Below are 144179 nucleotides of genomic sequence, written 5' to 3'. Positions count from 1 at the left end.
TGCTCTTGCCGACCCAAGGCACCCCATTGGATTATACCTCTATCATCTGCTCTGTCGACTCTATGGTATGCTCGACCTCGTTTCTTGCTCACCGTTCCCACCATCTACTCCTCCCCCCCTCCCCCCACCCCACTGCATGTCCCTGCACTAATCCACCACCCCATTGAAATTTGCTTCAACTTCTCTCTCTCTCTCTCTCTCTCTCTCTCTCTCTCTCTCTCTCTCTCTCTCTCACACACACACACACACACACACACACACACACACACACACACACACACACCATGTGGGTTGCTACAACATGTGACATTCCCTTGCTCATGCTCATGATACCTATTGTGTTGTGTTCTGCACGTCCCTTCACTCCACCACCCCATTGGATCCTCTCTCTCTCTCTCTCTCTCTCTCTCTCTCTCTCTCTCTCTCTCTCTCTCTCTCTCTCTCGTTTTTTGACTTAGTAGACAATAGTTCACTCTTTTGACCATAACTTGCTCATCCGAACTCCGATTTAGGTGATCTATAGCCTCAATCGAAGAGCACAAAGCCCTCTACGCATTGATGTAAAGACAGAATTTTTTTGTGTAATGAAAGACTTTGTTGTAACAACATCTCAGAACTGAAAAAACTATCAAAACTTTTTGTTTTTGTTGCCGACTTGAAGGCAATGTCAGACAAAACTCGCAAGGGTGGAAAGCCACACTCGCCATGGAGAATGATGCAAAATCTCCAAGGAATTTGGATGCTAATCCAACCACATCGTCTACAACAACGGAAGCAATGATCATTGCTTACTTGATCTCGTTACAAGAAACCGTCAACAAGAAAGGTGAAGAGTTGTGCGCACTTGCAATGGAGAATGGCACTTTCAGAGTTCTTATTGTGGAGAATGAGCACCTCAAGAAGGTTCTTGAAATGAAAACAACACGCTTGATGTATCTTGAGAATGAAGTTCAAGAATGTAAACACTCTCTTATTGACATGAATGTATTGAAAGAGCGCTTGAGCAAAGTTGAGAGTGATCATGTATTGAAAGAGGAAACGATAGATACAATACGACATGATGTATGTGAGATGAGAAATGCATCTAAATCATGGGCTGATAGATGTAAGGATAATGTGGTTTCTACATCTCCTATCATGCAAGCCGTTGTCCAAGCAAAGAATGTAGAGAATGTGGACACTCAAGAATTGCAAGAACGACAAAAACGCTCAAAGAACATCATCATTCGTGGAATCAAGGAGGAAAGCATGGAAACACCCCAATCTCTTGCGGTTGCTATTGAAGAGTTTTTTTCTACACACTTTGGCATGTCACGAATCATGGCTTATGGTGCACATCGAGTTGGAAAACAAGGAGTCCCTCACTCGGGAGAAAGACCTATTGTATGTACCTTGGCTGATGAGGTAAAGAGAAAGATCATCCTTGAAAATGGTTGGATCTACCTCAAAGGAACGGGTTGTAATGTATATGAGGAACGCACTCTTATGCAACAAAATGTACGTCGCAAAGCATATGAGGAAAGAAGCAAGAAGGTTAAGGTATCATCTCAAGAAGAAAAGCCACTTGAGGAGGATGCAAGTCCACCCAACAAATAGGGACACATGATCTATGAGACCAACTCACACTTGCGAATAAGCTTTTGGAATTGTAATGGGTATCCATGGAATGCAAGAATTGGCATTGATGAGCTTACCAATGACTCTGATGTGATACTTCTTGTCGAAACATGGGAGCATGATGCGCAACGAATTCTTGGATTTGACAAATACGATGTGCATTCTTTGATGTGGGCCAAAAATGCAAAGCAACGAAGAGGCCAAGGAGGCGTAGCATGTATGGCCAAAAAGGGGTTTGAAAGATGTTTCCATCGTCAAAGAAGATAAGTATAAACGCTACTTATGGCTGAAAATCAGCCCATCAAATGGTCAAGTCGTGTTTGTGGCTGGTTGCTACATTCCTCGCTATGACTCCAACTTTTATGCTCGCTTGAATATGGATAGAGATCATCCCTTTGTTGAACTAGAGGAAGACATTACTCATTACAAGAATCAAGGTGAAGTCATTGTTTTTGGAGACATGAATGCTCGCACAAATATGTTACAACATGACACACAACAAGTCGACATGCCGTATGTCTCAAGAAGAATGGATGACTCATACATGTATAATCGAAGTTCTAATGATACAAAAGAACTGGATCACTATGGAAAGTCACTTCTACATATGTGCAATAGTATCGGAATGCTCATTGCAAATGGTGTATGTCTATGGCAAGGCACCAATGACTTTACATGTAGAAAGCACAATGGTGATAGCGTGATTGACTATATGTTGTTCTCGGAAGCCACTCTAGAATGCATACAAAGCTTTACACTTGGTGAATGGAATCCGGAATCGGATCATAGGATGTTATGTATTGACCTCAAGTGTGGTAAACGACCCGAGCATGTAGCCTCCAATCATGATGTGAATCATTTGTACCTACGTCTAGACTTCAAACGAGCACTTATATATGCTGATATGGTGGACCAAATGTTAAGCATGATAGAGCATCAAGAGAGCCCAACATTAGAATGCAAGTGGAAAGTTTTCAAAGAAGTAATTTTCTCTTGTGCGAAGGAATGCTTTTCAGTGAAACACATGTCTTGCAAAAGGTCTAAGAAGGTTAGCACCAAGAAGAAATGGTTTGACATGGAATGTAATCAAGACCGAAAAGACTTGCTAAGATTGGATGCAATCAAATACAAGGAAGTTTACTTGGAATGTTCACACACATACAAAGCACTCGTTCAAAAGAAGAGGAGAAGGTGGGAAGTTAAAAAACAACTTCTTTTAGCGCAAGAGAAAGAACACGCATGTGGCAAGTTTTCGCAAAATCTAAAAGGCAAGCGCGTTGAGAGCTTTGGTGACTTGACTCTTGAGGATATGTATATGCATTGCAAGAACCTCTATAAGCAACCCAATGTTGATAAGATGGAGTGTTGTAGCTCCCTTCCGTTTATGTCTCCCTTGTTTACAATTGAAGATGTATGCCACGCGCTTGAGAAACTTGCTACTCGCAAGGCAGGTGACCTTCAAGGTGTCAAGGCTGAAATGATTAAATGGACAAGTAAGAAAACACGATATTGGATATGCGATATGTTTAACCTCACACTTCAGTATGGCATGCCTCATGATTGGAGTGCAAATTGGATCAAACCTTTGCACAAAGGAGGAGATGTAAACAATGTGAACAGATATCGCACTATAATGGTTGGTTCTTTGATGGCAAAGTTATTTGGATGTATCATGGAGATGAAGATAAGTGAATGGGCTGAAAAGAATGGCAAACATGCGCTTGACCAAGCAGGTTTTCGAAAGCATCATAGCACTATTGATCACCTTGTCACTTCGAGTTCTTATGGAAGCGTCTCGATTGAAAAGAAAAAAGTTGTATTGTTGCTTTGTGGATTTCAAGAAAGCTTTTGACATGGTACCGCGAGGAAATATTTGGAGACGTATGCAAAGCCTTCAAGTGCCGAGAGAATTTATGCATGCCGTCTTTCGCATCTACCAAAAAGTGATATGTCGATTACGTATGGGAGATGGAATTTCAGAATTTTTTGCAAGCACCATTGGTGTCAAACAAGGATGCCCACTTTCCCCAACCCTCTTTGGGCTACTCATTGATGAATTTGAATGCATGGTTCTTGATTTTATGCAGCAAGAAGGCATAGAAGAGGTTAAGATCAGAAATGCGGTGATCATGCTTTTGCTTTATGCCGATGATGTAGTGCTCTTGGCACATACCTTAGAAGATGCACAAAAGCTTATGAGTGTCTTGGAACGCTTTTGCCTACATAGTGGGCTGATCGTGAATGGATCCAAAATCAAGGTTATGCTTGTAAAGACCCTCAATGATGAAAATCCATGCATTGTATACAACAATGAGCAACTTGAAGTGGTAGATCACTTCAAGTACCTTGGCCTTGAGATTCCATCCAATCATAAATGGAAGGATTGTGCAATGCGTCGCTTGGAAGCCGGAAAGAGGGCTTATTATGCATTTGAGAACATGTGCAATGCTGGAGAGATCAAGTGTTGTGGGCTCTCAAAAAGTACCTCTTTGACAAATTGGTGACACCGGTGCTTCTTTATGGAGTGGAGGTGTGGGGTGGAAGCATCGGGAAGTCTACTTGGAAAGAGTTTGAGAATGTCCAAAAGCGTTTTCTCACCAACTTTCTCCAAGTCAAGACACAAACACCCTACATGCTCTTACTTCTTGAGTCCGGATTGCTTCCCATTGAGGTCTTGGGCATGCAAAAGGTTGTGGAGTACATGTGTAAGACACAATGTAGCCCTTTGCATCGACTTCCTAGAATCGCATATGAAGCAAGTCAAAAGGTTCATAAGACATGCAAGAGCAAAATACTAAGTTCGGGGTGGATGCTTGACATCAAGAAATGGTTTGGAAGATGGGATGCATGTCACTTGGTCAAGGATGCGTCGATCGACTCCCAAGTTAATGAGGCCTTCTTACAACGCCAATGTATCACGGCTTGGGAGAAATCCAGAGGTTCTCGTTTCAGCCATTACACCACACACGTTGCCCCAAACTACAAATCTCTATTCTTCTCCGAACGAGGTAACCGAACCCATCCCTACATCCTTGAGCCCATCCCGATGAGTGCGATCCGCACCATTGCCTCCATTCGTCTTAGCTCCCATTCTTTACGCTGCGAGACAAGACGTTGGGGCACTGGCGAGGAGTGTCATCGACTTTGCACCTTATGCCCTCATCAAGTGCGAGAGAGTGAGTACCACACACTACTTGAGTGCTCAGCTTTTGAACACATTAGGTCCTCTTTTCCCCATATATTCAGCCATGAGCTCTCCCTACATACCTTCCTCTCCCAACCACAATGTGGACTCTCTATTGCAATGCTCATTTCAACCATTTTTGAGCATCGAGAGTCACTTATGACCTCCACTCACACCAGGTGACATGTTCATTTGGTCCCATAGGTCATATTTGACCTCCGAGGACGATAATAGAACTCTCTCTCTCTCTCTCTCTCTCTCTCTCTCTCACACACACACACACACACACACACACACATACACACACACACAAGCATATTATTGGCTATTGTATCACATTGGCATTCACCCATCCCCACTATTCCCTTACTCGTTGTTTATACGGCTAGTTATGTTGCCCCCCCCCACCCCCCCCCCCCCCCCCCCCCCCCCCCCCCCCCCCCCCCCCCTCTCTCTCTCTCTCTCTCTCTCTCTCTCTATGGCGAAGCAACTAAGCATGATAATCTTAGCCAAAGGAAAGAGAAACTATCATTATGTATGGATTTCAAATGGGCACCAATGTACATTGAAATGTTTGAGAAAAAGTTTTGGATGACAAAGCTTCAATATGACGCACCATTGGAAACTAAATGGGAAGCTTTCAAGAAAGCTATTTGTTCTTGTGCCGAAGAATGCTTTTCCATAAAGCATCTCCATGGTATCAACAAAGATAGATAACGCAAAAGGTGGTTTGATAAAGAATGTCAAGATACTCGAAAGTCCTTGATAAAGCTTGATGCAACTATGGACAAAGACAACTATCAAAGTCATTTGCATACATACAAGACATTGATTCAAAAGCAGAGAAGAAGATGGGAACTAACGCAACAACTTTTTCAAGTCCAAGAAAAGGCACATGCATGTGGAAGATTTTGGAGAAACTTGAGGGGCAAGCGGGTTGAGAATTTTGGTAACTTGAGTCTTGTGGAAATGTAAACACATTGTAGGCAATTATATGAGCAAGCAAATGCTGAAAAAATTCCATGTTATGGTTCACTCTCATGTATGCCCTCTTTTTCTGCTATTTAGGATGTATGTGGTGTGCTTGAAAAGTTGGCCACTCGCAAAGCAGGAGATCTTCAAGGTATCAAACCGGAGATGATCAAATGGACGGGAGATTTTACCCATGAGTGGATGTGTGATATGTTTCAACCTTGCACTTCAGCATGGTATGCCTTATGATTGAAGCACTAATTGGGTTAAGCCTTTACATAAAGGAGGGGATGTAAAGAATGTAAACAACTACCGGACTATAATGATTGGGTCTCTTATGGCAAAGTTATTTGGGTGCAAAAGGACAAGCGGGTTTTCGGCGATGCCATAGCACCATTGATCATCTTGTCACTCTTCATGTTCTCATGGAGGAAAGTCGATTGAAAGGAAAGCAATTGTATTGTTGTTTTGTGGATTTTAAGAAAGCCTTTGCTATGATTCCACGTAACAATTTGTGGAGAAGGATGGAAGAGCTCCAAGTGCCAAGTGAGTTTATGCTTGTGGTTTCTCGAATCTATGAGAAGGTGATTTGTCAATTGCACATGGAAAGAGAAATTTCAGAATTTTTTGTAAGCACTATTGGGGTTAAACAAGGATGTCCGTTGTCACCAACTCTCTTTGGTCTATGCATCGATCAATTGGAACAAATGGTACTTGACTTTATGCAAGAAGAAGGCATTAAAGAGGTCACTATTTGCAATGCGGTAATCATGCTTTTGTTGTATGCGGATGATGTAGTGCTTCTAGCACACACTTTAGAAGATGCACAAAAGATTATGGTTGTCCTTCAGAACTCTTGCTTGCATAGTGGTCTGGTTGTGAATGAATCCAAAACAAAGATTATGCTTGTGAAAACCAACCATAAGGAGAAGCCATGCATTGTGTACAACAATGAGACACTTGAAGTTGTTGAGAGCTTTAAGTACCTTGGCCTTGAGGTTCCATCCAATCACAAGTGGCATGAATGTGCTATGCGTCGTTTGGAAGCGAGAAAGAGAGCATATTATGCATTTGAGAACATGTGTAATGCGGGAAACATCAAGTGTTGGGTTCTCAAAAAGTATCTTTTTGATACATTGGTGACATCGGTTCTTCTTTATGGAGTTGAAGTGGGGGGTGGGAGCATCTCAAAGTCTACTTGGAAAGAGTTTGAAGAGGTCCAAAAGTGCTTTCTTACAAAGTTTCTCCAAGTTAAGACACAAACGCCATATACGCTCCTACTTCTTGAGTCAGGATCTCTTCCAATTGAGGTTATGGGCATGGAAAGGATTCTGAAGTACATGATAAAGATGCATCAAAACCCCTCACATCGACTTCCTACAATTGCATAGGAAGCAAGCAAAAAATTTCAAAAGATGCATAAGATCAAGATCTTGAGCACAGGATGGATGCAAGAGATAAAGAAGTGGTTTGGGACATGGGATGCATTACACTTGCTACATGATGCTTCAATTGACTCCCAAGTGAATGAAGCTTTTCTACAACGCTAATGTATTACGACTTGGGAGAAATCCAGTGGGTCATGATTCATACATTACACCACCCATATTTGCCCCCAACTACAAAACCATGTTCTTCGTTGAAAGAGGAAACCGTACTCACACTTAGATGCTTGAGCCTATCCCCGAGTCACTCGTCAGCCACACACATACTACATCATGTTAGAAAATAAGACGTAGCTAAATAGATATTTGAGTAGATTACTTAATGGAGAGAGATAGATTTCCCACACAAGAGATTATAGAGTAGAGAGAGAGAGAGAGTACACACGATATACATGATTCACCCAATGTGGGTGTGCACTCCTTGCCGCACTGTCGAAGCAAGGAACTTGCCGATACACCGTGTACGAGCCGCCGACGGCTCCAAGCACACAACTAGTTTAACTAGTAAGCTCAAAGAGGGCAATGGTGTGTCACTCACCGCCTTATGCTCCTGCCGTAGAGGATTCCTCGCCGCGAAGAAGAGGGAGACGCCGCTACGCCACGCTCAACCGCCTCGCCGCCGTCGTGCCGCCGCAACGCTCGATCGCACACACACTCTCACTCTCACTCTCTCTCTCTCTCTCTCTCTCTCTCTCTCTCTCTCTCTCTCTCTCTCTCTCTCTCTCTCACGCACACACACAAGGAGATGGTGAAGGAGAAGGTGGAGATGGAGCAAGAGCAGCTTCTATTGCTCACCCCATTCACACTTGGGCGCCCATGCTTAGCCAACTAACCCTAGCATGTTCGTGTTAGAGTGCGCCTCTCATCGGCGATCACTCTACCTTTCCCTATTGGACCGACAAGCCCGGTGCCTGACTCTACTTAAATAAATAATACGGTTACAGTGTCCGTCGTAGGCGATAGGGTGCCCGTGAGCCACGAGGGTTAACATTGCCCCCCTTCCTGATGTAGATTCCGTCCTCGAAAGCTATTGAGTTGAAGCTTGGTATGTCCATGTTGTAGAGAATCTAGATTTGAATCTGCAAGGCAAAGTCACTGTTTTAGCAAGCGGAATTATATTGCCATAAATCATGAGGGGAATGTAAAGTACATGTGGAAATGAGTAAATGCAAGATTTATGAAATGATAGACTGCCATTAAGGACAAATAAATTGCACTTTTAGTAAATTAATTAATCAAGAGTTTTGAGCTTATGGGTGAGTCTATCAATTAGTTAGCTATGACTAAGGTTAAAACAACTACTTTAGTACTAGCTAAGCTAAGAAGATTATCTAAATGCAAGATTCCCTAATTATGCTTTTCAGCTTTGATTAGCCAACTCGCTCTCACAACTGCAAACAAAAGCTTGAAATGTTAACTGTAAGCTCAATGGAAGTCTTTTAATTTATTTATTTTTTTTATTATTTTTAATACTTTTTGACTTTGGGTCACAATCATGTGACGTGTGTGCTTATTTTGGTTGTCCGGGGTTTTTTGCCTCTCAAGGAAAAGCGTCCACACTGGGAACCTCTAGGGCTCTAGTACCATAGACAATACATGTGAGTGAAGTACCAATTCAAGCCAGGATTTCTCTTCCAGCGTAAGATTTTTCATTTGTGGCACTTATGTTTTTTTTTTTTTTTTTGCTTCCATTTCCTTGGTATTCGCACTAGTGTTTTTTATTGTTTGAGTGAGCAAGCCTTTCTCTGCCTAAAACATTCCTAAGGTCTCAAATACTCGGATAATTTTATTAGCTAGGCCTAGTGGTCAAGTAAATGAGTTAACCTAAAGTCACGGTCTCCTAATCTCCAGGCTCATCCATAAGATTAAACTGGATTTCAATCAACTTAAGCAAAGACAAATTTATACATCTATAATGGCAGATAACAATCATAACTATTGCACTCAAACAAAGAATGAAAAATCATTATTAGCAATTACACATATCCACCAACATGAATCATGGAAAGTAGTACACCTGGAGGTATGGAGTGGCTCATTTCGTTGAAGCAGATGTCCTCAACCATGTGGATGGAGATCCATATAAGTCCTACCTAACACATCCAAAAACAGGCACTATACCTCTAGGAGGCATGTCAGTGTGAAAAATTAAAACTCCTAAAAAACAAACTCAAAACACAATCTAGACCCCTAACCTACCTATCTGTCACCCCTTTTAGAATCAAGGAAAGAGGATATTATATAAACCGGGTGGCCACCCTAAGGCTAGGCCTCTCTCCTCATCATCTAGATAAATAAAATCGTTGTCCGTGAGGCCATAGTCTTCCTCGGTCTCTATTAGTTCCTCTTCATCATCCTCTTGTGCAAGCATGCTAATCAAGAACCTCGCAATGCGTGGATACTCATCTTGTGCAAAAGAATAAGCATGTGCCATTGGAGACACATTCGCTACTGGGTATAGATCACTAGTTAGCCATAGACGTATCAGCCATTCTAACTCCTCAAAATTTTTCTCACATGCAAGGCTCTCTATCAAATCCCATTCGCAAGAAAGTATAGGGTAGCATACGTAGAACACTTGAGGAAAAGACAAAGGGTACCTTTCATCAAAAATAGAACTGCATGCCTCTGGTGAAGTAGCCATTTTTGACAAGACACATAGATTTGGTTAGGCCTTTAAAACATAAGAGTTGTTTTTGTGCGTTGCTTGAATTGACACGGTGAACTTGGACTTATATGTAAGATCTGATAGGGTGCTCTCTCGTTGCTAGTCGCTCTTGCTCTTTACTATTTTTGTTTTTTGTGAGTATAAGGCTATATATATACATTCCCTAAGCTTGGAATTGAGAGGTCAGGGAGGAAGGTTGAGAGGGGAGCGAGTGAATGATTGATGTTAGCAAACACTCCCCCCTTCCTCGGGTAGATCATACCTTTTGGAAGGAGGTCGTCACCTTTTGAAACCAATTGTTCCAAGTTGTTATGGGTGAAGGTTTTAACCAATAGTTTTCGACCGCCCTATGCGTTTCATCTAGTTGCAAGGGTGGTAAGGTACTCTCCCATGATTTTATTTGCAACGTTGTTGTAGGTGGTGAACTTACCCCAGGAGGTGCAAACTCTTTCGTGCTTGTATGGATATGTACAGTGGTAGGTGGAGGTTGTGTCGAAGCTTCTATTTGCGTATAGGAACTACATGAAGAGCAAGAAGCTTCATTTGATTTCCCTGTTCCTGAGCTAGGTGGAACAAATCGTTCTTTCTTTGGTACCCAAACTAGCTCTAGATCGAGCGTGTAACATTCCATGATTTTTTCCTTTCCGCGATTTTCAATTTGTTTTGGAGCCACAGGATTGGGTTTACATGGGCCAGGTGACAGGTAAGAGTACACTTTACGTTTGGGCACCCAGATTTGATCATTTCCTTCATGGTATCCTTGGGCTTCCAATAGTCGTTTAGGAATCCAACGCAACGTTTCTTTACATTTCTTGGAGTGAGTGGGACGGTTCTTACTAGTTTTCCGTTTTTTTGCATCAACCATGCTCACTACAGAGGCTTTAGGGACCCACTTGTATGTTTTGTCTGTTATATTAGGATGGCTCTTGTGTGTCTCAAGCTTTCTTTCAACTACATCAGTTGAAGCTCTAGAGAGTTGGGCTATGGGGACGTATGGTTCAACCTCCTGGACATGCAATGTCTTGGGTTTTATTTCCTTAGGCAATATCTCAGGGACTATGGCTTGAGTGGTAGGGCTAAGAGTTGGTTTTTGCGTTGTAACACCCCCAGTCCCCCAATCAATAGTGCATTTGGTGGCTATCATCCACGTGCGGCCTAGGTTTATATTACCCTCCATAGTTCCAGTAGGCATGACCAAAAAGTCTTGAGCTACAATCCCATTGTCATAACTGACAAAAGTGTGCCAGATTCCAAAAACCGTAGTTTTTTTCTTGTTGACACCCTTGACTTGGATAATACTCTCAGATAGAGGTGGCTTCCCTAACTGACACCACACCCCATAGGATAGCAGATTATATTTAGCACCCGTGTCCAATAAGGCGTTATATAGCACTTTTCCATAGGCACTATTTAACTCAATGGGGTATCGTAGAGGTGTGTCAGAGTCCAACCCATCCTCTTCGATTTCCACGTGGAATGCATTTGTGACGCCAAGGTTAGCCTCTCGTTTTTGTCTTATACGTTGTTGTCGCTCCTTAGCCTCAGCTTGAGCTTGTATCTTGTTTAACTCGGTTTGTGCTTTGGCGGCCTTCTTTTGATGAATGGCCCGTAGTTCTTCTTGGCTTAAAGGATCATAATATCTTTTGAATTTACTCCCATTGAGGAATCCAATGGTTTCAACTCCATCAAGAGTTTCCACACGAAGGGTACCTTGTGGGGTAATTTCACATACTCTATATGGTCCTTTACCAGCATATTTCAACTTTTTCTTCTCTTTACGTACTCCATACATAAGGACTTTATCACCAACTTTGATGTCCTTGTCCTTCACATGGCGATCAAACCACTTCTTTCTCCTATCCTTTTCCACAAGAGCATTTTGCACAGCCAACTGTCTCTCTTCGTCTAGTTTTTCTAAGATGTACAAACGCTCGGTTAAGGGGTTACCATTCCATCCTTCTTGCGAAGCTACCCTAAGACTAGGAATGACAAACTCCCAAAGCATAACCGCTTTTTGGCCGTATACCATTTTGAATGGCGTACAATTAATAGCCACTTTATAAGCAGTACGATAAGCCCATAGAGCAGATGTCAACTTCAAATCCCAATCAGTGCGATGAGCTTCTACCGTCTTGGTTAAAATAGAGATTAGAGTCTTGTTGGTGCTCTCGGCTTGTCCATTAGCTTGCGGGTAATAAGGTGTAGACTTATGGTGGGATATCATAAAGGTCGTGGTAAGCTCTCTTATTACCTCATTTATAAAATGGGTACCATTATCACTAACAATTTCAAAAGGGCAACCAAATCTTGTGATAATGTTCTCAAAAAGAAACTTAGCTGTTGTCCTCGCGTCAGCTTTTTGTGAAGCCTTAGCTTCAGCCCACTTTGTTACATAGTCCGTAGCAACTAGAATATATCGAGATTGAGTGTTGCGAGCTGCGGGACTAATTGGACCTACAAAGTCTAAGCCCCATTTTTCAAATGGTTGGGTTACTTTAATAGGATGTAAGGGCATTCTGTCTTTGCGCTGTGTGGTCTTGTAACGTTGGCACTCATCACACACTTTTGCAAAAAGTGATGCATCCTTAAATAAAGTTGGCCACCAATAGCCTGATTGCAGCACCTTTCTAGCAGTCAGGTCTCCTGAAAAATGTCCTCCTGCTATGCCCATATGTGCTTCTTGCAAGATATACAAAGATTCATCCTCGCGGGCACAACGCCTAAGAATATCATCCTTGCCTAATCTATACAGAGTTCCGGCAATCAAACAATAGGGTTCACATTCTTTTACTAGCCTTCGAGCGATATCCTTACGAAGTTCCTTGGGTGGAAAACCATTAACTAAAAAGTTAACAATGTTCTCACTCCATTCAGGCATAGTCTCAACTATGAATAGGGAAGTATCGGGTAATTCATCATCAACTCCTGTAGGGGCTTCACCATTGGGTATGCGAAACAAATGATCAGCCATGACGTGCCTTTTACCGGGTCTCACTACAATCGTGAAATCAAACTCCAGAAGAATTAACAACCATCGTGTGATTCTTCCTGTGGAGCATGGCTTGTTTACCAGATACAGCAACGCTTGATGGTCCACATAAAATACAAACTTGTTTGCCAGAAGGTAGTAGCGAAATTTCTTTACTGCATAAACCATTGCCAAACCTTCTCGCTCTGTAGTGGTGTAGTTCCTTTCAGCATCGTTCAATTGACGGCTTGCAAAGCTAATGGGATAGTCCAATTTATGTTCTCCTGGTTGAGTAAGAACACACCCAATAGCAAAGTTTGATGCATCAATATGCACATGGAAAATGACATCCCAGTTAGGTGTCCTTAAAATCAGAGCACTTGCTAGTGTTTTCTTCAATTGTTCATAGGCCTGGTCACACTCTTCAGTCCATTTAAATTCAATGAGAAGCTTGTACAAAGGACGTACTATCTCAGCGAAAAATAAAATAAACCGTCGATAATAACCCACGTGTCCCATGAACCTTTGAACTCCCTTGTAATTGGTTGGTGGTGGTAACTCTAGAATCACTTTAATTTTGCTCTCATCGGTTGAGATACCATTCTTGGATACTATATGCCCTAAAATAACTCCATGCTTGACCCAAAATTGGCATTTGAACGGGTTCAATGAGATACGATATAACCTACACTTTTCAAACACCTTCCGCAAACATGATAGATGTTCTTTCCAAGAAGAGTAAACACAAAGGTCGTCTAAGAAAGCTTCACAAAACTCTCTCAAATATTCTTTAAAAGCAGTGTTTATTAATCGTTGGAATGTAGCAGGGGCATTTGTTAAGCCAAAAGCCATCACACAAAATGCAAACACGCCAAATTCTGTGATGAAGGCAGTTTTAGCTTGGTCCTCTAGCGCTATCGTGATTTGGTTGTAGCCTGAGTACCCATCTAGAAAGCTATAAGCTTCCTTGCCTGCAACTCTTTCGAGTACATGTTCGGAATATGGTAGGGGGTAATGGTCTCTTCTAGTAGCTGCATTAACTTTTTTGAGGTCCACGCACACCCTGAGTTTCCCATTCTTTTTTGGCACGATAACTATTGGAGACACCCATTCAGAGTGTTCAATAGGATATATGAACCCACATTTGATAAGCTTTTCTAGTTCTTCTTGAATGATCTTTGCGTACTTAGGATTCATCGGGTAGGGTCTTTGTTGTACGGGCTTCGCAGTGCTAATCATAGGGATTGTATGTTGGACCACAGAACGTGGAACACCTTTCATATCATGGTATGTCAAGCGAATACGTCCTTGAATTCCTTGAGAAGCTCTTTGAGGACCGCCTCTTCAACTTCTGTGAGGTCTTGGGCAATAAAAACAGGTTTTGATTCTTCACCGGGGTCAGCTAATTCTATTTCCTTAACTATTGCCGGACCATCATAGATTCCATTATTCCCATCGATAGGTATTCTTTGGGCTTTTGTGTACACAACCTTTGCTTCCCCTGTGGTGTAAGATTTGAAATGTTCTGGTGCAGGATGCAAGTCTGTGGATTCTGGTTGTGCTTTGGTTTGTGCTTCCATTTCTGCTTTCTTGTGTTGTCGAGCTAACTTTTGGTTTTGACGCCTCCTTGCAGTGCGGCTCAACTTTGGCTTGTCTATGATCTCTAATTGGGCTATGTCATGGGGTCGTGGTCTACACCACATAACATTTTGGAGATATTCACCCCAATTGTCTACCAATTTTCGATGAGCATCACATGCCCCTATATAACTGAGCCATTCTGCTGAGGATCTCTTTTTTTTTATCCTAGCACGTACATTGGCTCAATATCGATGCCTCTTAAGGTTTTTCTTTTTCTTATTTGAGACCTACTTTTGATTTGCATTTAGATCTGGCTCACTAAAGGAGTCCTCGTTGGTGTCCTCTTCACTCTCGGGGGAGCTATCATCGGTTGATGTGCTCGGTCCTTCCGAATGTTTTGACTCTGAACTTGCTCCACTCTCTAATTCATGAAATTCACAATCCGTTTCACTCTGGGAGTCAGTGTCCAAGTCGTGTTGATCAAAGTCTTCTATTGAGCTATCGGTGTCACTGTCAGATTGGTCCACAATTGCCTTGCCCTTAGAAGATGCATGTATGGCACTTATCGTGTTCAGAGGTGCAATTTGTGGTACCTCTTCCCCCTTTGGTGTGACCCAAGTGGTTCCTCTATTTCCCCAGGTATCTATGGTTGCAGCTAGGTGTACCTAGTCTACGTTGTCTGATTCGGTCATACCCGGTAACACATCCATGTAAGGAGAATCTTGGCCAATGTCTGTATCCTTCTTACAAGTGTAACAATATTGTAGTGGGGCCGAGTGAACTGTGGTGTCAGAGCGATGATCAATAATGGTTTTACTCCCTAAGGGGTGTACCTTACCAGTCACCAAATCCACTCTAAGGACAGAGTCTTGGAATTGCAAATAGACATGATTTTTAGACCAATCATGAACCATTTGTGCTTCCCTCATGAATGGTCGTCCTAAAATCATTTCATATGACATAAGGTGTTTAGAGAAATCCATTACAATGAACGTATGTCGTACCTTGTGTCCTAGAACTTTGATCTTAAGATCCTTGAGCATCCCCATAGGTTTGGCTATGGTACCATTTGCCATCTTTACCACAATGTTAGTAACACTGAGGCGGGGTTTTCCCATGGATTCCCAACAATCTTTTGTAACGATGCTAACTCCCGCACCACCATCAAGAATTCCCTTTATAGTTAATCCCTTGGTAGTGATGGGTAGGGTTGCATTAGACTCGTCGCCTTCAAAATACTGCCCTAATTCGTTAATGGGTACCTCGATCACAGACTCGTGTCCATCTAAGTCAAGTGATTGCACATGATTTTCCTCATCAATCATAATCGAGTCAGGCCTATTTGGTTGCGCAAACTGCGGTAATCCCGTTCGTAGCTCTCTGTTAAGGAATGCTCGAAGTGCAAGGAATAACTCAGGATCTCCATACAGCTTTGCTATGATCGTGGTTCGGACCTCAGAAGACATGAAGTCCACTAGTTTGGCAACATTCATTGGCATTTTGCAGGGTGTAGGTCCTTGACTAGGAACTGGTGAGGATGGAATCTCATATTCCTCAATGGGATCAGGTATTCCTTCGTTAAACATCCTTTCCAACAAGAAAGGTGTATGCTCACTTTCTGATGCCCCGTCCTCACTCCCTTCTTGGATGATACTAGATATGGCTAACGGTCTATGGTTCATGTGGGGTGGATGAACTTGCGTGGGAAACACTGTGTCATGAATTTTGACATGCATGGGTTCTGGTTCTAGTTTCCTTTGAGTCTCCTCCACTAAACCTCTTAGATGTTTCACCTGCTCAATCTCGTCTACTGGGTTTGGGTATGTCCCATTCTTCTTTTTACGATTCTTCCCTTTTTGCCCCTGCGGTTTATCTTGAGGGTCTTGGATTGGATTTGGAAACACTTGTGGTGTTTTAAGGGGCTCTTTATGGTTTTCTCTTATTCGGTTTTCATTTGGTTCCATGTTACGGTTTTCTTTGTCGGTCTTTCCCTTTGTGGTATTGGTTCTAGTCTCCATTGTCTCAATTGAATCTGAATCATCCTCGAGGTCATTCATATACACGGGGTCATCTCCTGTTCCTATGTTTGTTTTGGAACTTGGCTTTGAATTTCCCGTATTCTGCGACCTCTTCCTTCGTGTCTTCTTTTTCTTTGCTTGGATAACTGACGCGGTATCTCTCTCTTCGAGGATATGGCCTAGACCTTGAAGCATGGACCGTGTAATCGCATAAGCGGGTGCGACGGGTGGTATTGGCGATGTCACACTAGCAATTTCGACCAAATTTAGGGGTGTGATTTTAGGCGCATTTGGGTTATAGGGGCATTGGGCAATCAAGTGATCTATGCCACAACGATTACATGTGAGTATTGGCATTGCAGACGTGCTCCCTTGATTCATTTGCATCTGTGCAGCATTCTTTTGCAGCCTAATAGGGCACTCCGCTGCCCGATGTGGTCCACCACACTCGTAGCATTGAAGAGGTGGCCTCCTACCTGGGTGTTGATATTTTGACCTCTGGATGCGAGAGCAGCAGCTTGATAAACCGGCTTGACTTGCCCCCAACAATCTTCCATGTAGTATACAGGACACTCTTCCAATGTATCAAGTCCGTAGGCAATACTAGTGTCTATTTCCTCCTCACAGCCATCTGCATAAGCATTTGATGGCTCGCAACCCACTTGGTTCATAGGGGCGACTCTTGGATGCGGGGGCTGCGGTCCTAGCACAGGAGGTGGTAGCGGTGTAGCTTGTACAACATTTTGAGATCTAGGGACCATGTGTTGCGGTAGTTGCTCAACACGTGGAGCAGGCATCAATACAGGAGCTCGAGGTGCATCCGTCCAGGCTACAGGTGGTCTATTTGCCATAATTCGTTTGATCATTAAACAATCCTTAGCTTGGTGACCATACCTACCACATGCGTTGCAAGTTCCATTAAATTTTACTCTAAACGTAGGGCACTCACTAGTGCTATGTGGACCTAAGCAAATGGAACACCATTGTTGCTCCCTTCTTGGATACATGTGACTATTTTGAGGGGGTCGATTATCCTTAAGAGACTCTTGGATTGCCTTGGTGAGGTCTGTCAAGAATGTCTCAAATACCTTTGGCTCATTGGCAATGGGCTTTGCAGTCATGGGTTCATACTCAATGGCTTGTGAGCTAGTGGATCTCGTGTCAGTAGACACCCTCATGCCTGCTATCATCAAGTTGTCCTCTAATTGGATTGCATTGGCAGTGACATCTTCCCAGGTTGTGATACCTCTAATCACTAGTCCATTATAGATTCCTTCATTCCTCAACCCTCGAATGAATCGATCAAGCAGTTGGTTATTGTTGAAGCGCTCATTTACAGGGCAGCGAGAGTTTAAGTGCTTTAGACGACTAATGAAGTCCCTTACTGACTCTCCTTCCTTACGTTCGGCCTTCTGTAGCTGAGATGCTACACCCCAAAGCACACCTTCTCGTATGTACTCCTTTAGAAACAACCTTCGAAGGGTAGGGTAGATTGTTTTCTCGTTCACCCTTAGGGTTCTATACCAATCTCCAGCCTTCCCACTTAATGTCAAGCTTAAGGCATTGCACTTATGTAGTTCGTTGCGTTCCCCTAAGGAATCACATACTTGTTCAAACACTTCAATGTGTTTCCTAGCATCTTCGTCCCCATTGAATTTTTGCGTGAGTTTGGCAATTTGTACTGCCTTACTTCTAGGCTCTCTATCAGATGCATGACGCATATTTTCCGCGATAGATCGACCTATGGTTTGAGCAAACGCTACCAAGTCACCTATGTGAGGAGGCAGGGCCGGTGGAGGTACTCTTGGAATCATATGTGGGAGAGGGACGGGTACCGGTCTTGGCATATGTGTGGATGATGCAGGATATGGAACATAACCGGGCATAGGTCCACTCGGATAAGGGCTAGGGAGCGGCACTCGAGGAGCATAAACAAGTGGTACAATTGGAGGTGTGGGGGCCATGTGTGCATAAGGGGCTAGAGGCACATACGGTCGAGGCCCCATATTAGGTACTACGACACTAGGTAGTGGCACTGCGCTAACCGTAGATGTCATCGGTACATTCTCTGTCAGGCTTATCCCTGGAGTGAGCACTAGGTTTTCCTTAATAGAGGGTTGAGCCAAGTTAGGGAAGCTAAAGTTGTCGCTCGGAGGCTTAGATTGCATAGAGACCCCAGGTGAAATGACGTAAGATGGGTCCATGGGGCTCATTAGAGGAGTCTCCATTTGTGATAGAGTAGGCTGTTGAGCCTTGCTCGTATCCAGAAATCTCATGGGGCCAGTTGAGAGTATATTTACCCCTCGGTTTTGCCTTTCTGATTGAATAATGCCATGGATAACATTACAGGTCATTTTCTGTTGATCTTCGATGCTCGTGGCACTAGAGGTGGATTGTACAATCTCTATCCATCCTACATGGTAGACGTGGCCAGAGTGTAGATCCGTCAACACCTCAGTGTGGAGGTCGTATGTCCAATGATCATTAATGAACAATCCTTCTAGAGTCGACGTGTTAACAGTTTCTTGTGAGGTAGAAGCAATGTTGCTCCCCGTGGTTTTACTCGTCACCAACGGTACTCTAGAGGGAACTTCTGAAGGAGGCAGCTCAACAGGGCCTTCTTGGTAAGAAGTTGGCAGGATATCCACATGGACACTCTTTGGGGGTGTGGGGTCCACGTGCGATGTGAAAGGAGAGTCCACTTCCCCACCCCCTTCGTGTGCTTCATTTGCATCAGGTTCCGAGCGAGTAGCTCTACCTAATGTTTCCATGAAACGGCTAAACATACTAGTACTAGGCTGTGGAGCTTCGGGAGGTGCATGGCCTTCTCTCTCAGTGTTTTGGGTAGGGTATGCTTCCATGATTTCTGAGTCGGAGGAGGAATCACTAGCAGCTATTTTAGGGTCTTGGGTGGTGCTACCTTGTGTCCCCGCTGAGGGTCTAGAGCCTATCGTGGATGGGTAATGGGTGTCCGTATGAACAGAGGCACCCTCAATATGCTCGTGTTCTAGCACCCGCCCAGAGCGTAAGTGCATGTGCTTTTGATACCCTAAGGTGTCAAAAAGCTGCTCTAGGAGGCCTTGTGACAAGTTTTTAGCGTGTTTTTTGTTTGTTTTTTTGCTAGATTTTTTAGAGCGTGTCGTGGAATGGGCCGTGTGATAGCTCGAAACGAGCATATTGGTCAGAGGGTTGTGCTGTGCTTTACAGCCCTCCGTTTGGTCACTCTATGTCCTCGGAATCCCTAAAACTGTCAATTTCCAGTAGGGAACTAGGCCCAAACTAGAAGGTCTAAGGGTGCAAGTGGGAAGAGAAGGGAGGAGAGTGGAGGACTTGTCCCACATGCTCTCATTCTCTCTTGAGGGAGTAGGGTATATATATAAGAGTGAATCTAGTATATATCATAGGACTGAGGCCTGGGCCTGGGCCTGGGCTTGGGCTTGGGGAAATGATCCCGATCAGACCAACCCGTAGGTTTTTATAACTCACATTTTTTATTTTCGAAAATTTAACCTCCCACTCACTCGCGTTTTTATTTTTCGGATTATTTTTTTTCACGAATTTTTTTTTTCGATTTTTTTTTTGAAAACAATTTATTTTTATTTTTTTTTGAGATATTATTTGGTACGCGTTTTGGTCCCACCTACCTACTGACCTGCTAATCAGTGGTTCACCTAATTACTAACCTACTTAATTAACTAACTGTGCGCCTAACTGTGCACAAACCAGAAAACACAGAAAATGCAGAAATTGAAACTTGACAGAACTGTGCAGTGAAAACACAGAAAATGCAAAAAAAAAAGAAAAGAAATGCTAACTGTGTGTAAACAGAAAAACAGAATTTTGCTAACTGTCTAACTAATACTAAATGTACGCAGCAGAAAACACAGAAAATGCAAACTGTGCGCAACAGAAAAACAAAATTAACAACTTGCAGAAAAAATACGCCTTCCTCTCCCTCTTCTTTCCTACTGCAAACCACTCATACAAGAAGCACAAAGTGCCTCTTGGGCTTAGTGCAGGGCTATTCCCCGGCAGCGGCGCCAAAAATGTGCGCTCCTTGCCGCACTGTCGAAGCAAGGAACTTGCCGATACACTGTGTACGAGCCGCCGACGGCTCCAAGCACACAACTAGTTTAACTAGTAAGCTCAAAGAGGGCAATGGTGTGTCACTCACCGCCTTATGCTCCTGCAGTAGAGGATTCCTCGCCGCGAAGAAGAGGGAGACGCCGCTACGCCGTGCTCAACCGCCTCACCGCCGTCGTGCCGCCGCAACGCTCGATCGCACACTCTCTCTCTCTCTCTCTCTCTCTCTCTCTCTCTCTCTCTCTCTCTCTCTCTCTCTCTCTCTCTCTCTCTCTCTCTCTCACGCACACACACAAGGAGATGGTGAAGGAGAAGGTGGAGATGGAGCAAGAGCAGCTTCTATTGCACAATGAGAGAATGACTCAATTTTAGGTTTAATTGGCTTTTATGTGAGCTCACCCCATTCACACTTGGGCGCCCATGCTTAGCCAACTAACCCTAGCATGTTCGTGTTAGAGTGCGCCTCTCATCGGCGATCACTCTACCTTTCCCTATTGGACCGACAAGCCCGGTGCGTGACTCTACTTAAATAAATAATACGGTTACAGTGTCCGTCGTAAGCGATAGGGTGCCCGTGAGCCACGAGGGTTAACAGTGGGCTACATCCATGGGAAAGCAACCACTCAATGGCTTTAGTACTTCAAAACAAGAAGTAGTTTACAGGGATTATACCCTTAATAGAGCTCCCGCCTTGCTTCACTCTCACCACCTCACACTCACCTTGTTGCATCAACTTCACACTATGAAATGTGTATAGAAATGGCCTCCTTTTATAGGCCAAAAGGGCTGCCCTTTCTCATGAGAGGCAGCCATGTGTAGCCGCCCTTGTGTAGATAAGTCCAAATTGGACCCTCCAATCCGCCCATGTGTGGCCGCTCTTGAGAAGACAAGTCCGCTTTTGAATTCGGCCACCGGCCACTGGTCATTGACTTTCGACCACCACCGGCCACCGGCCATTGACTACTGGCCACCGGCCAACCGGCCGGTCGTTTTCCAACCGCCGTCCGGCCATAATATTTCGACGAAAAGGAATATTCCGACGATTTGGTTTCCGACGAGTTATTTTTCTTCACGCACGATAGCTTCTCCTCAAAATGGGGGCCTTACAAATGTGCGTTTTTACCACAGAAATTACAAGGGGTAAATCAGGCTCCATACTTAACACATCACATGTAACTTTGGTCCCATAGGTCATATTTGACCTCCAAGGACTATAATAAAATCTCTCTCTCTCTCTCTCTCTCTCTCTCTCTCTCTCTCTCTCTCTCTCTCTCTCTCTCTCTCTCTCTCTCAACGTTCCTGCACTGATGCAAGCACCTTGGGGATCTCCTCTCTCCCTCTCTCTCAAACTCTCTCTCAAAGTACATACCAAGCGCAAGATAAAAGAGACGATGAGCACAACTTGGCGTTCAAAAATCCTCCCCTAGCTTAAGCCGTGACTTCTTATAGCCCCAATTCTAGCCTCTGTGCATGCAAGGACGGCTATAGAAAGAAATAAAGATAGATAGATAGATAGAGAGGGAGAGAGAGGGAGAGAGCAGCTCAAAGTCTTTGATCTACCAGGGGACACAAAGAGCTATGCATGCAGTTGACGTTGATCATTGTCAGCACACACAAAGCCACTGGCTCTAGCGTGCTATGCTATGTTGTGCCAACTTCCACACACGTAGATGTGGCGATAGCCACATCATGACTCATCTCTCTCTCTCTCTCTCTCTCTCTCTCTCTCTCTCTCTCTCTCTCTCTCTCTCTCTCTCTCTCTCTCTCTCTCTCTCTCTCTCTCTCTCTCTCTCTCTCTCTCTCTCTCTCTCTCTCGTCGTCACGATGGGGATGGGGAGGAGCTCCAAGATGTAGCTCCAAGTTGTATTGAATGGTAGGCAGAGGGCGGCTGGCACTGGCATCTTTGAAAGATCCCGTGCCCTTGCAGGTAGACTCTAGAGATGGAGATACTATTTATAGGCCTGGGTAGAGGCGGTAGCTCAAGAGAGGTGGTTGCCCTTGCATCACATGTGCGCCATGGATACGCCTTTGGATTCACTACAATTGAATGTCCACAAATCTAAAAACTGATTGAATGTTCAATGTCCCACATATCGATGGTAGGTAGTTGAGTGCGCTCACAATTCAATAGGAGACGCCACGATGGCAACATAAGTGGACAAGATGAAGAAGAAAAGAAGGTCTGAGGCTTTGTCTGCAAGGATTTGCAGCCATCTGGAGTCTCACACCTTCTCTTTTTAATATAGATATAGATTCTGATGAATGCCTTAGATTTTTTAATAAATCTCGGTTATAAAGTTAATTTTCCATGAAAAAATAGGTTTTTAAATTTTCACTCTCTCTCTCTCTCTCTCTCTCTCTCTCTCTCTCATGCGTGTCACACACACACACACACACACACACAACTTGATACAAGGCATATGTTCAAGAAAATACCATTGTGAGTCATGACCTAATTTTTGGACTACATAAGGCGTCCTTAGTAAATCATTGGATTTTTGGTGCAATGTGGACCCATGGATGACGCTTGCAGATTAGTGCCACATGGCAAAAAACTTTCTCATTTTATATTTCTTCTAGGTTTTTGTGAGACATGTTGACATTTGTGTACCTCTCTCTTTAAAGAGGGCCATTGAATATTGCATCACACACAATCTCTCTTGTTCTCTTTCATCTTTTTGGCGTGCTAAAGGCTCTGCCTTGGTCAACATGTATGCCAAACGTGGTGCACTTCATAAAGCACAAAAAGTGCTTGAGGATCTTCCTATCCAAGATTTTATCTCTTGGAATGCACTACTTGTGGGATATGCCCAACTTGGACAAGGGCAAGGAGCTCTGGGCTATTTTTGGCAGATGCAAAGTGAGGGCCCGGGGGATTCACTATGGATTTCCGTATGGTATCACGTGAGTGTACAAGAGGGGGGTTTTTAGAGGTCAGATATGAGTGTATACAATAGGGGTAGCCCCCCATTATTTCATGCTTGTAGCGTATGCATAAGGGAGGGGGGGAGCTACCCCGCGGGGGGGGGGAAGGAGATTAATTGCTTATGGCATAAGACACATGCCCTAACAAGCAATTAAATAATCTTTCACATGAGTGTGTTGTTCTTGGCATTTCAAAGAGTTAATTTATTCCACTAGCAAACTAAGATAGCTATATTAGTGAGAAAATATGGTACCTCCCTTAGCTAACATCTTTAAGACTTGTTCAACAAGCTTCTAGATTTGATGGGGTCGATGCTACCATAAACTTGACTAGTCTTCTTCTATGTAGACACTATGCATCAATATCTTGGACATTCAAACTCTCATTAGCCTCTTCAACATCATCATCATCAATACCACCATCTGCATAGCCTTTGTCTCCACATTTGCACCCTCATTTTATTTATTGTTGTCTTCTTGCACATCATCCAAGTCACTCTTCTCTTCTTCTTCTTCATATGCAAACTCAATAGCAACACCAATGGCATGATCAAGAGCTTCTCCTGTACCCACGAACCAGATTTACAACCATCATTGTAATCAGCTCTTGTTTGATACACACACTCGCTCGTTCTTTCTGTGACAAAGGCTCAAAAATCTCAGCACACCTTTTCCAGGTGCCGCGCAAGCTCTGATAGGTCCGCTACGTCCATTGCCTTGGTGTGATATGGGCTTACATTACAAAATGATAGAGCTTTATCTTAGGCCCGTGCCACAAACGAGCGATCAGACATGTCAGAAAGTGCAATATTGGGCAACGTGTGTATCAGTCACAAATTAAAAAAATTAAGAATGTGGAACAGACTGATTTTGACAGTAAACAACTATAGGTCTAGACATTCCTCACAACCCATCAGTGTTCGGGAGAAATGATTTCAAAAATGCCGGTTGAGGGTAAGTGCAAAAGGAGAATTTCCATCCCACATTAGTGTAAAAATTTGAAAAACTAAACTTATTTTTTAAATTTCCTCTTGACAAATTCAAGAAAAGAAATTTTGTATGTTTGGGAAAATGGTTTTTCCTGCACACTGTAGCCCATGATCAATCTATCATTTGAACACACTCCGGGCGGACGTGCGGACGTGTGTGATACGAGCCTTGGACACAACATGTATGTATTCTTTTCTTTGTTTGGGCAACAAACAAAATCGCTCTTAGGTCTTTTGGCAGATGCCGACGCGCAGAACAACTAGGCGGTATGTGCAGGCAGTAGGGCGTTAGAGATAGTCAAGGGGGGGGGATCTGTGCCGAGGTTTGGGGGGGCTCAAATCCCTCTCCCTTTGTCTATAGTGTAGAGAGAGATAACATTTACTTAGATTTTCTACATTGGGAAGCTTTCTCTACCGTTGTTGACCATGGGTGAGATGTGCAGGCAGTAGCTGGGCGTTTGAGACAGTCGAGGGGGGGGACCTGTGTCGGGGGTTGGGGGGGCTTGAATCCCTCTCCCTTTGTCTATATTGTAGAGAGAGATAACATTTACTTAGCTTTTCTACATTGGGAAGCTTTCTCTACCGTTGTTGACCATGGGTGAGATGTGCAGGCAGTAGCTGGGCGTTTGAGACAGTCGAGGGGGGGGACCTGTGTCGGGGGTTGGGGAGGCTTGAATCCCTCTCCCTTTGTCTATATTGTAGAGAGAGATAACATTTACTTAGCTTTTCTACATTGGCAAGCTTTCTCTACCGTTGTTGACCATGGTGCAACGTAACATTTAAGATTTGAAACATGCTATGAGATATAGTTAGTAATTTAACAAGAATCAACGAAGCATTATTTTGGTTTATTTTTTCTCGCAAAGGAGTACCTTGGTGTAATATGAGTGTCTTGTGCTATGTACATTGTACTCAATTCATTTTTTAGCTGAAGTTGCTACGCGTTAGTTGTTTGTGTATGAAGATGAGTTCTTCCAAGGATGCTCTTTTTTTGGCCTGCCCAAAGGGCAAAGGCTATAGAGATGCCTTCTCTTTCTGCTGACTAAAATAGAAAAAAAAGAGCTATATTTTCAAGAATTTTTTGATAGGCCAAAAATGCCTTTTTGCTAGTGAAAAATCTCATATCTATTTCAAAAATAATTTATTTTATTATTATTTAATTGGTGAATGATCTAGTGGACAGTTATTAAGGTCAAAGAATATCCAAAAGATCATCCACTTAAATTTGGTTTTACTATTTGTTTAGATTTTGAAAAAGCAAGAAATATCTTATTGATTGATGGGCACATTCTAGTGGAGAGTGTTATTGGCAAACATGGAATATCTTACTGGTTGATGGACACGTTTATAGAGAGAGTATTGGGAAACATGGAAAGATTTAAAGGAGGTTGTTGTAATAATAAGCCTATAAGCTATAACATAAGCCTTAAGGCAGCATCATTCATATTGTGGGCACTGCCACACTGGATGTGGACATATCCACACTCCGGGCTTTCCTCGTGAGTCTTAACTGGCCATTTATATTTTTCACTTGTCCCAAGGGGGTGAAGCCATCTGACACATGATCTATAACCCCCACCTCTTCGGGCTGTCCAGTCACCATGTCGACTCACTATAGAGAGAGAGAGAGAGAGAGAGAGAGAGAGAGAGAGAGAGAGAGGTAGTAGGAGTCCGGGGGGAGTCGTAGGGACCTTGAGTTGCACATGAGTCACGACACACACCTGAGCACGACAGGGTTGAGCAATCTCTACTTACGTTCGATAAACAATGGCGCATGGGTTGTAATTTACTTGCCCTAATGTATGCAAGCCTTGAGAGCCAGATTTGAGAAAACCATATCCTCCTCCTCTCAATGTTACATGTCGATCCTCACAGCATGAGGGCGTAGAAATGAGCTTGGCAACCGTGAAGACGAGCATCAGCACCATGGATGCTCTCTCCAGTGCGAGCCTCTCTGTGTGCTAGTCATCCCTCCGACGTTGCTCCTCCTCTCCTCTGTTCGAAAATCACCTGGCTATGCCCAGCTCCAAGATTTCTTTGTGTTGCTCTACCTTAGGTCCTTCCTCGCCCCTCACCATAGCAAACTCTTACAGCTATCTTCCACCAGTAGGATGATAGTGATACAAGGGGGTCGACCTACACTCCAGCCTGCTAGAGACCTTACTCCACAGGAGTGGAGCAGTGAGAGAGCGGAGTGTTGGGAGCTCATCAGCGGCCTAGCTCTCTGGTTCATCTGGCGGGCCCGTTGTTTCCGCATCTTTGAGGCTCGCCTTGTACCACCAGCAGAGACTGTTCGTGACTTTTGGCTAGAGCTGATCCATACTCTCAGAGGACAGCTTGAGGGACTACAGGGCTGCTCCGACCGCATGCGGGAGCGTCGCGAGGCTTTCCTTCGTCTCTGGCGCCCTGGGCCGTTTTACTCCATGGTCCAGGGGGTGCTCAGATGGCACTACTGTCCACCTGTGTGGCTTTTCCCTCCTCCCATCTCTTGATTTAGCCCTATTGTATATATGCTGTTTTTTCATTGGGAGAGTCTCCCCATCATGTTTGTTGTAGCCCTCTCCTGCAGAGGTGGATGTAGCCCTATGGGCAGCTTTCATTAACTAATAGAAGGATCTTTTTCTCGGAAAAAAAAAACTCTTAGAGCCCCAGGCGGCCTTTTGATAGAAGCTTCATAGGGGACTAGCCCAACGTGTATGTTACTTCGTCTCTCTGCCCATGGCAAAGATGGGTTTCTTCCAGCAGATGACTTGGGCTTTATAGGTGGGCTTGGTTTTACAATTGAAAAGCAAGGTAAATAAGCTTTATTAAGAACCGTTTTTGATTGAGGATATGTATGCTTCTTGTTTGAAGCTTATTTAATTGTGGATTGGTTTCCTTTTTTAAATTTGGATTGATTTTCACCTACTTAGAGAGGCTGTGTTCAGTCATTACTTTGAACCTTTTCTATGTTGCATGCATCGGAAGTATAATTCTTTCAGAATTTCAAACCATCGTAAGGGAATAGACTTTTATAAGCATTATGGTAAGGTGACTTGGACCTTAATCCTTCTATGAGGGTCTCTTGGTGAGATGGCATATGTTGTTGGAGATTTTTTGAAACTTTATTCAAAATACAAGGCAGATGTTGTCGAAATTTCATAAAATACGAACTTGCAAGATTGTCAGCTACTAGAACATATGTCGGGCTAACATGTGAGTAGAGATTGATGGAAAATTATCTTACGACATTGCTCAAATTGGGTATACTTGACATATTGATACTTCATTCATCGCATTATTATTTTTTGACAAGCTTCTACTTCATAAATAATGTAGCTGATGATCTACTCATCAAGGATAGCCTTGAGAATATTGTATTTTTTTAAAGCTACTATCCAAGGTAAGGGATAGTAATTATCTTTGTGTATGGAAATTTTATTCATAGTCTTACAGGCTGTTAATGATACTACATGTGTGTGTTTTTCTTGGGATCGGTTATCATTGCGTATAGATATATAAGGAATTGAGATATGTTTTTTGGAATCCTTTTTGAGATACAAACAAGATGCTACCATATTTTTATAAAGATGGTTATATGTGCCAGTAACAAGTGATGTATTTATAGGTTTTGACACATGATGTATTGCTAGGTTTTGACACATGACATACATGTTTCATTAATGAAGCCATAAACCTCTTGTGAGGGTCTCGTTGAGAGATGGCGTAAACTGAGTATTTGAAATACAAATCGAATTACAAGGGAGATGTTGCCCAATTTTCGTAAGGAAGTCTACAATAACCTTTAAACCAAAAATACCAAAAATACATAGGTATTTGCATCATATATGGTAGTGGTCATCAGCATCATTTTTTGGGGAAAGTCAATGAATATTGGGACACACATGATTCGACAAACTTAATGATCAATCCTATGGGTAGGCTGTAAACTAGGTCTATAGGTGTGACATGGATGACAACTTGATCCAGTGTCGACACCTGCAATACGCACAAACATAGCCAGTTTTAACTGAATGTTTTTGTATGGATGCAGGTAACAGTTGGATCCTTCTCCATGTAGATGTAGTGGAAGCTCATCCTGAAGGGTGGACACACAGAGATACAACACTAAGATATCAATTTGTAATGATCAAAGATAAAATTTTGATCTAAATGACTGTATTATCCATTAGATACAGAATGTTGTATTGGTGTATATGAAATTTTAATTGAGTTTTATGACATCTTGTTTTAAAATATTGTTATTTAATATATTATTTAATACAATTGTCTAAGTATGGTTAAATTATGAGGAGATTTACACACTTAAAAACACACACCATAAACACTTACTCAACAAGTGGTATTGGATCCTAATGCTTGGCTATCTCTATTAGCCTAGGTTTGAGTCTTGTGGATTTGAGTAAGCTCAACATTCTCTCCTAAGACAGAACATTCCAATCCCTCTCTCTAGCTTGGATTATCGGCATCCATAGCTCTTGCATTTGCATATAGAAATTTTGCATAATAAGCCTAGGAATGATTAGTTGTGTATGTGCTTCAAATCCTATTTTCTATCCCAATTTAGCCTTGATCCTCTGGAAAAATTGCATGTTTAGAAATCCCCTCCCTGAAGGAGTACGAGCGGAAGTGCGACGCGAGAGAGAGTGCGAGAAGAAGAGCACTAAGATATGGTGAACTCGCTCTACTGTAATGTGTAGAGCATAGTGAGTTCTTATTAGGTTTTTACAAAAGAATATGTGTACATACCTGGCGGCCCGCCCACTTACCTGGGCGACCACATTGGGCTTTATACCCCAACAACCTCCCACTTAAAGTCCAATGTGGTACTTTAAGTGTGAGAGAAGCTACTATACAAGCTAATATACAAGAGATGTAGAGAAGTGATGTACTACCCTACACCTAACTGCTTGCGAAAATGTGCAAAGCTCTCTGAGGGAAGTCCTTTTGTAAGTAGATCAGCAGGATTTTCTGTGGTGTGAACTTTGACAAGCTGAAGTTGCTTATCCTCGAGCATTTCCCTGATGAAATGATACTTCACATCCACATGCTTTGTCTTTGAGTGGTAAACTCGATTGCGAGCCAATTGTATAGCACTTTGACTATCACATTATAACACGGGCATCTCTTCTTTGATTCCCAAATCTGTTACTAGTCGATTAAGCCAAATTGATTCTTTGTATGCCTCTGATGCTGCAACATATTCAGCCTCTGTAGTAGACTGAGTAACACAATCTTGTAATCTAGAATGCCATGATACTGCTCCACCAGCCAATGTAAAGACATACCCTGATGTAGACCTTCGGTTGTCTAAGTCACCTCCATAATCTGAGTCTGTAAAACCCTTTACACTTAGCTCCGGACTCCCATAGCATATACGCATACTCTTTGTATCTTTCAGGTATCTCAATATTCCTTTCACTGCCTCCCAATGTTTCTTGCCTGGGTTTGACATGTATCGACTTACTACTCCCACTGCAAATGCAATGTCTGGGCGAGTAGCAATCATTGCATACATCAAACTATCCACTGCAGACGCATATGGAATCTTATCCATTTCAGCCTGTTCTTCCTCAGACACAGGACAATCTTGTTTGCTAAGTTTCACATATGGTGGCAATGGAACACTCAGTGCCTTTCCCTTCTCCATATTGAACCGTTGCAAAACCTTGTCAATATACTCTGTTTGAGATAACCAAATCAACTTCTTTGATCTGTCTCTCTCAATGCGCATACCAAGTATATGACTTGCCTCACCCATGTCTTTCATGTCAAACGATTTTCCCATCTTTGACTTCAAAGCTGAAATTTCTTCCAAGTGCTTGCCAGCAATCAACATGTCATCCACATACAAAATAAGGATCAGCCAACTACCATCCTTAGCCTTCTTTGTATATAGACAGTGATCGAACTCACTACGTTTGTAGCCTTGAGAAAGCATAAACTTGTGGAATTTATGGTACCATGCCCTCGGTGATTGTTTTAAGTCATAAAGACTCTTTAACAACTGGCATACCCAATCTTCCTTGCCTTTCTCAACAAACCCTTCTGGCTGTTGCATGTAAATTTTCACATCTAAATCACCATGCAAGAACATTGTCTTGACATCCATTTGGTGCAACACCAAATCTAATATGGCAACCAATGCAAGAAAGCATCTCAATGTAGTCATCTTGACCACCGGAGAGAAGACTTCATCAAAGTCAATGCCTTGTTCTTGCTTAAAGCCCTTGGCAACAAGCCTTGCTTTGTACTTTGGCTAACTATCATGAGCGGTGATCTTATACCTGTAAACCCATTTACAAGGTAGAGTCTTTTTGCCATGTGGTAATTTAACTAGCTTCCATGTCTTGTTTTTATGCAGAGCTGTCATCTCTGACTGCATGGCCAATTGCCAATTCTCGGAGTCCTTCATTTGCACTGCTTCCTTGTAACATGAAGGCTCATTGCAATCAGTCAACATGACATAGTTCATAGATGGAACAAACCTATCAGGAGGTCGCGTGACACGTCCAGATCTACGCACAATAGGTGGCTCAGGCTCAGCCACAACCTGTGGTTCCACTCTATCCTGTCCTTGCTCCTCTTGAGCCCAGACATTTTGTCTTGCACATGCAGGTCCATCTTCTTGGAAGACAACTCTTCTAATCTCCTCAACCCTCTCTGGTTTACAATGATATTTGGATTCATTAAAGTGAACATCATTGTTGCGGACAACCTTTCTGGATTCGGGATCCCAAAGTCTGTACCCCATCTCACCAGAATTACCATAGCCTAGAAAGATGCACTTTCTACTCTTTGGCTCAAGTTTATTCCTAAATTATTTTGGAACGTGAGTATATGCCTCACAGCCAAAGACTCTGAGATGCTTGTATGAGGGCATTTTGCCTGACCATACCATCTCTTGCACTGAATCCTTCTGCAAAACTTTGCTAGGAGATCTATTTACAAGATGAACAGCTGTTGATACAACTTCAGCCCAAAACCCATTTGGCAGCTGTGCATTAGACAACATACTTCTGACCTTCTCTTGTATGGTCCTATTCATCCTCTCAGCAACACCATTTTGAGGAGGATTGTAAGGAGCAGTAAGTTCACGTTTTATACCTTTTGACTCTCTCTATCTATCTATCTATCTATAGTGGTCCTTGCATGCACAGAGGCTAGAATTGGGGCTATAAGAAGTCACGGCTTGAGTTGGCAGAGGATTTTTGAACTCCAAGTTATGCTTATCGTCTCTTTTATCTTGCACTCGATATGTACTTGAAAGAGAGTTTGAGAGAGGGAGAGAGGAGATCCCCAAGGTGCTTGCATCAATGCAGGAATGCTGAGAGAGAGAGAGAGAGAGAGAGAGAGAGAGAGAGAGAGAGAGAGAGAGAGAGAGAGAGAGAGAGAGAGAGAGAGAGTGAGGCCACAATCTGTATGCTCCATCAGTAGCAGTGTATATGTGTATGTGTACTCTATAATAGCTCAAAGCTTAAAATCCTGGCAACGTGTAGGACTTGCAATCATACACAAGCTCAAGTGCGCTTTTTAGCAGATCAAAGCTTAATTAGACCAACAACGTGCTCACCTTGCTCATGCACCCGTCGATCAGTCACAACCTAAATTCGGGAATCGAAAGGAGAAGGCTCAAATCATCTGGCCATGAGGGTCCAAAATGAAGAGATGCTTCTTGCTTTAGCTGAGAGTTGGGCGCTCTCTCTCTCTCTCTCTCTCTCTCTCTCTCTCTCTCTCTCTCTCTCTCTCTCTCTCTCTCTCTCTCTCTCTCTCTCTCTCTCTCTACTTCAGGGTGAGTGTTGTTGTCGATGCTACTACTGTCGATTTGCACTGCTTTGAGTTTGAATGGTAATGACTTGGGTGAGGGTGATCTAGAGGATGAATTGATGAGTGTGGGTGGGTGAATGCCAAAGGTGATGCAATAGCCTTGAATGTGTGTGTGTTTAAGTATGAAAATCCCCTCATAATTGAACCATACTTAGAATTAAATAATATACTAAATAACAATAGTTTAAAACAAGATGTCATAAAACTCAATTAACATTTCATATACACCAATACAACATTCTGTATCTAATGGATAATATAGTCATTTAGATCAAAAATTGATCTTTAATCATTACAAATTGATATCTTTGTGTTGTATCTCTGTGTGTCTACCCTTTGGGATGAGCTTCCACTGCATCTACATGGAGAAGGATCCAGCTGTTACCTGCATCCATACAAAAACATTCAGTTAGAACTGGCTATGTTTGTGCGTATTGCAAGTGTCAACACTGGATCCAGTTGTCATCCATGTCACACCTACCCATAGGATTGATCATTAAGTTGGGTTTTAAGTAAGATAACCTTTGATTGTCGATCATGTTTGTTCCAATATTCATTGAGTTTCCCCAAAAAATGATGCTAATGACTACTAAGATACCTATGTATTTTTGGTATTTTTGGTTCAAAGATTATTGTAGACCTCCTGACTAAAATCGGGCAGCATCTCCCTTGTAATTCAATTCATATTTCAAATACTCAGTTTACGCTATCTCTCAATGAGACCCTCACAGGAGGTTTATGGCTTCATTAATGAAAAAAACCATGTATGTCATGTGTCAAAACCTAGCAATACATCACTTGCTATTGGCACATATAACCATCTTTTTAAAAATCTAGTAGTATTTTGTTTGTATCTCAAAAAGGATTCCAAAAAACATATCCTCAATTCCTTATATGTCTATATGCAATGATAACCGATCCCAAGAAAAACACACACCTGTTGTATCATAAACACCCTGTAAAATTATGAATAAAATGTCCATATGCAAAGATAATTACTATCCCTTACCTTGGATAGTAGCTTAGAAAAAAATTCAGTATTCTCAAGGCTATCCTTGATGAGTAGATCATCAACTACATTATTCATGAAGTAGAAGCTTGTCAAAAAATAATAATGCGATGAATGAAGTATTGATATGTCGAGTATACCCAATTTGAGCAATCTCCTAAAATAATTTGTTGTCAATCTCTACTCACATGTTAGCCGGACATATGTCCTAGTAGCTGACAATCTTGCAAGTTCATAATTTATGAAATTTCGGCAACATCTCCCCTGTATTTTGAACAAAGTTTCAAAAAATCTCCAACAACCTATGCCATCTTACCAAGAGACCCTCACATGAGGATTAAGGTCCAAGTCACCTTACCGTAATGTTTATAAAAATCTATTCCCTTACGATGGTTTGAAATCCTGAAAAAATTATACTTCCGACGCATGCAGCATAAAAAAGGTTTAAAGTGATGACTGAGCACAACCTCTCTAAGTAGGTGAAAGTAATCCAGATTTAAATAAGGAAACCAATCCAGATTTAAATAAGCTTCAAACAAGAAGCATAAATCCTCATAAAGAATGGTCCTTAACACAGCTTATTTACCTTGCTTTTCAATTGTAAAACAGAAACCAAATGGTGGTAATATTCTATCTGTATCGGGAGTTATCTTGTTCAAGTTTTCACATGAAAATGTGCACAGTGAATTATATTCAAGTAGATTATAACATATATTCCTACTTCATTCTGTTGATAGTAACCATTCACCAGAACCATTCTAAGTAGGTGAAAATCACCTACCTAATGTTGTGCATATACCAGATGTGTGAGAATGTCTCTATTGCGAGTCGATTTCCAAAGTAGTGAGCTTCAATAGCTTTGTGATTTCCTCCCATCTGTGTAGGCGATTGTTGCATATTGCCCTTATGGTAGATAGAGAGCCAATTGTTGCAGTTCAGGCTTGACAATTGAGAAAGCCGATCTTTTCAAGCCAAGGCCAGCCAAGGCCAAAGGAGACACATTGAGAGAGTGTGAGAGTTCATCGGTCCTCCTTCATGCAAGAACCTCATTGCATGTTTGTGCGGTGTGTTGATAGGGTACTCAGAACTGGAGGGCTACGTCCGCATGTGCTAGCAGAGGGGTATCTCTTGCGAGCAAGCTCATAATGATTCAAGACCTATGCGGCATGCCAAGAAGCACCCGAAAAAGAGTGTGAAGCTTCAAAAAGGGTTATGTGTGTGTGTGGTTGCATGCGTGCGTGTGTGTGTGTGTGTGTGTGTGTGTGTGAAATGATTTGAAAGGGCGAGAGGCATACTCAACTAGTACTACGAGGTTGAAGCCAGTCGATTGAGGAACAGTGTGCATCCCAGAGGGGCTATCGAACAAGCAGAAACATGAAGGGTTTCCTAGAAACCATACCCTTGCAATGTACGAGTGGACGAGGCTGGCGAAGAAAAGACGAGCAGAAGATGGGCCGAGCTGGCAGAAGAACGACCACAACAAAGTATGCGACAAAAGGCCAGAGGGATCCAAGTAACGCCACATCTTTAGTTGCCTAATTTTATCGAATCTTGGGTTTATTCGTATCTACCCCCTGCTCTATACTTTACTCATGTGCTCCAAGTTCAATGATACACCCACTGCAAGTTAGGTGCATGTATGGTGAACCTATGTTCTCCTCTACTATACATGTTATCACATGGGGCACAGCTACACCCACTTAGAATTGGCAATCCATAAAAAATGTGACCCTTTGATTATGTTTTGGACCTTGACTTTCAAAGCCATTTTTTTGAAAAAAAGACCCTTTCTTCTTGCAATAGTCAGAGATTGTGAGAACACCTGGGGTGTATCCTAGTATGCACCCGATCATCCGAGGAGAGAAGAAGAAGAGAAGAGAAGAGAGTTTTAACGTTGTAGGAAACTATCCCAAGAGATGTTAGAGAGAGAGAGAGAGAGCAGCTAGAAGTCTTCGAACTCGTAGGGGACACACAGAGCCATGTATGCAGTCAACGTTGCTCATTGTCAACACACACAAAGCCAGTGGCCACAACGTGCTGTGCTACATTGCACCAACTTCCACACACATAGCTATCGGGATAGCGACATCGTGGCTGGTCTCTCTCTCTCTCTCTAGACGCCATGATGCAGAAAAATGAGTGGCACAAAGCTCTCTCTCTCTCTCTCCTCTGTGTGTGTGTCTAGACACACATGATGATGCAAAAAAATGAGAGTGGCAATGAGCTCTCTCTCTCTCTCTCTCTCTCTCTCTCTCTCTCTCTCTCTCTCTCTCTCTCTCTCTCTCTCTCTCTCTCTCGTCGTCACGATGGGGATGGGGAGGAGCTAGGTTTGGCTCCAAGTTGTACTGAATGGTAGGCAGAGGACGGCTACACTAGCAGCTTTGAAAGATCCCAAGCCCTTGCGGGTAGACTCTGGGGATGACGATATTGTTTATAGGCATGGGTAGAGGAGGTAGCTCAGGAGAGGTGGTTGCCCTCCCATCACATGTGTGCCATGGATACGCCTTTGAATGCACTATGATTGAATGTCCACATATCCAAAAACCGATTGAATGTTCAATGTCCCACATATCGATGGTAGGCAGCCGAGACGCTACGATGTCGGCATAAGTGGAGAAGATGAAGAAGAAAAGAAGGTGTGAAGCTTTGGCTGCAAGGATTTGTAGCCACGTGGAGCCTCACACCTTTTCTTTTTTAAATAGATATAGAATCCGGTGAATGCCTTAGATTTTTGAATAAATCTCGGTTATAAAGTTAATTTGCCATGCAAAAATAGGTTTTTAAATTTTTAGAGTCTCTCTCTCTCTCTCTCTCTCTCTCTCTCAATTGTGTCTCTCACACACACACACACACACACACACACACACAACTTGATACAAGTCATAAGTCTTCAAGAGAATACCATTGTGAGTCATGACCTAGTTTTTGGACTACATAAGGAGTCCTTAGTAAAGCGTTGGATTTCTTTACTAAGGACCAATAAGGACACATGGAAAAAAACTTTCTTTTTTAATATTTCTTGTAGGTCTTTGTGAGAGGTGTTGACATTTGTGTACCTTTCTCTTTCAAGAGGGCCATTGAATATTGCGTCACACACAATCTTTCTTGTTCTCTTCGACCTTTTTGTCCTACCGAAGGCTTCAGTTCCAAAGGTGAAGGTCGTCCATTTTTCTTTGCAAGACAAGTGTCCCTAAGGGGCCTCAAAATTCATGTGAATAGAAAGCTATTCTCCAAATCTTCATTTACTTTTTTTGGCATGCTTGAAAAAGACTTTAGAGAACAAAAGATTAAACAATATATTCATAGGAGTTTGATCCCATGATGTGAGGATTGCAGTGTTCGAGAAAGGTGTGCTTGAGGTTAGCCTTGAGCCGGTTGAAAATTAAGATTAGTCGGTTATAAAGAATGGTAAAGGAAAAAAACCCCGATAAAATATACTAGAAAATAGTTCAAACATCTTGCAAATTGAACATTTCTACTAGTATTTCTAGTTTGCATATGTATAAACAGGAAAATCGCCGCTTAGGCAAAAAGAAATTTTCGAACATTGTGTGAGGTATTGATAACGGGTCCTTTCATTCAAGGATTTAAAAAAAATTCATATCACTAAATTGTTTTATTATTTTCTATGCTTATTAAATCTATCTTTCTTTATAACACGAGAGCATTAAAATATTCTTTTGTTTTAATTTTAATGTATCTTTTTATATTAGTTCCTTTTTTTTATTTAGTTTCAAAATGTGATGTGCAATGTGCACCTTTTACCTTATTATTTAACTGAGGCCCTTCGTAATATATGAACCATTTGTGGGTCGGTATCGTAGCGGGTACCGAGACTGAAAGAAAATATAAAAATGGCCCATTAATGGAGATGACAAGAAGATGCTTGAGGAGATTTAGAGGTAGAGGAGTGAGAAGGGAGAGGGCATATGTGATTTTAACGATTGCTCCTATAGGTGCAAGTCTATGAATGGTGGGGGAAGCTTAGGTGCAAGCCCGTAGGGAAGGCGTATTTGCAGGCTCACAGGGAAAAGCAGCATGCATGTGGAAGAAGGTTTTGGTGAACGAGCAGGAAATGAGGACAGAGGAAATCTTGAAAGTATCTTTCAATTAATGTATTTTATTTTAGGCGAACTAGTAGGACTCACTTTTTAAAAATAGATAATACAACTTTATATTAAAACACAACAAAATTCCATATGATTGTAGGTACTTCTTTATACTTACTCTCCCTCCTCTCTCCTTAACTTAGAGGCCTTCATACCTCCTCACCTTGTTTTTCCTCAATTTGCTACAATGCTTCCAAGTGGTTTTTCAACCATTATTTTTTATGTTTTTGGAATACATTGTAGTCTAAATAGTTTATTGTTACTATTTTTTCAAAAAACTTTTTTTTTATAACAAATATTATAAAAAATTAGTGTCATTTTCTTGTTTTCTCTCACAAAGAAACCTTTTATTATTAAATTGTTCTCGTACCCTTATGTAACCTACATGATCCTTAGCTTTGTCGATCCTTTAAGACAAACAATGTTTTTTTGTGAGAGAAAACATTAAAGTGACACTAATTTTTAAAAGGTCTGTTATCACAACAAAATATTATGTTTCTTCACAAAAGTGTAATAATGAACTATTTAGACTACAATATATTTCAAAAACATAAAAAATAACGTTTGAAAAACCATTGGAAAGCATTTTAGCAAATTAAGTTAAAAAAGGTGGAAGAAGACGAGAAAGATTGTGTGTGATCCAATTTTGTCCCCATGCTGCACTGTGTGAGTTTTGCATGCTCGTTCGCCTGAAAGGGTGGCGGGGGTAGCCAAAATTGGTAGTTACACCCCATCCGCAGAGTTTGCTTAGCTCGTGCAACAGCTGTTAACCCCTTCTTGTGCGAACGAGCTCTTATGCTATTTTTCTCGTGAAGCATACACCTCGCCAATGAGAAGCCACTATGGTTCTGCCACCCTCTGAAACGCTCCAAAATTGTTGGCACGGCGCGCTGGCCCTTTATAAATAATAATAATAATTCTTTTAAAAACTAGGGAGTGGTGAAGTGGCCCTTTATAATATAACTTTCGCATATTAAAACTAGTCTTGCTTTGTGGGCATAGCTACAGAACATCTATAAAACATAGCAGGACATACAAAAATTAAGCATCAAAGTAAAGAAGGCCGTCACTAACTTGCCAATGACGGCACTGCCTGAGAGAGAGATAGAGAGCGCACATGCGCTCAATCCGATGAAGAAGTGGTCACTGCTTTCTGCCGGCGGCCATGGTTGCTTGTGAGCACATGCAGACGTTCTAGTGAGACAAAGGAAGAGAGAGAGCGTGCTCTGACACACTGCAGGAAAGGGCTCACCAATGAGGGACCCTCCCTCCAAGCAAACGGTGCTTCACCGCCAGTGACCGTTAGGACCAAGGGTAATCAGTCCCGATGGCAACGATCAGCTGCCGATGGCTTTGCGATTGAACTGGACAGGTGCGTGCGCTGTTGGCAGTGGGCCAAGGGTGATTTTATACCTTTTTTGACGCTGACGGCACTGCATGTGCGTGCCCTGAGAGAGAGAGAGAGAGAGAGAGAGAGAGAGAGAGAATTGCTTACACACAATGCTCAGAGGAAAAGAGAGAGAGAGAGAGAGAGAGAGAGAGAGAGAGAGAGAGAGAGAGTCATTTTTTTGCATTGATTCGATTGAGAGACAAAGAGAGAGAGACGTGTAACAACATACCTTGTAGTCCTTGCTCTTGTCTATCCTTGAGTCTATTTGTGTTGGCACTATCGACAAATTAGCTCAAGCGCTATTTTTACCTTGAGCGTGGCTCCAAAGAAACAAGAAAATGGTTAGAGCTAAAATAAAGATGCACAAGGTGCATTCACTATTGTAATACACCACATGCATTGGCTTGCACCCGTATGCAAAGAGTTGTGTGTGTAATTAAAAGGTGCAGATGTTAATCGACATGAGTGTATAGTTCTGGAAACAACATCCAAATAAACCGAACCAAAGGAAGTAATGTCTGAAATTCTACAACAAGCAAATGGATAAAGGATCAACGAACTGGAATAACAAATGAAGTGCTTTACTGACCTACAATGTTGTACTGGTGCTTTTGGATTGTCCAATTTATAAGCCGATATTTGAGTCAAGCTAGAAAAAAGAAATGTGAATAGTTAAACATATCATCTTGCAATGAAACGTCACATATCGAAACTGCAAAGTATATTGTGCACGTCATGCATAGGTGCCATACAAAAGTATGGTGGAGAGCTGGCACTGTGGTCTCTCCAAAAATTATAAGAAACGGAAGCCGTGCCCTGCCCCGTAGCGTTTATGTGTTGCACCAAGCAAACACATAGGAATGGAAAATTGGATGTTGATAACGGACCTTGCAGTATTGTTGAGCTAGAATCGAACTTGTCCAATCAAAACGTTCAGTGTTGTGATTATATGTCCTCTCTGCCATACACAAAACACGCATTAAGGCAAATACAAAAGATGTAGGATATTGATTAAGCCTAAAGAGAAGCACATCTAACTTTATGTTCTATATCCTCTGATCAGTATTAGCCTCTCTCTCTCTATGTGTGTGTGTGTGTGTGTGTGTTTTGTAAGCTACTTCGGTCAACAATATTTTTTTCTTGCCTCCTTACTGACTAACGCGCGTTTTGAGTTCGGTGTCCCCATAGCAGAAGGCACCATACTCTCTTTGCTCCTCAATTACCCAAACACGGATCAGACGAACTACTACTACGTGACGCTCATGGTGATTAGTAAGGATGGCATTTCGCTCGATGTCATTCATCTTTGAAACAAAGTCAAAAACTGGTGAAGATGGTGTCATATTTAACGATTATTATAAAGCACATACTACCTTGCATTCAGTTGCCTAATGGGCATTGCCACAAACTAGAACTTGCAAAATGCCCCACGTTATAATTTTCACCAAGTCAACCTATGTTTCAAGGCAATACAACACCAAATTTATCAATCCATTTAACGTATGTTATTTCCAAGGGATTTCAATCAAGGTCTCAATCAAGTAAGAACTCTCTTCAGCACTGCCCAAAGGTGAAGATGTAATGAGTGTGTGTTCGTGGCCATAGAGACCGCATACTCAAGCTTGTCACGAAAACAAGTGTAAAAGATCTATTGATGCTCTTTACCTAGCTTCAAGGCATTTGTGACGATCTCGCTTTCAATAGCATTAGATTTGTTTTCTGCATTGAACTATGTTTTTGAACTCCCAAAAGTCCCGTGCTTTGAGCGATAATAAGCAATAAGCATCGCTAAAGATCCATCATTTTTGGGCCTCCAATAACCACTTTCAAGCTCTCACGGGAGTCCCTGCTCTTTCATAATATAAGGAGAGACTTCTCAAAGTTCTATTGTAATTTGTAAACTAGTGTTCTAAAATGTACGATCTATCTAGCAATTAGCACTCTCCAAATTTCAAAATGGCAGACGTCCCGCCAAGCTAGACAATGTATTATGTACTGCTCATACAACTCTTTCACTATGCATCTCATGTGCCACAGCTCGTAAATGACCCGCTACCAGCTGCAACCTTTGGACATCCATCATGGACCTTCCGGGCCTCCATCGCAAGCCGTTCCCACGCCCTAAGTCCTTCTTGGCAGGCCATCAACAACATATAGGAAGGTGATATATATATTTCCACTACCTTTATTTATTGCGTTAATATCATTCTGAACTCCCTTTAATTGCTCTCCTCTCATACATCGTGTCTGCGTACACACTTGCGTCTATGCACGATCTTTGCAAGGGACGGAAGGATCGATCTAGCGGTCATTGAGAACAGGTGTCTCCCTCGCAGCTCTTCCACGAAGCCTCCCTTCACTCACTCACTCTCTCTCTCTCTCTCTTCTCTCTTTCTCTCTTCCCTATACTTTAATTGGTGCTTGTAGGCTTCATCCTCTTTGCATATTCTAAAGCCTTTGGAGTAGTATCCTGATGGACGTCAAGGTCACAGTGCTTCAAATGTTCAAGGATCTTTGAGCACCACTTCCCGTAGCAAGAGTCAAACTCAGCACCACCGGCTTCCTCTTTGACAATGGCCACATGGTAAGGTTCCAAATAGCTGCATGCATGCAGATTCAAAGGGCTTAGAAAAGCATTGGCACCCATGGAGCTACAAGTTTGGCTCAATTGAAATTGGACAAGAGCGCCAGATAATTGTTGCTTGGATGTGCTCTGTAGATTGCAGACAGTAACATCTGACTCAAAACCTCTGAAAGATCACCAGTTTTAATTCTATCTTGTCCATTCAGAATTAATGTTATTGCAGTGAAGAGCTCCTTGCTAACTGCAACAAATTCTTGCAAAAGCTTCTCAACATCTCTATGTTCTACGAGCAGCTTTGTCAAGGCAATCCATGATGGTAAAGACCCTGAAGAGCAACCGAATACAGCGTCCGTGATTCCTCTTTGCTATCAAAATTTGCACATGCAAGAAAAGTCATACAGTAATCTGTGAAATCGTGAAATAGGAGGTGGTTAGCGGCTTGTAGCAACCGAAGGATAACATTGAATTTTTCTTTTGATGAATGAGGAAGAGCAGGACTTAACATAATTGGAGGGAAGAGTGGAATCCGAGCAGGGCAAGGAGATCTCGCATCGAGGTGGCGGTGATGGTGAGCGTGGGCTATCCTTTGCCATGGCTCGCTGATCAGAAGATCCTAGAAGTAGGGGATAGAGGAGAGGAGGGGAGAGGGCGCACACATGCACGAGAAAAGGAGTTGTTGGATGAACAGGACCGGCCTTTCCTTGCTCATCATCGGGAGATAAAATACACACCTTTACGTCGCAAGCTGCGTGTTCCACATCCAGACTTCCTCGGAAGATCAACTAGCACCTTCAGCTTTCGCTGCTGCTGAAGCACCTGCGCCAGCACTCATGGCAACCCATGGAAAGCCCTGCCCTGATAGTGTTAGTTGAAATGTAGGCATGTTGCTTTTCGATCACGAAGCCCTGCCCTGATAGTGTTAGTTGAAACGTAGGCATGTTGCTTTTCGATCGAGGTCGAAGTGCTTTTCTTCTGCTTCCTTGGACATCGGACATCCATTGGATTAAGATCCGCAGTGTGTGCTCAAGATTAGTCCAAGTGGCTCAATATGGTGGCCTTATTTGAAAAAGGGACCTTGGGCTCACCAAGGAAAAAATGATAAATATGGCTCTTTACGTGTGAGACGACTCAGCAGCCGCACACTTGACCGATGGACGGTGTCTCTCCTCCTCGTCCCGAACAGAAGAGAGTATACTGCGTGACAGGAGCCACTGGCTATTTGGCATCCTGGCTGGTGAGGAGCTTGCTGGAGCGTGGCCACCGAGTACGCGGCACCATCCGCAATCGAGGTAGAGAGAGAGAGAGAGAGAGAGAGAGAGAGAGAGAGTAATCTCTTCTAGTGTTACTTGCATTGTGGCACAGCAAAAGCGGCGCATCTGACCTGCTTGCCTGGTGCGGAGGAGCGGCTAGAGCTTGTGGAGGCAGACCTTCTGGATGAAGCATCACTTTTTCCTGCAGTGCAAGGCTGTGATGGGGTTTTTGCTGTGGCCATACCCATTCCAGATCCATCCAAGGATCAGGTAGCCCGCAATGCGCACATCAACACCGTATATTTGTAAATTTTTACCTGTATGCATATGTAAACTCTCCATTTTAGACTGGTGGAAGAAGAACATGTTCCCCACCTTTTTGCAGCAAATCACAGAAAGCATTTACGCCATTATGTCTGGAAGAACAATGGCTTTTTGGCACTGTTGATGATTACACAAAAGAGAATGGACATGGAATTCTTTAGTAGTTCACTACAGGCAGATCTGCAATACCCTTCACAATATGTTTTCTCACTATATTGCCTTGCATTCACCATCTCATTCATTGTGCCACATGTATTGAATTTTCCTCAATAGGAATGAAGTGACTGTATGTGTGTGTGCATGTGCACACATGAGACGTGACAAAATTTACATTATGACAAGAGGGTGGACAAGGAAGTAGACCTAAGGGTATATGAATTTCTTTCCAACGTTCTTGAGCCCTTTAGCTATTCCAGAGGAAGTTTTTTTTTCCTGTCAGTAATGAATTTGTTATAATTGAAGTGATAGTGTTGATGATAACTCACGAGGATTGTGTTTTTCATCACACATCCTCCTTTTTTACTTGTAGAGAAAAGCGGTATCCAATGATGGAAATGGATTAAACTTGGGCTCATTTGTGTGACCACTTTTCTTGGACTATAGACCCTTGGCAGTGCTTGCCTAGACACCCAAGCTAGGGTGGGCTGGTTATATGGGACTTTAGTCCTTGAGGCACTAGGCCAGAGTAGCTGTAGGATCCTAGGCTCGAAGGTGAGCCATCAGGCCTAGCGTTAGCAGTTTCCCAGCACCACATCAGCAAGTTAGGTAGCGTTTACAGTTTTCAGCATTTAGCCTTGCAGATTCAGCCCTTAGCTTCGCAGATCCACCTCGGTAGAAGATCCTCGCCACGTCGCAGAATTCAGCCAGTGTTTTTCCAAATCAGCCCGCGTTTTAGAATTCAGAAGATTAGTCCTTTCATTTTCAGATTTCAGCCTGTCCTCGTTGTCGTCCTCATCCTCATCGTCGTCCTCATAGTCGTCGACATCGTCAGCAAGTCCATTGCATCCAGACCAGTGTACGAGATTTGTGCAATCTATAGCATAGACCTCTCTCACCATAGAGAGGGGGGCCCTTGGAGGAGGATTTGAGAACCGTCTGGTGTCGTATTCTTCTCTCTCTCTTTCTCTAAGTAAAAGGAATCCTTGAGCATAGATCGGAGCACTCATCTTGAGCAATATCAACATTCACTTTTGTTGCATCTTACACTGGAGGAGTCAAGGGCCAATTTGGCATATCTGTTTCTGATAGTATCCCATAAGCTGTGCATAATGGAGACTAATCTAGTAAGCGCCTCTATCTCCATAGGGGGGATTGCTAACTCTGCTTTAATGATCTCGTGTGGCACGAAGGCCTCGGCTCTAATCAACCGAGAGATCATAAATACGAAGGGTCTCTCCATACCTCTCCACCCATCCTGACCCTCTGAGGGTCCCCAAATGTGAACCCCATAAAGCATAGTTGAAGCTACCAAGGTATCAAAATGTCAGAGCTTTGTTCGAGGTTCCTGGAACTGAACTTGCGAACACATTCTTCAATCCTCCAAAGGGCACAGACGCTCTGGTCAGTCTAGTCTCTACTGCTCTTTGCAAATAAAATCTTGGCCCAACAAACACTACTGCAAGATAAGTGTATGCATCTGTGTACTCCACAGACTCCTAGCCATAAGTGAATGTAGGTTCTGATCTCCTGATCCAGTGCGGTGGTGTAAATGTCACAAAGTGATGACATGGTGTGCCTAGCTGGAAGGAGAATGGGCGAGAGGACAAGAAGAAACTCAAAATCGGAAGAACTGAAAAAGTTGTGGCCGAGGGGCCTAGAAAAGGGGAGTAGGATTTTAAAATCCTAACCCACCAACTTGAAAGAACTTATGGAGCACTGGCCGAGGGCCTAAAACCTAAAATTCAAAAGCGTGACGTCTGGGGCTGATTTTCGTAAATTGTGCTTACTGATGATATGGTAGGCTGCACGGATTTTCGTGATTATTATTGGCTATTTTAGGTAGTTGTAGGGTGGAATCTGTATGTACGTACGGTACCATTCCGTACGGTACGGTACGGTACAATACAACATTAATTTTTTTTTTTGGGCGTTTTCTCCTTGGACGAGTTGCACTAGGGGCGCTTTCAGATGGGCTTAATAGTGTAAAGGGGAGAAAGCCTTAGGCTTTTTTAATCGACCACGAAACCAAAAGAGTCTCTGTTTTGTTACAGAGAAGTCTGTAGAGCTGCAGAGCAGTGCACAGAGACCTGCAGAGTCGAGCTATGCGCGTGAAAAGGTACTGCTTCTGCCACCATGCACTCCGTGCTCTTCTCGCACTCCGTACTCCTCATGTGTGTGCACTCTTTTGCATTTGCAATGTGTAGGATTCATTATGCCGTGTAAAATCAAACCCAACTGGTCGCTCCACACCAATGTGTTATGCATCATCACGACCACTTCTTAGCAAGGTTCAGGCACACGCTTATGGCAATGCAAGTATTGTGGGGACCAGTACACAGCACTATTACGCGAGTCAAAAAGCACTTGACGGGCATCGGGTGCACTGATCAGATTGGTGCATGTGAGAAAATACCACCACCTTTGAGGGAGCAGCTTATTGAAGAGTATTTTCCTGTTGGTGCTCCTGGTGTGAGAGGTGTTCCCAGCACACAGGATGCTTTACATGATGCTTTTGTTGGAGAGTTGGAGTCTTTAGGTGCGGAGACAGAGGTTGGAGGAGGTGCAGCCTCCATGCAAACCCCTACTTCCAGAAAGAGAGCACGTGTTGGCGGTGAAGATGAGGATTCCTTGCCACGCGAAAAAGTACATCTGAAACACCAACGCAGACCACTTTGCCTAGTCGCATCTCTTCTCAGGCTTGGGTCAAAGAGCGTCAGAGGGTGGCAGAGATGGAGATATGCCGCACTCTTATTGAGTGCAACATATCTTTCAATGTTTTGCACACAGATCAGTGGAAAAGAATGGTAAAAGCCATTGCACAGGTGGGGCCTACTGAGACATGGACAGGTCTTGATTACACCAAGATGCGCACCACTATGTTAGATGAACAGAAGGCCTTAATTGACAAGGCACTTATGTCTGTGAAAGCTGGATGGAAGGAGTTTGGATGCACCATTATCTCAGATGGTTGGGCAGACATACGCAAACGACACATAATCAATATCCTTGTGTCTTCTGCTTTGGGCACCTATTTCTTGCACCTATTTCTTGCGTGCTGTGGATGCAGGAAAAGTAGGGGAAAAGATCATGGCTGAGTTTATATTTGGTCACATCAAAACAACCATAGAGGGGGTTGGCAAGGAGAATGTTGTGTAGGTGGTGATAGATAATGCAGCTGATTGCAAGGCAATGGGATTTATGGTCGAGCAACAGTTTCTTGGCATATTGTGGACTCCATGTGCTGCACATTGTTTGGATTTGCTCATGGAGGATATTGGCAAACTTTCATGGGTGCAGCCCATAGTTGCAGATGTAGTCAAGCTCACCACATTCTTTCGCAAGAAACATCAGGCTCTTGCTATCTTCCGCAGCCATAGCACTTTGGATATGGTTCGACCTTCAAAAACCAGGTTTGCCTACATTTACTTGGCTTTACAGAGGCTCTACAAACTTAGAGATCCACTACTCCAGATAGTGGTGGATCCAAAATGGCGAGGCATGTCAAGATCGCAGGATGAATCTACAAAATACTTGCAGAGGCGGATCCTTGATGAGAGCTTTTGGCAGGAAGTGCACGTTCTTTCAATAGCACTCAAGCCGGTCTATGTCCTCCTTCGATTGACGGATATGGAGGGATCGACCTTGGGACTAGTCTATCATCTTTTTATGCAGGTGAAAGACCACGCTTCCAAATGCTCTCTGTTGACTATTGATCGGTAAGGGGTTCCTCATGTTCTAATGGTTGTCTGTTTTAATCATCAAGTCTAAGTTCTAACTTGTATTGACAAGTTGTTTTGATATTTCAGCCGACCAGATTTATTGGGATGTGTTGAGAGCCGCTGGACTTTCATGAGCCGTCCCATACATGCGATGGCTGCCATGCTTCATCCTCTCTACAGGTCGCCAGAGCTATGGAGTGATACCTTGCTCAACACAAAACAATCAGAGTATGTTGGGCTCATATTTTTAGAGGATGATCAGCTTGGGATAGACAAGGAATTCACCAACTACACGAATGGCATTGGCGCTTCTTTCACGAGAGCAGTTTCTTTGAGGAAGGAAGCCACAAAGTATCCTTTGACGTGGTGGCACTCGTATGGGAGAGTTGGTCTTCCCAACCTCTCACGCATTGCTCTTCATATCCTTTCTCAGGTTAGGAAACTGCCATCCATGATTCCATTGTATATACTACTTTTAACTTCATCTTTATATTACTTGACACTTGTCACTCTCCTAATTTTGTGTGCATTGATGATTGCGCTCTTGCTTGAGCACTGAGCAGGATTGCTCGGCTGGAGCATGTGAGCGCAATTGGAGTGCTTACTCTCTCATACACACAAAGATTCGAAATCGCCTTAGCACTTCTAAGTTGGAGAAGTTGGTGTATTGCAGAGCCAACATGAGGCTCGTGCGGAGTTACCATTCTTTGGGGCAACCCAAACAGGTAAATTATCTTGATGTTGACCACTTTAAACTCAACCTGCAAGCATATGCCATAAATAAGTCATTTTAACTTTATTTTACTCTTCAACAGGTTGATGCGACAGAGTTGAAAATGGTAGATGATCCTAGACCAGAGGAGGTGGACCAACACATCAGAGACGAGTAGGAGCAGATTCTCAGAGAGCTGCATAGAGAGCTCGAGAGCGTGGATCGTCGTGTGACTAGATCACGTGCACGAGCTCTTAGCCTTCCTCTACGCACGGTGGGAGGAGATCCAGACACTGTGAGACGAGAGAGTATTCGCAGGGGGAAGCTTCCTATTCGCTCCAATCGCAGGCGAGCGAATGAAGCTGTTCGGCTCGTCCATGCAGAGATTGCTGATATGCCTGAGGAGGCTTGTGGTGCAGAGGTGCTTGTACCAGAGTTGACATATGCTGAGCCTGACCCTGAGTTTGATGAGGAGGGCAATGTCCTTGATGATGGGGGCTTGCTCTCTACCGACGATTCATCTTCCGCATCTGACACAAAATTTTGATGCTGCACGTCTTAGTGTACATTGGTGACTGCATGCTTTGGAGGATAGGTTGCAGCAACAGACTTTTATTGTTATTATGGCATTGTAGTATTTCACAGTACTTTGTTTTGGATCTTGATTCAGTTTGTATGGTATATGCCGACTTCAGGCTGATGCCATGGACATGATGTTTGTAGTTGTTATTTGGTTTTAGAGTATTGAGTCTTGAGTCATTAAGTTTTATGATCAATATGTTCATTTTAAGCATTGCATTGTTAATGAGGCTGAATTTTGAAAGGTCTGTGAACTTAAATATAGTGTAATTATCTTTTTTTACAAATGGTACGTATCTATCACGTACCTAAAGGTTGGTTCAGTACGGAAGTACGTTCCGTACGTACCTAAACCGTACCGTACACTACGTACCTTTCCACCATGGGCAACTGAAAGCAGATGCTTTGGGGAGTTTGGCTTTTAGAGCTGATGCTTTTGGGCATCCCTTGTAAGTTTATAAGTGCCTAGAGCGCCACTTCTCAGAGGGCATCTGGACGCAGAGTCTCGAAGAGAGCTAGATCCTCCGGGGTTGTACTTTGTGAAGAGAAATAATAAAGAAATACTATAAGAAACGCGAGTCTTTGGGCCATTGCGTCTTGGCCTGTAACTCCGTTGTGCCACGTCGACTCTCCTCGTCTCTCTCTCATTTAATTTCAGTGATTTTGCAGTTTCTGTCTGCGTGTTGCTCTTGATTTCGCTTGGAGTATCCAAGCTTGCAACATTAAACACCATAACCTTGGTTTTACCAAGGTTTATAGACAATCCACTATCCTCTCATAGCTATGTAATGCATCCAAATATCACTGCATACCCTTCGGTGAGTTAGAGATTAACACAATATTATCGGCATATAACAACAATGGAATCCATGTCCTTGCCAATTGGGCACCTCTGTCACCTCTTTGTCAATGTAATCAGGAACCTCATCTATATACATACCAAATACATTAGGGGACAATGGAGAACCTTGTTTCACTCCAATAGTGGAGTGAACTAAATCAGTTATTCCCTCTAGTGTCACGTGCATATAGCTCTGTGTGCCACGTGGACATGCTTCATCGAATTCTAGAGCTAGTTTTGCACCTCTCCCTTGATAGGAGTGTCTAGAATCCTAGGAGAATTAGTTCAGGAAATTTTGTGAGCCTGTTCGCAGGACTTCCATGTTTGGACGAGTCCATTATCTATGGTTTTCCAGTTTTGGAACCCTCTTGCATAAATGGATTGTACAAGCGTTTTGACATTGTTACACTACAGTGGGCATCCGGCATGTTGTGCATGTAGTTTTAGGTTAGAGGAATCCAAAGAGCCATTCCCCACATCAATCGGATTCTCGTGTGGGCAAATGTGCGACAGTTTCACCAAGAAACTTAGCCGAAGTCAAGTTTATAATTGATCATTTTAAGGATTTATTTTTATAACCTCGTCTTTGGAACTTGCCATACCTAATCCTTGAAAAGTTCTTAACCAATATCCTAGCCTATGAAGAGAGCAAGAGAACTAATGATTGGCATCAGTTTAGATCGCAATCATTGGAGGAGCATAGCGTTTCTGCAGAGCACATAATGTTTTGTAGAAGATGAGCGTGTTAGAGTTTAGACATCTCTCTTGGTTCATCCAACCGGTCCCAATTTCTCCTAGGGACATGTGTTAGGTAGTGAGGGCTGTTTTGTGGTTGTGCCTGGCCAAGGTGAGGTAGGTTTCTCATGTCGTGTTGTGTCTATCCATGTTTAGCCTTGGGTATTGACTCAATTCCATGGCCATTAGGCTCCCCCAGCCTTGCCGGTATTTTTCTCACTTTCCTGCTCCTAGTACTCTATTTCCCCTATTTTCCCTCTTCCTCTGTTGTGGGGGCTGGTGGACAGCTAGCCGACCTGGACACTAGAGGGTATATAGGTGTGGGTGGTGTGAGCACAGAGTCCTCTACAGCAAGGCGCCCCTCATTGGGCAATTTTTGCTAGCTGCTCCTCCCTAGTTTTGTTCTCCACGGTGAGTAGGTCACCACCTTCAGGCAGGTGATGGGCAGTAGGGGCATTCCCCTAGTGTTTTTCCTCTCAAAGCATCTATATGGAGATGATGTGATCACCACAATGCAGAGCATCACAGCAGAGGTGTAGGCACCGGAGAGGAGGTTCCATGCTCTCTACACGAGACTTGTTTCCCTCCTTTCTCTAGATCAGTTTTCTTGCTAGGAGGAGATTCCCATAGTAACAAGGAACGGACGTGCAGACAGGGTAGGGGGCCGGAATGGAAATGATGGTGGAACGGCGTTCCTGTTTTTTGCATATCCGGAACGGTGGGCGGAACGCGAGCGGAAGGCTTGGCCGGAACGGAGAATTTGAAAAATATGGCCATTTTTCAATTTTTAGAAATCGGGTTGTTCGGCGCTTTTGAATGGTTTAGGGAGGGGGGTATTCTCCTCTCCTATATAAGCCCCAAGTCTCAAGGCAGTTCTTCATACTCCCTCAAGGCTCAAGCTTGAAGTTGCCTCAAGAGTCAAGCCAAGCTCTCTTCTCTCCCTCAAGCCAAGGCTCTAGCCTCTCTCTCCCTCTCCCTTGGGCCTCAAGGCTTTAAGCCTCAAGGCTCAAGCTTGAATTCATCACCTCTCTCCCTCTCCCTTGGGCCTCAAGGCTTAGCTTCAAGCTTGAGAGTCGAGACTCCACCTCTCCCTCACTCCATCTCTCCCTTTCCCTCAACTTCCAAGTTTGGAGGCGCTTTTTCTGTCTCCCTCTCCCTCGGACCTCAAGCCTCAAGGCTGAAGCTCGGAGCTCTCTCTCTCTCTCTCTCTCTCTCTCTCTCTCTCTCTCTCAAGCTTCCTTGCTCTCTCGAGTCTCATCACTTATGGCGCAAGCTTCCGCATCAAGTGAACATGACCCCTTGCATCCACGTCCAAGGTGGTTGCTTTCATCAACAACCACAACATACTTCGAGCCAAGTTCTTGAAGCGGTCAGGGGGCAAAGTGCTTCTAAAGTATTGTGAGACCTTCTTCGCTTGCAACTATCTTATGGTAAGCCACTTTGTAGAGTGTCAAAGTGCAGTGCAGCAGCTCTTCATCAGTATAGAGTTTGCCGAGACTTCCCATGCAAGTACAGTTGCAGGGATCATTTGTGCAGGGAATGTGGAGGATCTTGAGTTATGGGAGTCTCTAAAGACTATTGAAAAAATGGTGAAACTAGTGATCCACTTGCTTAGAGTGATGGATGGTATGCAACCTTGCACTGGCAAGGTCTATGAAGCAATGGATCGCATGGTCAAGGTGCTTGAAGATCTTGAGAAGGACCCAGATAGGCTCGAAGAAATCAAAGATGTTTGCAGCCTATAGTTCACCTCTTCATGGTGCAGCTTTTGTGTTGGACCTAGAGTAACAGGGTGCAAGGTAGGAGTACGATTCGGAGGTGAACACACATTGGAACACCATTGTCACGTGACACATCCGACCCTATGTGTCCGTGGACAAGCTACAACATGACAAGGGTTCAGTCAGTCCAGTCAGTCTAGCTTAGGAAGTGTTCTGGCACTTTTGTGAGTCTGTTCGCAGACCGTGAATGCCCAGACACTTAGAATAGATACATATCCTTTGGTTGCACACCGCATAATCATCAGCATTACCATCAGAATCCAACAGAATCCATCAAGAGCATTTTCCAGCGCATTAAACCTATTTTCCCTGTTTTTGACATTTTTCACTTATTTTTTTAACTGACTTTTGTTGGGAACTAGGTAGGGCAAATTGGGTAAGATAATATATAAGCAAACCTAGGCTAGCACTATTTGGCAGAAGAGCAAGGAGAACGCAGGCCACAGGCAGCAGGTTCCCTCTCTCTCTCTCTCAAGCAGGACCTTTCCCCCTTGGTGGCGATTTTTCCTCCAAGCAAGACCACCATCTCCCTGGCGTTTTTCAGCAAAGCCTCATCGCCATAAGCACCATATCCCTATGTTTTCAGCAAAGCCTCATCGCCACAGATTCCAGTAACCTAGCGTTTTCAACATCAGCATCATCGCCCCCTTTCCCTAGCGTTTTCAGCAGTGCCATAGCATCAGAATTCAGCGTGTAAAGACCAGCCAAAACAGCGTTTTTGAAGGACTTCAAAGGGCCGCAAATCAGCGTTTCTTAGGGCAGCCGAAGACACTGAAATTCTGCAGCAAACCAGCGTTTTACTTGCTCCAGCACTTGCGTTTTTGCAGCAGCAGATTTCAGCCCATTAGCGTTTTTGGACAGCAGAGCAAGCCATCAGTTTCCAGCCACCAAGTCGGTCTCGCCATCCCCATCGTCGACATCGACATAGCCTAGACTTGCATCAGTTCTCATTCATCCACTTTGTACCAGTTTGTGCAATCAATAGTAGACCACTCTCGCCAACGAGAGTGGGGCCTTCGGAGGAGGTTTTTACAACGTATCTGGTGTCGTATTGGAAGGCTCTCCCTACCATAAGTAAAAAGGAACCTTGAGCACAATTTGGAGCACTCATCTTGAGCAAAGTTCGTCCTTCATTCCGTTGCATCTTACATGGTATCAGAGCTTTGGTAGTGTTCTGTATCACTCAAGGAAAGAACCACAAGATTTTTTTTTTTGCTTGTTGCGGTCGCACGAACCCAAGTTCACTTGGGCGTTTCGATTCCTAATCGTGTTTTTGAAGAGTGACAGGAATCCAAGGAAAGAAGGGCTTGTCCAGCCTCCCCTTGTGCCTCTTTTCACTCATTGAGAGCGGACCGTGCACTTAGCGGCCGGCCAATCGACGTGAGGTGGGAAAAAGAAACCTTGGTGTGAGCGCAAGACCGCCAAGGGGTGCGTTCGCGGAAAAGAGCAGAACTCGGGTGAAGAGAAGATCCTTCTCTAACAGAGATTGCAAGCAAAATAAGACCCTCAAGAACCTCAAGAACTCAAGACCCTCAAGAACCCAAGAACCCAAGACCCACAAGAACTTAAGTTCCTTGTGAACTTAAGAACCAAAGTTCACAGTGCATGGTCATCACCCGAAGCTAAATGGATACTTCGCATGGAGGTGGTGAGCATGGGGGTGGCGAAGAAGAGTTTTCCCCATGAGGAGGTTTTCCCGACCCTCCCCCTTCCCCATCTACGCCACGAGTTGTACCAAATCCTATGCAGGCGATGGTCGAGTCGATGATGGCACAACAACAAGAAACGACTCGCGTTGCGATGGCACAACTAGAAAGGAAAGCAGAACGACAGGACGCCTTGGAGCGTGATCGTGATCAAGCGCGCTTGGCGGCTGAAGAACGACAGGCCGAGTGTGCGGTACAAAGTGAACAACGCATGCAAGAGTTGGTCCGACATGTTCTCGCTTCGAAGTCCGAGCCATCCAAAGATGTTGGTAGTTCATCAAGTGGCGCAAGCCGCGATTCGGACTCCAACAACCCAGTCATAGAGAAGTTGATTTTCAGTAAGTATGATGGTAAGATGGATGCTACGGTTATTCATTCTTGGTTTCATCAATTTAATGCTTATTTTGCGACAACTAAGAAGAAAGGAAATAGCAAAGTTTTGACTGCAGCCATGTACCTTCCCGGTGATGCCATAAATTGGTACCACGCATGGCAAGAGGCATAGTTAGCCGCGCACCTAGAGGAAGCCGACGAATTCGCGCCCCTTTCCTTCAATTGGGCCGACTTCCAAGACAAGCTCAAGGCGCGGCTTATGCCTCCTCAGTACCTTACATGATAGAAAGAAGATTGGCGTAATCTCAAGCAACATGGTATGCCAGTCATGTCTTTTTCTAAGCGTATTTTGTAGCTCGGCACTCAATTACGCAAATCGGATGATGAGCGCAAAGAGGCGTTCCTTTTTGGGTTAGACGAATATATCAAGTTTGATGTAGAAGTATTTGACCCCGCGGATCTCAACAAGGCGGTAGCGATTGATGAAGCACAACAAGGGAAAGCCTAAGGAGAACAAGACTTCTCAAGGAACCTCTCAGAATTCTCAGAATACGCAGAATGTTAAGAATGGTAAGAATGGTAACGCTTCTAGCCCGTCTTCCTCTAATTCTTCGGAAAAGAACTCTAACAATGAATCTAAGGGTAAAGCTAAAGCACCTGCAAAACCTAAGCTAAACCCGGATGAAAAAGCTGCACAAGGAATTATAGGAGGATACATCACGGCTGAAGAACAAGTGATTTATGCTAAGAAGGTCGATGTTATCAATGTCACGCCAAGGGTCACATTTAGAAGGCTTGTCCTAAGACGGCCCCACCTAAAGAACCAAAGGCATCCACAACAACCACAAGCACTTTAATGAACCAAGCTGAATCTTCTCATGTCTCTGACACACACATTGATGAGTCTCTCATGAAGTGTTATGGTCATGTAAAGGGTCAGCGTTTTATCATATTGTTTGATCCATGCAGTATGCATGATGTGATTAGTGCCTCTCTTGTTGAGAGAGCCCGCCTAGAGGTTAGTCTGAAATCTCCTCTCGAGGTTTCTGGCTTTGATCCTGGTATGGAATCTCTCATAACGAAAGAGTGCCTTGATGTGATGTTTATAGTTCAACAAGCTGCTTTCCGTAAGAAATTTCTTGTGTCTTCTCTTTTAGGATGTGATATGCTTTTGGGCATAAGATGGTTTCGTGAGCACAACCCTCTCATTGATTAGGAGGCTAACACTCTCACATTAAACGCCAAAACTGACTCTCCTATCATCATTCGTGCTGAGGAGGGTTTGCATTCTTTGCCTCTCATTTCTCATGTACAGGTAAAGTGTGAATTACGACGAGGAGCACAAGCGGCATTCATCTATGCTGCTCTAGTTTCCCAGAGTATTCAGGCCCCAGCTATTCAGATTTGTTACCAAGTTTAAACATCTCTTTTTGTAGGACGATCTTCCACCCCGTCTCCCACTCGAGCGGCCGGAGGACCATCGTATTGAGCTTATGGGGGGAACAGCCTGTCAGTAAGGCTCCCTACCGTTTGAACAAGACATAGGAGGAAGAGCTACAGCGACAACTCACGGAGTTGGTGGCTAGAGGATTCATACGTCCTAGTGTAAGTCCTTTTGCTGCTCCTATTTTGTTTGTTCGCAAGAAAGATGATTCGTCTCGTTTGTGTTTTGATTACAGTGCATTGAACAAGATGACTGTGAAGAACAAGTTTCTGATGCCTCGCATTGAGTATATCCTTGATAGGCTCAATGGGGCAAAGGTTTTCAGCAAGGTCCATCTTAAGAGTGGATACCATCACGTACGGGTATTCAAAGGTGACATGTTCAAGACCGCTTTTCGCTTTGAGCGAGGGTAATGGGAGTATATTGTTATGCCTTTTGGATTGACAGGTGCCGTGGGTACATTTAATCGTCTCATGGTAGGTCGTTTCGGCGATATGCTTGGTGTATGTGTGTTCATCTTTTTGGATGATGTTCTCATTTTTTTTGCATCGTGGGAACAACATGAAAGGGATGTCGAAAGGGTACTAACCCGTTTGGATGACTGCAGTTGTACATTGCCGCTAAGAAGTCTGAATTTTTTCTTATTGAAGTCACTTATTTGGGTTATATCATTTCTACAGAAGGAGTCAAGCTAGATCCCGCGAAGGTGGAATAGGTTCGTAATTGGGAGTTGCCCAAAACTGCATATGATGTGCGTTCTTTTCTTGGTTTATGTCAAGCATATAGTTCGTACACAGAGAATTTTGCACGCATTGCCGCACCTATGACTGATGTTTTGAAAGGGGTAAAGACACGCCGCTAGCGCGTAGACTTACCAAAAGTAGCCATGGAGGCTTTCGCAACTCTGAAGGTTACAGTGATAGAACCACTGTGTCGTATCCTTGTCTCTTGGGATGATCCCTTTGAGGTATGGATGTATGCGAGCAATATCGCCATAGGCGCTGTGCTTCAGCAGCATGGTCGTCCTGTAGCTTTCCTTAGTCGGAAGCTCAATAGTGCGTAAAAGAATTATTTAGTTTATTATAAAGAACTTTTGTTTGTCATTCACTCTCTTAAGCATTGGAAGCATTTTCTTTATGATAGAGAGTTTCTAGTTTGCACAGCTCATCAAGCCCTCAAGTGGCTCCAGTCTATGTCTAGTACACATTGGAGTGATCGCCAAGCACGGTGGTCACACTTTTTTGAGCAATTTGGCGGTTTGATTGAGTATGTCCCTGGAAAAGCTAACCCTGCTGCAGATGTGTTGAGTCGCAAAGGACAGATTTTGGCTCTTGAGTCAAGATCCACATTTTCTATTCAGGGTGTGTCTTTCGACAGCATGAAGATTCAGTATGCGGATTCCGAGTTTGGTAAGCATTGGTTGCAAGCTCCTGCTTCCCAAGGGCCAAGCAACTATCTCATTCGTGATGGTTTGTTGTATTTTTGTCAACGTTTATGTGTGTTGCCCTCTCTCAGGCCAACCATATATCATCATGTACATGATTCTCTCACAGGTGGGCACAGGGGAATGAACCCAACTTTGGAAAAAATAAAAATAAAAAATTTTTGGCCTAAAATCCGAAAGGATGTGTTTCGTTATGTCACACAGTGCACTATATGTCAAAAGGTAAAAGCTCCTTGGGGTAAGCAACAAGGTCTCTTGCTTCTGCTGCCTATTTTCGATGGACCTTTTCAAGATATTTCCACGGATTTTGTGACTAAACTTCCACCAAGTTTGCATTAAAGAAACACTCAATGTTTGACAATTGTCGATCGTTTCAGTAAGTTTTGCATGTTGATTCCTTGTAAAGCCACAGTCACTGTACAAGATATAGTACGGTTGTTTATTAAGCATTGGTACCCCCACTGTGGTTTGCCAAATCAATTGTTTCAAATAGGGATGTTAAGTTCACTTCCAATTTTTGACGGGCTCACTCTGAAAATTTTGGGAATTTTTCATCGGCTTTTCATCCACAGTTAGATGGTCAGACAGAGATTTACAATCAATTGGCTTTTGATGTTTTAAAGTCATATGTGCATGATCATCAGTCTCAATGGGAGCTCTATCTCCCATTGGTCTAGGCTATTTTGAATGACTCTTTTTCTTCTGCCATTGGCCGTCCGTTCCAGTCACTTTTGACTCACTCGGTCAATCAAATGCCTGATACGCATTTGCTCACGCTCACGCTCACGCTCATGCTCAATAGCCGCTTTTCTGTCTGCTTTTCTTTCTTTGCGTTTATCGCGCTCGCATTCCCTGTCAATGTGAGTCGCTTCCGTGCCATCATGTCCATCATTGATTTTACCAAGGCCTCCATAGGATTTGGTGCATTCCTTGGCGTAGATAGTGAAGGGGGAGGGTCAGGAAAACCTCCATGGTGAGGAAATTCTTCCTCACTACTTTCATGCCTATCACCTCCATGCGAAGTATCCATTCCGGTTCGGGTGATAACCATGCACTGTGAGCTTTGGTACTTAAGTTCACGAGGGTTCTTGAGGGTCTTGAGGTTCTTCTTTCGCTTGCAATCTGTGTTAGAGAAGAATCTTCTCTTCACCCGAGTTCTTCTCTTTCTTGCGGATGCACCCTTGGCGGCCTTGCGCTCACACCAAGGTTGCTTTCTCCCACCTCACGTCGATTGGCCGGCCGCTAAGTGCACGGTCCGCTCTCAATGAGTGAAAAGAGGCACAAGGGGAGGCTGGACAAGCCCTTCTTTCTTGGGATTCTTGTCACTCTTCAAAAACACGATTAAGAATCGACACATCCAAGTGGACTTGGGTTACGTGCGACCGCAACAAGCAAGAAAAATTATGTGGTTCTTTCCTTGAGTGATATAGAACACTGCCAAAGCTTTGATACCAATGTAAGGTGCATTGGAATGAATGATAAACTTTGCTCAAGATGAGTGATCTGCTCATGCTCAAGGTTTTTTTTTCCTGAGGGAAGGGAGAGCCTTCCGTTCTTTATTGAGAGAGTGCAACGGACACAAACAAAGTGAATGGACACTATGCGTGAAGGTGCATGAGACTGAGAGATAGAGAGAGAAGAGAATACGACACCAGAGACGTTGTAAAACCCTCCTCCGAAGGCCCCACTCTTGATGGCGAGAGTGGTCTACTATTGATTTCACAATCTGGTACGAAACTCTGATACACTTGAATACTATGATGCAATGGCAACTAGGATGATGTCGACGGCGACGACTTGCATATGTATTCTGCTGCAAATGATGCTGAAGAAACGCTGATCTGGCTGACTTCTGTGGACTCAAAAACGCTATCATCTGATCCTCTAAATGCTGCTGAAAAGCCCTGTGGTACTGCTGTCCAAAGACGCTATCAGGGGCTGCAATCTGCTGTTTCAAAAACACTGACTAAGCTGCTGTAAATTCGCTGTTTTATGGTGCTGAAAATCGCCCTAAAACATTGTCTAAAGGCTGAGGTATTGCTGCTGAAAATTGCTGCCTTCTGGTGCAGAAAACGCTAGATAAGCTGGCTGAAAAAGACGCTATACAGCAAGGTAGGAAGATGCTGTATTGCTGGGTCTTTCAAGCGTTGGTGAATGAGGCTATGGGCGATGAGGTTGACTGCGGAAAACGCCAGGGTACTCAATGGAAAAACGCTGGAGTCACTTGGAAAATCGCCCACCAAGGGGAGGGAGTCTTGCTTGAGAGAGAGAGGGGGAACCTACTACACTTGTGCCTATGTTCTCCTTGCTCTTCTACCAAATAGTGCTAACCTTGGTTTCCTTATATATTATCTTACCCAATTTGCCCTGCTTAGTTCCCAACAAAAGTCACTTAAAAGAATAAGTGAAAAATGTCAAAAATAGGGAAAATAGGTTTAATGCACTAGAAAATGCCCAAGATGGATTCTGCTGTATTCTGATGGTAATGCTGATGATCATGCTGTGTGCAACCAGAGGATATGCATCTTTTCTAAGTGCCTGTGCATGCACGGTCTGCGAACAGACTCACAAAAGTGCCAGAACACTTCCTAAGCCACACTGACTAGATTGACTGGATCCTTGTCATGCTGTAGCTTGTCCACGGACACATAGGGTTGGATGTGTCACGTGACATCCCCTCCTTTTTAAAGTGAGGTACTGGTACCGAGATGCATGGCTTCCTTGTAGTATGCTAACAACTCTGGATAATCCTTGAAAAACTTTTCGTCGACCCACACCGCTTCGTGGGTTCCTCGATCCTTGAACTTCAAAAAGTATTGTCTCACTTGCTTCTTCGAACCATGTTGAAACCGATTCAACAACACTTGCTCCGGCTCCATGACTTCAGCTTCATCTATGATCTCCGGTTCTTCTTCTTTCGAAATGTCCTTTGGAGGTGTTCCCTGAAACACTTTCAACCAAGAAACATGGAAAACATTGTGCATTGACTATGAGTATGCAACTACAATTTCATTGAAACCTCATTTATCTTTTTAATGACTGGAAATGGACCATACATTCGAAAAGACAACTTGGGACACTTCTTTCCAACTTGTTTAAGACGTTGCTTCATGATTCTGAAATACACCCAATCCCCTTTCTTGATCGAAACATCCTGACGATGCTTATTAGCCTGTCGTGAATAAAATTCTTGAGCCTTGCTTAGCCGAAGCTTTACACTCTCAGAAATCTCATCCAACGACTGACTTTCAGCATTGTCATCAAGCATTTGACTGACCGAGCGAGTCAAAAGTGACTGGAACGGATGGCCAAAAGCTGCCTCATACGGAGCTCGACCAATGGCAGAGGAAAAAGAGTCATTCAAAATAGCCTGAACCAATGGGAGATAGAGCTCCCACGACTATTGATAATGCACATATGGCTTTAAAACATCAAAAGCCAATTGATTGTAAATCTCTGTCTGACCATCTGACTGTGGATGAAAAGCCGATGAAAAATTCAACTTAGTGCCAAAATTTTCATAGACTGCGCACCAAAAATTGGACGTGAATTTAACATCCCTATCTGAAACAATCGATTTTGGCAAACCAGAGAGGGGGTACCAATGCTTAATGAACAGTCGTGCTACATCTTGTGCAGTGACTGTGGCTTTACAAGGAATCAACATGCAAAACTTGCTGAAACGATCGACAATTGTCAAACATTGAGTGTTCCTTGAATGCAAACTTGGCGGAAGTTTAGTCACAAAATTCATGGAAATATCTTGAAAAGATCCATCGGGAATAGGGAACGGAAGCAAAAGGCCTTGCTGCTTACCCCGAAGAGCTTTTACCTTTTGACATATAGTGCATTGTGTGATAACGAAACACATCCTTTCATATTTTAGGCCAATAAAAGAATCTTTCTATTTCCAAAGTGGAGTTCATTCCCCTGTGTCCACTCGTGAGAGAATCATGTGCATCATGCAATATGGTTTGCTAGAGAGAGGGCAACACACATAAACGTTGACGAAAATACAACAAACCATCACGAATGAGATAGTTACTTGCCCCTTGGGACGCAAGAGCGTGTGACCAATGCTTACCAAATTCAGAATCCGCATACTGATTCTTCATGCTGTCGAATGACACACCCTGAATAGAAAATGTGGATCTTGGCTCAAGAGTCAAAATATGTCCTTTGCGACTCAATGCATCTGCAAAACAGGGTTAGCTTTTCCAGGCACATACTCAATCAAACCTCCAAATTGCTGAAAAAATTGTGACCACCCGTGCCTGGCGATCACTCCAATGTGCACTAGGCATAGACTGGAGCTACTTGAGGGCTTGATGATCTCTGCGAACTGTAAACTCTCTACCATAAAGAAAATGCTTCCAATGCTTAAGAGAGTGAATGACAAACAAAAGTTCTTTATCATAACTGAATAATTCTTTTCCGCACTATTGAGCTCCCGGCTAAGGAAAGCTACAGGACGACCATGCTGCTGAAGCACAGCGCCTATGGCTACATTGCTCGCATCCGTTCATATGACTCCATATCTCAAAGGGATCATCCCACGAGGCAAGGATAAGACACGGTGCTTCTGTCACCGCAACCTTGAGAGCTACAAAAGCCTCAATGGCTGCTTCGGGCAAGTCTACGCGTTGACGGCGAGTCTTGACCCCTTTTAAAACATCAGTCATAGGTGCGGCAATGCGTGCAAAATTCTCTATGTGCGAACTATATGCTTGACATAAACCAAGAAAAGAACGCATATCATATTCAGTTTTGGGTTAATCCCAATTACGAACCTGTTCCACCTTCGCGGGATCTAGCTTGATGCCTTCTGCAGAAATGATAGAACCCAGATAAGTGACTGCAGTAAGAAAAAATTGATACTTCTTAGCTGCAATGTACAACTGACACTCATCCAAACGGCTTAGTATCCTTTCGACACCCCGTTCATGTTGTTCCCACGATGCAAAAAAAATGAGAATATCATCAAGAAAGATGAACACACATACACCAACCATATCGCCGGAACCGCCTACCATGAGACGATTAAATGTATCCACGGCACCTGTCAATCCAAAAGGCATAACAATGTACTCCAACTACCCTCGCTCGGTGTGAAAAGCGGTCTTGAAGATGTCGCCTTTGAATACCCGTACCTGATGGTATCCACTCTTGCGATCGACCTTGCTGAAAACCTTTACCCCATTGAGTCTATCTAGGATATACTCAATGCGAGGTATCCGAAACTTGTTCTTGACGGTCATCTCGTTCAAAGCCCTGTAATCAACACACAAACGAGACGAACCATCCTTCTTGCGAACAAACAAAATAGGAGCAGCAAAAGGACTTACACTAGGACGTATGAATCCTCTAGCCACCAACTCCGTGAATTGTCGCTCTAACTCTTCCTTCTGAGTCTTGTTCAAACAGTAGGGAGCCTTACTGACAGGCTGTGCCCCCTCCATAAGCTCGATGCGATGGTCCTTCGGCCGCTCGGGTGGGAGACGGAGTGGAAGATCATCCGGCAAAAAGAGATGCTTAAACTTGGTAAACAAATCTGAATACTTAGCTGGAGCTTGAATGGTCTCGGAAACTGGAGCAGCATAGATGAATGCCGCTTGTGCTCCTCGTCGTAATTCACGCTTTACCTGCAGATGAGAAATGAGAGGCAAAGAATGCAGACCCTCCTCAGCACGAACGATGATGGGGGAGTCAGTCTTGGCATTTAATGTGAGTGTTGGCCTCCCAATCAATAAGAGGGTTATGCTCAGGAAACCATCTAATGCCCAAAAGCATATCACATCCTGAAAGAGGAGACACGAGAAATTTCCTACGGAAAGCAGCTTGTTGAACTGTAAACAACAGATCAAGGCACTCTTTCGTTATGAGAGAGTCCATCCCAAGAGCGAAGCCAGAAACCTCGAGAGGAGATTTCCGAATAATCTCTAGGCAGGCTCTCTCAATGAGAGAGGCACTAATCACATCATGCATACTGCGTGGATCAAACAATATGATAAAACGTTGACCCTTTACATGACCATAACACTTCATGAGAGACTCATCAATGTGTGTGTCAGAGACATGAGAAGATTCATCTTGGTTCATTAAAGTGCTTGTGGTTGCTGTGGGTGCCTTTGGTTCTTTAGGTGGGGCTGTCTTAGGACAAGCCTTCTTAACGTGACCCTTGACGTGACATTGATAACATCTACCTTCCTTAGCATAAATCAGTTGTTCTTCAACCGTGATGTATGCTCCTATAATTCCTTGTGCAACTTTTTTATCTGGGGTTAGCTTAGGTTTTGCAGGTGCTTTAGCTTTACCCTTAGATTCATTTTGAGAGTTCTTTTCCAAAGAATTAGAGGAAGATGGGCTAGAAGAGTTACTATTCTTACCGTTCTTACCGTTCTTACCATTTTGCGAAATCTAAGAAGTCTAAGAGGTTCCTTGAGAAGTTTTATTCTCCTTAGGCTTTTCCTTGTTGTGCCTCATCTCTTGTGCAAGAGCAATCGCTACCGCCTTGTTGAGATTGATTGGATCGAGCACCTCGACATCATACTTGATATACTCATCCAATCCATAAAGGAATGTCTCCTTGCGCTCCGCATTCGATTTCCGTAATTGAGTGCTGAGCTGCAAAACACGATTAGAGAAAGACATAATTGGCATACCATTTTGCTTGAGAGCGTGCCAATCGTCCTTCAATCGTGCGAGGTACTGAGGCCTTGAGCTTGTGTTGGAAATTAGCCCAATTGAAGGAAAAGGGCGTGAATTCGTTGGCTTCCTCTAGGTGTGCGGCTAACTGTGCCGCTTGCTATGCGTGGTACCAATTGATGGCATCACCGGCAAGGTACATAGCTGCCATCAAAACCTTGCTATGTCCTCTCTTCTTAGTTGTCGCAAAATAAGCATTAAATTGATGCAACCAAGAATGAATAACCGTAGCATCCATTTTACTATCATACTTACTAAAAGTCAACTTCTCTGTGACTGGGTTGTTGGAGTCCGAATTTGGGCTTGCATCACTGAGGAACTACCGACATCTTTGGTTGGTTCGGACTTCGAGGCAAGAACCTGTTGAACCAATTCTTGAGTGCGGAGGTCCCTATGAACCTCTCGATCGCCCTCGAAGGCCGCTGGTCTTGCTTCGGCTTCCAAGCGCATTTGCTCACGCTCATGGTCAATAGCCGCTTTTCTGTCTGCTTTTCTTTCTTTGCGTTCATCGCGCTCGCATTCCCTGTCAATGCGAGTCGCTTCTTGTCGTGCCATCATGTCCATCATTGATTTTACCAAGGCCTCCTTAGGATTTGGTGCAATCCTTGGCGTAGATGGCGAAGGGGGAGGGTCAGGAAAACCTCCATGGTGAGGAAATTCTTCTCACTGCTTTCATGCCCATCACCTCCATGCGAAGTATCCATTCCGCTTGGGTGATGACCATGCACTATGAGCTTTGGTTCTTAAGTTCACGAGGAACTTGGGTTCTTAGGTTCTTGAGGGTCTTGAGGTTCTTCTTTCGCTTGCAATCTATGTTAGAGAAGGGATCTTCTCTTCACCCGAGTTCTTCTCTTTCCTGCGGGCGCACCCCTTGGCGGCCTTGCGCACACACCAAGGTTGCTTTCTCCCACCTTACGTTGATTGGCCGGCTGCTAAGTGCACGATCCGCTCTCAATGAGTGAAAAGAGGCACAAGGGGAGGCTAGACAAGCCCTTCTTTCTTGGGATTCTTGTCACTCTTCAAAAACACAATTCGGAATCGACACACTCAAGTGGACTTGGGTTACATGTGACCGCAACAAGCAAAAAAAATTATGTGGTTCTTGTGGTTCTTTCCTTGAGTGATACAGAACATTGCCAAATCTTTGATACCAATGTAAGGTGTAGCGGAATGAATGATGAACTTTGCTCAAGATGAGTGATCCGCTCGTGCTCAAGGTTCCTTTTTTCTCAGGAAAGGGAGAGCCTTCCGTTCTTTAATGAGAGAGTGCAATGGACACTAACAAAGTGAAAGGACATTGTGTGTTAAGGTGCATGAGACTGAGAGAGAGAGAGAGAAGAGAATACGACACCAGAGACGTTGTAAAACCCTCCTCCGAAGGCCCCACTCTCAATGGCGAGAGTGGTCTACTATTGATTTCACAATCTGGTACAAAACTCTGATACACTTGAATACTATGATGCAATGGCAACTAGGATGATGTCGACGGCGACGACTTGCCTATGTATTCTGCTGCAAATGATGCTGAAGAAACGCTGGTCTGGCTGACTTCTGTGGACTCAAAAACGCTATCATCTGATCCTCTAAATGCTGCTGAAAAGCCCTGTGGTACTGCTGTCCAAAGACGCTATCAGGGGCTGCAATCTGCTGTTTCAAAAACACTAAGCTGCTGTAAATTCGCTGTTTTATGGTGCTGAAAATCGCCCTAAAACACTGTCTAAAGGCTGAGGTATTGCTGCTGAAAAATGCTGGCTTCTGGTGCAAAAAACGCTAGATAAGCTGGCTGAAAAAACGCTATACAGCAAGGTAGGAAGATGCCTTATTGCTGGGTCCTTCAAGCGCTGGTGAATGAGGCTATGGGCGATGAGGTTGACTGCGGAAAACGCCAGGGTATTCAATGGAAAAACGCTGGAGTCACTCGGAAAATCGCAACCAAGGGAAGGAGTCTTGCTTGAGAGAGAGAGGGGGAACCTGCTGCACTTGTGCCTGTGTTCTCCTTGCTCTTCTGCCAAATAGTGCTAACCTTGGTTTCCTTATATATTATCTTACCCAATTTGCCGTACTCAGTTCCCAACAAAAGTCACTTAAAATAATAAGTGAAAAATGTCAAAAATAGGGAAAATAGGTTTAATGCAGTGGAAAATGCCTCTGATGGATTCTGATGGTAATGCTGATGATCATGCTGTGTGCAACCAGAGGATATGCATCTATTCTAAGTGCCTGGGCATGTACGGTCTACGAACAGACTCACAAAAGAAGAGTGACCTTGCTTTCACCAATGTGACACTTATCTACGTTAAGTTGGCCACCCAAGGTTTGCAGCCTAGCTAGGCCATCATAGACCTTGCTCAAATGGAGGGAGCGAGAACTGTAGATGCAAAAATCATCTATGAAAACTCGTATTGACTTACCAAAGTATGGCCGGAAGACAAAAGTTACATAGCGATGGAATGTGGCTGGAGCATTGGTGAGGCCAAAAGGCATCACCCTGCAAGCAAAACATCCCCATGGTGTTATGAAAGTTGTCTTTTTTTGGTCTTCTTCTGCAATGCTAATTTGAAAGTAGCCTAAGTAGCCATCACATATTGTGTAACGCTCATGACCTGCTACCTCGTTGAGAATGTGGTCTTGGAATGGAAGGGGAAAATGATTGAATATGTTTGTTCATTTTCTTTGTGCATCCAAGGATGGATACAAGTGACCAAGGGTGGTCCGGCATAGAACTAACATGCCAACTGGATAGACCCCGGCGCACACTACGACTGCTTCTGATATTGCCAACTGCTCCTGCACATGATACCACTGACACGGTCTCCACATGGGCTGCCCTAGCCTCTTGAGAAAGCGAGGCTCGGACGGGATCTCCTCCTAGCCAGAGAAATGATCTGGAGGAGGAGGGAAACATGTCTCGTGTAGAGAGCATGGAACCTCCTCTCCGGTGCTTGCACCTCTGTTGTGGTGCTGTGCATCGTGGTGATCACATCGTCTCTGTATAGATGCTCTGAGAGGAAAAATGGTAGGGGAAATCCCCTGTTGCCCATCATTCTGCTTGACGGTGGTGACCTACTCACCATGGAGAAAATGGTAGGGATGGGAGCAGCCAGCAAAAACGCTAGGCAGCCCCCCCCCCCCCGGGCCTCCATACTCCTAGGGTTGCCCAATGAGGGACGCCCTGCTGTAGAGGACTCTGTGCTCACACCACCTCCTGTGTCCCTACCCACACCTATATACCCTCTAGTGTCTAGGTCGGCCAGCTGTTCACCAGCGCCCACGACAAAGGAAGAGGGAAAATAGGGAAAAGAGAGCACCAGTGGCCAGCAAGAAAGTGGGAAAAATACCGGCAAGGTTGGGAAAAGTATCCCCAGCCTGTAGAAGCCTAATGGCCATGGAACTGAGCCAAAACCCAAGGCTAAACATGGCTAGACACGAGACATGAGAAACCTACCTCACACTGGCCGGGGTACAGCCACAAAACAACCCTCACTCCCTAACACCTGTCCCTCGGAGACACTGGGCCCGACTGGATGAACCAAGAGAGATGCCTGAACTCTAACACCCCCTCTCAACTCCTGGGAAGGAAGTCTGACAAGCTACTCCAACTGTAAAGAGAGGGTTTCGTAGACGAGGATATCTACTCCAAACTTTGTAGTAGAAAAGTATCCTGCAGTAAATACAATCCAACTACTACCCCCGAAAGACATTCGGGAAGTAAAGTGATGTCCACTGAAAGTAAATCCTGTTCTAAAAAAAATCTCCTCAAGCCAACCGACTCACAAGTCGCACAACTAGCATCTATAGAAAGTACTGTTGCCGACCGATCCAAGAGAACGCATCAACACTAAGGGTAAAGTCATAAACTATTGGTATCTGGAACATTTCTTCCAACTCTAAATGCTCCACCCTCGAGGAAAGAGTCGGAAATCTGCACCTCCGATCATATACCACATGCTAGAACTTCCAAGCTACTACGAGAAGTCCATGGAATGGGACAACCAAGGCTACTAAGGAATTATATGTCCGATGACGAAGAACCAAAGAACTGCACCAAGCACCATATACAATGATGAACTGCAAAGTGTATCTGAAGAAACTTCATCAAAACTGAGAGTGAAACTACTGCTGATCTTCAGCTGTCTGGAACACCACCCAAGAGAATATCACCCCACTCTCAAAGTGAATAGGGAATAAACATCCTACAAAAGGAACACACATCAATACTGAGACTGCAGTTGAAACGGCAAGATCAAGAGACCCTGCACCCAACCTCTGCAAGAGAAGAATAAGGTGCTATAGAAAGCTACCAGATAGACCGTCAATCCTCTCCACTGCACATGGAACCACAAGAACTGTAAGGAAGTAGTCCCAGAAACTGACTCCCATGCTGGCTCCATATCCCTCTCTGAAGGGAGAACACCCGAACCAGGGATAACTGTCATAACTCTCCAACAGTCTCTGCCTGTGTAACTCGATCACTAATAGAGAGGTGAATCTGAAAGGAATTATACATGTGGAACCTAGAACCAAATCTGGGAGAACCAAGAAGATTGTCTCCCCTCTTTGAAGCATGCTAACTATAATTGGTTCCTAGTCCGAAAGGACCACTGTCCACCTGTACGAAACAACATGCCAGTCTAGGATAAGGGAAGTAGGTTTGTCCTAGATGGTACAGTCTCCAAGAAGAGGCATAGGAATAACTACTACTCAGATGCACTCCGAAGAGCAACCATCATACCACAAATCCGAAGACGAGAAGAACATCCGCCAAGGGACTAACTGCACTGTGGATTGAAGCACACCATCGAAAGCCGCAAGAAATGGGCAAGGAGACCAAGGACTAGAAGACACCGTGCATGGTAGGCCGTTGAATGGAGCACCGAAAGTCGACTGAAGATAATAACTTGCAAGCCCCCTCTGAAAAAGAAGTATCCTCAAAAGTACACTCTGAGGAAACAACTCACTCAAACGACACTGTCATTGAAAGCTCCAGAGTTGAGGTTGAGAACTCCCCCCAGGATAGGAAGTCCCCCTTCCGCTCAATAGAGAATGAGTACCACAAAAAAGAAGAATTTTGAGACAACCTCGAGTAAAATTGCTTCTTCTGTAACTGAATAGCAAAGCCTGAATCCCATGGAACTCGAGACTCAAAGAGAATTACACCATCGGTAAACTCGGATAGCTAAGAATAGGAAGACTTTAAAGGTCGTCACCTGAGGATCATGTTTGCCAAAGAAGCCGTCGGGGTCCAGAAAGGACCTAGCTACTCAAGCAGTTGAGATCAAACCAACTGTCCGCCACTTCTCTGCATTTGCCAAGATCAAACCTATAGGTACAATCCAATACAATATGCCAAACTGCATACAGATGCGAAAGAGAACATATACTCCCACTGTTGTAACTTGCTTCCTTAAAATCTTCATAAAAAATTGTCCTTTGTACTTGTGCTGAGAAGAACATACCCACAAGTGAATTGTGCAATCAATATCCAATACACAACATGACACCAATACTCAAAGGAAGAGTAAAGGAACCGGCTGGGGAAATAAAGCCGTGTAGAATGTTGGGACTGAACTGTAACATGCCAGAAAGTTGGGCAAAAAAATGCAAGGGAAAAGAACCTGTTATACTAGCCAATCGTGGCGAGATTTGCACCCGAAGAGTTGTCCCCAAGGTTTGGAGCTCTCCAAAGGGATGTATGGAAGAAGCATCCAAATGTTGTTGACTGCGAAAATAGGAACTGGATGTCCACCAATTGTCGACACTATGTGCAAAAAAATCATCCAAGGGATCTTGACAAATCTGTTGTCGATCATCAAGAGAAGCGCCCATGGAAGGTTGCAGTCCTATCCCAAAACTGGTGTTGACTAGCTCACAAGGATTGTCCCGCAACTGATACTAACAAGCTCGCAAAAGGACAAAGGAATGACCAAATTTGTAGGGCCACACTACCACCGGGGAAGGAGAGAACATGTGGATAGGAGAAGTCCACGCTCCAACAAACCTCCTCGAATCATTGTTGGCAAAGGGTATAGCACCACATGCTCCACCTCTAAAGCTCATCCAAGAAAGATGATCACACAAGAAGTGGTTCTAGAGAGAAAAGTATCCCCCTTTGCCTGTCGTAGACAACTCCAACACATGCACTGGAACATGCACATGAACTCTTGAATACTAGATAAACAGGAGTCACCTGAGTCGGAAGTGAAATGTGAGTAGCTTGTTATTAGGATGGAGAGCTCTCTCTCTCTCTCTCTCTCTCTCTCTCTCTCTCTCTCTCTCTCTCTCTCTCTCTTCTCTCTCTCTCTCTCTCTCTCTCTCTCTCTCTCTCCCCATATGAATGAGTGAACCAGTCAACCTGCGGGTTTTCAAGAAGTGGTTTCTCCGTGCGATCGTCACCGACAAGAAACATGCCAAATGCAAAGGATAAACAAACACCCCCATGCAAGATGGATACAGGTACAGGTACAAATATAGGGACAGGTAAAGACACAGGTGCAGGAACCGAGAAATCGGTGCTATGCTTGATGCAAGACATTTGGGGTTTTATCTCATCCTCACAGGAAATGGTGATGAAGCAGGGTGAAGACATAAAAAATCTTGCACTAAAGAACCAGGAATTGGAGCACACAATCCAAATACAGAATCTGAAAATGCAACATCAAGATCAGAAAATTCAGGCCCTGCAAGATGCATTAAACAAACAGGTCTCCAATGTGCAAGACGCTCTAGCTACACATGACGAGAAGCTTGCACACATCAGTGATAATGCAACAGGAAATACGACCTCCTGGGCACATGTAATAAGAAGTACTCCAAATGCCATCCCGCAGACACATGAGACGTATGCAAATGTAGATGACACAGAGTATAATGAGCGAGGGAAACGTAGTATGAATATTGTGATCCAAGGCATACCCGAATCTGACAATGAGAAAGTACTCATGTTGAATGCGGAGGTCACGAACCTCCTTGCAAACACATTTGGCATGCATGATGTAGTGGTGTATGGGGCACACCGTGTGGGTAAGCAGAGACCTGAGAACAATCGCGCAATTGTATGCACAATGTTGGAGGCACGTAAAAGAGCCATCATACTCGAAAATGCTCTCACTTATCTAAGGGATAGCCCAATTTACATCAGTGAAGACAGGACACCCGCGAAACAAAAGGAAAGAAGACAGGCATATGAAGAACGAAAGAAAAAGAACACCACCCCCACCGGGGCAACACCACCAGAAGCATGACAGGGGGAAACCCATGGGACCACGAACATACACGTCACAAGTTGGAATTGCCGAGGTTTCCCTTGGCACAAAGGGGAAGGATTGACAGAGGTTTTACCACGAGCAGACATACTTTTTCTACTTGAAACGTGGGAACAGGACACATGTAGACTGCCAAGTATTCCGGGATACATTACACACTCGGTTTGGTGGCCTGATACTAAGATGCGCGGGCAAGGGGGTGTTGCTATAATGTACAAGGAGGAAATGCAAAATCAGGTTAAGATATGCAAGATAGATGAACACAAACGATACATATGGGCTGAGATTTGTACATCTGGGAGATCGATGTTCATTGCGGGATGCTACATCCCACATCGGGAATCCCCGTTCTATGATTTGCATAATCTCTCCAAGAATGACCCTTTTGCCGACCTATATACAGATATTGCAACCTACACACCACAGGGTGCAGTGATGATACTCGGGGATCTTAATGCTCGCATAGCCAACATACAGGTTCAATTGGTTGACTACTCAACCTATCCCGCCGACAAAGATGGCGATCTTGTATTAGATGCAATATGGGATAGATGCTCATGCGATCACCTCATGAATGAACAAGGTTCGGCTTTGATATCCATGATGAATTCTATGCAACTTGTAGTCATGAATGGCACCAAGAAATTTGCAAGCTCCGGAACATACACATGCTATACATCAAACCATGGAAGAAGCACTAATGACTATGCGTTAGTTAGCCACAATGCATTGGACTTAATTGGACACTTTAAAATTGGGGCTCGGTCACCGAACTCGGACCATACTCCAATTCATGTATGTCTAGACCTCCCACACATGCCTACACAACGCATCCAAAAGGCGACAAGTTGGGCATATCGAATGCAAGCCACAAAGAAATTCGATTATGCCACTTTTCTGGACAGCCTATTGAGTAGCCAATGCATGTCCCAAAACATTTCAGAAAATTGGGCTACCTTTCGTCAAGCAATAGAAGAGGCTGCAGAGGTCACTATGGGGCGATCTAAAAGAAATCACCAACAAGTGAAAGGTCTCCCTCATAACCCATGGTTTGATGCAGAATGTAAAGCAGCCAAACGCAAGTTAAAGTGCTTCAATAAGTCCACGAAGGAGTGGGAAAGTGCAGCCAAGGAATACAAGATGCTGAAAAGGAAAAAGAGAAGGATGCATGAACTTTTGAAGGAGGAGCAAGAGGTGATCAGATTTAAGAAAGAGCCCAAGAAAGCATGGCGCAACATGAAAGGAAAAAAGGAGGATATAATGGGAAATTTCAGCATGGACGAAATGTATGTATATGCACAAACACTCTATGCTCCCACCGATGCTCAAATAATGATGAATGCTGAAATTCAGGTTGACACTAAGGAACTTATAACTTTTGCAGCGGCTTTGAGAGGTTTGAAAAAACTAGCCACTGGGAAAGCCTTTGACATTTTGCACTTCAACTCCGAAATGCTGAAATGGTCGGGCAATGAAGCCAAGAAATGGATACACTGCATGATGAATCAAGCTATCCACCAAGGCATGCTTGAAGATTGGCAAGAGAATTGGGTCAAAGCTTTGTTTAAAGGCGGAGACCGTAACCTACTCACGAATTACCGCATCATCATGGTGGGCTCTTGCATGGCAAAACTTTTTGGCAGCCTGATAGAAAAGGATATTAGCACATGGGCTGAAAATAGTGGAAAGAGGGCTCTCGGTCAAGCAGGTTTTAGAGAAAAACATAGTACCATAGATCACTTGATTACAATCCGGATTATGATGGAAGAGGCGCGACTCAAAGGGGAAACTATGTACTGCTGTTTTGTGGACTTTAAGAAAGCGTTTGATACGGTACCTCGTCATGGGTTATGGTCCCGCATGGAGACCATTGGGGTTCCCATACACTTGAGGGTTGCGGTGGCACGCCTATACCATGCGGTTCGATGTAAACTGAAAATACAAACAGGCTTCTCCAAAGAGTTCTTTAGCACAATAGGGGTCAAACAAGGATGCCCTCTGTCCCCAACATTATTTGGGCTATGCATAGATGAGCTTGAGGACTTTATCTGCCAAACGACGCAAGATAATGGAGATGCACCAAACATAGGTCTCATTACTTTGCTACTCATTTATGCCGATGATGTGGTTCTTTTAGCGCATAGCATGTCTCTCTTGCAAAAACTTTTGGATGCGGTACATACTTTCTGCGAAGCCACAGGACTTTCAGTGAATGTCACGAAAACAAAATGTATGGCGATTTGTACACACAAATCAAAGGATCAGCCCGCCCTTATGTATGATGGGCAAGAGATTCAAGCAGTAGACAGCTTTAAATACTTGGGCATCATTATACCCTCAAATCATAGATGGGGGCAATGTGCAAAAACAAGAATTGAAGCAGGACAAGCAAGGTATTACGAGTTTGAAAACATGTGCAAACAAAGCGTCACTAGAAGGTGGGAAATAAAGTCCATGGCTTTCAATGCGTGTGTGGTCCAAACGCTATTGTATGGGGACCAAGTATTCCGGCCAGCACATGGAATGACATTGAGAAAATTCAAAAAAAGTTCTTATGTAGACATATGGGGATAAAAACCACAACACCATACTCAGTGATGCTATTGGAGACTAGACAAAGACCATTGGAAATGCTTGCCTTGCAAAGAATGCATAAATATCTCTTGAAGGTGAAGCTGATGCCTCATAACCGTTTGCCTCACATAGCATGGGAGGTAGGATGTAAGCCTCAAAAGAACCACAAAAGCAAGTTTCTCACCTCTAGCCTTGTTGAGGACATCAGGAAATGGTTCTCTAAATGGAATGTGGGAGCACATGTGGACATGCATGTAGAGGCAGGTACCGAGCATGAGCACGAGCTGAATTTTGAACTACAATTACTTGAGGCCCTCCACAGCAAATGGAAGAATGCAATGCACAGGTCCAAGTTTGAATACTATTGCAAGCACATAAATACGAGATAGTGGGAAGAGTACAAGACCGGGGAAACCCAAATACATATCAAGACACCCATGTCTACCGTGCGAGAGGGGCCATCACCTTGATGCGGACAAGATTTCACATGCTCAAAAGTGAAATGGGAGGATGGCTGAATATTGATGCAAACACGAGGAGATGCACTCAATGCAACTTGAACTCATTGGAAAATGAGGCACATGTAACCCTTGAATGTCCAGCATATGCACACATTCGGGTCGACTTTTCCCAACTTATTCAAGGATGTACTACATTTGAGGAACTTCTCTCAAGAACACATCCCTCTACAGTAGCACTAGGCATCTATCTTGCCAAAGTGCTAGAACATCACACCACACTCACAAACAAAATCACCACAGAATCATGACACGTCCCCTCCTTCACATGGGAAGGGGGGAGTCTCATATATGAGATTTTGGGTCCCATGGGTCATTTTGGCCCCGCGAGGACGTAAATACATCATCATCATCATCATCTCTCTCTCTCTCATTTTCAGATGTCCTGTCTCTTTCTACCTCAGTAATCTCTCTTCTCCATGAGTGTGCCTTGTTCATGTGTTTGGCATTGCAGGTGTTCTAGATCGGAGTGGAGGTGCCCACCCGATCACTAGTGTAAGGATTCTAGGTGCTTATCCTTAATTAAGTACTTAAATTCATGATTAAGACTTAAGAAACTTGAACTGAACTAAGAAACAAGACCCAGAAGACTCTGTGTTGCTTGATTGAATGACTTCTTGAAATTGAGTACAATAGGCTCTTTATATAGGAAACGAAGAGACACAAATGAAAAGACATGTCAGATGGTGAAGAGACATGACTTTAGACGTAAAGACACATCCTTTCGGCGAAGAGCTGCATCTCAGCTCCTTGGCATGGCACTTCGCGTATCTGCAACTAGGAGTAGATGTAATACTGCAACATAGTCACAATCGTGACATTCCCTTCCTCTTTAAATAAAACCCAAGGTAGTTGTAGAAACTCCGGGAGAAGGAAATGTATTGTTGTTGTGCTTTTGCATCCAAAGCTCTTTCTGTTAAGTCCCATGTTATGGCACTGTTATTGACCATGACTATTTTGCCAAACTGAAAACTGATCATATTTGCAACTTGGTAAGTGTCTTTGTCAAAGTCATTTGTAACTTCGAACTTTGTCCAATAAAAGATTGAATCTGTGTTTGCTTCGAGTGAAATTATTGGTAAACTGACTTGAGTTTTCCGTTGAGTGATGACCACTGGTTGGAAATCTATAAGGTATTCCATTGGTTTGTCTGGAACAGTATAATCCTCCTGAAGAGATGTCGTAGACTGAGACAGAGTAGCGTTTGGAGGTACATCCATCTGTATAGGTTTATCTGTGGAACAAGTTGTGTCCAAAGATTCATTTGCAGCGACTAAAGATGTGTTGCAAGAGTCAGTATTTTCTTTATCCTTTGCACCCCTAAAGGCAAGGACTGGAGTCTTCAAGTTTGAAGAATTATCATTCACCATAGCATCTGGTATCTGTTTAGAGACAAAGATTGTATTCTGCAAGGGCGGTGACAAGGCGAATTTTCCTACCTAGATCACGGCCAAAGAAGGGGTTATGTGCTTGTTGGTTGTCACACAAGAACCTGAATCTTTTGAATCTTCAGCTGTTTCAACGGGTATTAAGGCTTCTAGTTGAGAAGGGGGAGGTTGAGGGAGCTGTTTCCTCTTAGACCTCTGCAGAATCCTCTTGCACAAGGAAAGGATAAATAAATCTTCAACTTTACCACCATCAGACAAGAAACACTTAAATGAAGGGCATGGCTCGCGAGGGGGAACTTGTCCAGCATCGCGGCGTTCACGACGGAGTACTCGACTAGGGTCGGATATATGTGCCACTAAGTAAGCCCATCTTGATATTGTTGATGATCCTTTGGAAGCTTCATATTGCTGCTTCTGTTGTTGATGATTCTGATAAGAAGTTGGTTGCTGAGAACTGTAGCATTTCCAAGAATATTCATGCTGAGACTTTTGCTGCTCGCACGAAGGTACTTTGTGTCTAGTTGTCTCTGAGAAACCATGCTTTGGGTGAGGAATTTTAACTGCGAAACCTCCGATTTGGTCGGTTCAAAGGTTTGCATCTGCAACTGATCCAAGCGAGTGTGAATCGATGCGAGGCTTGTTGAAATTGCTGCCATCTCCTTTTTGAAAACTATTGGATCTTCGGTAATATATTGTCATCACCATCTTGTCTCCATCGCCGATTATGTAACAGTAGCTACTGGGAGAAGAGAGTGTGTTGAACCATTGTTGGGCTGTGCTCGTCTGCAAACCAGGTACCAAGGGGGTAACGAAACCATGCTGTGGGCTAAGGGTGGGTGATTGCCAATATCCGGGGTAATGGGACTTTCAAATCTGCTGAACCCACGCTGTGTTTTGTTTTCCAGATTCGCTGCTGCCCCAAAAGCTAAATGCTGGCTGAATTCGTGGGGGTGCTGAATTTTCCTTACGCTGCTTTCCTTTTATGCAAGCGCTGGCTGGATTGTACGCTTTTGTTAAACGCTGGCTGGCTGATGTTTTTGTTAAACGCTGGTTGGGTGTGTTCATATGAGGTTTTTTTTTAAAAAAAAATTGACGCTGGCCGGTCACGTTAAAAAAACCTTTTGCTGGGTTTAATAAACTTTATGCGCTGCTGGTTATTAGCGTAAGAACAAACCAGCGAAGAGGTTTATGTGGCAGCGATTCAGCCCAGCAGCGTTTCAGTGAAGCAGCCTGCCAAGTGATTGGAGAGGCCAGCGCTAGGAAAAAAGGTGCACATTGGGGAAGGGGTGGTTGCCTACTGGCTGAGTGCCCTTTCGCGTGAAGGGTTGCATGCACACGGGTTCGAAGAGGCACCATCCAAGGAAAGGGTACGCAAAGAGTCACATCCCCACGAAATGTCACATGACGAGTCACCAGCAGAAAATTTTCCCGGAAAATCACCGGGTACGTGGCACGGCGCACACACACATCTGTGTCTTTGTCTTCCCCCCCCCCCCCCGAAAAAGATCCTTCTATTAATTAATGAAACTGCCCATAGGGCTACAATCACCTCTTCGAGAGAGGATTACAACAACCATGATGGGGAGACTCTCCCAATGAAAAAACAACATATGTACAATGAGGCTAAATCAAGAAATGGGAGGAGGGAAAAGCCACATAGGTGGACGATAGTGCCATCTGAGTACACCCTGCACCATGGTGAAAAAAGGCCCAGGTCACCAAAGTCGAAGGAAGGCCTCTTTGTGCTCTCGCATGCGGTTGGAGCTGCCCTGAAGTCTCTCGAGCTGTCCTTTGAGAGTGTGGATCAGCTCTAACCAAAGATCGCGAACAGTCTCTGCTGGTGGTACAGGGTGAGCCTCAAAGATGCGGAAGCAACGAGTCCGCCAGTCTCAGTGTGACATGAAACGTTTCGGGGTTTCGTGTGTTTCGAGGTTTTGAGGTTTTTGAAACGTTTCGTTTCGAAGCTCAAAGAAAGCGAAACACAGGTTTCGTTTTACATGTATGTACCTATAAATATACATTGAATATATATGCAAATTCACCTGTCGAGACATGTGAAATACCAAAATCTAGATGTGAGACTTGAGTCACGAGTGAACAAGGTACGTCGGCAACCAACTGCAGCAACGTACAGGTATAGATGAGGAGGTCAAGCTAACGTGCAAGGTTGAGAGAGAGAGAGAGAGAGAGAGAGAGAGAGAGAGAGAGAGAGAGAGAGATTATTCGATGTTCGTGTGGCAGTCTTTGTACATGGCTTAAAAAATCCCTAAATGGGTGGTTTGACGTCAACCGGTCAAAAGGGGGCCAAAAAAAAAAATCAACCCGTTTCGCCATTTTGAGGTTTCGGAGGGCTGAAACGTGTTTTTATTTCACTATGCCGCCAGATGAACCAGAGTGTCAGGCCACTAATGATCTCCCAACACTCCTCTCTCTCACTGTAGCACTCCTGTGGAGTAAGCTCTGTGGCAAGCTGGAGTGTAGGTCGCCCCCCCTGCATCACTATCATCCTGCTGGTGGAAGATAGCTCAAACTGAAGTGCCAGGCCCGTGAGAGTGGACCAAGCAGCTGCCCCCCAAGTGTACTGTCGAGTCGTGGAGAGAGCAGGCATCAGCCGAAGAACACGAAGCCACACCTGCTGTGCCAAGGGACAGTCCCAAAGACAGTGATGCTAACTCTCCACAAGATGGTCACAAGCTGCGCATGCGGCCGAGAGACCACTATGTACAAGCCATCTCCCAACTTGTAGCTTTGTGTGCGACCAGCCACTGAAACAGAGTGACTTGCCTCGGCTATCTGGAGTGCCACAACCTCTCCCAAAAAGCTGCCAAGAACTCAGCTGTGAGACCCTCCTCCTGCCAATGAGGTGTTGCAGCAGGGCGAGCCTCTCTCTCTGTGCTGCCAGTATGTGACGTCCCAGTCGAATAGTGTACTGAAAGAAAGGGACACCTGGGTGGTGTGCAGAAGAGAAAGGGTCCCTCCAAAGCCACTCTCCAGGATCCCACTGTACTCGTGCAAGTGGACAACACTCCCAAGCCCACAGTCTCCAATGTCCAGTCTCGAGAGCAGCTGGGTCAGGATCGATGACACAAGTCCTCCCACAGATGCCCACCACTCTGATCCTTTGAAAACAGCACTTTGCCACCTGCGGGGCCTCTACTGCAACTCGCTGTAAGCGTCCCTCACCCTGTAACTCGAAAAACAGGGAGGGAACAGTCTCTGAGCAAGCCCGAACTGAGATGAGAACCTCCAGTCGTGTGAAGGCTCCCATCCATTTGGGCGCTGCTTACTCGAGAGGTATGAGCACTCAGCTGGTAGTGCCTGTGAGATGTCCTGCCACATCCTCTGCACCCCTCTCATGCCCTGTAGCTGAAAGCCTTGCAGCTCCTCTGACAAGCCTGAAAACTGTAACCAGTCACTTAAAGATCGTGCTGGACCTGCGGCCATGGGATCCTTGGAAACATGAGGCCGACTACAAACCAAGTGGCCTCTCTGAGTGCTAACTATGGGGTTCCAAACAAGTGGTTGTCGCAGGCGCTCCTTCGTGCAAGTAGGCTGCCGCTGCTTCAGGCCTTGCCACAAATGCTCCCAAGATCGAAGCAAACCCACAGCGAAGCAGTCCTCCAGTCTCCTGCTCAAACCAACTCTATGCATCTCTGTGAAGATCCATCTGGTCGAAGGTTGCCAGGGGCCTCCTTCCTTGGGCACCCTAGCACGAAGCCGTTGTAGCAAGAACTCCTTCTAGGGCTCCTCACCTGGAAGAAGTCCTCGGACGATGAACTTCCCAAGAAGGGCTCTGCTCTGCTGTGTTGGGTCTATGATCCCAAGCCTTCCGTGTGAACAAGGAAGAGTGATGACCTGCCAACAGTGTAACATGGAACGGGTGGAACGGGCCCCTCCCGTTCCCGGAACGCGTTCCCAAACCTGGCGCCTCCTCGAAACGGGAACGGGACCGAAACGCCGTTCCCTTCCCAAGCATAACCGGAACGACAACCAAAACGGGGCCCGGAACGGCCGGAACGCGTAACGGCAAATCCGGAACACCAAAGTTTAAAAAAATGACAGTTTGGGGCAGGTTTTTTGAACGTTTAGGGCGGTGTTATTTCCATCCTCTCCTATATAAAGAAGGGCTTTAAACCTTCTCTCTCTCAAGCTCTCTACCTCACCCTCTCCCTCAAGGCTCTCTCTCCCGCTCCCTCTCCCTTTCTCTCAAGGCACCGTTCCGGCCTACGTTCTCGTTCCGCCACCCCGTTCTGGAAACGTCCCGGAGCCCCCCGTTCCCATTCCCCGTTCTCGTTCCGTGTAACTATGCCTGCCAAGCCACTTTGGCCCGGGCTATCTGAGTGTCATGCCCTGACCAAAGGAAGTTCCTGATCAGCCTCTCTACCTGGCTGATACAAGAACTCGAGAAGATCCAGCAAGACGGGATGTACCACATAGTAGCCAGCATCACCTGGTTGGCCACTACAACTCTGCCAGCCAAAGAAAGTCGTGCGGAGCTCCAATGTAACAACTTCCTCCTGATAGACAGCAGGAGGGGAGCAATTTGCTGCTTTGGAGACAAGTCCAAAGTAACCTGACATCCCAAGTACCGAACTGCAGTCCTTGGGGGAATCCACCTGAAACCCTCACCTGGCATCCAATCGGGCACAGGAGCACTACCAACCGAGAAAGCCACTGTCTTTCTCCAGTTGATCAGTGCGCCAGATATCAACAGAAGGTCTCAAGAGCCTGCTCACACCTCTGAAGGTTGGCCTCCTGGCCATCCGAATACAAGGCTGAGTCGTTAGCAAACTTAGCATCCAGTAGCTCATCTCCCTGAATAGGGAGTGCTAAGCCCCATAAACCAACTTGCTGCGACACCAAAAACCTGCTCATCGCCTCAGCATAAAACAGAAAGAGGAAGGGGGCAAGAGGGCAGCCCTGTCTGACCGAACGTGTGAGCATGAAACGATCACCTCTACCTCCTGACAAAAGTACCTGACTGTGTGCCTGTCCGTACAAAGCTGACACCCCTCTGATCCAAGTATCTGAGAAGCCCGTCCTGCGTAGAGTGCCCTCCAGAAAGTCCCAGTCAACTCTGTCATAGGCCTTCTCAAAATCGAGAAGAAGAATCACCAGATCCTCACCACAGATCCGCGCTAGGGCAGAAGCCTCCGAAAAAGTAAAGATGTTGTCGAGGATACTGCGCTCCTTGACAAAACCTGTCTGAGTCCCATGTATAAGGCTCTCTAGAAGTGGTTGGATCCTCAAACTCAAAGCCTTGGCAAGAATTTTGTAAGCTGAGTTGAGGATGGTGATGGGGCGCCATTGTCGAATCTCATCCAAGGAGCCACCCTCCTTGGGAATGAGGTAGACCAGACCCTCACTCATGCTGTCAGGCATCTCTCCTGTGTGCAAGATGTACCGAAAAGCACTATAGAGGTCTGGGCCAAGCAAGTCCGAGTACTCCAAGAAAAAACTGGGAGTCAAGCCATCCTCACCCGGACAGCTACGATGGCGGAGTGCAGTAAGATCCGTGTGAAACTCCTCAAGTTGAAGTGGCAGCTCAAACCTCTGACGCATCTCCTGAGTCACAAGACAAGGCATCTGTGCCCACACCTACTCCCTGCATGCATCCTGACACTCTGGCTGAGGCTCTGCATGCATCTTGCTGAGATTGAGGCTCTTGCATCCTCTGCAAGGAAGCAACGCCCCATCTGAGACGCTGCTCCTCCTCTCTCGCTGCAGCCAGGCGAGCCAAAGACTCCTGGAGAAAGAAACGACTAAGCTGAGCTAGTCCTGAGGCCACTCTGTCAGCAGGAGAATCTTGCATGTCCAAGCTCTCTGTCCAAAAAGCTTCTACTTGCTCTTTGAGTGCAGAGTCCAGCAAGACCCTCTCAAGGATGCGAAGCATCGTGCTCCCTCTCCTCTGCCTATCTGCCACTGTGAGGATCACTGGTGCATGGTCCGAGAAGGAAGTCCCTGCCAAAATGCCAACTGTCCCACCCAAGTCACAGAAATGGTTACTAGTGTAGAAGCGTTCTATCCACGATAGATTCACTCCTCCCACTCTGCGGTCCGAACGAGAGAAGGCCAGGCTGTCTGGGGGCCTCACAAAGCTAGAGTGCTGCCACGCATCCGAAACCTCAGAGTCATACAAAACCTCTCCTAAGCTGCCGGCTCAACTCCATGCACAATAGCCTGGCTACCACCAATCCTGTCAGAAGGGTCCTCCAACATGTTGAAGTCGCCCCCTATGCACCATTGCTCTGCCTGCGGCAGAGACTCAACAATCTGTGACCAAAACTCTGCTCGTGCACTCGCCACATTGGGCGCATATATGTTCAGAAAGCCCACAAGGCAACCCTTAATCTGCATAGTGATTCACTGAATGGCCTGCTGGAAAGAATCCGCAATAGTCATACATACCCCACCCTGGATGCCAACTGGGTCTGGAATCTTGGAAAGGACTCTTCGCCGGCCCACTCTGATGTGTGTGTCGTGCGATACTTGAACTTCATAAAGGTCTGCAACGCTTGCTTCTCTGGGCCGCATCGAAAGCGACACAAAGTCTTCTGTGGCTCCTTCGATGCTTCAACTTCGTCTAGAGTAATGCTTCTTCCTTCTTCAAGAATCTCCATGGCTCAAAATTCCTGAAACCACTTCCAACACCAAAACATGAACATGCTTATTCCATGTAAAGTGACTGGAAAAAATCTTGTCTTCCTCAAAGACTGTGCATGCAATGTCGATGACCAAAGAGACGGAGTGCCAAACCGTTTACAACACACACGCAAACAATGAGATCGAATCTTGTCGTTCCGATCTAAATCAATCAACTGTGGCAAAACACAATGGAAATGCCCATGCTTGGTACTCATACTTTCTTTTGCTCTTTCTACAACTGTGTCATGCCAAGGAAGAGACATGGAATGTAAATTCCTTGAATGCAAACATTTCATTTTTTCATGAATCATCCGCATAGATCCGTGCTCATCCATGAGTGAATTGTGTTCATCGTGCAATATGTCATGCCTAGGAAAAGGAATCACATAAGGACGGTGACTAAAATACAGGAAAGCATCACGAATGAAACACTCGAACAATGTGTGCTGACTAATCATTCGAACACATAATACTTCCTGTGGGGGTTCTTGAGACAAAGGCTCGAGGGCCAAGATTGGTTCTTCGTGATTGATCGATTCTGCAATTAGGCTAGCTTCACAAGTGAGTATCAACTAAACCGTCATTCTAGTGAACAATCACATCATCTTCATGAAAATCATCATGCTTGTGAGAAATCACATCTTGATCATCATGCAAATCATCATGCTTGTCATTCAAATCATCATGCTCATCATTATCATGCAAATCATGTGTGTCATGCTTTGGAGAAGAAGAGACTGAGAGAGTCTCCTTTTCCTGATTCTGTGCAAACTGCGTCTGCACAATAGAAAAGAGTCGCAAGAACTCTTTCATGTGTTGGTCGCTCTTTTCTTTTCTTGCTTTGTTCTCGCGATCAAATTCTGCTTGTCTTGCTTTGTTCTCGCGAACTATGGCTACCATTCTTTCTGTGTATTTACGCTCTATGGTTTCCATTCTTTCTTCATGTTCACCCTCTATTTTTGCTTTTCGTTCTAACTTCTTGTCCATCATCATCTTGGCGAAAGCTGCCATAGGATCTGGTCCAATCTTTGGCGTAGATGGGGAAGGGTCGGAAAAACCTCTTGGTGAGGAAAACTCTTCTTCGCCACTCCCATGCTCACCACCTCCAAGCAAAATATCCATTCCGCTTCGAGTGATGACCATCCATTGAAGTCGTGGGTTCTTGTGGTCTTGGGTTCTTAAGTTCACGAGGAACTTGGGTTCTTGGGGGTCTTGGTTCTTGGAGGTCTTGAGGCTCTTGGGTTCTTGAGTTCTTGAGGGTCTTCTTTCGCTTGCAATCTGTGTTAGAGAAGGATCTTCTCTTCACCCGAGTTCTTCTCTTTCATGTGGGCGCACCCCTTGGTGGCCTTGCGCTCACACCAAGGTTGCTTTTTCCCACCTCGCGTCGATTGGCCGGCCGCTAAGTGCACGGTCCACTCTCAATGAGTGAAAAGAGGCACAAGGGGAGGCTGGACAAGCCCTTCTTTCTTGGGTTTCCTGTCACTCTTCAAAAACAAGATTAGGAATTGACACGCCCAAGAGGACTTGGGTTACGTGCGACCGCAACAAGCAAAAAAAATTATGTGGTTCTTGTGGTTCTTTCCTTGAGTGATATGGAACACTGCCAAAGCTCTGATACCAATGTAAGGTGCAACGGAATGAATGTTGAACTTTGCTCATGATGAGTGCTCCGAACTGTGCTCAAGGTTCCTTTTACTTACGGAAGGGAGAGCCTTCGGTTCCTTTAGTGAGAGAGTGCAATGGACACAAACAAAGTGAATGGACACTGTGAATGAAGGTACTAAGATCGAGAGATAGAGAGAGAAGAGAATACGACACCAAAGATGTTGTCAAACCCTCCTCCAAGGGCCCCACTCTCGATGGCGAGAGCATTCTACTTATGATTGCACAAATCTCTACAATGCTTGGACTTGCTGACGATGAGGACGACGACGAGACAGGCTGAAAACTGAAATTGCTAAGGGCTGGAATCTGCAAATCTTCATCTGCTGAATTGTGACTCTATGTCGATGACGATGTCGATGGCGACGATGCGACGACGACGCGTTGAAAACGCAGCTGAAATCTGCGTTTTCCGGGCTGAAACTGTAAACTTCGCCGGATCTAACCGTGCGGCGAGGATCTGCTGCGGGAAGGTGAGATCTGCGAGGTTTGGCGGTTCTACTGCGGGTACTGAACGCTGAAAACTGAAAACGCTGATCCTAGGGCTGATTCCGTCGCAAAGATCTACAAAAACGCTAGGGCTAAAATCTTCAGCTGCGTGGAAATCTGCTAACTGTTGTGGAAATTGCTAACGCTAGGGGATCTGCTGTCTTGTGGTTGCCGGGGCTGTTCTGCAATGCAAAAACGCCAGGGCTGATCTGGAACTGAAAACGCTAGCCTCTGCTGCTGAGCAAAAACGCTAGGCCTTCGTTGTGGTCCTGCTGAGAAGTTGCCTGTTGAGCAAGGTGCTCCTGCTGCCTCTTCTGCCAGAAAGTGCTAGCTCCTTTTTGCTTATATATTATTTTAGCAAAATTGCCCTACCTAGTTCCCAACAAAAGTCACTTAAAAATAATAAGTGAAAAATGTCAAAAATAGGGGAAAAAGGTCTATGCACTGTAAAAATGCTACTGATGGAATCTGACTGGAATCTGATGGTCATGCTCTGTGCAACCAGAGGATATGCATCTACTCTACGTGTTTGGACATGCACGGTCTGCGAACAGACTCACTAAAGTGCCAGATCACTTCCTCTTCTAGACTGACTAGACTGAACTGAACCCTTGTCATGCTGTAGCTTGTCCACGGACACATAGGGTTGGATGTGTCATGTGACAGTAAAGCAACCTCCTCTGTCCCGGAGTCCTCATGAATGTGTGCAATCTTTATTATTTCAATTCCACTGCACTTGACATGTGGAGTGCGCACATGTCCCACCACTTATTAGCCATGATCCCCCAAATCAACTCAATGGGCACTCCCATCTCCAGTAGTCTGTGCATCAATCTGGCTCTGGGCACCATGTCAAATGCAAACTCCACAAAGCTACAATAAATCCGTTCCCCGTGTGCCCTACCCTCCTCAATGATGGCTTTGAGTGTTAGAATATGGTCAAGAGTCGAGAAGCCTCTCTTGAAACCGGCCTATCACGTTGCTCGTATGCCCTCACTCTCTGCCCATATGCTCAACTACTCCTCAAGGACAGATGCATCTGTTTGCTCAAGGATAGATGCGTACAACTGTGCCAATGTGTGTCCAATCATAATAGTACGGTAGTTTCCAGGCCAGCGTCACCATGAAACGCGATTCGGCAGGTAAGGATAGGTGAAACGTTTCGGGCCTTGAAACGTTTCGCTCACCAAGTGAAACACAAGCCGTCTCATTAACAACAAGTTACCATAGTTTTAGTTTCAAAGTCGCTAAATGCACGTTTCGGTCTCACGTTTCATTGTGCTTTCATTTTGGACTGAAACGTTTCGTGGTGAAACACCGCGTTTTAGGGTGAAACGTTTCGCGGTTACGCTGTGAATCCAGGCTCCGTAGGATCTCCTGCCTTGAAGATAGGCACAATAGTGGACAATCTCCAAGTCTCAGGACATTTGGGTGGATCTTATCCACACTCTACGTAGCTAGTGGGATTCAGCAGTGGGTTTCTCGACTGCAGCTAGGGAATGCAGGCTGGGCTCACTCTTAGATGTTTTTCAGGTTTTTTAGAGGTCACATTGAGTGGCATGACTCCTCACCACAATGGTTCATCTTGCACTCCTCTCATACTCCACCTTGAGGAGTTGCATTTGGTAGATTCCCCCGTATCCACCTTTGGTTTCTTTCAGCCCTTTACATCCTCCGAGATAGGCTATTTCTAGCATCTCTAGGGTTCTATTATACTCAGATTTATTGAGAGAGAGAGAGAGAGAGAGAGAGAGAGAGAGAGAGAGAGAGAGAGAGAGAGATTCTTATGGCTTTCTACCCTGGGACATTTTTTTCAGGGTGCAATGATTGAGTTGGCTATGACATGCACAATGAACCTCCTAAGAGCATGCCATGATTCAGGTTGTGTAAAGCGAGTGGTGCTTACTTCAACATTCTATGCTAGTATCCAGGTTCTTTTTTTGAAAATCTTTTCGATCCTTTTATTGGAATGTAGCTAGTTACACTTGACAAGAGGTGGAGTTCCAATGAAATTTTTTGTTTTGCATTTCAATATGAAACTTTTATACCTACGAGTCTTCACCAACAAGTTGATGGAAGATGGATTTGAAATTTACCTCTTATGCTTTGATTATAGCACACAATTTTTACTTAGAATCAAAATTTTACTTCCTTTTTTACAAACTTGTCGATAAATGGAGAACAAATGAAGATTTTTGTTTTGCATATTAATCTGAAACTTTTGTGCCTACAGTTTTCACCAAGAAGTTGATGGAAGGACATATATGAAATGCACCTTTTATGCTTTATTGCTTTGATTTAAAGACACAATTTTTATTGAAATAAATTTTTAATACACTGCTACTTTGTGTAATGCTATATTGTAAAAGTACCCTTCGATAAGGAATCCAATTGTTCTTGCTGTGTAACATAGCTTTCTACATTTGCACTAATATTTGCACAATAAGACTATGCCTGAAGTTTGAGAAACTAGAAGCTTCTTTGAGATGCAAGTCAGCTTCATTTTATGCATTTTTCAAAAAGTTGTTTGTCTCCTTGCATTAGCCTTGAGTCTCTCTCTTGCTCTCTCCTAATGTGAACGGCTCCATGTGCTTTACACTTTGCAATCCTAACAATTGGGCTGAGAGCCATTTGACATTGGGCGCATCCCCTAGATTAGAATTTGGGTGGTTCCTAGTTTTAGGTCTAGGAATCTCTTGCATTAAGTCCCTTTTTCATTTTTAGATAGTTTGAATCGTTCTTTGTGTTGATGTATGCTCATGTGTGTGTGCGTGTGTTGTCTGTTGTGTTTGGGAGCATATGTTAGTACCTAGTTCTACACCCACTATTGGGCACTGACGACGTTAGTGGGGATGTCGTGGTATTTACTCAATACTATGCATGATGGAGTTGATGGTTATATTGTCTTGTGGGTGACTACCATGGGTCTATACCTTGCACTTTCCTTTAAGGGTGAATCTGGGCTTATCCTGGATTCATCTAGGTATATATATTGTATTGTATTTAAAAAACAGAAAAAATCAAATCTGCCAACTTCTGAGAAAAAAGGGTTGCTGACTTTGGTGCATCTGTAGAAGACTCGTGTGAGATACACGTCGCAGTGGTCTAGGGAAAGATTTCTACTGCTTGGGTGACCTTGTTAGGTGCAACCATAGTGGCAATTGAGCGTAAGTCATTGGTTCTCCCAATTAGGCTCCTTGACAAGTTGACAGCGATTTGTCCAGCTCTCGGCTATGATGACCCTCTCAATCTTGCTTAACCCTGCCCTCTAGGGGCTGCCTCTCCATAACCTCTCTAGTCATTTGCTGACGGCAATCCTGCACTAAGTCCATTCCTTCTCAAGCCTCTATCTTCTCTACCATCAACGTTTCTGATGAAGACTCTCAACAATCGACCCAGCAACCAGTTCAGCTAGCGTGTACTGAGGCTCTAATTTGAGATCACCAGCTCGAGTATCAACATTGTAGAGTCCTTTTGAGTCGAATGGTGATCCTACTCAGTTCGGGCAGCATCAACTTCATTATTTCATCAAGGATCCGACTGATGCAACATCGACAATCAATCTGTAGTTAACAAAGGGTTCGATTTTGTTTCTTCAGAACACCTTATAACAAATTGTAGTTAAAGCAAGGTCACATACTCTCTTTCTTCGAGAAGAGTGGTTTAGAGACTTGATCAAATATTTTAAAGATCTTTGGCTTATCTTTGTCCTTCCATTGGCGTTTCTTTGCTTTAAATCCTCAAGAACCAAGAGCTTGCTCAGCAGGATACATTGGCCATTGTGGAGTCATCCCTCAATTTGTTCAAGCTCATTCATACTCTTGAAATTGGTAACATCTTATAATTTTTTGTCATTTTCTCATGAGAGATCGCATTGTTGGAGACATGCATTGGAAACATGAAGATGGTGATCGTGAGTATTAGGATTTATTACGGTGTATGACGAAAAGGGAAGGTGATATCAAAATCAGCGCATCCGCTTTGAAGTCTTTGGGACTGTTTCCATTGTGGGTGTTTGTAGGCATTGTGCACCTAGGCACATTTGCAGCCACATCTGTTGCAGAGACGAGGGTTCAGCTAGAGCTTCCATCATCCCACAATCTAGTCGAAGCCCCCAAGAGGAGCCTCTCTACCTTTGAGGAGTTACTTGGGGATTTCTAGAGACATCATACAGAGAAGTTGCCATGATTTTGCGCAATCCAAAGAACATCTCCATCTTCATTATTCCTTTGGCGTTGCTCTTGCCAATCTTGCCGCGTAGGAGCAGTATAGGCCTGTGGTTAACCTTTGTGGACATCGGCGTTGGCATATCCATCCATCCGCTCTACAAGCATCCATCTGGTTTATGTTTTAAAATGTTCTCAATTTTCCAGTCTTTGTTAATCCACCCAGTCACACCCTCCCCAATGAACAATATATGCTTGCTCCTTCAAAGGCCAGAATTACGCCCACGGAGTTGGGGCAAAGAAGGTACTTGTTTGCTGGCACCATTGCTTGTGAGTAGACACATCATGCCCAGCCATGTTACTTGGACATTTTCACATTACCCGACGGAGCCTTTATATCTCAAAAGTAGTTCTGAAGGACATCATCTAGGAGGTCATTCATTGGAGATCATCTTGTGGTATGCATGGAGTTAGGTACCTGTATCTCACCTTAAGTAGAAGGGGATGTCACGAGCACATGTCTCCATGCTACTACTACGTCTTCTGGGCCAAGGTTTGTTTATAGACTCCAAGGGAATCACTTCCGAAAATTTTGTGAGCCTCTTTACAAGACTTGCATGTCCGGACAAGTCCGTTATTTTGTCTTTTCTAGCTTTGGAACCCACCTGTGTAAATGGTTTGTACATGTGTTTGACGGTGGTGGTTATGCTTCCGTGGCATGCGACAACACAAGCATGTGAATTTAGGCTAGAGGAACCCATCGATCCAATTCCCACGATAATTGGATTCTTGAGTTGGGAGATTTGCAAAATTTTGACCTTCAATATGCCCATCCCTAAATTATTAATAAGTGGCTTATGAATTTATTTCTTAATTCATATCAAAGTGATTTGCTCAGCCCAGACTTAAGGAGATACATTAGGAATCCCTTGCAGTATAAAGGGACCATGGATCCTTACCATCTGGCATAAGATTCCTTCTCTCTATGGAGTTTCCTAGCTATGGATACACATGTGATGACTTGGAACACCAATGGGTTGCAGACATCTAGATTGAGGGGGTCTAGAAGGATGCTTTTGAGACATGACTTACAGAGAGAAGTTGTTGGCGAGGTGGATGTTTTGCTCATTCAAGAACATCAAATTGCTGCATCTTTTGGGAATATCATGAAAGCTGGTTCTGGGACTTTTTGGAAACCAACAAGTGGACACTTTTTCTCTCGTAGTTGTGGTGTATGCATTAGGAAGGTAGGGTGATGACTGTCTAGGAGCCGTTGGCCCAAGTCGATTGTGTCTCTCCCTGTCCACAGAAAGTTCCTAATCAGCCTCTCTAGCTGGCTGATGCAAGAACACAAGAAAATTCAGCAAGAAGTGATGTACCACGTGGTGGCCAAAATACTTGGTTGGCCACAACAACTCTGCCAGCTAGAGATAATTGTGCCGAGCTCCAATGAAGCAGTTTCCTTTCGATGGCTAGGAGGGGAGTAATTTGTTACTCTGTTGACAAGTCTAGGCCAAAGTGGCAGCCCAAATAGTGAACTGGCGTTTCTGGAGGGATCCAACGAAAGCCCTCTAGGCGACCAGTCGAGTGTGGGAGCATCACCAACCCAAAAAGCCACTGTCTTTTGGCACCCGACGCACAACAAAAAATCTCTTGGTACTGTGCAGATTTTCCTCACAACCCTCTAGAAACATGCCTAAGTCATCAACAAACTCAGCTTCCAAGAGCTCCTCTCCCCGAATGAGTAGCTATAGGCCACGCAGATCAACCTCCTATGAAGTCTGAAATCTGCTCATCGCCTGCGTAGAAAAGAAACAGGATGGGGGCAAGAGGGAAACACTTCGACCTCTGGGTAGCAACACTTGACTGTGAGCACATCTGTCAAGAGAAGACACCCCTTTGATCCATGCATCTGAAAATCCCATCTTGCGCATAGTGCCCTCGAGGAAGCTCGGGCCCTAGTCAACTCTATCCTAGGCCTTCTCAAAGTCGAGGAGCACCACAAGATCCTCTCCTCCTTGAAGGCGAGCAGGGGTAGTGCCCTCCTAGAAAGTGAAAATGTTATCAAGGGTACTACGCTCTATGACAAAGCCCGTCTGAGTTCATGTAGCCTTTGCAAGAATTTTGTAGGCTGAGTTGAGGATGATGATGGTCTGCCAATGCAGGTTCTCTTCTAGGGAGCCCCCCTCCTTGGGGATGAGGTAGATCAAACCTTTGGTTATGCTATAAGGCATCTCCGTAGTGTGAAAAATGTGGTGGTATGCACTACATAGGTCCTGTCCAAGCACCTCCGAGTACCCTTAGAAAAATCAAGGAGTCAAACCATCCTCTCCTAGGCAACTACCACGAGGGAGTGCCCTGAGAGCCTCTTGAAGATCCTTTGGTAGGAGAGGGATCTCAAGAATTTGTCGCATCTCCTCAGTGACTAGGCAAGGCATTTGTGTCCACACCTGCTCTTTGACTGTGGCTCGTCTGAAAGCAACTAACGATAAAAGTGAGTAGCTATTGCTTGTATTGCAACAAATCCATATGGTCTCCTCAATTGGCGAATACTAGTATGCGCATGTCAGGGACCCACCAACTCAAAAAACTCTCAAGTCACTTTATCGCCCACGTGGGTCCACGAAGATGCCTGACGATGGTAGGAAAACACATGGCGCCACTTGTCAATGGTAATCAACTCCTATTGAGCTTATTGCATCTGGTCCTCCATCCAAGGACTACCTGGGTGTTGCTCCCGCATCCCTTGTAAGGAGGCAATGCTCGGACGGAGCCAACTCCTATTGAGCTTATTGCATCTGGTCCTCCATCCAAGGACTACCTGGGTGTTGCTCCCGCATCCCCTGTAAGGAGGCAATGCTCGGACGGAGCCGCTTCTCCTCCTCTCGAGTCGTAGCCAATCGTGCTGTCGACTCTTGGAGAAAGAAGCGACTAAGCTCTCTGAGGCCATTGGTCACTCTAGCAGCAACGTCCCCTTGTGGGTCGCGCAATGTGACATAAAAACACGCTTCATGCAGATGAAACCCCGAAACCCCGAAACCTATGAAACGTTTTGCTGAAACGCATGAAACGGACAGGCATTTTTTATGAAACGTTTAAAATTGGGGCTTTTTTTCCAGAAACTTTGTTAAATAGAAGTACTTTGCTAAATGAATGAATGATGCATCAGTTATGATTCATGAAACTAGTGGCTATGTTTTAACTTTCATCAATACTGAACATCTCTTTGATCGTGCTCGCTTGAAGTCGCTTCTAAGCAGTGAGCACTGAGGAGTGAGCACGTCTCTCTCTCTCTCTCTCTCTCTCTCTCTCTCTCTCTCGTGGACATTAAAGTCTAGAGTCATGTGTGCTACATTGTATACATATTCATCATATTTTATTAATACATAATTTTATGTCGTTTATGAAACCTGTTTCATGTTTTTGACGCTATGAAACGAAACATTTCAAAACCTCGAAACCCCGAAACGACCGAAACCACGAAACATTTCATGTCACACTGGTGTCGAGACACTCTGTCCACCCAAAGCGCAACAACTTACTCTTCGAGCTCTGTATCTAGCAAAATCCTCTTTGGAATGCGTAGCATAACACTACCACTCCTCTGCTTGTCGGGGACAGGGTAAGTATCTTTGGCGTGTGAGTAGAAAAAGTATTCCCTACCAAAATGCTTACTGTACCACCCATGTCACATATGTGGTGAGGATGTATTTCCTCGATCCGTTCTTGTTAGTCAAGTCCACCTCTTGGTTCACGTGGTTGAGGAGATCTCTATATGTGGAGTAGTGCATGCACGATGGATGTTCTTTTTAGAGAGGTTTTTAAAGACTCAGCCAGAGGCATGTATGGCTGAAGGATGTATCGTGCAAGATTTATTTGTCGAAGTATTTGGCACAAATTGATCCCTCTATGCCTCACATGTGGTCACATGAGGAGGATGCAAGGATGACTTCACACTTGCCAAGTGGAAAGGGAAAATTATTTAACTTGGAAATGGATCTACACCGAGTGGTCAACAACTTTTGCATCCTCAATGCAAAGGTTATAACTTATGACCAAGTGGGTGGACTTGTGGACAATGGAAAAGGCAAGGCGTTTGCAAGAGAGGGAAGCATATAAGCAAGCTCATGGATGCAGGAGGGCACCCCCGGTTCCTCGACACCTTGCATGTTTCCTAGATCATTAGTGCAAAGTGGATCCATGAGAGAATGACCAAAGCAAAGGCACGCGGAGAGGACATCACCAACAAAGAATGGGAGTATGCATGAGGTGCTAGCATAGAATTGATCTATCCCTAGATTCACGCCTCCTAATCTAAGGGTAGACCGAGAGAAGGAGAGGTTGTCTGAGGGCGGTGCAAAGCCAGCATGCTGCCATACATCCAAGATCCTCAAAACTGTACATAGGCGTTCCCAAGCAGCCAACTCAACCCCATGTACAAAAGCATGGTTGCCCCTAATCGGGTCCGAAGGGTCCTCCAACCTATTGAAACCCCCCCCAATGCACCGCTGCTATGGATGAGGTAAAGACTCCACCAGATGTGACCAAAACTCAGCCCGTGCACTTGCATGGTTGGAAGCGTAGATGCTCAAAAAACCCACAAGGCAACCATGGACTTGAAGAGTAACCCTTTGGGCTTTGCCTAGCACATTGATGCCTGTGCCCACAATGGCCTAGTGCCATGAATCTGCAGTAGTTATACATACACCTCCCTGAATGCCACCACGCCCAAAAGCTGCCGATAGTCTCATAGCAACCACACAAAATCTGTCCACATCACATGACACAACTCTCACACCGATGGTGCTTCTGGAGTATAAGCATATCTATCGCTCCACCCACAAGGCATCTTTGAAGCTCCTGCCTAAGTCGACCCGTCTGACGTAGAAACTCGGGTCCACCCAGCCCTTGCACATTCCATGAGAGAATCCTCATGAGGTTTGTGAGAGAAAACCGATGTTGCCAGAGCAACCAATCTCGCAATCTTCGAGGCAGGCTTGGATGGGGAGTAATCCGCATCCAAGGGACCTCGAGATAGTCGTGTCAAGGGGCGTGCAGTCCGTAGAGCTACATCCCGTGTCCAAGAGTCCTCATGAACATATATATAGCAGGGTGCACTCTGAGTGTCTGCAAAGAAGTATACCACAATGTGTCCACATCCTGCTGCATCGGGTGGTGTCACAAAAAACTTGGCTAACGGCCACAAAGTCTGTCTCCCCCAAGCCTCCCGTGTGGTGAGAGAACTCGAGTGTGAACATGGAGCCAGTCCATGTGGAGGAGGTGAAGGTGGAGGCGAAGAAGTGGGGTGGTGGTGGCGAAGCAGAGGAAGAAGGGGCATCCATCGGCCAATCCTGCTGTAGAGGGTCGAAATGGTTCCATGTGGGAACCCATTGTTGATGGCCTGGTGGAGGCCTACCCACAGGGGGGCCAGGGTCACACACCTATCCATGACGACGACGACCACGAACTTGTTGCCAGCTCTCATCTGCCTGAGCACCCTGTCTCAGAAGAGGTGCCCGGCTGTGCACCTTGCATCTTCTCCTGCTGAGCGTGCTAGCCTTGGTAGGTTGGGTTTGTGTCGAGGGTGGGGTCCTCCTCCGTGAATAGGCCTTCGCGAGATGGCTCCTCTGTCTGCAAATGAAACACTGATTTGAATACTCCACCTTTTGGCAGTGTCACGTGACACATCCCAACCCTATGTGTCCGTGGACAAGCTACACCAGAGCAAGGTTCAGTCAGTTCAGTTAAGTCTAGATTAGCAGTGATCTGGCACTTTTGTGAGTCTATTCGTAGATCGTGCATGCCCAGTCACTTAGCATAGATGCATATCCTCCGGTTGCACACAGCATGATCATCGGAATTCCCATCAGAATCCATTAGCATCAGTTAGGGGAGTTTTCCAGTGGATTTAGCTTATTTTCCTATTTATTGGTATTTTCACTTATTATTATTTTTTTTCGAGAAAAAGATCCTTCTATTAGTTAATCATAGGGCTACATCCACCTCTGCAAGAGAGGGCTACAACAAGCATGATGGGGAGACTCTCCCAATGAAAAAACTGCATATATACAATGAGGCTAAATCAAGAGATGGGACAGTAGTGCCATCTGAGCACCCCCTGGACTATGGTGTAGAAAGGCCCAGGGCGCCAGAGTCCAAGGAAAGCCTCGCGGCGCTCCCGCATGCAGTCGGAGCTACCCTGTAGTCCCTTAAGCTGTCCTCTGAGAGTATGGATCAGCTCTAGCCAAAAGTCACGAACAGTCTCTGTTGGTGGCACAGGGCGAGCCTCAAAGATGCGGAAACAGTGGGCCCGCCAGATGAACCAAAGTGTCAGGCCACTGATGAGCTCCCAACACTCCTCTCTCTCACTGCACCACTCCTATGGAGTAAGCTTTGTAGCAGGCTGAAGTGTAGGTCGCCCCCCCTGCATCACTATCATCCTGCTGGTAGAAGATAGCTCAAACTGAAGTGCCGGGCCCGTGAGGGTGGACCAAGCCGCTGCCCCCCAAGTGTACTGTCGAGCCGTGGAGAGGGCAGGCATCAGTCGAAGAACTCGTAGCCACAGTTGCTGGGCCGAGGGACAGTCCCAAAGACAATGACGCTGACTCTCCACCAATTGGTCATAGGCTGCACATGCGGCCGAGAGACCACTATGCACAAGCCAGCTCCCTACTGCTGTGGCTCTGTGTGCAACCAACCACACTGAAACAAAGTGACGCGCCTCGGCTGTCTGGAGTCCCACAGCCTCTGCCAAAAGGCTGCCAAGAACTCGACTGTGAGGCCCTCCTCCTGCCAATGACGTGCTGCAGCAGGGCGGGCCTCTCTCTGTGCTGCAAGTATATGACGTCCAAGCCGAATAGTGCACTGAAAGAAGGGGACACTGGGGCGGTCTGCAGAAGGGAAGGGATCCCTCCATAGCCACTCACCAGGATCCCACTGTACTCATGCCAGTGGACAACACTCCCAAGCCCATAGCCTCCAGTGTCTTGTCTCAAGAGCTGCTGGGTCAGGGTCTATGACGCAAGTCCTCCCACAGATGCCCACAACTCGGATCCTCTGGAAACAGCACTCTGCTACTTGCGGGGCCTCTATTGCAACTCGTTGTAATCGTCCCCCACCCTGAAGCTCGAAGAACAGGGCTGGGACAGTCTTTGAGCAGGCCCTGATTGAAATGAGAACCTCCAGTCGTGTGAAGCTCCCATCCACCGGGGTGCTACTGGCTCGAGAGGCGTGAGCCACTCAGCTGGAACTGACTCTGAGATGTCCTGACACATGCTCTGCACCCCTCTCATGCCCTGTAGCTGGAAACCCTGCACCTCCTCTGACAAACCTGTGAACTCTAGCCAGTCACCTAGAGAGCGCGCTGGACCTACTGCCATGGGACCCCAAGAAACATGAGGCCGACTCCCAACCAAGTGGCCTCTCTGAGTGCTAACCATGGGGTTCCAGACGAGGGGCTGCCGTAGGCGCTCCTCCGTGCACGTCGGCTGTCTCTGCTCTAGGCCACGCCATAAGAGCTCCCAAGATCGAAGCAAACTCACAGCGAAGCGGTCCTCCAGTCTCCTGCTCAAACCAACTCGGCGCAACTCTGTAAAGATCCATCTGGTCGAAGGTTGCCAAGGTCCTCCTGACTGAGGCACCCTCGCACGAAGCCTCTGTAGCAAGAACTCCTTCCAGGGCTCCTCGCCTGGAAGAAGTCCTCTGACGACGAACTTCCCAAGAAGGGCTCTGCTCTGCTGTGCTGGATCAATGATCCCAAGCCCTCCCTGAGAACAAGGAAGTGTGATGACCGACCAAGCCACGTTGGCTCGGGCAATCTGAGTGTCACGACCTGACCAAAGGAAGTTCCTGATCAGCCTCTCTACCTGGCTGATACAAGAACTCGAGAAGATCCAGCAAGAAGTGATGTACCACATAGTCGCCAACAACACCTGGTTGGCAACTACTACTCTACCAGCCAGCGAAAGTCGTGCTGAGCTCCAATGTAACAGCTTTCTCGTGATGGACAAGAGAAGAGGAGCAATCTACTGCTCGGGGGACAAGTCTTAACCAACCTGACAACCCAAGTATCGAACTGCAGTCCCTGGGGGAATCCACCTTAAACCCTCTCCTTGCATCCAATCTGGCACAGGAGCATTGCCAACCGAGAAAGCCACTGTCTTTCTCCAGTTGATCAGTGCGCCCGATGCACAGCAGAAGGTCTCCAAAGCCTGCTCACATCTGTGTAGATTGGCCTCTTGGCCCTCTAAGTACAAGGCTGAGTCGTCGGGAAACTCGGCGTCCAGAAGCTCATCTCCCCGTATAGGGAGTGCTAAGCCCCTCATACCAACCATTTGTGACACCAAAAATCTGTTCATCGCCTCCGCATAGAACAGAAAGAGAAAGGGGGCAAGAGGACAACCCTGTTTGACCGATTGTGTGAGCATGAAGCGCTCACCTCTACCTCCTGCCAAAAGCACCTGACTGTGTGTCACAAAACGGGAGCGTACACGAGTTCTTGAAAAATCTGAAAATTATAATTCTTTGAAAACATGAGAGAAGGGAGAAGATCGACACAGTATTGGGGACCAGAAGATGGGCTAGTCCCCCCCCGTTAAGAGTATTCTTTTATTCAGGGAGAATTCTTATACAAGCACGAGAACCGAAGGAAACCCCTCCGTTCTGTAATCTTAGACCCGAAGGTCGTGCTTCCCCGTAACGGGCTTGGGCACAAGGCCGTTCCTTCCCGTAAGGGACTTAGGCGCGAAGCCGTACTTTCCCGTAAGGGACTTAGGCGTGAAGCCGTACTTTCCCGTAAGTGACTTAGGCGTGAAGCCGTACTTCCTATGAAGGGCTTTCCCGTAAGACGGGAGATTCTTGCAAAACAAACCACACAAACACGCGACAACAATTCGTATGGCGAATCCATAATAGATACCTGTCGCCCTTGCACGGGAAAAAGCGACTTCTGTGCTTCGTAGTCTCGCGATCTCTTGCGGTGGCAGAGTCTTCTCATGTTGACGTTGGTACCCCCTTTGAGTGAGGGCATGTGGTGCTTTTATAGCTCCCCTGGCCGCGGCACAAATAACTGCTCGCGTAGAGATCGCGGCCGTTTTTTTTTTTTTTTTGGTGCGCTGTTCTACCCGAAATAGGGAGAGAGAATTCGCTGGCTGGTTTTGTTGCTTTATCTTCTAAGTGGCTGCCCACTTATTAAGTGGGCGGCCGGCATATTTTAAAATTGGTCTAAACATGCCCAAAAACTCAATAAAACCTTATAAGTTAAAACCAATGCATTTAACAACACTTCCCAGGCGTCCCTGAATGCAACCACATGCACGAATGCAATGCAAACATAGATTCCTCGCGGGAAAGTGTCTGCCTTCTCGCGATTGTTCCTTCTTTTCGTAAAAAGCTTCATTGAACCCATCTTTATTCTTGTGCTTGCGTTCTTACGCGTATTTTCTTACTCAGTTTGGATTTCCTCCTTAGCCTACGGGATGCCCCCTTACTGATGCACCCGTCACCCATCATGTGACGCATCAGGGGCACTCGTAACCCAGCCCTTTCCACCGAACGTACGGAAACTCCTTTGCGATGTTTACCGTCACCCATCAAATGACACATCAGAGTTGTCCGTTCTTGATGGCAGTTCCTGTAGCTACAATCTTTTATCAGTTCTTAGTGCACATAATAAAATATCCTAAAAAAGAAATTAATCATTAAAAATAAGAAAATAGTCCAATTAGCAACATCCCTCTGGCTTCTAAACAGTTGACCTCAACTGTAGTGCTTGGACATATACCCCCAATATCTCGGGATAAGCTTCTAATTCCTCCTGCGTCATCCACTGAGCATCTAGATTCGAGTAGTTCTTAAACTTAACCAAATACTTCCGTGTTATCTTTCCGGATTTGAGAGGCTGCTCCTGATGACTTACTATCTGCTCCGGTTGGAGTATTTCTTTTGTTTCCGCAACCTCAGGAGGTTCCTCAGCACTAGGCTGGCTTGGAGGTGGTCCCACATACGGCCGGAGTAAACTGACATGGGAAGCATTATGGATCTTCCAATTAGGCGGTAGCTCTAATCGGAAAGTGACATCATTCACTCGCTCAGTGATCTTAAACGGCCCATAATAACGGGTAGAAAGTTTTACCACCTTTCCCTTATGAGACGCTTGTTTCTTAAGTCTTGCCTTCTCAAACTTGAGTAAGACTAACTGTCCGACTATTAAGTCGAGATTCCTCTTGTGCTTGTCTGCAGCTTTCTTATGCTTTTCTTGAGAGCGTAGAATAGCTCTCCGAACTTGCTCGTAGGCGGTGTCCAAATCCCGGACAAACTCATCTGCTGCAAAGATCTTATCCTTAGTTAAAAGGATGGGTGGAAGCAAAGGCTTACCATAGAGAGTCTCAAAAGGTGCTTTCCCCGTCGATGAGTGTATGGTATTGTTATACGCATACTCGACAAGAGGCAAATATTTCTCCCAGTCAGATTGCCGGTCTGACACATAAGCTTTTAACATGTCCGATACTGTGGAATTGGCTATCTCACTTTGCCCGTCCGTTTGAGGATGGTAGGCAGATGAAAAATTCAGCTTTGTACCAAGATTATCCATCAAGGCACGCCAAAAATTTCTTGTCATGCGAGGATCTCGATCGCTCACAATAGACTTAGGCATTCCATGAGGCTTAAAGATCTGTGCTAGAAAGACCCTAGCCATATGATCTGCTTTGATCGTTTTCTTGACTGGTATAAAGTATGCTTGCTGGTTAAACCTGTCCACAATGGTCTAGATCGCGTCATTTCCAGTCTGAGTTCTAGGGAGGTCCATGATGAAGTCCATGGCAATACTTTCCCAAGGTTCATTAGGCACAGGCAATGGTTGTAGCAACCCAGGCGTCTTATGCCGATTAGCTTTAAGGCTAGGCCAAAAGAAATATCTTTCCATTGCTAAGGTCGTAGGGAGAATACCCCGATGACCCGCATAAGGCGAAGCGTGTGCTTCATTCATAATCTTCTTTCTTAATGGTTCCGCCACACATATGGCCTGATGGTGGTAGAGATAACCGTCCCGGATGGAATAGGGGAATTCATTCTCTCCACGATGTAGCTTTCCCCAAACGGTGGAGAAGTTTGGATCATTCGGATACAAATCCAGTAGTGCTTCTAATTCTTGATGATACACCGAAGTGATAGCGTTCACCCTTGGCCGCCTAGACAATGCGTCCGCGACCACATTCTTAATCCCAGCCGTGTGAAGGATCTTGAAGTGAAACATAGACAAAAAGTTTGCCCATCTCATCTGCTTCTCAGATAGTTTCCTTTGCGTAAGAAAATACCGCAAACTTTGGTGATCAGTCTTGATCACAAAATCCGCGCCTAGAAGATAGTGCTTCCAATTGGATAAGGCGTGAATCACAGCCGTGAGTTCCTTTTCGTAGATTGATGCATGCAACTCTACATTCTTAAGCCGTCTGCTTTCGTAGGCCACTGCATGGCCTTCTTGGTTTAACACTGCTCCGATGCAATCGCCTGAAGCATCGCAGTGAGCCTCAAATGGTTTTCTTAAGTCAGGCACTATCAAAATAGGTCCATGGCTTAGCTAGTGCTTGAGCCGATCAAAAGCTCCTTGTTGTCTCGATCCCCATCTGAAAGGAATCTTCTTCTTTGTCAAATCATGAAGTGGTCCTGCTACATGAGCAAATCCTCGGACAAACCTTCGATAATATGAACATAATCCCAGAAAGCTACGTACATCATGTACCGTAGTGGGAATAGGCCAATCTTCTACCACTCGGATCTTGGCAGGATCCATACTCACTTGATTGTGAGAGACTATATGGCCGAGATAGTGTATCTCTGAGAGAAAGAACTCGCTCTTCTTTGCATTCACATGCAACTCATGCTTTCGCAATTCTTGAAACACTAAGTCTAAGTGCTTCCAATGTTCCTCTTCTGACTTAGAGAAGATGAGTATGTCGTCAAAGAATACTCCCGTAAAAGCTCAATTACGGGCTGAAAATGCGGTCCATCATGCGATTGAATGTCGCAGGAGCATTGGTCAAGCCGAAAGGCATTACCAAAAATTCATATAGTCCAAAGGTTGTGCGGAAAGTAGTCTTATGGACATCCTCAGGGGCGATCCGTATCTGATGATACCCACTCTTTAAGTCTATGCGACTAAAGACACTTGCACCCTGCAACTTATCAAATATATCATCAATCCGAGGGATCGGAAAGCGATTCTTGATCGTGATCTTGTTTACAGACCTGTAGTCTATGCACATTCGAAACGTGCCATCTTTCTTCTGCACTAGTAGAACTAAAGAGCAGTAGGGTGAAGCATTGGGCCGTACTAACCCTTTCTCTAGAAACTCGTTGACTTGCTTCAGAATTTTCTCTTGCTGAGCAAGACTCACCCGTTAAGGGGTTGATTGGGAGGCGAGCTACCCGGTATGAGATCTATGCGGTGATCTTCCGGGCGTCCCGGAGGGAGTTCATCAGGAAGTGTTTCCTTGAACATCTGGAATTGAGTTCGAGCTTGGTGGTGCGGGTTCCTTCCTTGCTTTCTCTTGCCTCGTAGAGGCTTGTTCTTGCCGTTGCTGCTTTAGCGGGCAGTCCGGTTTCATATGTCCTTTCTCGCCACAGTAGAAGCATCTTCCTTCCTCTCTGAAAGTTTGAAGTTGAGTAGGAGAAAGATACTTAGTTCGCTTGCCGGTGCCATATGGCTTCTTAGAATGATCATCCTCCCTCGATGGAGGACGTTTTCTTCCTTGGCCCCCTTGGTCATCGTAGACCCCTCTTTGTCTTGCACGGTAAGTGCTATGCTCCATCTTTCTGGGCGTCCCAGTTGAGTGCAAATCCTCAGCAACGATTGCTGACTCCATCATCCTCTGAAGAGTATCATGCGGATACACCTTCATACTCTTTCGAAGCTGCGGTTGGAGACCCGCTTCGAACTTTCTTTTCTTTTCCTCGTCGGCAATCTTCATGAAGGGAGTGACCTTCAAAAGAACCTACCAATACTTGTCCACATAGGTCGTTACTCTTTCATGTTCCTTCTGGGCAAGCCAGTCCCATTCCTTCCGTATGTCCTGCTCGAAGTCAGGTGGAAGAAATTGTTCATAAAATTCAGATTTGAAGCTCTCCCAAGTTCTGGCCTGAGAACCTTCCAGAATCTTGGCTAACCACCAATTACTTGCCATTTCCTTGAGGTGCATCCCCACATGGCGTAATTTGGATCTTTCTGTGAAGTGCCCATTGGTAAAGGCGACTTCAAACTGTCTGATGAAGGACAGTGCTTTGGAGATGTCTCTCCGTCCGTTGTAAGTTTCGAACTTGATGTCCTTGTCGCCCGATTTGAAGACTCTCATGCGATGTTGAGACTTGCGACCATGCTTCTTGAATCGAGGCTTATCTTTAGGTTGATGTAGGGTAGTGGCAGTAGTAGCGGCTTCCTTCTTCTGACGAGATGATCGAGAAGTAGAAGTATAATCAGGAGAGTAAGATGGAGATGAGATAGAGATGTCCTTGCTCTCGTCTAGCAAAGAGAGCGCTTTTTCCTGGCCTTTCCTTGAAGTAGGCCGTTCATTCCGATCCGAAGATCCTTTGTGCACCTCGACACGTTCTTCTTCTCTTGCCTCCTGTGGTCTCACGCCAACAGTGTTGTCTGGATGCTTGGCTGCATCAGTTTCATTCGTTTTCTTCATTCCGCCCAAAAGTTTTTGGACGTCTGGCAACAGTAAGATTTGTTGCAACTCCGCAAGCTGAGCTTGCACTTGTTGAAGCTCCTCTTGAACGCTTCTCCCTTGGCTCGACATGGTTCTTCCCGTTCTTCCCGGAATCGTCCTTCTTTGCAGAGAAAGAGAGGAGTTCGAGCTCTGATACCACTGTCACAAAACGGGAGCGTACACGAGCACTTGAAAAATCTGAAAATTATAATTCTTTGAAAACATGAGAGAAGGGAGAAGATCGACACAGTATTGGGGACCAGAAGATGGGCTGGTCCCCCCCCCGTTAAGAGTATTCTTTTATTCAGGGAGAATTCTTATACAAGCACGAGAACCCGAGGAAACCCCTCCGTTCAGTAATCTTAGACCCGAATGTCGTGCTTCCCCGTAAAGGGATTGGGCACAAGGCTGTTCCTTCGCGTAAGGGACTTAGGCGCGAAGCCGTACTTTCCCGTAAGGGACTTAGGTGTGAAGCCGTACTTTCCCGTAAGGGACTTCGGCGTGAAGCTGTACTTTCCGTGAAGGGCCTTCTCGTAAGACGGGAGATTCCTGCAAAACAAACCACACAAACACGCGACAACAATTCGTATGGCGATTCCACAATAGATACCTATCGCTCTTGCGCGGGAAAAAGCGACTTCCATGCTTCGTAGTCTCGCGATCTCTTGCGGCGGCAGAGTCTTCTCTTGCTGACGTTGGTACCCCCTTTGAGTGAGGGCATGTGGTGCTTTTATAGCTCCCCTGGCCACGGGACGAATAACTGCTCGCGTAGAGATCGCGGCCGTTTTTTTTTTTTTTGCACTGTTCTACCCGAAATAGGGAGAGAGAATTCGCTGGTTGGTTTTGTTGCTTTATCTTCTATGTGGCTGCCCACTTATTAAGTGGGTGGCCGGGATATTTTAAAATTGGTCTGAACCTGCCCAAAAACTCAATAAAACCTAATAAGTTAAAACCAATGCATTTAACAACACTTCCCAGGCGTCCCTGGATGCAACCACATGCACGAATGCAATGCAAACATAGATTCCTCGCGAGAAAGCGTCTGCCTTCCCGCGATTGTTCCTGCTTTTCGTAAAAAGCTTCATTGAGCCCATCTTTATTCTTGTGCTTGCGTTCTTACGCGTATTTTCTTACTCAATTTGGATTTCCTCCTTAGCCTACGGGATGCCCCCTTACTGATGCACCCGTCACCCATCATGTGACGTATCAGGGGCACTCGTAACCCGGCCCTTGCCACCGAACGTACGGAAACTCCTTCGCGATGTTTACCGCTGACGAAGGAAATTTGGAATGGCAGTCTCTACACCAAGACAAACTCCATTGCGCCACAAGGGAAATGAGATAAGGGCACCACCTAGTCTTGGATGCGTGGGCTAGGACCGTTACACAAAGAGAGAGAGAGAGAGAGAGAGAGAGAGAGAGAGAGAGAGAGAGAGAGATCACTATGAATGAAGCATTAACCTTAGTGTGTGTACAAGGAATGGATGACTTCAAACACTCCCAACACAAATAGTCATGTAGATTACCAAACAACCACTCAAGGATTAGCAAAGATCACATCAAGCACTCTCACACACATATAAAAGATTTCTCTTAATTAACATAAGTAAGAGGAGGAGAGGTTACTAGCATGAAACAATTTGCACTTTAGAATGTGCAAGAATAGAGTGAATGAATGAGCTTATGGGCTCATGGTGAGTGATACAAAGACTCAATGGGGCTGAGGGAGGCTTGAAATTACAAAGGGGAAGGCTTCTTTATATAGGAAAGAGAGTGATTAGGAGTGAGGTTAAGATCCAAGTGTAATTTGTACAAATGAAGCTTGATTAGGGACATTCAACCAATGAAGAAGCTCCTTCCAAGTGATTTGTTGACCAATTAGCTCCATCATCACTTGTGTTGTCTTCACTCCTTCCTCCATAGCTTGAGTCCAAGAGCTTCCTTATTTTAAAATGTAAAGAATCTACATAAAATCAATACATATCTAGTAATAATAGAAAGGGGTTGAATGAGAACTTATGAATTACAACAAGATTAAGCATGACTTGAGAGGTGATTAGAAGAGGAATTTTGATAGGTTTTTGAGCTTGAGAAAGAGGAGAAAGAAGAGGAGGGTGAGAAGACTAATGGCTGATTTTTAGAGAAGGTCTCAATGTGGAAAAGGAAGGGTGTGTGTGTGTGTAAAGGTAGAGGGGGTGGTCTCCACCACAGTTGAAAAAACTGGCGTCCGCCATTTTGGCCATATCTCCTAGACCGTAGATGCAAAAATCATAAAAACAATATGGCCAGAATCTCCAGCTCATTAGCTACAACTTTGATGAAGACAACTTTTCTTGGATCGGAGTGGAAGTATTTTTTAAAAATTCAGCAAAATCATGTGTCTGGTTCCTTCCTTTACCAAGTCTTCCACTTGGGTCCCATTTGTTTGAATCATCATATGGCTCCAAAGCCATGATGATATGAGCCACTCATGACCCTTGAATCATGGGTGCATGGCTCCACAACCACATCATATCTTTTATTTTCACATTTATATATTTTCCCGTCCCTTTACCACTAGGTTCTCCCTCTACCTTTCACCTCCGATGAACTAGTCAAGAAAAAATTCCTATCAAATCATTTTTTTTAATTTTTCCAAGAGGTTGTTCTCACTCTTTCTTTTATTGTAATCCTCTAGAAGCAAGGAAAACCAACAAAATATGATAAACAAAAAATTGTGATAGGCTCGGATCACCGCCACCCATCAAATGACACATCAGAGTTGTCCGTTCCTGACGGCAGTTCCTGTAGCTACAATCTTTTAACAGTTCTTAGTGCACGTAATAAAATATCCTAAAAAAGAAATTAATCATTAAAAATAAGAAAATAGTCCAATTAGCAACACTGTGAGCCTATCCGTACAAAGCTGACACCCCTCTGATCCAAGCATCTGAGAAGCCCATCCTACGTAGAGTGCCCTCTAGAAAGTCCGAGTCAACTCTGTCGTATGCCTTCTGAAAATCGAGAAGAAGAATCACAAGGTCCTCCCCACGGAGCCGCGCCAGGGCAGAAGCCTCCCAGAAAGTGAAGATGTTGTCGCGGATACTGCGTTCCTTGACAAAACCTGTCTGAGTCCCAATTATAAGGCTCTCCAAAAGTGGCTGAATCCTCAAACTCAGAGCCTTGGCAAGAATTTTGTAGACTGAGTTGAGGATGGTGATGGGGCGCCACTGTCGAATCTCATCCAAGGAGCCACCCTCCTTTGGAATGAGGTAAATCAGGCCCTCACTCATGCTATCCGGCATCACTCCTGTGTGCAGAATGTATTGAAAGGCACTACAAAGATCTGGGCCAAGCAGGTCCCAGTACTCCAAGAAGAAGCTGGGAGTCAGCCCATCCTCACCTGGAGAGCTACCACGAGGAAGGGCCCGAAGAGCCGTGTGTAGCTCCTCAAGCTGAAGAGGCATCTCTAGCCTCTGGCGCATCTCCTCAGTCACAAGACAAGGCATCTGTGCCCAAACCTGCTCCCTGCATGCATCCTGCCGCTCTGACTGGGGCTCAGTCGACAGTAACTCACGGTAAAAGTCAGTAGCGACTGCACGCATATCCTCGGGCTCACAAACAATTGACCCATCGGATCTCCTCAACTGATTGACCTTGGCATGCGAGTGCAGAGGTCCCACTGTCTCAAAAAAAGCACCAGTCACCCTGTCACCCACCTGAGTCCACTGAGATGCCTGTCGATGAAAGGCAAACTCATGGCGCCTCTCCTCTGTGCAAGCAAGCTCCTGTCGAGCCTGCTGTAACTGCTCCTCCAACCATGGACTGTGTGGATGCTGCTCCTGCATCCTCTGTAGTGAAGCAATGCCTCGTCTGAGACGCTGCTCCTCCTCTCTCGCTGCAGCCCGTCGAGCCAGAGACTCCTGGAGAAAAAAGTGGCTAAGCTGAGCTAGGCCTAAGGCCACTCTGTCTGCAGGTAGAGCCTGGCTGTCCATGCCCTCTGTCCAGAGAGCCTCTACCCTCTCTTTGAGTGCTAAGTCCAACAAGACCCGCTCTGGGATGCGAAGTATCGTGCTCCCACTCCTTTGCCTGTCTGCCACTGTGAGGATCCTGGTGCATGGTCTGAGAAGGATGTCCCTGCCAGGATGCCCACTGATCCCCCCAAGTCACTGAAGTGTAGAAGCGATCTATCCGCGATAGATTCACTCCTCCCACTCTGCGGTCCGATCTAGAGAAGGCAAGACTCTTTGGAGGCCTCACAAAGCTAGAGTGCTGCCATGTATCCGAGATTCTCAAAGTCATACACAACCTCTCCCAAGCTGCTAACTCGACTCCATGCACAGTAGCGTGGCTGCCTCCAATCCTGTCAGAAGGGTCCTCCAACATGTTGAAGTCCCCTCCTACACACCAATGGTCAGCCTGTGGCAAAGACTCAACAATATGTGACTAAAACTCTGCACGAGCACTCGCCACATTGGGTGCATATGTTCAGGAAGCCCACAAGGCCACCCTGAACCTGCATAGTAATCCACTGAGCCCTGCCTGGCAGAATAATCCCTCTGCCCACAATGGCCTGCTGCAATGAGTCCACAATAGTCATACATACCCCACCCTGGATGCCTCCAGGTCCAAAAGCAGCTGACCAAAAGGTATCATATCGTCCATGCAAAATCTGACCACATCACCGAATGCGGCTCTCAGACAGATGGTGCTCCTGAAGCATTAGGAGATCAATCTCTCCTCCCACAAGGCAACGCTGAAGCTCCTGACGCAGTCGGCCCCGCTGTCGCTGAAACTGGGGCCCGCCTAGTCCCTGCACATTCCACAAGATGATCCTCATGGGGAGCGAGAGAGAACAGATGCTGCCGCAGTAGCAAGACAGGCTATCTTCGAGGCTGGCTTGGATGGGGAGTAATCCGCATCCGAACGTCCTCTAGATAGGCGAGACTGCAGTGAGTGCCTTGCCCAAGCCCAAGCGGAGCGAGCCGTGCGTAAAGCAACCTCCTCTGTCCAGGAGTTCTCATGAATGTATACATAGCAAGGCAAACACTGCGTATTAGCAAAAAAGTACACCACAATGTGCCTACATCTTGCTGAGTCTGGGGGTGTCACCGCAAACTTGGCAAGTGGCCACAAAGTGTGTAGCAAATCTGTAACTCCAAGTTCTCCCATGTGGTGAGAGAACTCGAGAACCTGTGTATGCAACCATCCCACCACTGAGTCGAGGGACCACTTTGTCTCGGTCCTACCACAGAGGGGGAAGGAGAAACCAACTGCTGAGTCCAAGGCCTCTGTCCCCCTAGCGGCGAGGAACAGGAATGAACCCTGAAGCAGGTTGCCTCGTGGTCTGCTGCGGAATCGTCGAGAAAGTGAGTGAACCCGTTTGAAGAAATCCCAGCGGCGTCGGAGGTCAATGCTCGTCAGACCACGAGGGATAGTTGCAAGAAGGGAAGATGTCTGAATCTGCAGAGGGGGCCGCAAGAAGGGCTGACCCTCTCGCGCTAGGCGACTCGTAGCAAAGGCGCTGCCAAGAGATCTCCTAGCCGCCGGCGAGGGACCAGTCTCCTGAGACGACTGTGGAACTGGAGCAGGAGGGGGAGGAGAAGGAGCTGGGGGGGGGGGGCGGGGGGGCGGAGGGGAGGAAAAGCGGGGTGGGGCGACAGAGGTAGAGGGGCGAGGTGGGGAGTGGACAGGAGCATAGGGCGGGGGGGAGGATGAGGAGGAGGAGGGGAACTCTGAAGGGGGGGCGGCTGGTGAGGGTGAAGCAGGGGTGGAGGGTGGCGTAGGGGGCTCCTCTTGCTCAAGAGGACCAAAGCGGTTCCCCGTGGGAACCCACTACTGCTGAGTAGGCACCTGAGGGCCACTCTGAGTGCCAGGATGTTGCTGTGGCCCCTGGCGTCGACGGCCACGGGCCTGCTACCACCCCTCCTCTGCTGGAGCCCCAGGCTCGGAGGGTGGCTCTGAATCTGTGCGCTGTGCCGCTGGCTGTGGCTGCGGCCCAGCCTTGGCGGGCTGAGGTTGAGGTGCAGGTCGTGGCCTCCTCCGTGGACAGGCCTTCGCTAGGTGGCCCATCTGTCTGCAAATGAAGCACTGGTTCGGGAGACCCGAGTACTCCACACTCTGTCTAAACCAACCCCCACTCACCCGAGGCAGAAGGATGACCTTCGGGAGCGTGTGAGTATCTCTGACCAAAACTCGAACTGAAGGGATGCCAGCCGCCTTGGCAGCTACTAATGTTGCCGTACGAGGTGACTCCAGGACAGTCCCGATGGCGGAGCCAATCCTGGAGAGAAGTGGTAGGTACTCCCTTTGTAAACCCAGAAACCAAACTGAGATGGGGATGTCTGCCTCCTCTACTAGCACATCCGAAGTTGGGTCAAAAACATGTCGCCACTGTCGAAAGTGGGCGCGTGATGCTCGGATGGCCAGTGGACTCATATCTATGACCTTGGAAGCCATCTCGGAGGTCTCGAACTCGATCTGGTAGTACCCTCGTCCGAGAATCTGGACATCCAAGATCTTGCCCACCTTTGCGAGAAGGCGGGCCTGGAGAAGGTCTCGCAGCTCTCCTCTGCTAGGACGGGTGCCGAGAATTTTGCAGATGACCCAAGTCGCCTTCAAACGCTCAACCTCAGCGGCTAGGCTCGCTTGCTCTTTCGGCAATAGAGCAAGTCGAATGGTGGGCTTAGCGAGGTCGGGCGAGGGGGCTTCGGATGAGTCCCTCTGTGGCAGAGCTGGAGCCTCCATCTGTGTCTACTGCTGTGGCGAAGAAGCGGGCGGTGAAGAGACTCTGCAACCGAGCACGCCGAGCACTGTCCGAAGAAACAGTGTTGCAAAGCCAAGTGCAGGAACCTTCGGGAATGGCGAAGACGGGGGGGGATGGCGGCGCGAGAAGGGGCAGTGGACGGGTGGGGGGCAGCGGGCTGCTGCGCGCAAGGGCAGGCGGGGCAGGCTGGGCTGATGCACCCGGGCAAGCGGGCTGGGCTGGGCAAATGCGCGCAAGGGCAGGCTGGGGACGGGAGGCAGGGGGGGGGGGGGGGGGGGGGGGGGGGGGGGGGGGGCGAGCAAGAGTAGCGAGCAAGCGGGCCTCTTCACTTATTATTTTTAAGTGACTTTCCAACAAAAGTAGGTAGGGCAATTTTGCTGAGTTAATATAAGCAAACCCAAGTTAGCACTTTCTGGCAGAAGAGGCAGTAGGAGCACCTTGCTCAACAGGCAACTTCTCAGCAAGACCAACCCCCGCGACTACTCTGGCGTTTTCTCCACAAAAGACCTAGCGTTTTTGCATTAGATGAGCCTTGGCGATTTGTGCACAGCAGATCAGCCTAGCGTTTTTGCATTTGCAGAACCCCGGCGACAGAAGGACCAATTTCAGCCCTTGGCGTTTTTGGATTTCAGCAGCAAATTAAGACCGGCATCATTCACCTAAAGTGTAGCAAATTCATCCCGTAAAGACCATCAGTTTTCAGCCCTAAGAAACCTCATTTTTCAGCCAAGAAAACGCAGCCAAAACAGTCATTTTCAGCCACCGAAACAGTCCCGAAATTCAGCGATTAGACCTCAGATTTCAGCCATCGTCGTCGTTGCATCGTCATCGTCGTCGTCGTCGTCGTCGTCATCATCATCGTCATTGTCGTCACCGTCGTCGTCATCGGCATAGACCAAGTTGCATAGTCCATTGCATACGCATTGAACACCTTTGTGCAATCAAAGAATAGACCACTCTCGCCGACGAGAGTGGGGCCTTCGGAGGAGGGTTTTACAACTCTCGGGTGTCGTATCTCTTCTCTCTCCTTCTCTCAGTCTCATTCATTTGCATGCACAACATCCACCCACTTTGTTCGTGACCACAACACTCTACAAGACGGAATCTTTTAGCCTTTGTCCCTTTGGACAGGATCCCATAAGTTGATACAACTTATAAACTTGGGTGTCCTATCATTTTTGGCCTCTTGGCTTGGTTCTGCAAGTTGTCACAACTTCTTCTGCATCTTTAAGTGGGGCTCAGACGTCTTTTTGTCCGGAGTCTATCCTTTAGGTCATACCACGTCATCACTTTATGACACTCAAACTCGATCTGATAGTAGCCACACGCACCCGAGGAGCTGAACGTCGATGATCTTTCCCACCTTCGATAGAAGGTGAGCCTGGAGGAGGTCGCTTATCTCTCCTCTGCTAGGTCGGGTGCCGATTATCTTGCAGATAACAGAGGTGGCCTAAAGGCGCTCCACCTCTACTTCTAAGCTCTCTTGCTCTGTCGGCGAAAGACCCAGTTGGATGGTAGGTTTTGTGGTGTCAGGCGAGGGGGCTTCAATTGAGTCCCTCTAGGGCAGAGCAGAGTCTTCCATCTGTATCTGTTGGAAACTGGCCTGTAGGGCGGTAGACTTTAGCTTTCACCCGATTCTTTGCTCGACAAATTTGACTTTATGACACAGAGAAAACTTCACGAATGAACCTGGGAGACTGGAATTAACACTTCAAACAAAGCACGGCCTGGGAGCTAGAGTGCTTCCAAGCAGACAGTGACACATTGTCGGCCCCAAAGACTGGCGCCCCTTTCAGTATTTCTTAATTCTTATAAAACTTGGGAGAAACCTGCGAGTTCCTACGAGTTGTGCCGCTTTTACCGGGCTGAAAATGGCCTATTGTACCCAGATTTTGGCAACATAACCGCAGTAGGAGGCTTCACAGACAAAATCCCCATGCCAAACGTGACTTTCCCGGCGCAAACGGACACTTTCCCAAACCCAGTGAGAATAGCACGCTGAATTCTCTGTTTTCTGCCCTGAAAATGCACCAGATCACTTGTACAATGATCCCAACGCTTCCCTGTAGGTCTTGGGGATATTAGAGATCAATTACGGCCAAAACCCTAAACCTGCAAAAAAACACAGCAGGCTGCAATTCACTATTTCACGCTCTGTTTCACGTGCCGTTCGCATGCGTAGCAAGCCCTCGAGCTCCTGCACCCTTGCCGTTTGAATCGGACGAGATTTCTCGCGTGAAATCTCTCCGAATGAGCTCCGATTTCACCTATACCTATGGGGGATTAGCAACTAGCTATCCAATACCTGTGCAAGAGGTTCTTGCCTCGGCAATCGCACATGATGTCACGTGACACATCCAACCCTATGTGTCCGTGGACAAGCTACAGCATGAACAGGGTTTAGTTCAATCAAGTCAGTCTAGAATAGGAAGTGATCTGGCACTTTTGTGAGTCTGTTCGTAGACCGTGCATGTCCAGGCACTTAGAGTAGATGCATATCCTCTGGTTGCACACAGCATGATCATCAGCATTACGATCAGAATCCATCAGAATCCATCAAGGGAATTTTCCAGTGCATTAAACCTATTTGTCCTATTTTTGACATTTTTCACTTATTTATTGACTTTTGTTAAGAACTAGGTAGGGCAATTTTGCTAATGAAATATATAAGCAAACCACAGTCAGCACTTTCTGGCAGAGGAGGCAACAGGAGTATTGCTCAACATGCCAATTCTCAAGCAAGAACAAGGACCCCTTCAACCTAGCGTTTTCAGCAGAGGACTCCAGCGTTTTTTGAACCAGCAGCCTGGCGTTTTTCAGCAATAACTCCAGCACTTAGCGGCCCCTTGCCTTGGCGATTCTGCAGCAGCAACACTCAGCCATACCAGCGTTTTTGCACAGCGAAACCAGCCCATGAACCTGCGTTTTTGCACAGCCATACCAGCGTTGTCAGCAAGCAAGTGACAAGCAGAGCAGCGTTTTGCAGCAGTTAAAAGGACAGCCAACCAGCGTTTTCCAAACAACAGCAAGACAACGTTCTTGGACAACCAATCGGCGACGGAGAAGGCCTACAGTCAGCGTTTTGCATGAGCATTTAAGTCAGCGATTCAAGCACTCAGTTTTCAGCATGAGTTCTCGTCCTCGTCGTCCACACCGTCGACATCGACATCACAACATATAGACTCATTGCATCAGCCATTGTATCAGATTGTGCAATCAATAGTAGACCACTCACCATCGAGAGTGGGGCCTTCGGAGGAGGGTTTTACAACTTCCCGGTGTCGTATTCTCTTCTCTCTCTGTCTCTCAGTCTCAGCACCTTCATGCACAATGTCCATTCACTTTGTTTGTGTCTATTGCACTCTCTCATTAAAGAACAGAAGGCTCTCCCTTCCCTAAGTAAAAGGAACCTTGAGCACAGTTCGGAGCACTCATCTTGAGCAAAGTTCAACATTCACTTCCGTTGCACCTAACACATGAACCCACACAAGAGTACATACAGATGAAAAGCCCTCCACCGGGGCATCACGTTTATGTTTTCAAAGGGGGAGAGAGATGCACAAGAGTGGAATCATTGTGCTACATAGAGCAGGGGAGAAGGCAACCTTTCCATTAAAGCTGTGATCACCTGCACCCACTACTCACACACACACTGTAGTCACTTACTACTAAGTCAAATCAGCCTCCTCTCTCATTTTGGCTGCCGCCTCTTCTTGCTGGACTGGGAAAATTGCTATGGAGCCGCCATGTGTCCAGTTTTCCTCTTTTGAGTTAATTTCCTAGTACCACCGACTTATAACGTGTAACGAGGGGCCTAAATGACTTTGAATTGAGCCCAGACACCCTTTTACTGCTCGGATTCCAGTGCCAATTGGCCCGACATCTCGTGGTGACCTACCCTTCCTGATTGCGGGTGGAAACTTTGGGATGTCGGTCATTTCACACTGGCCACACAATGTCCGGCCATTTGTGACTCTAAAAAGAGGGTCCCAAAAATTAAATAATAATCAAGGGAAAGAAACCAACAACTAAGGTTAGTGGATGCCACAGCCTCGTGACATACCCCCCTCTTGAAATCGCAAACGTCCTCGATTGCATGCCAAATATACATGCCATAGATGATTTAGTGTGATTAGCACCCTTATCACAGTATCCGTAGGAAAGGTCATGAAAGGCCAATAAAAGAATGTCTTGACCGCTTTTACTGTCGCATCTATACCACGATGCCCTGCATACGGTGGGACATGGCTTTCTACCATAACCTTATGGCGCAATGGCCTAGTGACGCATAGTCTTCCATGCATCATCATAAAACTGTCCTTGAGGAGGTAGTGCTCTGGCGTTGCCCATCTTGCAATTGTTCAAAGATCCTTGCAAAATCTTCATCAATAGCATACTCTTCCTTCACTCATCAAGCTCATGATGATAAGCAATGGACACAACATCAGCCACAACATTCTTCTTGCCTTCCACATGCAAAATCTGAAATTGGAATATAGAGAATGTTTTCCCATCGCATGTGCTTTTCGATAACTTTGATTGCGTCAAGAAGTATCGCAAGGTTTGATGATCTGTCTGGACAACAAAATCAACACCTAATAGGTAGTGCTTCCATCTAGAAAGCGCATGAGTCACGGCTAGTAGCTCTTTCTTATAGATTTGCAGTTCTTTCTCATAGATTTGCATAGTCTTTTCTGGCCCTTGCAAGCTTCTGCTCTCGTAAGCAACTACCCGACTATCTTGCATTAACATTGCCCCAATACTATTGCCACACGCATCACACTGGACCACAAATGACTCCCTGAGGTTTTGTAAAACAATTACTGGATTTGAAGTCATCTTTTTCTTTAAGAGATTAAAAGATGAAATCTCTTTTTTTGTCCACTTGACTGTGACCTCTTTCTTTTGCAAAGCATGTAGGGGTGAAGCAATCTCGGCAAAGTTTCTGATAAACCTTCTGTAATAAGAGCATAAGCCCAAGAAGCTATAGACATCATGCACAGTCTTCAAATCTGGCCATGTCCTAATTGCTTCAACCTTGGCAAGATCCATTCGGACACCACCCTTTGACACTATGTGGCCAAGAAAGTGAATCTTTTCTAAGAAGAACTCACTTTTCTAAGGATTAACAAGCAACTTGTGACTGCGTAGCTCTTTGAAGACAATGGTCAAGTGACGCCTATGCTTCTCTTCATTCTTTGAGTAGACTATCATGTCATCAAAGAATGTGCCGACAAACTTTTGATGCGGGCCGAAAACCCAATCCATCATCATATTGAATGTCGCAGGAGCATTTGTAAGATCAAACGGCATCTTTAAAAACTCATATAGACCAAATGTCGTCCTAAATGCAGTCTTGTGTACATCCTTTGGCCTGATACGAATCTGATGGTACCCACTCTTAAGGTCTATCCTACTGAAAATTGCAACACCCTCTAGTTGGTCAAGAATATCATCAATCCTTGGAATATGAAACCTATTCTTGATGGTATTCTTATTCAACGCACGGTAATCAATACACATGCGCCAAGAGCCATCCCTCTTATGTATTAGAAGCACTGGGGAGCAAAAGGGTGAAGAACTAGTTTGAATCAGCCCTTTCTCTAATAGCTCCTCTACTTGGCCCATAATCTCTTTATGTTGAACCGCACTAACCCTGTAGGGAAGCCTATTTGGTGGGCTACAACCTCACACCAAATCTATCGCATGATCCTCATGCCTCTCCTGCGGAAACCGTGACGGTAATGAGTCAAAAAACAGTCATTAAACTCTCGCAAAAATGCTGACCTTTCTTTATCTAATACAGATAAATTTGACTGACAATTATCTGAAACATCACGTGTAAAAATCAAGTACGCAGAAGGATGACTCTTAATTACAGAAATGATAGCCAAAGCAGATACAATAGGGAGAGACTCCCCTCTAAGCTTCACATCAAGAATCTGAGTTTTGCCCCTATGCTGAAGGGTGTTTTTTTTTGTTGAAGACATCCAACACTCCATGTATACAGAACATCCACGAGATTCCCAACAGCGGATCGCACCTTTCCAATGGCATGATATAAAATTCGTCCGTGTCCACACATGACTGGATATGCAGACCCAGCTTTCCAATGATAGGCGTAACACACTCTGAGTGGCCAACACATGCCAACCTTACCTCTGCTGAGTACCCTATCTCTTCAGCTTTGATGCCCAGCTTGATGGCCAACTCCGGTGAGATAAAGTTTGCTTTAGCACCTGGATCCAAGAAGGTAAGTGATGTGGTCTGTGACTTTACTCCACCCGCTGCATAGCTCACTGGCATCTGAACTTAGCCAATCACCCACCATATCTGGCACTAGACCTGCCGTGCATTTAGGCTTCTTGCCTTTCCTATCCTCTTTGTCCTCTTCAGTCAGCTGGCCTCCCCCTTTGGTGACAATGTGCAGCAAAATGGCTAGATTGCTCACATATAAAGCATTTGTTCTCAGCCATTAAAGCCTTCCTCGAACGACTTGCACACTAAAGGCTTCCTTTTCTTTTTCTTGGGTTGTCCTTTAGACGTCTCGGCTGAGTCTTTGGCTTTGTTTGCCTTCTCTGACCCTTCGACTCTTCATGAGTCACTTTCACAACGGGCTTCTTTGCTGAATTTTTCTTTTGTTGACCCCCTTTCACGTTGCCTTGAATCCCACTGTCCTCTCCCTTCAACAAGGCAAGACCAGTGTTGGAAACTTTCATAAGCTGAGTGAGGGTAGCCACTCTGTTCTTTGTACAATAATCTCGAAGCCCTTCAGGTAGCCCACAACAATACTTCTCAATTTGCTTTGTCAATGGCACAAACCTGTAGGAGGTTATGAGAGTAACGCTTTACAAAACCTTCGATTGTACTCCTGTAGGCTCTTACAAGTAGCCACAGTGAGTTGGTGCCAATCAGTCATGCTTCAAATTCATTTGATAGCCACACAGATGCAAACATTTGCTTGAAATATACCCATGTGGTGGGTGCCTGTCCTTGCATCAACAGTGTCGTCCACCATGTAAGCGCATTGCCTTTCAAGAAAGTGGCAACTTTCCTAACCTTGGATGCCTCTGTAAAATTCCCCCGTGCATAAGTTGTATCAAACTGTTGGAGGAAACTAAGAGCCTTTGCCTTAGCCGCTGTAAGTGTCAAACTTTACAGTTGCTCCATCTTCTTTGTAAGCTGTTTGCTTTTCCAGTGCTCCCAAATTGTCATAGGTAAGCATCTGAAACCTGGGCATTGTAATAAGGATCATCGGTGCCCCTTGGCCATTCACATTTTGCGTCATTGGTGCCATATCTAGCTGTTGGTCGGAAAAACCAGTGTTAGGTGCAGCGGAATGAATGTTTGCGCTTTGCTGAAGATGAGTGCTCTGAACTGTGCTCAAGGTTCCTTTTGTTCTTATGGCAGGGAGAGCTAAGTGAAAAATATCAAAAATAGGTAAAATAGGCTAAATGCACTGGAAAATTCTCCTGAAGGATTCAGATGGGAATGCTTATGATCATGTTGTGTGCAACCAGAGGATATGCATCTACACTAAGTGTCTGGACATACACGGTTTGCGAGCAGACTCACAAACGTGCTAGATCACTTCCTATTCTAGACTGACTTGACTGATTGAACCCTTGTCGTGCTGTAGCTTGTCCACGAACACATAGGGTTGGATGTGTCACGTGACATCCCCTCCTTTTCAAAGTGAGGTACTGGTACCCAACTGTATGGCGTCGAGGGAGATCGCCAATAGCATCCGCAATTGCGGAAGGGACTCTTCGCCGGCCCACTCGGATGTGTGGGTCGTGCGGTACTTGAACTTCATAAAGGTCTGCAACGCTTGCTTCTTTGGGCCTCGCCGAAAGCGACACAAAGTCATTTGTGGCTCCTTCGATGCTTCAACTGCGTCTAGAGTCATGCTTCTTTCTTCTTCGAGAATCTCCACGGCTGAAAATTCCTGAACCACTTCCAACACAAAAACATGAACATACCTATTCCATGTAAAGTGAGTGAAAAAATCTTGTCTTCGCTAAAGACTGTGTATGCAATGTAGATGAACATAGCGACGGAGTGACAAACCGTTCATCAAACACATGCAAACAATGAGATTGAATCTTTCTCTTATGATCTAGAGCAATCAAATGTGGCAATTCACAACGGAAATTGCCTTGCTTGGTGCTCATACTTTCATGTGCTCTTTCTACAACTGTGTCGTGCCAAGGAAGAGACATGGAATGTGACTTCCTTGAATGCATACTTTTCAGCTTTTCATGAGTAATCTGCATACATCCGTACTCATTCATGAGTGAATCATGCTCAACGTACAATATGTCATGCCTAGGAAAAGGGATCACATAAAGACGCTGACTAAAATACAGGAAACAATCACGAATGAAACACTCAAACAATGCGTGCTGACTAATCATGCGAACACATAGTACTTCATGTAAGGGTTCTTTGGACCTAGGCTCGAGAGCCAAGATCGGTTCTTCTTGAAGGGGTTCTTTGGACTTGGGCTCAAGAGTCAAGATCGATCCTTCGTGATTGACCGAATCTGCAACGAGGTTAGCTTCGCTAGAAAAAGCATCCACTAACACATCATCCTTGTGAACAATCACATCATCTTCATGCAACTCATCACGCTTGTGAGAAATCACATCTTGATTATCATGCAAATCATCATGCTTGTGAGAAATCACATCTTGATCATGCTCATCATTATCATTCAAATCATCATGCAAATCATTGTCATTCAATTCATCATGCTTCTCATAATCATGCAAATCCTGTGTGTCATGCTTGGGAGAAGAAGAGACTGAGAGAGTCTCCGTCTCCTGAATCTCTTGCATCTGTGCCTGAACTTGAGAAAAGAGTCGCAACATCTCTTGCATTCTTGCTTTGGTCTCACGATCAAATCTTGCTTGACTTTCTTTTTCTTCCAAGTCGTACTGATGCTCTATGGCTGCCACTTCTTTTTCGTAGTCACGATCTATGGCTTCCATTTCTTCTTCGTAGGCCTTTCTCTCTGCTTCTCTTTCTTCGCGTTCTAACTTCCTTTTCATAAACATTTGGTCCAAAGCCTCCATAGGAGTTAGTGCAATCCTTGACGTAGATGGGGAAGGGGGAGGGTCGCAAAAACCTCCTGGTGGGGAAAATTCTTCTTTGCCTCTCTCATGCTCATCACCTCCAAGCCAAGTAGCCATTCCGCTTCGAGTGATGACTATCCACTGAAGTCGTGGGTTCTTGTGGGTTCTTGTGTTCTTGGGTTCTTAAGTTCACGAGGAACTTGCGGGTCTTGAGGGTCTTGGGTTCTTGAGTTCTCGAGGTTCTTGCGGGTCTTGAGGTTCTTCTTTCGCTTGCAATCTGTGTTTGAGAAGGATCTTCTCTTCACCCAAGTTCTGCTCTTTTCCGCGGGCGCACCCCTTGGCGGCCTTGCGCTCACACCAAGGTTGCTTTTTCCCATTTCACGTCGATTGGCCGGCCGCTAAGTGCACAGTCCGCTCTCAATGAGTAAAAAGAGGCACAAGGGGAGGCTGGACAAGCCCTTCTTTCCTTGGATTCCTGTCACTCTTCAAAAACACGATTATGAATCGACATGCCCAAGCGAACTTGGGTTCGTGCGACCTCAACAAGCAAAAAATAATTATGTGGTTCTTGTGGTTCTTTCCCTGAGTGACACAGAATACTGCCAAAGCTCTGATGCCAATGTTAGGTGCTGCGGAATGAATGTTTGCGCTTTGCTCAAGGTTCCTTTTGTTCTTATGGCAGGGAGAGCCTTCCGTTCTTAATGAGAGAATGCTATGATCACAAACAAAGTGAGTGGACACTATGCGTGCAAGTGTATGAGACTGACAGATAGACAGAGAAGAGAAATACGACACCAGAGACGTTGTATAACCCTCCTCCGAAGGCCCCACTCTCGTCGGCGAGAGTGGTCTACTTATGATTGCACAAACTGGTACAAACTGAATGCATGGGACTGATGCAAGTCTAGGCTATGTTGACGACGACGATGGGGATGACGAGGCCGACACTAGGGCTGAAATCTGCAATCTTTTATTTGCTATCCCAAAAACGCTATGGGCTGAAATCTGCGGCAAGTTCAAAAACGCTGATTTTGGGGCTGTTTCTGTAGGTCTTTGATGCTGAAAATCTGCAGGTTTAGGGCTGAAAACTGAGGTTCTTTAAAGGCTGAAAACTGATGATCTTTCCGGCTGAATTTGCTACTCTTTTAGGGGCTGAGCTTGCAGGTTCTTCATGGCTGAAAAACTGATGGTCTTTCCGGGCTGAATCTGCTACTCCTTTTAGGGCTGATCTTGATGGTTTCCTACTGCTGAAATCGTTGCATGCTGTGGCTGAAATCTTCAAAAACGCGTGGCTGATATGTCTTTGCAAAAATGCTATGGTCTTCAAAAACGCTATCTGCTGTGTTCTGGTGGCGATGATGATGATGCAAAAACGCCAGACTGTGATGCTTTCCAAAAACGCTAGTGAAAGGGGGATGATTCTTCTGTGCTTGGGGGAAATCCACCAAGTTCTTGTTGAGAAGTTGCCTGCTAAGCTTGGCTCCTAGTGCCTCTTCTGCCAATTAGTGGTAGTCTAGGTTTGCTTATATACAAACTTATCAATTTGCCCTACCTACTTTCCAACAAAAGTCACTTAAAAATAATAAGTGAAAAATCTCAAAAATAGGTAAAATAGGCTAAATGCATTGGAAAATTCCCCTGAAGGATTCTGATGGATTCTGATGGGAATGCTTATGATCATGCTGTGTGCAACCAGAGGATATGCATCTAGACTAAGTGTCTGGACATGCACGGTCTGCGTACAGACTCACAAAAGTGCCATATCACTTCCTATTCTAGACTGACTTGACTGACTGAAGCCTTGTCGTGCTGTAGCTTGTCCATGGACACATAGGGTTGGATGTGTCACGTGACAACCAGCCATGCCAAAATTGCCTTGTGGCACTCCAAACTGGCCCCAGTTACACTGAAACCCTTCTCGTATGCCAATATTTCCATACATGGGGTTTGGCATCATGCCTTGCATACCCCCAAACACTTTTCCTAGCATATATTGCTGGTTCGAGGCCCATAACCAGCCATGCTCTGAAACATTGATCCACCCTCGAAATACCGAGGATGTACTGTGGATGGTGGAAAAACTTGTTGCATAGCTTGGAAACTGGTTCCTTGTCCATTTAATGCAATGTGTGGACTCTTAAAGTTGGCTGACTGAACTGGTAAAGCTTGAGGAATGGGCGTCCTAACCACCTGTTCGTGGATAGAAGGAACTTGTCTTGGAGCCCCACGTGACTCCGCAACACGAGAGTGCTCCCCGCCCTGCTGGGACACACAAGGGACCTAGGCTTGAGCCTCAACAGGCTCTACTACATGAGACAGTTGCCTCGTCTGTTGTGACATTGGTGGCATAAACCTAGGATTCTGCACCAACCGAGAAAACACATTCACAACAGCAACCAACTGTGTCCTGAACGCATCCTCGTTTTGTTCCCCAGTCATACACCCTTGACCTTGTGGAGCATTCAAGTCAACAAAAGGTATAGACAGGGGTGTCCTTGAATTCTCACCACGCTCGAACAGTGGAGGAGGAACAGCTTGTCTGTCTTTTGAAGAGAAACCCTCTTCCCTAGCGTTGTTTGTCATGTCAATGTCTTTGCCGCAAACCAACCAAGGCTCACTCTTCACGGAAAAAGTGATTTTGTCCCGGCGACGGAACCATGAAACCGGCCCGTAGGGTGGTAGAGTTTAGCTTTTACCTGATTGTTTACTCGACAAACTTAACTTGACTTTACGACATAGAGGAAAACTTCACGAATAAACCTGTGACTGGAATTAACACTTCAAACAAAGCACGGCCTGGGAGCTAGAGTGCTTCCAAGCAGACAACGACACCCTGTAGGCCCCAAAGACTGGCGTCCCTTTCGGTATTTCTGTATTCTTATAAAACTTGGGAGAAAATCTACGAGTTCCTACGAGCTGTCCTGCTTTTACCGGGCTGAAAATGGCCTATTGTACCCAGAGTTTGGCAACATAAGTGCAGTAGGAGGCTTCACAGACAAAATTTTCATGCCAAAGGTGACTTTCCTTGCGCAAATGGACACTTTTCCAAACCCGACGAGAATCTGCAGCACGCGGAATTCTCTGTTTTTTGCCTTGAAAATGCACGAGATCACCCATACAGTGATCCCAACGCTTCTGCGAAGGTCTTGGGGATATTAGGGATCAATTAGGGTCAAAACCCTAAACCCGCAAAAATACACAGCAAGCTGAAACAGTGCTGCAATTCACTGTTTCGGGCTTTCTTTGACCAGATAATCCAGCACCTGTGCAAGGCTCTTGCCTCGACAATAGCACATGAACCCACACAGTTGTACATATAGATGAAAAGCCCTCGAGCGGGGCATCACGTTTCTGTATTCAAAGGGGGAGAGAGATGCACGAGAACAGAATCATCGTGGTACATAGAGCAAGGGAGAAGGCAAGCTTTCCATTAAAGTTGTGATCACGTGCATCCACTACTCACACACACACTGTAGTCACTTAATAAGTCAAATCAGCCTCCTCTCTCATTTTGGGCGCCCCCTCTTCTTGTTGGACTGGGAAAATTGCTTTGGAGCTGCCATGTGTCGAGTTTGCCTCTTTTGAGTTAATTTCCTAGTACCCACCGACTTATAACGTGTAGCGAGGGGCCTAAATGACTTTGAACTGAGCGTAGACACCCTTTTAGTGCTCGAATTCCAGAGCCGACTGACCCGACCATCTCGTGGCGACCTATCCTTTCCGACTACGGGTGGAACTTTCGGTTGTAGGCCGTTTTACACTGACCACACAATGTCCGGCCATTTGTGGACTCCAAAAAGAGGGTCCCAAAAATTAAATAAAAATCAAGGGAAAGAAACCAACAACTAAGGTTAGTGGTTGATAGTTGTTGAAGAAGGCATAAAGCTCAGAGGCGACGAAGGACACACAAGGACAGAAAAAGGGGAAGGGGAAAGGGGGGGGGGGAGTAGGGGAACTAAAAAACAATAACAAAAAAAAACAAGACAAGGGCCCAGTGCGAGGGGGATAGGCGAGCATGGCAGAGCGGTGGGGGTGAGCCAAGGGTTAGTACAAAGACTCTACGATGAGTCTCATCGACTATGCACTTTATGCCCCCATTAAGTGTGTGAATATGAGCATCACACCCTACTTGAGTGCTTAGTTTTTCATCACATTAGAGCTTGCTTCCCCCACATTTTCAGCCATGAGCTCTCCCTACATACATTCGTCTCCCAACTAGGACATGGACTCTCTATTGCGACCCTCATTGGAGACTCATTGCCACAATTCTTGAGCATCGAGATTCACTATCAGCTCCACAGATCCCAACATGATACATCTCTTTTGGTCCCATAAGTCATTATTGACCTTCGAGGACGATAATAAAATCTCTCTCTGTCTCTCTTGTGGTTTGATGCATCTAATGTGTGCAACTAATATAGGATATAACACACTAGGCATGGATAGAGTAGATATATATATTGTCATCAGTGGGAGCTCATATGGATGGATGTGTTGTGAATTTGATCATATCCTATTGACCAGCTTGATCTTTTCTAGCATCAATTCACCCATCCAACCTTCTCTCTCTCTCTCTCTCTCTCTCTCTCTCTCTCAATAGGGAAATTCATGGAATCATTTTTCAAGGCTTTTTTTTCAAAAACTTGGAAAAGAAGAGAGTTGTGTCTTACTCATAATTTGCCTATCGTAGATCTTATCTTCATACGTGACATCTTTCGAGAGAAGATATGAACACTGGCTATCTTTGTATTCATGATGTTGGTAAAAATGCCAATGTCTTGTTGTTAAAATGGAGCGTAATTTACACACTAATGGAGGGATGGATTAGAAGATTGGTATAGGCCATTGGTTCTTAATGCTTGAGGGAGGTGACAAAAAGCTTGGTATAATTCCTCATACTCTTACTTGGGGCTAAGGGTCATGACCATAAGCTTTGTGGAACTAATTTTTCATGGGATGGCTTAAAAGTATGCCTTACTCTACTAGTTGAGTGTTCGTGTTAATAAGAGTTCCTATGGTACTTCTCCTTAAGGGTGTCGATTTGTATCTTGTCGAAGTACATGGTTTTCTAGCATTCTTTTTATGTCTTATTGCATTGAGTTTGTTCTTAGGTGCCACATGATGGTAATGCACCCTTGGACGTGGATGAGACTTTCTGGACTTCTGTGGACTATTGCTTGGAGAAAAAGATGTCTTGTTGGGTGAGTTGAAATTGCAACTCAATTCTTTGAGTAGAAAGGTAATTATTGTTGCTTGCTTAATTTTTTTAGTAAAGGAGTTAGAGATTCCATGTAGCACTATTTCAATCATTGAAGTAGAAGCCATTGATGAGTCTTTTGAGTGTGACACGTGCCACACTCAAATTTCAAGTGGAATCAATCACCAACAAAGTTTCCATATTTCTCAAAAGCTTTGTTCCATTTGATACATTCTTAACGTGAAGTTTTACAGAGCATCTGATTTTGATGACTGACTTTTTGCAAAGTAACAAAATTTTGATTTATATTTGCCAGTATATGGGAGTCGATAACAAGTTTGATCATCTACACAAGATGTGGATATTTTCCTAAGTAAGAAACAAAGAAACATTAGGCACTCTTACATTTCTATAATAATGTACTTGGACACTCTAATGTCTTGGGTCTTCTCCAACGTTTTTCCCTTTTTCAGTCTAAATGGAGCTAACAACAATTTAAAGAATTTTCTTTGAGAAGAGGTTCCCAATACATTTTAAGTTGAAAATTTTATTAGAATTTGACAGAAATTTTCCCAAATTTTGAACTAAACTGCATAGTTTTAATGCCCACTATAGCCACAATCAAATCACTATAAATTTGAAGTGTTGGTAGGGAGGATTTTTCTGGCTATAGTGGGTATGAAAACTAGTTGGTTGTAATGAAGGTCATGATCCAAAGTGCTTCTAAAAGATAAAGTCACAAAAATGCACATGTTTGGGCTTCAGTTGGACTTATATCTTGTAATCAAGTTTTACGCCAAACCATAATCAAAAAAATAATTTACCCTAAATAGCTTTTTGTTTGTTGAACCATGTAAGGAATGCCCCATTTGTGTCCTTGTTAAAAATTAGACATAAAATGATAAATCAAAAGTTCCTTTGAATGCAGAGTTGTTAATGTACAAAATCTCTTACTTTTAGTCTGCTAAATGCTAAACTTTATTATTTGAATCATTATTTAGACAACATACGTGTATATATAGCATGATTCAGCTTGAAATTACACGAAAACATGTGAACTTATGGGACAAGAATGAGTACAAGAATACACCATGTTTTGAAAACAAGAATGAGTACATAATACACCATCAGTATTAATAAGGATCTTTTTTTCTTCAAGGGCTAATTCTGTTTGGAAGAATGTTGTGTATTATTTGAGGGTATTTTGTATGAGTCCATTTTTTAAATCATATTGACTAAAAAAAATTGCCATTTTTCTCAAAATACTTGGTCATCGGTTGGTGTATAACAGGCTCTTAAGTGGATTATGTTTTAAAGTCCACGGATAGGGACGACAAGTTCTGTGTTGGTACCAAACCATCGTTAAAAGTTGATAACTTTTTCTTCTTATGTAGGGTTATATGCTTGCAAAAACCATGTCAGAGAAAGCGGCATTTCAGTTTGCGAAGGAGAAAGGCTTGGATCTTGTTTCGATTTTGCCTTCACTCGTGGTTGGACCTTTTACTACTCCATCCCTTCCTGAGAGTCTTTCAGTTTATTTGAGTGCCATGAAGGCAGGTAAATCTCCCCAACCAATAATAGGCAATTTTTTTAAAAAAAAGAACATTCCTTACACATCCATGCTTATTTCTTAATAAGCTTAGTGTAATAACTATAACAGAAATTCTTATTGTTTCACTCCGAATGATGGGCCTCAATTTTGGTGACAACCAAGAAAATTCTTCAATTGTTTGATGCTTTTGAGTAATTTTAGTTCCATGATGTGGTTAACTTTGTAGATGTGCCAGAGTGGTTGGTTCCCATTGTTGAATATATGTCCTATGTACATGTGGATGATTGTATACGGGCTCATATTTTATTGATGGAGGACGTGCGAGCAAAAGGTCGTTATCTTTGCTCGGCATGTGATGCTACCTTTTGGGAGGTTCATCGTGAGGCCATTCCTTTGCTGCAGACATTGGAACTCCCACCACCAAAATTGTAATGTTGTTGATGCCATCACACAATAAATTTCATGTGTTAAGCATTATTGACATTTTCCATGCAACAAGACAAATACTAGTAGAAATCTTTGCTCAGTTATTTATTAATGTTGCTATGTGTAGGGATGTCTCTACCATTGACGTCGCGACGAAAGCTTTTTACAAACTCAACACAACAAAGCTAAGGGAGTTGGGTTTCACATACCAATTTGACACGTTCCAAAAAATTTGTGCAGACATGGTGCCTTGCCTACTTGAAAAGGGTTATTTGAAGCAAGGAAAGTAAGTCAAATAATACGATTGAGTTCCATTTTTGTCACTTTATCATTGTGTCCCACAAAAGCCTCGCCTTAACTTTGTTTATGACAGCCAATACCAAGACATGTTTCACAAATATGTCATAATTTATGTTACCAGCTCAAACTAAATTTTGCTACATGTACTACAAATTATAGGACTAAATTTTGTGCTCTCTATAAAATTTACAGATGTACGCCTATTGTTGTCCATGCTTTTCATGTGTATGGAAGGCTTCATTGGGTGAGAGATTGTCTTTTGGGTGACAAATAGGGGATTGGTTCTAATTCCTTCACTTTGATAGAGTATGTCAAAAAAGACCAAGGATGCCCTTTTCTTTTTCTTCGTTATGAATACCATGATTAACCACTTTTTAGGCATAGAGATCCATCTTTTACAAGAGGGGTTGACGCCGCATTATCACATTGCTTGCTTGAAATGGCAATCAAGTAAATTTTGTTTGCTTGTCTTCACACACAGAAAAGAGAGATCTTGAACATGATTAGAGCTAGGGCTTTATTAAAGAGGCTTACGGGGGGATGTTCGATCATGTGGCATGACATGATCTTGAAGCTATGTGGTGTGTGCCTTGTTGTAGATGATGGAGATTCAAGCAATAAAATTGTTGAAACATCAAGATACATTTCATGCTCTTTGTTAATTGGTCTAAGCATATTTATCAATGGTGAGTGCCAACATGTTAAAGCATTTCTGATAGTTGGCTTCATCATCATTGGAAATTGAATTCAACACAAATATTACAAAGATGTACATAGTCAATATTTAAGATTGCATTTGTAACCCTCCCATTGACCATGTGAGCAACAAAACTTAAAGAACATGTCATAGTTGACATTTTTGTCATGGACCTTCTACAAGTGTAATTCTCCATCATGCAGACACATATAAGGCCACTTTAAGAAAATTAATCTTATATTGTCTTGCTAAAATACTACACATATTGTATCTCTGTTTGTCTTGCGATTATGCAACACATCTTGAGCATCTACATATGCATTTGAATTTGTGATCATTGCAATGGTCCAGGAGGGCAAAGGCTTATCAATATGCCAATCTTTATTGGTTGCCCTTTCCTTTTATAAGGCCTATTTCAATATTGTTTGTGGATGCCTATGATTCCATGTCAATGTTTCCTCCATTGATGGCAATTGATTTTCAAAGTTTTAATGGTTGACTATATTAAAAGGTGAATGTGAACCAAACACTTGTCATGACATGAGATGATGCACACATTGAATTTTCATGATGAGTGAAACAAATCCCAAATGGTTGGAATGGAGGGAAATCATGAGTGATATACGTACATGTGTTTTTTTTTTTTCAAAAGTCACATAAAAAGGATATGATGTGTAAAGCCTAGTAATGTAAAACATACGATGAAGATTAGGTAGGAATCACAAACAATTCAAAGCCAAGGACACAAACTTCACATGCGTGTTAATACTATGATTTGATAAAGAGCCTAAAAGTGCCAGTGGCTTAATGGTTGTAGTGTCTTGCCTTCAGTTATCTTAACTATTGCTACCACCACTACAGTTGTTGTTGCCTTCAATTATCTTAAATATTACTACTACCACCATTACCTTTTTTACTACGATGACGACTACTTTGACTACCACCACCACTAGCACTAGTACCACTAATCACTACCAAGACTATGATTGCTACGGTTACTCTGACAACTACCACTACCACCGTTGCCACCACCACTAGTATTATCACGAGAGAGAGAGAGAGAGAGAGAGAGAGAGAGAGAGAGAGAGAGAGAGAGAGAGAGAGAAGAAGAAGAAGCCATTCAAAGTTGAAACATTTTCACAAAACCCGCAATATTTGAGCACCTCAAAATCATCACAAAGTACAAAATACAAAGGAACAAAGAAGCTCTCAACAAATGTGGTTGTATCCAATGTAAACATAGACCACAGCACAAATAGATCATGAAGGGCAATAAGTCCTCGTGCGAAGGAAGATTCAACAATATACCAACGAGAGTTTTGTGGAATCCTAAGACAGGAGTTTTTGTGGAAACATGTTGATTTTATTATTTTGTATAGATCGTGTTGTAATGTTATACAATGGATTCAATAGAACTAAGTGAATATTGAGAACAAAACAAAGATGCTTTTAGTGTGTGTTTAATTCCATTAGAGTATATATTTATAATGTGAGGCAAAAAAGGACACCAAAAGCAAATTGGAAAAACGCATTGAGCTACAAAGCTGTCACGAATCTTAATGTATATTGGTTTTAACATGAGTATGGTTGAAAAAACCTTCCAAATTGGTACTCAAACCTTCGACACATTGTGAATCCGTCAAAAATAGAATATAATATTGGAACAAAGAAAATGTGATAAAAAGTTAGAGACATCTTCAAGCATTACATTAATTCTAGTATCACAAAATGTTAAAAAAAACCGAAATGAAGTTTGCATCTTAAAAAAGAGTTTTACTACAATATGAACAATGAAACTACTAATTTTACAATTTCATCTATTAAGACATGTTAGTATCTATTATTATGTGATACCATTTGACGTAATCAACATAGCCATGGATTGATATGGAGAAAAAATACACCAAGCATTAGGGAAAATTTGGATTCTCAATGGGGCCCAATAACGATGTTTGACTTTGTTTTTATTGTTCAAAGCGGGCAACCCGGTGAAGTCCATGACGGATTTTTCAAAACCCCATCAACCAACATACCATTGGAAAGATCTTAGAAAGTAGGTGCTAAATCCATAAACTCCGACAAATTTGGAGTTGATTAAAAAAAGTTATGACCTCCCCACTGAAGTTGAAATGTGGGGGATATTCCATTTATAAGATAGAGTTGTCACATTTGAAAATGGATCTTCTAACAAATGAGGAATGTGGTGAGTCCATTCTAATTCCAAAAGGTCCGACAGTGTTTTGATTTCATTTGTAAAAACTTCACCGTGTACCCGTATTGGACAAGAGAGAGGAAGCCAAAATCCTTATAGGGCCCCTTTGAGGGTGTTGAAATTAGGGTTGCAGAGAAACACACACAGCTTGGAGAAGACGAAGAAAGCTCAAGGCACACAATAAAGAGTGTATAACTTAGTGTGCAATGGAAAGATAGATAGCCCTAGAGTGATGGGCGTATATACAATGCTCGGGGAAAAAAACCTCCTAAAGAGGGAAAAAATGCCCCGGCGGTCCACATCACTACCACATGTATATGGTAACAAATCCCCCCTGGAGTGATGCGGTGAACAAGAGCTGGCACATGAGTAAAGGGAAATGCCATGCCCTGAGGACATAATCAGTCCACAAAGGGGAGTAAGCCCAAAGCTTTGCGGAAAGCTTCAATCTTCTCACGAGACAATGCCTTTGTGAAAAGATCTGCAAGGTTGTCCTGTGTTGGCACATAAGCCAAGCTGATCTCTCCTGTTGAGAGCCTCTTTCTGACATAGTGGTAATGCACCTCAATGTGCTTTGTGCGAGCATGAAAAATTGGGTTCCTCGCAACTGCCAATGCGCTCTGACTGTCAGTGTAGATAGTGTTGGCAGTGTCTTGTCCAACACCCAAATCAGCCATAAGGCGTCTGAGCCATATACACTCAACCGTAGCTGTGAAGACTACCTTGTACTCAGCCTCACAACTCGAAGTGGCCACAGTAGGTTGCTTCTTGCTCAACCATGATATACATGAACTGCCAAGCATGAAACAAAAACCACTTGTGGACACTCTCGTGTCAAAACAACCAGCCCAATCTGAGTCCGAAAAAGCATGTAAGTCTAGCAGCAATGATCCCCCCTTGGGATAAAACAAGCCAAGATGTAAAGTGCCACTAAGGTAGCGGAAAATCCTCTTGACAGCCTGCCAATGCTTAGACCCTGGGCTATGCATAAATCTGGTGACCTGTGAGACTACAAACTGAATATCCGGCCTCGTGTATAAAGAGTGACATTAGCAGGATCGCCAGCATCATGTAGACTCAACTTCAAATCTATTTCCATGGGAGTGGCAATAGGTTTGCAATCCTCAAGTCCAAACTTACATAGCAATGTCTCTATGTAACTTTTTTGACACGAGGCAATACCACCGTCACACTGCTTAAACTGTATACCTAAGTAATGATGCAACAGCCCCAAATCTTTCATCTTGAAAGTAGCATTCAAATCAGCCTTAAATTCAGCAATATGTCTCTCATTCGGTCCAGTGATCAGCAAATCATCAACATAAAGAACCACAATGCCCTCACGCTTTGCATACAATGTGCTTTCTGTTGGACTGTTACGAAAGCCTTGTTTGACCAAATGAGTGTCAGCTTTCTCATACCAAGAACAAGGAGATTGCTTCAACCCATACAAAGCCTTGTTACATTTGCACACTTTGTCCTCTTGTCCTTATATGACAAAACCGCGAGGCTGCGTTACATAAACTTCCTCAAATATGTCACCATTCAAGAAAGCAGTAACAATGTCTGATTGATGTACATCCCAACCAAAATGAGTTGCCAATGCACATAGAAAATGCACAGTAGTCATACGACAAGCGGGAGCAAAAGTCTCTTCATAATCTATGCCTTTTTGCTGTGCATAACCGTTTGCAACAAGTCGAGCCTTATGGCGATCAATCTCACCATCCGGCTTGCGTTTCAACTTGTAAACCCACTTCATACCAATGGCCTTTTTTCTAGGAGGCAAATCACATAAAGTCCATCTGTCATTTTCTATGAGTGCATCATATTCTGATTGCATGGCAGCCATCCAATTTTTTGAATTCTGTGCTTCATCAAAAGACAGAGGCTCCTCAACATCATGTAAGCTAGACAATGCCAAAGCATAACAATCTGATGCATAAGATGCATGGCGAGAGCCTGAACGAGTACGACTAGACAAAAGTGCATCCAATTTGTTGTCATGCAAAGTGTGCACCAGCCATTTTGGCATACCTCTAGCTTGCTCATTTTCAGCCCTTTCCTCATCAAGTACATCATGTACATCTGCATCAGTAATAGGCTGATATAGAACATTTTCAGAAACCCCCATAGGCTGTACATTTGCCTCATTGGAAATTACATTCGTATTTCCACCACTGAAAAGAGGCGACAAAGTGTCATAAATGTCCTGTGAGCTTACATTACTGTCTCTAGTACATGACAGCAAGGGCTGAACAGAATCTTCCACAAACACTACAGCCTGTGAAACCAGGATACGTTTTTGTTTGTGGATGATACAACCTGTAACCTTTTCTTTCAGCACTATACCCAACAAAAATACATTTGACAGCCTTATCATCCAATTTTTTGCGCTGTGTTTGTGACACCAAAGCATATGCCAAACATCCAAAAACACGCATGTGCTCAATAAAAGGCTTTCTATCATGCCATGCTTCATATGGAGTAATAGACTACAAGGCTTTCGTAGGACACCTGTTACGTACATAAGTGGCACACATGATGGCCTCAAGCCAAAAAGAATGCGGCAAAGCTTGACTTTTGACCATACATCGTGCCATTTCCGTAAGTGACCTGTTTTTCCTCTCAGCAACACCATTTTGCTGAGGTGTATAAGGCACTGTACATTGGTGTTTTATCCCACGACTAGCCAGAAATGCATTAAATTCATGAGACATATACTCCCCCCCTCGAGCGGAATGGAGGGTGCCCATAGTACATTTCGAGACATTTTCAGCCATAGCCAGAAACTGTTTGAAGCACATAAAAACTTCGGACTTCGCTTTAAGCGGAAATACCCATGCATGCCTGGAGTAATCATCAATGAAAGTCACGAAGTACAGGTAATTGCCCAAGGACGGAGTTTGCATGGGCCCACAAACATCACTATGCACAAGCTGTAACCTGCATGTGGCCCGAACTGAACCATCCTTTGGAAACTTAGAACGCTGCATCTTACCCAAAATACAGCCTTCACAAACATGTTTGACAGGTGCTTCAAGAGGCGGCAAAGAAGCAACCATCAGATTTCTACAAACGCAGCAAACTGGTAAAATTCAGATGACCAAAACGTGCATGCCAAAGTTTTGCATCTGAAATAGCCCTTGAATCTGCAACAGCATTTTCAAAATTTTGTCCACACTTGTCATACAAAGTGAGCTTATACAGCCCACGACACAAAAGGCCAGATGCAACAATTTCATCACCAAAACTGAGATCATGAACTGTACATCTGTCATCCACAAATTTGACTACAAGTCCAAGTCTAGCAAGTGCAGATACAGATAAGAGATTCTTCTTGATCCCAAGTACATAAAGTGCATCAACAAGTGTGAAGGAACTGCCATTTGCAGTAGTAAGCACAATCTTTCCAACTCCTTGAACCGGATAAGAGGCATTGTTGGCACAAGTGACTGAATTCCCATGAGGGACAGACTCGAGAGAGGTGAACAATTCACGATGTGAGGTAATGTGCTTTGTAGCACCACTGCCGAAATACCACACATGTGAATCTGCAGCAACTGACAAGCATGCATCATGGACAGCAGGATTGTAAGTGCACTCTGCACTAATTCTGCATCAACATCAGCATTACATTCTCCTTTCACAAAAGACTCAACAATGGCTGCATTTGTAGTGGAACCAGCATTTGCATTGGAACCACCCTCTTTCTTCTTAGCCTCTTTTGCCTTCAACTTAGGACACTGCTTGATCAAGTGATCATTAGCTTTATAGTAATGGCAACGCATCTTCTTTTTTCCCTTATCACCAGAATTGCCAGACGAAGTGCTGCCAGCAGAAGCATTGGGAACAGAAGTTTTGCCACTCACAGCAGAATCATAAGAATTGGCTGCATTGTTGTTACCACCCTTTCTTTGAGAAGCAATAAAAACCTGTTCAACTGTATGCTGTCTAGTCCTGTTTTTTTCAAAAAGTGACTCTTGCAACAACAATATGCACAATGCATCAAACTTGACAACTTCTTGATTTCCTTGGGTCATAAGTCTCCAAGTACTAGCAAAAGTCTGGTAAGAATCTAGTAAGGCATCAAGAACAGTCTGCACAAGGGAACTGTCTGAAATGACTTCACCTGCAGAAATAAGCTGCTCATTGATATCCTTGAAACTAGCAAGAAAAGTGTCCATATCATCTTCCTCATGCATAATCTTTGACTCCAGCTCTTTACACAGCAAAGCAATTTTAGCCTCATTACGACTTGCATAAAGACCAGCCAATATATCCCAAGATTGTTTTGCAGACTTTGCTGAACGGGTGCGAGGAACAATTGTGCGCTTCACAGACAATGCAATCAATGCATGAGCCTGCGCATCCTTAACATCCCAACGAGCTTGTTCTATCGTAGGCAAAACAACTCTAATAGCTGCAATCCTTGCAGCAAGACCTGCAACATCCTCAACATCGCCTACATCCTCAGAACCAGGACGTACATCAATGCCCTGCACAATGTTCCAGACGCCCTTTGACACAAGAACATGTTGCATCATATAAGCCCACATAGGGTAGTTGTCCCCATCCAACCTGTCCTCAGCAGCAAACATCTTGAACACATCTGTGTTGTTGTTGTCAGCCATGGTAAATGCTGCACCTGATGTGAAAACTGCCCGAAAATAGGAGAAATGGAGTGGGAACAACACGTGCTATATAGCACAAACCTTAGAAGACTGTAAGGCACCTGTTATGCAGGAAATGACACTGACGAAAATTCTGCACAAAATGACGAAATAGCCTGTGCAGTACTTCCTGTAGTGGAAACGGAGGCCGAAACGAGCCCAAATCGAAAATTTGAGCAAACCAAGCTCTACGAGATCTCCCAAAGTATTTGTCGGCCTGAAAACGCTCACCAAAGCTCACTGAAATCGGAGAAAGTGAGCAGTCGTGTACTGGAGCAGCTGGCGACTAATCCCGGGAGGACGCAACCTGCTCTGAGACCAATTGTTGGAATTAGGGTTGCAGAGAAACACACACAGCTTGGAGAAGACGAAGAAAGCTCTAGGCACACGATAGAGAGTGTATAACTTAGTGTGCAATGCAAAGATAGATAGCCCTAGAGTGATGGGCGTATATACAATGCTCGGGGAAAAAAACCTCCTAAAGAGGGAAAAATTGCCCCGACGGTCCTAGTGTGTTCACACACATCACTACCACATGTATATGGTAACAAAGGGTATAAAATTTTCCTAATGTTTCATAATACTTGTCATAGTATATTTCAATCTAGTGGATAATATCTTTGTAATAGCTTGTTAGAGCATAACCATGCTTCTTATTGTGGGAAGATAAAAACAAAGAATTGGACTATAATTTCTCAATGTTTTCATTGGAGAAAACTTCAATTGTGATTTTTTGTTCAAAAAGCACATCTTGTATCAAAAAATTGAGAACTTGATACAATATTTCAATATAATAGCCTTCAAACGTGATATCTGAACTTAGTATAACCCATTGGAATGCTCACGAGAATCTGATTAATCTATTGGAAGATGCAACTATGAGTATCAAATGTTCTTTGAATGCTCATCTTAGTATATTTTTGGCTCTTCGTACACTAGTAAAATAGATAGGATGTATCAAACATTATCATATAGCAAATATAATTTCTCTAGAGCTCTATTCTAAAAGTATGCAATTTTTTTAAAAATGAGAATTATAGGACCGTGTGGGAGGCATCATTATGTAGTAAGAGCACCAAGTTGAAGGTTTTGAATATATCTCAATCCCTTACATATTATTTTTTTATGATTGAGATATGTCTCATAGGACAAGCTTTCTCTTAGAGTCTAAAAATAAGAATTTCTTGTGTGATTGTTTTTAAACTCCATGAAATAAATACCCTATCATGCCCTTCCTTTGAGTACACAAGACATACATCTACACATAGTACTATTTAAATGTTTAACTATGCACATCTATACCCCTTTTTCTTAATTTTGTTCTCAAAGGCAAGGCCGGGGTCGGATCTTAATTTCTTTATAAAAAAATATTCAAACAAATATTTATACTTATTAATTCAAAAATCTAATTTATTCGTTTTAACCAACCATTTGCACACGTTTAGACACACACATGCAAACAGTTAGCTTTAAGGTTTTAAGGAACACATATGCATCAAGAAGAGGGAGAAGAAGGTGGAGAAAATATAACACATTATATTTTGGTCAGAATATAGGAATAAAGAAATCCAACAAGATTGCTCAACAATGTCTTATAAGCTACACGATATAATCATAGAGCTAAATGTAGCCTTTTTGTCTTGATCCCACCTTGATTCATTATAAAAATTATAAAAATTACCTTATTTGTGCTTTCATCTTGTCCATTGGCTTGTGGTGATAAGGAGCCAACTAAAATGAATAACCATGAATTCGTCTAGGAGGAATTCAATTGCCCTAGAGTGAGGAGCATATATATATATATTTATATATATATATATATATATATAGTGCATGGGGGACATCTTGTAGTAAGAGAAAATAGTATAGGAGTCAATGGGAAGTCCCAAAGACTAAGGCTATCTATTAAAAAAATGTAGCAAGCCCAAAGGTTTGTGAAAAGATGCAAACATTTTATGTTAGGTTGTGACAACTCGTCAAAGTCACCTCGTAGCCTCCTGTCGAGATTAAATGTTTTTTGTTACCTTTAGAGACATGCGGCTCTTTGTGATGGTTATTCCACTTTGATTGGTGGTGGAACTCTAGCCCTTTTGTTATCTCTCTCTTCCACTTTCTCTTTACCTTTGGCTGCTCTCTTTTTGTTCTAGAGTCATAGGGCTCTTGGGAAGCCCTGTCTGTGCTTTCTTCTGCTACATTAGCGGTAGCCTCTTCCTATGCATCTGTAGCAGCTTCTTCTTCTTCATCAATCCAAAGCAAAAAGCGACATGTCAGCAGCCATACCACTTGCATGGTACATGATCCGCGTGAGGACCTCTTGAGATCTTAAATAAGTGACACCGCATCATTTTTTGGTACGCTTCAATGTGTTTAGCACATAGAGTGCATGGTCAATAGTCATAGGCTGCGTGATTTCAATGCATTGCTGAAAGTACAGGCTACAAAATTCTTTGGGATGGTTTACCTTGGTGATTTCTTTGCTAATAAGTGGAAGTGCTGATGGTATAGCCTTGTAGGATTCTCAACGGGTTTATGAGTCATCTCTGCAAAAGTGTGGCTGTAGTTATATTCTTGGTGAATACTCCAACACCCTTCTTTTCTTTGGACCGCATGAATACTTCTTCAACTAGCGACTTTAGAGCTTCTGTTACAACCTTTTTTGTGATATCTACCTAAGTCACTTTCCTTGTTGAGTCCATAATTCTAGTTGTGTCGTCTTCTTTGATGGTGTTAAGCTCATTGATCTCTAGAGACCCACTTCACATGGTTCCATCTCATAAGAAGGCAATAAACTTAATCTTCTATTAGCATCTCTAGTGCTTCGGGCCTTGGCCACATCATAGATCTCCTTGGGAATTAGTCTGCTTGGCCGTTTTCACTTCTGAACATGCCATGAAATATGACCACAATGTGCTCTTCAAGTCGTGTTTCTACCACATATGTTTATTTGGAAATTTGGATAAACGTCATCCAATTGGCAGGCTCAAAGCTAATCTAGCTTTTGCTTTACAATTTTCCTCTTTTGACATGCACTTGGTAATTGCTACTACATGGTTTTTGTATGGTTGTAGAAAAATTTTGCAAGTTGGCTGCACTTTAGAGCCAAAAAAACCACTACGAATCCATTATTTGAGCTGGAAAGTCCCCAATTCACTGCTGATGCCTGAATAGCACTACTAGAGCCTAGAGAAATATGATGCAACTTTCAAATCCAACTTTGATTTTTCTTTCAATGCTAATAATTATTGCCATTATCATCTTGAGTGTGATTTTGGCTTGGAAATGCATCTATAGAATATCAAATAGTTGGAAGATCTCATGAATAGGGTTTGGAAGAATCTAGATAAAAATATACCATGATTCGATATCAAAATTTAGCAAAAAGACTCTAAAAAGGCCAATTGTGGAGGATTTTGGGTTTTTGATCCATATTCTTTCGAGCGTGATATGTGAGCTTGTATTAGCATCTTCCATCGATGAGTAACAAAAACTCATAAAAATGAGTAGCATATCCCATCAACGAGTAACAAAAAATTACATTCTAAACATAAGCATAATAATCACAAATATTATTTAAGGTCAATTTTCTCCAAGTTTTTGCAAATTTGATTCTATATAGGTTTGTACGTATGATAATAAGGCTATGATTGAATTTTGAGTAAAAATGGAAATCTCTAAGTAGCCCTTAGGTTAAAAAATGGAACTTCAAAGGCGATATGTTTTTTTATGGTAGGACCAAGTAAAAATGTCAAAAAGGAAATTTTACGATGGATATTGCATAGATAAATAGAGCACCAACAATAAATTTGACAAAAATATGCAATTTTGAGCAAAAACATATTAATCACAATTATTATTAGGCATTTGTAAATTTTGATCAAAATTAAAGTTTTAAGTTTTTAAAATGTTTACTAAGTCCAGTATAGCCACTTTGGTAACTTTGAACTTGAAATCTTTTGATTTGGACTTGATTTTTCTATTTTGTTCTCTAACAACTATGATTTTGATTTTGTCTCCTGACAATGATGGCCCTAACCATTTTTGAGTCCATGGACTTATCCAATATGTCATGTAGACTTTTTGTGTCAAGTTTGGGCTGTTTGGAGTTGATTTATTACCATGGGTAAAAAATGACGCTTTGCGCACGTGCAAGCCGTTTTCTAATGCCGTAGGCATCATTCAAGGTTTTTCCAGGGTCTCACCAAGGTACATTGTCTATATACCCTATGGGAAGCCTCCTTAGGATTTCTATTTTTTAGTTTAATTTTTGTGATTTTCTTTCATTTTCTTGATAAAAAGGGAAAAAATATAAATCGCTCAGATGAAGAAATGGAATATATGTTGGTGATCAAGAAGATATGATAGATAACCATGTTAAATCTCATTCAATTTTGACCATGGAGACACGTAGCCCTAATTAGGTTGATAATGCCTTATCTTGTAAAGTTTTCAAAAACTGGGCAAAACAAGCTTAAATGCAAAGATTTTTAAAGCAAAAATGAATATTTTGACTTACTGGGATTAACTAGGAGGTATGAGAGAATTCGGCTAATAGGGTCCAGATATGTGTTGGCCAAAATTGGCCTATTTTCACTTGTCACCTTCTAAAGAGAGCTCCTAGAGGCCTACTTTTGTGCAATCTCTTGAGATCCTAGCAAACACTACCTTATATGGCTTTGCACTAGACACGAGGGGTGAGTTTCTAACCTACTAATGAAGTTTTTTCATCATGGTATAGGCAAATGGACGACCCAAAAAAAACACTAGGTCTTCAAGGCCTTCATAGAGCAAAGAGTCGAAGGGGAATCACCACACTATCTCATGGATGCAAAGCATTTCTAAGCTTTCCTCTCATGTTTAAATTGGCATATTAGGATACTTGCCCAATTCATTGAGCCAAAAGTTGATGAGATGAGACTTATTGCTTCATCACAAAGAGTCAATTTGTAAGTTTAATGTGCTTTGTTATTTATTTAGGTAATGTTCTTGATATCAATTTTGCATTTTAATGTGGCTTCTTGTAGAATGAATGAAAATGCTATCATCGTCACAAATTTAAAGGATCCCAATGTTTCATGCAATGTCCAATGTTTCCTTGAGTGATTTTCTGACAATGAGATCAAGTAGATTAAAACTATTAGACAAAAAAATTTAAATAGTGGTAAGCATGTATGGTATTCTCTTATACAAACCATTCTTGAAAGGATGGTTTATGCAATAAGTGTTTCATTTCTACCATCAAATATAATTTTCTTTTGACTTGGCTATCAGCTATTGATGTCTCTACATTTCTTCATTTTAGGCAAAGTGGAAAAAGCATCTTGAAGCATTTTGTAGGAAGATTCCATCCACATTGCCAAAGGATGAGTACAATGTGAAAGTGGCTAATGCAAAGAAAACTGTGAATGCTACTTACAAAAGAAAGATGTCTAGAGTGAGTCCAGAAAAATCCCACTTTGTATTTCTTTTGATAAGTTTCTAAGAAAGTTTAGTCAACTTTTTCTCTTTTGGTACTATAGATGTTATCCGTTGTGAATCCCTCCCATGGCAAAGAATGGTTTGACACACTTTTGGAACTTTTTTTGATGATCCATCTATGAATGTTTCTTTATACAAGCTCTAAAATGTTTCTATTGCCTCTTGCTCCTCTGATTGTCAAATCTCCATACTTATTGGAGCAGATTCAAATTTAAAATCATCATATGGTATGCCAGTGGCTAATCATCCCTTTTATCGAGTGGCTACCCAAATAGGTGTGGATGGATCAATTGTTGTCTGCAACAACAAGGTTTGTTGAACAAGTGACTACTCTGGTCTTGCCAAATCATCCTACACTTTTTGAATACTTTGATGACATTATTGTGAGGCATAGGGAAAATTTTTATAAGCCTTTTGTAAAGTAAATGAGAGTTGCTATTGTTCCTGCAAAACAAGTGGATCTCAAAAATGCTAGCAAACGCCTAGTCTTTAGGTAAAGTATATGAATAAAATAGAACCAATAATATAATAACGCTTGAATAAAATGTGAATATTAAGTATATTTTTCATCTTAGCTCACCATGCACTGTTACCCTACGAAACTTGCACGACCACACAGTTGTGAACCCTGCGCTCACACACACACACACACACACACACACACACACACACACACACACACAGCTAGTTGGCACATCTGTCCGGACCCAACGGGCCCATAAATTGGATTGAAATGCTACACTCGGATCCACCCGTGTTCTCCACTTACCAAAAATAGATTAGGATGTATTGAGCCCAATACCAGCCAAGAAAAGCTCTATAATTAGTGCCCTAACCAACTTTCCCATGAGCCACATTGTGTAGTGACCCCACAATATAAAATTTTAGCCTTTATTATGCAAGAGCTCACACACATGATCCCTTTTTACTAATCGGGTGATTAGTGCCTCTAATAAAATCCTATTTGAAGACTTGGGAGCTTGTTGCAGTGGTGATGTAGAGGGGTGTTGGGAGCTTAATGGGAAAATAAAAAAAGATACGTTATTTTTTTTGTTTATAGGCTCTATGGAATGCCCTCAAGAAATGCTTTGCACACACACAAATTGCTTAAAATTGATGGGTGGTTTTAATGAAAGCTATGATACAATGAAGTGAGCTGAAAATGAGCACAATAAAGGAGAAAAATTGCACAGACACAATGAATAATGTGAAACTGGATGGTACGAAGAAAATTTCAGTGCCATCTTTGGGTGGAAAAATATTCCTTCTCGCCAAAATATTTTGGCAAAACGACGATCAAAAGACAATAAAAAAACAACCATGTAAGGAGGTAGTCATAACATAGGCTAACTCCATTAAAATCATCAAGATGGAGAGAGCATCACCCGACTAGGGCATGGAAACATCACATAAATAAGTGTGAGAGTGTCATCTGACACAATGAATAAGAGGATTCAAGATAATGCCTCTCCAATGCAAGTAGAGATTAGCCATGGCAAGACTAACTCTAATCATACTCTAATCACTAATCAATCAACTCCTACACACACCAATTGCACCAAAGTCCGACTTGCCAATCTTAAAGAGTCATGAGAGCACAGCCAACACAAGAATCCATGATTAAAGAACACACTAATTGCATTGAAGTTGGCCTCCCCAATCATCACATGCCAACCAAGGTACTCTAATCATATCACACACAAGTGACATTAAGCTCAAGGCTCTTAAACATCCACACACATAGACACACAATTAAGCACAAACTCTAGTCACATGATTAAGAGTGCACACACACTACACAAATCAAGAGAATTAGAGAAATCATCAACTAATTGAAATGCTCATGTTAAAAGAGAGTTAGATAAAAGAAAAACTACTTTATGACATTAAGGAAATGTAAAGAGATGACAAGATTAATGAGCAAAATAGAGATTAGATCAATCAAGAAGAGCTACTCTAATTACAAAGGATTAGCACTAGCCTTCAAGCATGGACATTAAGCTCAAAGCTAGACCATCCATAGAGTGATTACCTAACAATGGGCTCTCAAGAATGACTACTCAAGAATGGATCCTCAAGAATGAAGCCTCTTTGCATAAAAGGGCTTCTTATAAAGGCATGCACTCCAAGCCTTTCTACTATGGGATTAAGTTGATCCCTCTATCCTATACAATTTGGAAATCCTAAATGAGTCCAAGACCTTATACAATGTGAATAGCAAATATTGTGCACATCAATAGCACATCCCCAACTTGGTACATAATCGGTGTAGCATGTGTTAGACGCCACTGCTAACATTCCTCCCCTCCTAATTTGGCACACGTCCTCATGAGCCGTTGAAGCAGAACACAATGACATGGTAGAAAGCACGTCCATGGAAGAATGTTGAGCTGCAAAACATAAGACAAATCATGAGTATCAAAGGACAACAAATAAGAATAGAACATGAAGTGCAATGGTCAATCATGCAAAATAAATTTTTGCTTCTCAAAGATGGATCCATCATAGCCAAAAGCTAAACCACATAAACCAAAAAAACACATAAACTATCGTGAAGATTAAACCACTAAAAATTTCATATTTAATCATGTAACACAAGCAATCAATTATGACCCTAGGTTAATGAAAGTTCATAAACCTACTAGCGTAAAAACCATATGATCAATCTTAATAAAGCATCCAAGTTTATTATATTTATGGGCCATAAAGAAGCTCCTAATCTATTAGTACATTGTCACTTAGCTTTTTATAGCTCATGAAAGAGTTTTTTTTCCGGTTTTAATGAAAAAATTAAAGCACATCAAAAGGCTACCACCTCAAGGCAAGTTTAGCTACAACTCTTGGCTCCTTCAACCCTTAAGGAGGGGTTTCAAGATTCTACTAGCCTACCAAGGCAATGGCTAGCCCCTATCAGCCCAAGGCATCTATTTAGGGCTTTGACCAAGCAAGACAAGGTGATTCCCCTTGCCTACCAAGTGCCAATAAGGTGCTAGGCCGAACAAAAGACACAAATATAACATAGAATTTTCATTTTCATGTGTCTAGTATAATTTGTGCTACTCTTTGTGGACACTTTTTTGCTTCATTGTTCTTTTTTCTTGCATTTTTAATTGCTTCCATAATGAGATGCTTATGGCAAATGGAGTAAGGGACTAAAGCCTAATCATAGCCCTAGGTCATGTTAGAAATGAGTGGAGTATTAAGACAATCACTAGGAGTCTAGGACTAACAAGCAATGATCCTACATTAACCTAAGATCAAGGTCAATTACCCATGATTAGCATACATAAAATCAAATTTCTAATGAGTTTAATATTCACAAAGAAAAGTGTTGAAACTTTAGTATGCTTAGCTTTTGAAAATGAAAGGAACCATAGTCTAGAAGTAAATTCACTTAATCCAAGCAAGCAAAGAGTGAAGAGATAAAAAAGAGCATATCATGGAAGGATTTCATCTATTCATGCTCTTTTGAGCATCCTTAAGCAAAGCATCCACCCTTGTGTAGAAGCCTTTTGGTTTCTTTTATTGCAAGCCAAGCTTCTTGAAGCTAATTGTAGCAAGCACAAGCTCCAAAAGCCATTTATTGAAAGCCAAGAAAAACACACAAAAAACATTATTGAAATCATTATGCTAGGATCTCAAATACCTAAACATATCAAAGGGAAAAAACCCTAGGGAAAAAAAATGCCTTTGGTTACACACATAATGCTCTTTAGTAGCAAATATATGCATTTATATCAAAAAATGAGAGAGAAAATGCTTCTACATAAGCAAATTTTGCAATGTCAAATCCTCTCATGCATGGTTAAAAGTTGATAAATTTCTAGCTCAAATGAAATGTGCAATTTAAAACAAGCCATGGGCTAGAAATAATGCAACTTTTAATAAAATAAAGTTTCTCTGAAAGCCAAATGTTGCCATGCAATGCCTACTCTCCATGGAACAATGAAAGCTCATGTCTTCTGAAACCCTTCAAAAGAAACTCAATTGCTAGTGCCAAAGCGTTTATCAAAGCACATCAAGCACCAAAAGTATGCTCAATGATAAATCCAAAATTATTTCTTATTGCCCTTTGAGTAAGCTCAACATTTAGTGTTATACAATGTTTGTGTATTCAAATCAAGCACTAAAATACACACTCAATATCAAGCTCAAGTTTTATTGCACATTATTAAGCATCAATGCATTGGCCATGGTGTCTCTTAAAGTTGAAGTTTACATGCATGTATCAAGAAGAATTTTCCCTTTTGTGCAACCAAATTTTCAGTCAAGGTGGTCACTAACCCCATGCATGAGGCAAAAATTGGTGCAATCAAAATTCACTTATTCATAGAAGTGCTCATACAATTAAAGCACACAAGCAGCCAATGTTCACTCCCTTGCTCTTAAATAACATATATGACATACATTGCAAAAGAGAGAAATCATATGATGAAGTGAGATGTGAATTCTCTTAAAGGAGTCAATACCCACTTTTGTGTAATTGGCTAAGACAGTTGCACAAGAGCTCAAAACTTAGTGCATGATTTAGCACCTTTAGTGTAGATGTCAGAAAAGAAAGCCAAATATTTTTTTCATGAAGTGCATAAAATTTCTCTTCTTAATAATCAAGGTCAATTTTAAAGTGCAATTAAAAAACATTTGTATGCGTTGATTAAATGATGATATAGCTCATAATAGCCAGATTTTGCAAAGTAATGGAAATTTCTCGCATGCCCAGTGAAATATGATATCATTATCTTCAACACTCAAAAGTATTAATGCTTGAAACAAACTTCCATGTGAATCAGACACACAATAAAGAAATCATGACTCATGAAGCATGCAACTTTTTTTTTACATCCATTTAAAAAGCTATTATTGATCACATTTGTGCCAAGTTTTCTATGCAGCTTATATCCAGCATTCTTTTGTATCCTAATAGGACACTCGGCTACCCGATGTGGACCCCACACTCATAGCATTAAAGAGGTGGTATCTTGGTAATGTAACTGATATTTTGGCCTCTTGCTGCAAGAGCGGCTACTTGATAGACAGGTTTGACTTTTCCCCAATAGTCCTCCATGTAATATTGTGGACTTTCTTCAAGTGCATCAATTCCATAGGCAATATTAGGGTCTATATCTTCCTCACAGCCTTCCAAACAAACAATAGATGATTCACAACCCACTTGATTCAAAGAAGTGATTCTCGGATGTGGTGGTTGCAGTCCTAGCAATGGAGGTGCTAAGGGTGTTGTTTGAACAACATTTTGGGAGGACCATGTGTTGTGACGTTTGTTCAAGAGGTAGGACTGGGATCAATGTAGGCACTCGAGGTGTGTTCGTCCATGCTAAGGTTGGTCTATTGGCCATCGCGCGCTTAAATACTATGCAATCCTTAGCTTGATGACCATACCTCCCATAGGCATTTCAAATTCCCATTGAATTTACTCTAAACGTAGGGCATTCATTGGTACAATGTGGACCATAGAAAACTAAGCACCATTCATGTTGTTTTACGGAGCATGATTGTCTCTAAGACTCTCTTGAATGGCCTTGGTGAGATCTGCTAAATTCATCACAAATGTCTTTAGCTCCTTAGCAATAGCTTTAGGGTCATTGTTTGATGCCCCAATGCTTGCGAGCTAGTAGATTTAGGCTCAACAGACACTCTTTCTCCCTGAATCATTAAATTATCCTCCAATTGGATCGCATTGGTGGTGACTGCTTCCAAAGTAGTGATACCTCTAATAACTAGGCCATTGTAGATATCCTCATGTCATAATCCCTTGAGAATTCAAATGCTTCAACTGACTAAGAAAGTCTCTCACGGACTCTCCTTCCTCTCGTTGGGCTTTTTGGAACTGAGATGCCACACCCCAAAGCACTCCCTCTTGTATGTATTCTTTCAAGAACAGTCTCCTAAGAATAGGGTAAACCATTTTTTCTTCCACCCTTAGGGTTCTATACCAATCCTTAGCCTTCCCACTTAAGGTTAGGCTTAAAGCATTACTCTTATGCAGGTCATTGTGTTCTCCTAGAGAATTTTATATTTGTTCAAACACTTTGATATGCTTTCTCACAGCCCCATCTCCACTAAATTTTTATAGTGAGCTTGGCTATTTGTAATGCCTTACTTCTAGGCTCCCTATCAGGTGTGTTACGCATATTCTCAGCAATAGATTGACCGATAGCTTGAGCAAATGTTGCCAAGTCACCTAAGTGGGCAGGTATCGTGGGTAAAGGTGCTCCAAACACTACATGTGGAGTAGGTATTGGCGCATTGGGCTTGGCGCATAGGAAGCCCTTGGGTTGCAAGTTGGTACGGTGTTG

At 44.0% G+C, this 144179-nt stretch overlaps 3 protein-coding genes and 1 pseudogene across 4 annotated transcripts; 3 read left to right on the top strand and 1 right to left on the bottom strand.

Annotated features, from left to right (window-relative positions):
* Window positions 1-39410: 39410 nt before the first annotated feature.
* On the bottom strand, window positions 39411-42307 carry LOC147440039 (uncharacterized). The gene is made up of 4 exons (XM_086484099.1): window positions 42269-42307; window positions 42101-42185; window positions 39673-39743; window positions 39411-39434 (listed from the first exon to the last, which is right to left on the bottom strand). Exons 1-4 carry the CDS (start codon window positions 42305-42307, stop codon window positions 39411-39413), a joined length of 219 nt encoding a protein of 72 aa, XP_086340225.1.
* Window positions 42308-42491: 184 nt separating this feature from the next.
* On the top strand, window positions 42492-125019 carry LOC147440036 (tetraketide alpha-pyrone reductase 1-like). Its single transcript, XM_086485731.1, has 7 exons — window positions 42492-42658; window positions 42732-42889; window positions 85457-85570; window positions 122445-122534; window positions 123925-124087; window positions 124309-124510; window positions 124636-125019. Exons 1-7 carry the CDS (start codon window positions 42520-42522, stop codon window positions 124796-124798), a joined length of 1029 nt encoding a protein of 342 aa, XP_086341857.1. The 5' UTR covers window positions 42492-42519; the 3' UTR covers window positions 124799-125019.
* LOC147440038 (uncharacterized) lies at window positions 42896-48354 on the top strand (annotated as a pseudogene). The gene is made up of 4 exons (XR_015184676.1): window positions 42896-46818; window positions 46909-47254; window positions 47385-47546; window positions 47637-48354. The product of XR_015184676.1 is annotated as an uncharacterized LOC147440038 (transcript).
* Window positions 69412-70342, top strand: LOC147440037 (uncharacterized). The gene has a single exon (XM_086485732.1). It carries the CDS (start codon window positions 69506-69508, stop codon window positions 70340-70342), a length of 837 nt encoding a protein of 278 aa, XP_086341858.1. The 5' UTR covers window positions 69412-69505.
* Window positions 125020-144179: the final 19160 nt, after the last annotated feature.

The sequence above is a fragment of the Adiantum capillus-veneris genome, chromosome 16 (assembly GCF_014529385.1).
Source record: "Adiantum capillus-veneris isolate H3 chromosome 16, ASM1452938v2, whole genome shotgun sequence".
In the NCBI taxonomy this organism is placed as follows: Eukaryota; Viridiplantae; Streptophyta; class Polypodiopsida; order Polypodiales; family Pteridaceae; genus Adiantum; species Adiantum capillus-veneris.
This window is presented reverse-complemented; position numbering and strand designations above follow the sequence as displayed.

Coding starts and splice junctions, on each gene's coding strand:
- LOC147440039 (XM_086484099.1), bottom strand. CDS start 42,307: ATGCCTACGTTTCAACTAACACTATCAGGGCAGGGCTTC. Junction 39,744..42,100: donor ACGCAGCTTGCGACGTAAAG/GTGTGTATTTTA, acceptor TGTGTATGGCAG/AGAGGACATATAATCACAAC. Junction 39,435..39,672: donor TAGCTCAACAATACTGCAAG/GTCCGTTATCAA, acceptor TCTTTTTTCTAG/CTTGACTCAAATATCGGCTT.
- LOC147440036 (XM_086485731.1), top strand. CDS start 42,520: ATGGACGGTGTCTCTCCTCCTCGTCCCGAACAGAAGAGAGTATACTGC. Junction 85,571..122,444: donor CATTCTATGCTAGTATCCAG/GTTCTTTTTTTG, acceptor GTTTGTTCTTAG/GTGCCACATGATGGTAATGC. Junction 124,088..124,308: donor TTTGAGTGCCATGAAGGCAG/GTAAATCTCCCC, acceptor TTAACTTTGTAG/ATGTGCCAGAGTGGTTGGTT.
- LOC147440037 (XM_086485732.1), top strand. CDS start 69,506: ATGCCAAATGCAAAGGATAAACAAACACCCCCATGCAAGATGGATACA.